The sequence below is a fragment of the Haemaphysalis longicornis genome, unplaced genomic scaffold, assembly GCF_048455015.1.
Source record: "Haemaphysalis longicornis isolate Haplotype H1 unplaced genomic scaffold, Haemaphysalis longicornis Haplotype H1 scaffold_1, whole genome shotgun sequence".
Lineage (NCBI taxonomy): Eukaryota > Metazoa > Arthropoda > Arachnida > Ixodida > Ixodidae > Haemaphysalis > Haemaphysalis longicornis.
In genome coordinates this window covers 230,868,707-231,010,263 of record NW_027526203.1, presented here as the reverse complement: position 1 = coordinate 231,010,263, position 141,557 = coordinate 230,868,707, and the positions used below count along the sequence as shown (strand labels likewise).

General features: G+C 49.0%; 1 protein-coding gene, 1 long non-coding RNA gene and 1 pseudogene across 2 annotated transcripts; 2 read left to right on the top strand and 1 right to left on the bottom strand.

Annotated features, from left to right (window-relative positions):
• Positions 1–28,015: 28,015 nt before the first annotated feature.
• LOC144168666 (uncharacterized) lies at positions 28,016–134,267 on the top strand. Its single transcript, XR_013322195.1, has 4 exons — positions 28,016–28,144; positions 40,038–40,174; positions 46,143–46,239; positions 132,605–134,267. It is a non-coding gene; the product is annotated as an uncharacterized LOC144168666 (long non-coding RNA).
• On the bottom strand, positions 84,115–96,521 carry LOC144168657 (uncharacterized; annotated as a pseudogene).
• LOC144168650 (uncharacterized) lies at positions 98,097–98,946 on the top strand. The gene has a single exon (XM_077697596.1). It carries the CDS (start codon positions 98,266–98,268, stop codon positions 98,815–98,817), a length of 552 nt encoding a protein of 183 aa, XP_077553722.1. The 5' UTR covers positions 98,097–98,265; the 3' UTR covers positions 98,818–98,946.
• Positions 134,268–141,557: the final 7,290 nt, after the last annotated feature.

Genomic DNA, 141,557 nt, shown 5'->3' with positions numbered 1-141,557 from the left:
TGCATGCCCCATTATTATACTTGATGCTGGCATAAACAAAAGCTTTACCGTTCAACAATAAAATAGGATGCACATAACGTTGGTATCAGCTGTTTATTACGTTCTAGGGCGGTTACGAATCATGTGCAGTAATTAATACTCATGAATGAGATATTTCACTTGCTGATGACATATAGAATGTAATTAAACACGCTCGGTCTAAATAATTTTACCTTCATATTTACACAGTAAAAATGCGACATGAAATTTAATTTCCATAAGCAAGAAAGGATAACTATGATTTCAGAACCTAGCTGCACAAAAACGCCTTACGCACCCTGTGTTGAGAAAATCCCAGATCCCCTGGAGGGATCTGGGATTTTCTCACGCTTGCTAGCTGGGTGTAGCAATGGCGTCCATTATTATATTCGATACAAAAAGCCCTTGCGAGGTATTCGCAGGCAACCCATCCAACTCGCTAAAGCAATCTTCCCTTGAGGTACAAAGCACCACACCTCCTCCTTCCTCACTTTTGCCACACGCTTATCCCCGTTTCTAGATGACCCGGGCTACTACTTCTCCAGACCTCAAAGACAAACTCGGACCCCTCACATTTCTTTGTGTACAAAGGTTTAAAGCCCACCTGCAACGTCCACACAGCGCTATTAACAAAGGAGACACCTACTCGATCACCAGAGCATAGAATCATAGTGTCTATCAGAAAGGAGCTGCTCCAATAAAGTTTACTTCCTCTCAGCTTCTTACACGAACTTGCTTTAGGCTGATAACAGGAGCTGTACAGTTGGTCTTACAGCAATTTTTTTATGCGAAGTGTTGTAAATGTACAGAGAAAGTGAAGTACTCTTGAGCAGCAGCGAAAGGGAATGGAAGAAAGCAAACTAGAACCCGCATTTGCTTTCTTACATTTGCCAATGTGTACGCATCGTGATTTATTAATAAACGTTGAATTTCGGGGCTAGAGTGAGCTTACTGGCTAGCTACGTAACAATATCACATCGCACATTTTGATGCGTCTCAATATTTGCAGTATACCGAATACTCACCCGAAGTTAAATATTTTTTACGCCGAATATCGTGTTTATGAATTGAACAACAACTATTCCATTCATACTCAGAAATATGCACATGACATGTATGAACGCATTGATATTTGGTGACCTTCTGTTTAAAATTTGGTGAAAATACCTGGCACTTAGTAACATTTATCTGCAGGCAACATAATACAGTTGCTCGTGCTGAGAACTTGATGTGGTCGCCTTTTGGTGTGTGCTTCTTTGTTCTTTGGTTGTATCTGCAAAAAAAAGCAAGGAATGAATGAAAAACGTAAATTAAATTGAAGAACGAATAGTTAAGAGAATCATGTGACACAAATTCAGAGAAACAACTATGAGTGGAAGTTAAATATACATAAACACACCAGTCGGGCGCGTGGCTGTCATATCAGGCAAGCACGAAGAGTTGAAATGGCCTGCCAGTCCTTGGTGCAGTTGTTGCGTGCGCCGACAATGTTGAAGGTTCAGCCAGAATGTCTAAATGAACACTGACCTCTGAAAAAAAATAACGCAGTATTTTTTAGTTCACTCGTGTTAACCATGACGCAAGCATCAGCTGTCACAAGGCATGCTAATTTAACCTAACTCGCATCACCACGTCTCTATGAAGGCAAACTTTAGTTGTAGCAAAGCGCTGTTGACTAAATGCTCACTAACGCATCAAAACAGAAAGGCAACAGTTAAGTAAAGCCTGGGCGAATTACTGTCTTTTGGTAGCATCAAAAGTTAAATAATGCCACACCTCTTGAAGCAAATGCGCCCACAACTTTTCGGGTTCTAGATAGAAATGTTCGAGAGCGGCCAGGAGCGTTGAGAGGCTGTTTCTAGGGTTTTTCTCTTTTTTTTCAAGTTTTTTTGCTAACTCCGCATGCACCCCGATCAAAAACTCCGAGGAATGCAGATTTTATGTTTGAATCATGTAATAAGAAAATATTCCAGCGGAAGTCATGCACAAATTACGTATTGACGGCGACAACGGTTTCGTTTGCATGGTCTTTCTAGCGGAGTGCATAACACTCACCTTCCGTTGGAAGAATCAAATATTCTGGCCTCGACAGCTGTCTTCCGATGCGGAATTTCCCACATTTGTCACTCCATAAGCACTCAATTCCCGTGTTTTGCCAGTCCTCTCAACAACTGGTGGAGGCAAAAGCACATAACAGCAATAACAGTCACAAAACCAGTGCTCCGCGCACATAGAAATGGTGGGCCGTGGCAGCGGTTTCAATTTGAATGGGCGGCGTTGTGGTTGCGAATTCAGAAACGAGGTAGTGCACCAGTCGGCTGTTCGTAAAAAAGTTGCGTATATTTTTGCTCAACGGATGTTTGATGCGGAACTTGTTAATAATATTTTTAAACAACACATTGCAAGCGATCTGTGTTGGCTCTCTGAGTCACGAAATGAGAGAGAGAGAGAGAGAGAGAGAGAGAGAGAGAGAGAGACAGAGAGAGAGAAATAAACGTTTAATAAAAACGAGCAAATTTGGTGCTAGATGGCAGGGGCACCATCCCTGTGGGGGGCAACCTTAGTCCGGGATGCCCTGGTCCTGGCTGGCTGCCCGGGCTCTAGCGACGATTTCTTGTTGCGCCGCAAGGTCCGAGCTGGTCAGCCGGTCCGCCCACTGCTCGTAAGTAGGGTTGGGGATTGGAGATAAAGACGGGGATTGCTGGCATTCCCATACCAGGTGGTATAGGGTGCCAGGGGATGGGCAGTAGGCACAGGTCGCGTAGTATTGGGTAGGGTACATTTTGTGGAGGAGTGTACGGTGGGGGTAAGAGTTAGTTTGTAGCCTTCGGGGGGTAGTGGCTTCGAGACGACTAAGGCGAGGGTGAGGGGGAGGATATCTGCGGCGGCTGAGGCGGTAGTGGGTGAGGAGATCAGGGGGGGTGAGAGGGGTGTCTGGGCAAGGAGACTGCCAGTCGGAGACGGCCTGGCGTGCATACTCGCAGGCAGCGCCGTGGGCCGCATCGTTTCCGGGGAGGTCAGCGTGGCCGGGTGCCCAGATGAGTTGGATGTCGGGTAGTTCGTGATTAGCCTGAAGGATGCGGAGAGCTGTGTGAGTAATTCGGCCGCGAAGATATCGGCGGCATGCCTCTTGCGAGTCATTAAGTACGGTGACGTAGTCTTTGGCTGTAGTCGCTGCTAGCGCAATGGCTGCTTCTTCGGCCGTTGTGGCAGTGGTGGTGCGGATAGTGGCTGCCGAAAGTTGTTGAAAGCGGTGGTCGACAACGGCAACGGCGAAAGCTCGCTGGGTGGAGTAGCGGGCAGCGTCCGTGTAAGGTCCCTGAACGTAATTTTAGGGACCTTACGTCCGTGTACCGAGTGATGGGGCTAGTGGAATGTAGCCGGTGCAACGCGGCCGACGAGTAGCTCGGCGGGCGACGTTGTATTCCGGATGCATATTTCTGGGAACAGGAGCCACCATGATTCGATTCCGGATATCAGGCGGTATGCCAACCGGCCAGTCGTCGGCTGGGGGAGTGGCATAACCCAAGCGTTGAAGAGTGCAGCGCCCCGTATATGTAAGGAGAAGGCGTCGTTGCTGTGACAGCTTGTGCGCTTCAAGAAGTTCTTCCCAGGTATTGTGGATTCCTAATTGGAGCAACTTGCGGGTGGATGTAGTGGGCGGAAGGGCGAGCGCGGTCTTATAAGCCTGGCGAATGATCACGTTGAGCTTGTCTCGCTCCGCAGGTTTGATGGCCAGGTAAGGGGTCCTGTACAGCTGGTCAGTCCCGTAAGGCGACTGGTCAGTAATGCCTGAATGATGCGAACCGCATCATTCAGGCATTCGGCCGCCCAGTGCTGCAATTGTAACCAATTAGGCAAAATTCCAGTTTGGGGACGCTGGGTACTTCGATTCGGCAAAATTTTCGAAAGACCGTCGCAATCTCACTCATCAGGGCCGCCGCTCACTATGCCATGCCGGTGAGAATTTCGACACGTCTGTGCCAACCATACATAAGCACATTCCACCTTGGGAGGATGAGCTCATTACTGAGCAACGGCCAGCACCCACTCCACGTCACCAAGGAACTTACCCATTGCACAGACATGTTCCTTCGGTCAGCACACCTCCCTTGAACACAGAAGACTCATCAACACTTTCTGTCTTCGTGGCTGCTTTGTGGCGGCGCCATTTAGAAACGGCGTCCCTCGCCGCCGTTGCACGTGTACCGGCCGTAGACACAACCCGCACCTTCAAGATGACTATACCACCTACCGCCACAGCGCTGGAGCTTCGCGCCATCGACGAGGGGGTCCAGCTGGCTATACGCCTACTGGCAGCTGATCCCCAAACGTACCGAAACGTCAGCATATTTACGGACAGCGCAGAGGCTTTACGTTATCTCATTGGACCACCCAGACGGCACTCAGTCGCTCATAACATTAAACGTTCCTGTGCAACGTTGCGACTGCGCACTGGCATTACCGTGACCGTTCGCCTGACACCCGGGCACGCAAGAGCCCTCGGTAGTGAGTGGGCCCATCAGCTGGCGAGCGAGGCTTGTCGAAATTTCCGCCCGCAGCTTGACGGCTCCCTCACTGAGGAGTTCTGCTTTGATCCCGATGGCGAACGCCGCTGCCGCAAACAACGCCGCCGACAGGAGATCCTTTCAACAGTGCCCATCAACCCGGACCCAGTGCCTCCTGGGCTTAGCCGCGCTGCACATGTCTTCCTGAACCGTGCGCGCTCCGGATACGCTTTAACAGATGACGTTGTGGCCAGGTGGAGGCACGCCTCAAATAGAACAATGAGGAGCGGCAATTCCACGGCAGCAGCTTCCGAAGACCTTTCATCTGCGGTGGCATCACCATCCGACCCTTCGTACGCCTGCTACGCATGTGGGCAGTCACTGAAGCCAACCATCCATCACCTTGTATGGGACTGCATAGGTCTCGGAGGGCCACGTGAGAACCATCGGCCTGCCTGGGTACTCTCTTACGAGGACTGGATCCGTCCGAAGGGCCGCATCAAACAGACTTTATCCGCACTTTGGCGGTTCGTTCTGGACTCCTACATGTTGGGACACTATTGAGGTCTTCATCTCCGCTCCCTCCTCTTCCCCGTGTGGCCTGGAGCCATCCCTTTTAATAAATGTTCGTTGTTGTTGTTGTTGTTGCGAACCGCATCGTGTTCTTGAAGGCCGAACCAACGGTGGGCAACACGGAGGACTAGTTGAGTGGGTTGAGTGAGCGTCCGCTGGAGTTGGGGGATGGTGCTAGACCCGCTACCGTTCTTAGAGATGTTTAGTCCTAGTATTCTTAGTGAGGCGACATTGGGTACTGGGTGGTTGTCGATGAAGAGGTCAGGATTTGGAATTGGGTCAGTGCGTTTCTTGTACGCGCGAGCGCACAGTGTGATGAGCGCAGACTTTTCTGGGGCGCATTTGAGGCCCCTCTCCTGCAGGTACTCCTGAATGACATCAATAGCAGCTTGGAGCGAATCCTGCTGCCGGCCGGTGGAGCCCTGTGCCACCCACAGTGTAAGGTCGTCAGCATACAGAGCATGATTGACCGTAGGGATTGCGCTAAGTAATGGTGGCAACTCTCGCATCGCTAGGTTGAATAGTAGCGGAGACACCACTGATCCTTGCGGTGTCCCTCTGGAGCGGAGAGTGAAAGTCGTGGATCGGAGATGCCCGAGGCGGACGGTGGCCGTGCGGTTTTGGAGAAATGCAGTGAAATATGCGTGCATTCGCGGACCGCAGTTTCTGGTTACTAGTCCCTTGAGTATGGCCTCGTGTGTGACGTTATCGAATGCACCTTTAATGTCAAGGGCAAGGATAGACTTCTTGCTCGAGGTGGTGAGGTGATCGATGATGTCCGCTTTGATTTGTAAGAATATGTCCTGAGAAGAAAGGTGCGGGCAGAATCCAAACATGGTAGTGTGGAGGTAACCATTGTCCTCGATGTAAGGAGTGAGGCGGTAAAGAACCATGTGTTCTAAAAGCTTGCCAACACAGGACGTGAGGGAGATGGGACGAAGGTTTGCGGTGGTAAAGGGTTTGTGTGGTTTAGGGACCAGCGTAATGTCCGCATGCCGCCACTGCTGGGGGAGAGTGCCAGCAGCCCAATGGTGGTTATAGTAATCTAAAAGATGGTCAATTTCTCCGTGATCAAGATTCCGGAGAAGCTTGTTGGGAATTTGGTCATTGCCTGGGGTGCTGTTTCGTGTGAGCTTCAGGAGTGCAGCTTCCAGCTCCTGCAGCGTCAATGGGGCGTCGAGAGAGGGATTAGGGGGTCCCTTGTAGGGCGGGTAGCGGGCTGGGGGTTGCGTGGGGTCTTCCTGGAGGGACTGCTTCAGACTACTCAGCAGCTGGTCTTCCGTACCTGGGTAGGAGTGGATGAGGCGCCTCATGTGATGGTGTGTGGTAGCCTTCGTTTCCGTCTTGCCCATAAGGGAGCGGAGCAGGTGCCAGGTACGGCGGGTGCCCAAGGTACCCTTAAGTCTCACACAGAATTCTGCCCAGTTCTGGCGGCTGAGCTGGCGAGCGTAGTTCTCTGCCTCTTCCGTCAGCTTTGCAATGCGGATCCTAAGCTTACGGTTAGTGCGATTGCGCCTCCACCGTTTGGTGAGGCTGCGGCGAGCTTCCCATATGTGGAGGAGGTGAGAGTCTGCCGCAGGGGATTCTTGCGTTAGGTTGACAGTGGTAGTGTGTTGCCGACAGAGGTCCAGTAATTTAGTTGTCCATGTGTCGATGCAATCAATTTTCTCAGCCGGTGTTTGTTTACGGAACTCTTTCCAATTGGTGATACGGGCCGTGCCAATTGAGGGGGATTTGGGGCGGTAGTGCGATATCGTGAGTTGAATGATGTGATGGTCACTGCCCAGGGTTTCGTCGTGGCGGGACCATACTGCATGCGGGACGTTGTGAGTCAGCGTGAGGTCTGGAGTAGTGTCCCTGGTAACGCTTGTGCCAATACAGGTGGGGAGACCTGGTATATTGCACAGGTGAAAATGCTGTTGTTGGAGGGCATGAAAAAGACGTTGGCCCTTAGGAGTGTCGTAGCGGTATCCCCACGCCGTGTGGGGGGCATTAAAATCACCAAGAAGAATAAGCCGGTGGCCACGGGTCCGTTGCCGTAGTGTTTGTAGTAGGGCTTGGATGCCATGAAGGGGTTGTCGGGGGGTGCTGTAGATATTTAGTATGTATAAGCTTGGTTGCGTTTTCTTCGGAGGTAAAAGTTCCACAAAGGGGCAGTCAAGGTCCGTCGGTAAGGAATGGGTCTGTACCGCGTGCGCAGCACGACTGAGGATGGCGGTGCGGGAGGCGGGTTCAGTCTGGTGAGATTTCTAACCCTGAAGGGTGATTGGCGCCGCGTCCACTTCTTGCAGGGCTATAATATCTGGGGAATGTTGTTGGGCGTATGCTAATAAGGAGGGGCGTTTGTTGCGGTAGGAACGACAGTTCCATTGCCAGATAGTGAGAGCCGGAGATTTAGGTGGGATCATAGTCGAGCTGTAGCTTGGGCGGAGGTGGTTGGTTGTTGTTCGGTATCAAGCGCACTTTCGTACTCCTCTTGATCGGATGGGATGGTCGAGCATGTGTCTTCTGATTCCGGGGGCAACTGACGGATCTTGGGCTTTTTGCGTGCTTTAATAATGCGCGTGCTGTCCTCGAGGGCTTGAAGGCGTTTGTCAAGGCTGTTGAGACGGCCATTAATGTGTTCGCCCATATCGTAAATAAGTCGCTCAATGCGGGAAAGGTCCGGGGGGGCTGGGGTGAGCGCGCGGGGACTGGTCCAACGAAATGAATATTTTGTATTCTCTACCAAAAGTAACCTATCGGTTGTGCCGTCTGGTAGACTTGATGGTCGAAAACTGCGCTGTAGGTTTTTCACGTGGGGCGTCGATTTTTACGCCGCCTATAGAGAAACCAGGGAACGTCCAAGCTTGAGAGGCCTGAGCCCAAGTCCTCGCTCTCCGCAGCCTCCTCCCCGTCGAAGCGACTCCGAGCCCTTCGCTCCTAAGCACGCAGGTGGCGCCATCTCGCGACGCGCAAGCGAACCCCACTATTCTTGCCGTCATGTTGCGCAATCACGCGCAAGCCGCGCGGCCCCTTCGAGCGCTGCCGCGTACAGGTCGGGATCGCGGGCAGCCACAATTCCCACAGAGTTTTACGTCGGGATCGGGCAGAATGCACCGCCTTTTTGAGAATACAACGGAGGTACTTTTAGAAGGATTAAGTTTAAATCCATTTTCATAGGCCCAGCGGGAAAGTTTGTTTACCCCAAGCTGGACCTGACGTTCACAAATGGATATGTTACATGATTTGAAAGATATTTGAACGTCATCTACATACATCAAGCAGGATATGGTTGGCGGCAGTGCCTTTCGGAGAGCGTTCATCTTAACTATAAACAAGGTGCAGCTTAATACGCCACCTTGAGGCACGCCATTCTCCTGCACGTGAACGTTTGAAAGTGCCGAACCGACTCTGACACGAAATGTTCGTTCAGACAGGTAACTGGAGAGAGTATTCAGCATGTTACCTGTTACACCATAGGATTTTAGGTCTGCAAGAATACCATAACGCCATGCCGTATCATAAGCTTTCTCGATATCAAAAAATACGGTCATGCAGTACTGTTTGTGTATAAAGGCATCCTTAACGCAAGATTCCAGTGCAACTAATTGATCGTTTGTGGATCGCCCTGCCCGGAAGCCTGCCTGGCAGCTCTCGAGAAGGCCATTGTACTCAAGAAAGTACACGAGCCTACGGTTTATCATCTTCTCGAGGAGCTTGCACAGGCAGCTTGTCAAAGCAATGGGTCGGTAACTGGCAGGAGAGGAAGGGTCCTTCCCTTCTTTCAGGAAAGCTACTACTATGGCCTCCCTCCAAGAGCGAGGAATATGCCCCGAAAGCCATATGTTATTGTATAGATGTAGAAGTGTTTCAATGGTGTCTGAGTGAAGGTGTTGTATCATGGTGTGTGTGATTTTGTCTCCACCTGGCGCTGAAGGCTTACATGTGTTCAGGGCTGCCTTCAGCTCATGAATTGAAAAAGGAGAATTGTACGAAGTGTGCGACTTGTTGTTATCACGCAGGGACTTTTTTCTACAGATGTTTTGTGTTTAATGAAAGTGTTTGTGTAGTGTGCTGAGCTGGACACGTGTTGGAAGTGTTGTGCGTGTGTGTTAGCCTGGTCTTCCAGTGTGTCCCCTGTTGTACAGACCAGGGGCAGGCTGTGTGTCTGTTGTCCTTCGAGTTTGCGTATACGTGTCCATACTTTTCGTGTGTCTGCGTAGGAGTTAATTGATGTTATGAATGTACGCCAACTCTCTCGTTTTGCCTCATGGCGCACGCGTTTTCCGAACGCCTTGACCCGTTTGAACAAAATGACGCTACTCGACGTGGGGTACCGACGGAGGATACCCCACGCCTTGTTCTGGGCCTCTCGCGCTCGCCTTCAGGTCTCATTCCACCACTGCCTCCTCTGGTTGCGCGGGGCACCAGAGGCGGTGGGAATGGACCTTTCAGCGGCGTCGAGGATGTGCGCTGTGAGGAGTAGGGTAGCTTCTTCAACGTGTAGGTGTCCAATGGATGTGTGGTGTAGTTTGGATGTCTCTGCAAATGTATTCCAGTTAGCTCTTGCTTCATTGAACCTGTTTTGGGAAGACGGACTGCATGGGCCGTTACCTATATATGTTAATGAGGTGGGGAAGTGGTCACTGCCATAAGGGTCAGTGCCCACACCCCACTCGAGAAGAGGAAAGAGAACTGCGGAGCCAATCGCCAAGTCAAGATATGAGTATGTGTTGTGTCCTATGTTATGGTATGTAGGCTGTTCATTCTTGAAAAGGCATGCTTCTGAAGATGTAAGGAATTTCTCTATCAGGCGACCTCGGGCATCCGTGCGAGAAGAGCCCCAAAGAGAGTTGTGAGCATTAAGGTCGCCTGTAACGATGTATGGTTCGGGCAGCTGGTCAACCAGCGCCTCGAAGTCAGAGCTTGAAAGTGCAACATCAGGAGGAATGTATATGGAGCATACCGTTATCAACCTATTAAATATTATTGTTCTAATTTCCACAGCCTGAAGGACAGTGTTCAGAGTGACAGGGTGCCATGCTAGGGATTTCCGGGCGATTATGGCCACACCCCTAGAAAAGTGCGTGCAGCCATCCCTGTCCTTTCTATATACTAGGTAACTGTTCAAGAAATTTGTGTGTTTCAAATTCAAATGTGTTTCCTGAACACACATTACACTTGGCTGAAAAGCATGCAGTATTTCGTATACATCGTCAAAATTATTAAGAAGGCCTCTGGTTTCATTGAACAATATTTTCTCTTCCCATTATTATGTGTTCGGAGCTACTGGAGTGTGACTATTTATGTAGGGTCTTTCGGGGCTTGGACTCTTGGAAGGGGTTTTCTGGCTTTCTCTACTGACCTGGACGTCGCAGCCCCTTCCTTCCGCTGCGATGAAAGCCGGAAGGGCTCGACGTCCATGTCGTTATCTGAAGGCAAGGGGGTGCCCAGCGGACTGGGCCCCTTGACTTGGTAACCTTTCAGGTGTTCTTTGCCTGCGCCGCAGCCGGAGCAGGCGGTGTAGCTTGGATGGGCGCTGCTGTGGGCCGTCCCGTCTCCATCTCCGTGTCCTCAGGTGTCCCTAGGGCCGGTGGAGAGGAAACAGTGAGAGCGACAGAGCTCCCAGCGGCGATCACAATCGCCACATTCGCTGGAGTCGTCACACTGGGCGATTCCTGACACCGCTGGACTACCGAAGGCAGTCCGGCAAGAGACGGGGCCCCCGCAGCCTCTACTGGTGTTGAGAGGCAGCAGGTGGCTGCTCTGCTGGGGGCTGGGACAGCAACACATCTGCAGCAAGGCTGCACTGTGTCGCTGTGCTGACCAAACGCCGCCCCAGCCCCCGGCGGGCAGCGTCTGCATAAGGTGTGGCCGAAAGCAGCTTGTGCTGTGGAATAACGTCCAGGGAGGCAAGGGAGGAGGCCGTCGTCGATAAAAAGCAGATGTTTTTAGACTATAAACAGAGAACCGTTCAATGCACAGTCGTCTTGTCGCCTCGCCTAGTCGTCTTCGTCGTCTTCATATATGCGTCGTGCTGAGCTCGGTGCGAGCTTCATCTTTGTCTTCATCGAAAGTTTCTACATGTGCTTTTGGCGTGCCTCAGAAAAGGTGATGTTTTCTGTTACTTTCATTTGTAGAATTTCTTTTTGTGCTTTGAATTTTGGGCAGGTTCGCGAATAAGCAGCGTGTGGGCCACTGCAATTCGGGCATTTCACTGTGCTGTTTCGACAGTCATCCGACGAATGGTCAGACTCTGAACATTTAGGACAAGTCAGCTTTCCTCGACATGATAGAGTTATATGGCCGTATCGTTGGCATTTAAAGCATCGCCTGGGATTAGGGACATATGGTCGTACATTGCAGCTTAGGAAGCCCACTTTGACTTTTTCGGGTGGGGTTGTGAAATCAAATGTTAGGACAAGATGCTTTGTTGGGATTTCTTCATTTGCTCTACGGATTAGAATTCGTTTGACAGAAGTTACTCCTTGAGGTTGAAGAGCCTGGAGAAGTTCCACCTCTGTCTCAGACTGTAATTCCTTTTCTGAGATTACACCTTGAGAGGAGTTGAGGGTTCTATGTGGAGTCACAGTAACAGACAGGTCAGCCAACGTGGTCTCTTTCAGGAGGTTTCGCTTTGATTTTTTCTTTTTACTTGAACAAGTAGGTCACCGGATGAAAGCTTCTTGGAATCATAGTCTGAGCCTACAACAGACTCAATGCATTTGTCCAAAAGAATGACTGACTTCTTGCCAACAGGGGTGTCCCCTGTGGAATGGACTACAAGGTGTTTATAGAAATGTTCTGCCTTCTATTTAGCAAGTACTTCGGTGCGGCCTCTTTTGGGAGGCAGATCATTGGAGGGCAGGGGGGGTGGGTTGAGAAAATACTATACAGCATGTATAAAAGCAGGGACACGGGGGTACTTTCTCCTTTGACGTTACCCTGGCAGTCAAAGAGGTCCCGGAGCTCCGTGCCTTGTAGACAGGCAGGGAGCCCATCGGCCGGAGCTTGACCCAAGCTCCGACGGCCACCGTTAGAGGTTTCTACCCTTCACCTTAAAACTCATTACTACGGTCAGTTACAGCGTGAGTATGGGGGCTCGGGGTCCATGGTGTCGCCAACACCGTCACCAAGATTGATCAAGGTGCCCCGTGCGGGGACGCTGCCAGAGCCCAGGTGTTTCTGGCAGACGCCTAGGAACTCCAACTGGCAAATAAATAAAGTTTTATTCTCTCTATCCCGAGAAAGAGTAGCGAAACGTGAAAATAAAATCCCAGAGAGAATTTTGTTTGTACAGACGTCATGCTGTTATGTCGGTGTTTTTTTGTCGCGTGCTGTTCCGACGCCGGCCCAGTTATACCAGATAACGCTAGCCTCCCTCCCCGTATCGTGCCCGAGAAAGAGTAGCGAAACGTGAAAATAAAATCCCAGAGAGAATTTTCGGAAGGGAGATTGTGACGTTTCCAGTTTCTCTGTACATCTCGCATTTCTCGACGCACTTTCCACAGCCCACCGCTTTGAGAAATCAGTAGCCTCGCCAAGGACAATAGCACTCACCACATATTTCTCACACAAGTTCACGACAACTCAGGTATGCCACGATGAAAGCTTCGTTGGCAGAACTCGTTGAGCTAGTTCGTTCATGTTTGTAGTGAAAAGTAATATGGCGAAAACATACGAGGACGAAGATGAAACAAACGACATCACGATAAAGCGTCGTGTTACGTTGATTCCCACCTATGCGTTGGATCCGCCACTCGGAGAGCGTAGGGTTCGGGACTGTAAATTGGTCCATGCTGAAATCTTGTCTTTCCATGAGTGCTGAACCAAAAAACACCCTGTTTGGAACCCATCATAGACGAAAGTTGCCTCCTATACTGAAAAAAAAAGCTACAGTTGCTGTATTGCTCCAAGATTGTAAGTACAGTACTGCCCAGGGGGACCGAAATTCGAGACTTGGAACTCAGATGTACTTCTCGATTGTTCCTTCTCTTTTTCTTCCCACGTTACGCATATTACTCGGTGCTCTCTTTGTTGCCTCGGGGCTGTTTGCAGATATTCTATACAGTTTCGAAGTCCACCTTGGTTCCTAAAGTTGTATTTAGCTCTATGTTTACCTCTTTCTTGAATGCGGATGGATTGTTTAGAATGGAATCTGCAAGTCTAACAGTGACCGGAACGGAAGGGTCGGCAGCTTGTCTTTCTTGCAAAATATTCCTCCTCTTAGTGCCGACGAATGCAAGCAGACGTCATCTTTCTTAACAAATTTCTTCAGGGTGATCTTTTGTCCAGCAACCTGGCTACATTTGTTAATATCAACGTTCCGAACAAAATTTTCAGAACATGCGATGTTTTTAGAACGGATGCGTGACGCAGTGGACTCTCACTTGGGCGGTGGCGGCGGTGGCGAATAGACGCCCCCCTAATTCTTCTTGCTTCAACTTACAGAATGCCAGCAGGGAACAGCCACCCTTCCTTCAAGGAATCGTCATTGTGACGTCATCCCGTCGCGCTTTCGCTGTGTTCCTCCTGGTGGCCGAAATGGAATCTCGGCACTTGGGCGGTGGCGGCGGTGGCGAATAGACGCCCCCCTAAATCTTCTTGCTTCAACTTACAGGTTGGTGACCCCCGTTCTACTTTGCAGTTTCCACCTGCCCCGCCAACCCTGTCCGCGGCTGTGACCGCCCTGCCTAAGCCGTGTGAACTGTTCAGCGTTTTCATCAGCGTGTTTTCGCATTGGCTTCGACGCAATTCCAGACTACCAGCAGGGAACACCCGCCCTTCCTTCAAGGAATCGTCATTGTGACGTCATCCCGTCGCGCTTTCGCTGTGTTCCTCCCGGTGGCCGAAATGGGAGCTCGGCACTTGGGCGGTGGCGGCGGTGGCGAATAGACGCCCCCCTAATTCTTCTTGCTTCAACTTACAGGTTGGTGCTTTTTCTTAATCTCCTAAGCAGTGTTATCTTTGCTGCCGCCGCAGCCGCCCAATAGCCCTGTTGCCGTGCGATTCCCTGTGCTGTGTTTGTGGCCGTGTTTTGCCTATCTTTGTATCTAAGTATGCCTACCCCGGAAAATATATGTCCGACCTGCGATGAGTGCCTGCCAACTGACGGCCGCTTCCTGAAATGCTCACACTGTGAGTACGCCTACCATCTGGGAACCTGTTCGGGTTGCTCAGAAGCGACTTTTAAAGGGAAAGGAGAATCTACATGAAGGTCGTGGCGGTGCCTGAATTGCCGTGCCTCCAAAACGAAAGGCGCTGGGAAGGCCGTCCCAGACGCAGATCTGAGTTCTAGTCTGGCTGAGATAGTGCGTAGGCTTGACGCCTTATCCTGCTTGCCCACTCAGGTTGACGAGGTGATGGTTTCCATAGAAATGATGTCAAAAAACTACGATGACATTCTAAACAAGCTGGCAGTTCACGACAAGGAAATAAATGATCTAAAAAACGCGTCTCTGTGCTCGAGAGAGAGGTCGGGCTAAAGACGGTGTTGACAGCATCAAGTCATCGCTGAATAACCTCTAATGGCGTAGTCGTAAACAAAACATTGAGGTGCGTGGAATTCCGAAATCCGACAATGAAGATTTAATTCCCAAACTTAATGAAGTAGCCACAACCGTAAATCTGCCTCCGCTCTATGGAAATGACGTAGACGCTGTACACAGGCTTCCATCGAGACCGGGATCTGAAGCCGGGATCATTGTTCGCTTCTACCGGCAATCGCTTCGAGGCGCATGGTTGGAAAAAAGGAAGGTACGGCGGGAGTCGAAATCTTGTGTGTCTATCACAGAGAACATGACAAAATAAAATCGTGAGCTACTTCGTTGCACGCGAGAATGGGCAGAGGAAAACGGCTATCGCTTTTCCTGGCACGCTAACAATAAGGTTCTTACCAGAAGGGCTGCAGGAGCGACCCCATAATTGTCGTGCGCAACAAAAGACACCTTGAAGAGCTCAATGCTGCCTAGTACGTTCGCGTCGCTGTAGTTTTTTTTAATTTTTTTTAAGTGCGAAGCACTTCTTAGTCGAACCTACTCCTTCCACCGCCGTCCGTCGCCCGCAGGTGTTATCGCGCCCTCCTCTCCTTAGCAACGGCGCGGTAGCGGAGGGAAGGCGTCCATAGCAACGGCGCAGTGACGTCACTACACCATGTGATGGCGCGCGCTCTCGCCGTGACGTCACGCGCTCGCGCCTCCCTCCCCTTCCGCGCGCCGTGACGTCACGCGCTCGCGCCTCCTCTCCCCTCGCTCGGCTGCCGCTGCGCCGTTGCGCGCGTTCGCTGCCCTCTCCCCTTCGCTCGTCGCGCTCGCCCGCGCCTCCTCTCTCTCAGCCACCTGGCTCGGCGCGGCACACTCCCCTATATATGCAGCAATAAACGGCCAGACCTCCGTGGGTCGGCGCGCGCGTGCTCTCTCGCTACAGTCTCCTCGATTGATTGATTGTGGGGTTTAACGCGCCGACGCAACGCAGGCGATGAGGCGCGCCGTAGTGGAGGGCTCCGGATTAATTTTGACCACCTGGGGATCTTTATCGTGCGCCGAAATCTCGTACACACGGGCGTTTTTGCTTTTCGCCTCCATCAGAAAAGCAGCCCCCGCGGCCGGGAATCGAACCCGCGACCTCGTGCTCAGCAGCGCAACGCCTTAGCCACTGAGCCACCGCGGCGGGTGCTACAGTCTCCTCGCTCGGCTCGGCTCTGCAGTTAGTCGCGCGCGCGTCTTCGTCGAGAGCGGTCTTCTAGTTCTGCAGTCTCGATGGCTGCCGATCCCGAAATGAAGGCTCGCGATGCCGAACGCAAGCGGGCGAAGCGAGCTGCGGCGTGCAAAATGCCACCAAACTTCAACAAACTCCGCCTCATAGCATCACCCCGTGCTTCGCACTTCCTCATACTCCCCTTCGGGGAAATGCGGGGGAATTTTTTCTCTCCATGGCTTCAGTTACCAATAACCAAGCAGGCTTATTAGAACTTGATGACAGTATCGTATTTAATAATCAGTAACATTGTAACTGTGTTCATTTTAATCTTAGTTCAGGCGAAAATAAATATAATGATCTTGAATATTTCTTTAGCCGTTCTAAATCGCACTTTGATGGTATAATGTTCTCTGAAACGTGGTTTACTTCTGAAGCTGATGTTTTTAAAATGTCTGGTTATAAGACTTACTATCTTAACCGAAATTCCAGAAGAGGAGGAGGCGTTTCAATGCTGCTTTCCAGTGTTATGGAATGTGAACTGCTCACCAATTTCTCTTGTATAATACCCCATTACGAAATGTTAGTTCTTCAGTGTGACGCGCAAGTGTTTTGTGTCTGTTACAGTCCGCCTTGCGGTGTAATTTCAGAGTTTATTTCCATTCTGGATTCTTTTTTTGGAATTTATCATTGAACGCGAATATAGCCTAATCATGGGGGGTGACTTTAATATTAATTTCCTTGTCGAAAGTAGAACGAAGACAGAATTTGAAACCCTACTTAATATTCACTCCTGTCGCAACACTATAAAATCCGCTACACGAATCACAGCTACTTCAGATACTCCCTTAGATCTTTTTATTACAAACATTGATGAAACTTGTCTGAGATCTGCGGTAAATAACTTTGCTATGAGTGACCACCTTCCTGTTTTTCTGTCTCTTTAACGTCATGCTACTTCTAAAAAACCGCACCACATAACCCGCTCTTTCCGGGATGTCAATCCCCGTACTCTAATTAGATTTCGAGAGTGCATAGCTCGAACGAATTGGAACGATGTCTTCAGGGAGAGCAGCTCTGATGCTGCATATGACAAGTTTCTGGTAAATTTCACCCAGGCCTATAATGCTAGTTTTCCGTACAGAACGTTTTCTCCACCAAAATGTGCCCGGAATCCCTGGATAACTCAGGACCTGATCAGGCTGATGAAAAAACGGGATAAACTGTATAAACAATTTTTGAAAACTAGAAATGCTGATATCTTTAAAGCTTTAAAAACTCTCCGTAATTATGTCACTAAAGAGCTCCGCGATGCGAAAAACCGCTATCATTTTAATCTTTTCAGTTCATGTAACGGACGCCCTCAAGACATTTGGAAAAAATCAAATACAATGCTTGGAAATCCCACGGAGCCCCTAAAAAAACTTATAAAGGACAGTGAGATACTAAAAAAAGAAGCCTTAGCCAATGCTTTCAATGGTTTTTTTTCTTTCCGTTCCAACTGTTTCAATGAATAATAAAAGTTTAAGATATCTAAATTGCTCTATGGACAACACCATTTTTGTTGAACCCGTAACTGAGAATGAAGTCATTGCTGCGTTTATGTCTCTAAGAAATAGCAATTCCTCCGACGTGGGCGGTTTCCAGATAAAGCCCATAAAGTTTGTCAATCATTTATTAGCGAAATGTCTAACACACCCTTTTAACGTATGTTTCTCAACTGGAGTTTTTCCACGGAAAATGCAGTCCGCTAAAGTTGTAGCACTATTAAATGCAGAGCATTTCAGTAACTCACGATGTCACCCGCGTTGACATCCGCAGTCCGCACCGTCGTTGTCCCTACTATATAAAAAAAATGCCATCCGGCGCCCGGTTTCGAACCCTCGACCATGCGGGCGGAACGCAACGTACGTGGTGCTAGCTCTAACCACTGCGCCACAAAGCCGACACAGAATGGGACGCTACGGACGCGCCTTATATACTTGATTCATTCAAATTACTGCTGACGAGCGCTCTCTCGTCAGCAGTTGCCACAAGTGCAACAACATTAACGTAACGCAAACTACTTAACGTCGTGCGCCCCCGGAAATGCTCTGCATTTGATCGTGCCCCTCGCGAGGGGGATGTCTCGCACTTGATCGCACTTCCACTGCTCTCTGCGCATGCGCCCCGTCGCTATAGCAACGGAGGCGCGTCGTCTGCTTCCAGGACGCCGCGGCGCCAAATTGAAACGGGTGGTGAGCGGTGGTGCCGCACGCCGCTCGTCGAAACCCGCCGTCGGAATTTAAAAAGGGTGATCGCAATAATTTCTCAAACTACCGGCCTATATCCATTTTGCCTGTTTTTTTCAAGGGTATAGAAAAAATTTTTCTGAAGCGCTTATCATCATTTTCTGATCGCTATATCATTTCCCCCGCTCAATACGGTTTCAGAAAGAACAAATCAACTGAGTTGGCATTGCTTGATCAAAAAGAGTTTATCCTGGACAATTTTGAAAACAACAATGTCGTTCTAGGTATTTTCTAGGTATTTTCCTTGACTTCACAAAAGCATTCGATTACGTAAATCATATTCTTCTTCATAAGCTACATCGATATGGATTTCGCGGGAAAGCTCATTCTCTAATATCATCTTATTTATGCCATCGATCGCAGCTCGTTGAAATTGGAAAATACATTTCAACAACTAAACCAGTTAAGTGTGGCGTGCCACAGGGTAGCATTTTAGGTCCGTTTCTTTTCATTCTGTACATTAATGAGATTGTTAACATCGTTGAAACAGTTAAATACATAATATATGCCGATGATACAAGTTTATTTTTTTCCGGTTGCTCAGGTATTGATTTCGCAAATCACGCCAATAAGACTCTTGCAAGTATTAGCAGCTGGGCATTAAACAATAATTTAAAACTGAATGCTAGCAAAACAAAAGCAGTACTTTTTCATCCACGTCGTAAAATAAGCACAGTTGATCCTATTGTAATCAATTATACTCTAGTTGAATTCGTTCAATGTTTCAAAACATTAGGTGTATATTTTGAAGAAACTATGTCATGGAATAAACACACTGACTATTAAGTCAAGAAATTATCCCAGGCCACTGGTCTTATGCGCCGTTATTGTTGCTCTTTTCCAGTCTCAGTTAACTTTCTACTTTACAACTCTATTTTCAGCTCTATGCTTAACTACGGCGTACTCATTTGGGCTACCACAAGTCGGGAAAATATAGGTAAAACAAGTCTTACAAAAACGAGCTATTCGCCTAGTCAGCAAGGTTCCGTATCTTTCTCCTACACGAGAACTATTTAAAAAGTACAATGTTATTTGCATGGATTCTATTTACGGCTATAAACTTTGCCGTTGTTACAAACACGCTGTAATAAATAACGGTTCACTAATTAATCTAGCCAGTCTAGAAAAGCTCTCTCCGATATATTCTACTCGCAATCCTGAAACCTGGAAAGTAAAAAAATGCCGAACAAATTACGGGGAACAAATGTTGCGACACAGATTGCCGTCTTTGCTTAATAATTATCCAGACATTTCTACCATTCCTTTTAACCATCTACGCAGCATCTTTACACTCAACTCATGATGTTGTTATTAGCATAAATATCTTTCTCTTTCTTGCTATTGTATTTCGCAAGCTTACTACTTCTCGAAACCTTGCTCAGTATGTATTTTGAATGCTGTAAATAGTCACTGCATAAATTGTATATACGTTGAGTTTTTTGTTTGTGTGATTTTTTGTTAATATTAGCCAATGCCGTTTACCGCCTGTCTGCACCGGGTGGCTGGGGCTCGTCAAGCTGTTATTACGGCTTTTTTCCCGGCTCCCTTTGCGCGAAAGTGATTTGTTTGTTGTTTTTTCGCGCAAGAATAAAAATCAAATCAAATCAAACAGGGTACAATATTCATGCAATGCCTACTCCGACAGCCTAGATATTATCCAAGTTCTTTAATTATTTGAAAACTGTTGAATCCTGACCTTCTTCATGTCATCAGTGTAAGTTTATCTGCATCATTTCGTTTTCTCTCGATTGTACGTGCACATGACGTTTTCGTATGCGTGTTCGTTTTCTCTTTTGTTTGTACCGACGGTCTCGGGTGACATAGAGCATTCGCATCTTCTGGGCAACGGGACACACGACTGGGGCGCATGGCAACCACATGGCTCACACCAAATGGCCACCCGAATGAGGCTTGACACCGCCAGTGGTTTCCAGTGACCCATTGCAACAACCCACCACGACCAGAAGTGCAACTTTACCTGAGGAAATTCAAGGCAGACAATCGCAAGAGGCTGCAACATGTCACCCCCAGTGGCCGTACTAGGCCCGCTCTCATCAACAAACTGTCCAGGCAAAAGGCAGGAAAATGCTTATACGAACCTTAAATACCTTTCTATATTTTCTTAAAAGATCAATAAAAACAGAAAGCATGGTAATACGTATACAAACCACATTTCAAGGTTAAATTTCTGCGAAACGCTCATCATCGCTCAACGGTCCGGAAGTAGAAACATTTTCCCCGCACGGGGCACCTTGAGTAATCTTGGTGACGGTATTGGCGATACCGCGGACCCCGAGCCCCCAAACATACGCTGGATCCAACCGTGGCAATGTGTTTATAGGTGAAGGGTTAGAAGCCGTAAACGGTGGCCGTCGGAACCTTGGTCAAGCTCCGGCCGATGGGCTCCCTGCCTGTCTACCAGGCAGGGAGCTCCGGGACCTCTTTGACTACCAGGGTAAGGTCAAAGGAGAAAGTACCCCCGTCTCCCTGCTTTCCAATGTATCATATGGAATTTTCAAAACCCCCCCCCAGACGTGATCGGCCCCCGAAAAGGGGCCGCACCGAAGTTTCCTTTCCGCCCCTACCAACTATCAACGTTCCGAAACATGACAACTATCCCCGTTTTTTGGTCCTTGAATCAATCGACAAATCCAAACCCGTCTCCTCCCAATCTGTATTCCTCGTCTCCAAGTTCCTTGAAGGAATTGTTGGCAAATCTTTCGAGGCAAAAAAACTACGAACAGGCGAAGTGTTGGTTGAAGTCAAGACGCAGCAGCAAGCCATAAATCTCCTGACTCAAACCCGCATGGCAGATCTGGACATCACTGTCACACCCCACCGCAGCCTCAACAGCTCGCAGGGGGTGATATCTCAACCAGATCTGCTAAGTGAAACAGAGGCAGATCTTCTAGAAGGTCTGAAGGATCAGGGCGTAACAGCTGTCAGGAGAATCACCATCCGTCGCGACAATGTAGAAATACCCACAAAGCACATAATCCTAACATTCAGCAGTTCAAAACTTCCTGATCACATCAATGCTGGTTTCATTAGGTGTGGTGTACGTCCGTACATACCTAACCCGCGCCGCTGCTACAAGTGCCAGCGGTTCGGGCACGCTACGACTTCTTGCCGCGGCAAACAGACCTGCGCAAAATGCGCCGCACACGACCACCCCACTGAAAAATGTGATTCCACCACCTTCACCTGCGCAAACTGTCAGGGGCCGCACGCGGCATACTCCCGTAGCTGTGAGAAGTTTCACCAAGAAAAAAAGATCATCCACGTGAAAGCAACTGAGAACATCTCCTTCCCCGAGGCGCGAAAGAGGTTCGCCTCTTTCCCCTTGGGGAGGTACGCCGACGCAGCTCGCCGGGGGGCGGAGCGGCGTCTTGTTTCGGCGGGGACCCAGTACCAAGAGTCGGACTTGGTCCCGCCTCCGCCCCCCCCTGGGTTGCCTCTGGCGACCCAACCTGCCATCGCACCGCCTGCTAAGTCAGCAGCGGCTGTGGTGGCATCCACGTCCGTTGGGGATGCTGCTGCACCCTCTGTTTCCTCCTCTCCACCGGCCCGAAGCACATGCGAGGGCCCGGAGGAGATGGAGCTGGAGGAAACCGCAGCAGTTCCCACCTCCGCCGCACCGCCTGTGCCACCTGGGGCGCTCCTGACGCCCTCGGCGGTCGCGGCCAAAACGAAGGGCACCGCAAAGGGTGCCAGGTCCGGGGGGTCCGGTACGCCGGGTACCCCTTCCAAATCAGATGATGACTTGGATGTGGGACCCTTCCTGTCTGCTTCGCAGCGGAAGGAACGGGTCCCTCCATCTAAACCTCCAGAGGAGGTAAAGAAACCCCGTCCAAGAGTCCAAGCCCCGAAAGACCCTACATAAATAGTCACACTCCAGTAGCTCTAATACATAATAATGGGAAGAGAAAATATCGTTCAATGGAACTGCAGAGGCCTTCTAAATAATCTTGACGACGTCTATGAGATTCTGCATGCTAATCAGCCAAGTGTAATGTGTGTTCAGGAAACGCACCTGAATTCCAAGAACACAAATTTCTTGAATAGTTACCTGGTATACAGAAAGGACAGGGTTGGCTGCACACACTCTTCTGGCGGTGTGGCCATAATCGCCCGCAAATCCTTAGCATGCCACCCTGTCACCTTGAACACTATCCTTGAGGCTGTGGCAATTCGAACGATAATATTTAATAGGTTGATAACGGTATGCTCCATATACATTCCTCCTGATGTTTCACTTTTAAACTCTGACTTCGAGGCGCTGGTTGACCAGCTGCCCGAACCATACATTCTGACAGGCGACCTTAATGCTCACAACACTCTTTGGGGCTCTTCTCGCATGGATGCCCGAGGTTGCCTTATAGAGAAATTCCTAACATCTTCAGGAGCATGCCTTTTCAACAGTAAACAGCCTACATACCATAACATAGGACACAACACATACTCATGTCTTGACTTGGCGATTGGCTCCGCAGTTCTCTTTCCTCTCCTCGAGTGGGGTGTGGGCACTGACCCATACGGTAGTGACCACTTCCCCACCTCACTCACATACATAGGTAAAGGCCCATGCAGTCCATCTTCCCATAATAGGTTCAATGAAGCACGAGCTAACTGGAATACATTTACGGAGACATCCAAACTACACCACACATCCATAGGACACCTACACGTTGAAGAAGCTACCCAACTCCTCACGGCGCACATCCTCGACGCCGCCGAAAAGTCCATTCCCCACGCCTCTGGTGCCCCGCGCAACCAGCGGAGGCCGTGGTGGAATGAGGACTGTAGGCGGGCGCGGGAGGCCCAGAACAAGGCGTGGGGTATCCTGCGTCGTTACCCCACGTCGAGTAACCTCCTCTTGTTCAAACGGGCCAAGGCGTTCGGAAAACGTGTGCGCCGTGAGGCAAAACGCGATAGTTGGCGTACATTCATAACATCAATTAACTCCTACACAGACACACGGAAAGTATGGACCCGAATACGCAAACTGAAGGGACATCAAACACACAGCCTGCCTCTGGTCAGTACAACAGGGGACACACTCGAAGACCAGGCTGACACACTCGCACAACACTTCCAACACGTTTCGAGTTCAGCACACTACACAAACACTTTCATGAAACACAAACTCGTGGCCGAAAAGAAGCCTTTACGTGACAATGACACGTCAGCCACTTCTTATAACTCGGAGTTCACAATTCATGAGCTGAGGGGTGCTCTGAGCACGTGTAAACCCTCAGCTCCAGGCCCAGACAACATTACATATACAATGATACAGAACTTACACACAGACACTCTTGTAACACTTCTTCACCTTTTCAACAAGATATGGCTTTCGGGGCACATTCCAAAGTCTTGGAGGGATGCCATAGTTGTAGCATTCTTGAAAGAAGGGAAGGACCCTTCTTCTCCTGCTAGCTATCGACCCATTGCCCTGACCAGCTGCCTGTGCAAGCTTCTCGAGAAGATGATAAACCGGAGGCTCGTGTACTTTTTGGAGTATAACGGCCTTCTCGAGAGCTGCCAGGCAGGCTTCAGGGCGGGGCGATCCACGAATGATCAACTTGTGGCACTAGAGTCGTATATTAAGGATGCCTTCGTGCATAAACAGTTCTGTTTAACTGTGTTTTTCGACCTAGAAAAGGCCTATGACACCGCTTGGCGTTATGGGATCCTTACTGACCTGAAGTCATTCGGTGTTTCTGGTAGTATGTTTAACACCCTTGCTAGCTATTTGTCGGAGAGAACCTTTCGCGTCAGAGTTGGTTCTGCACTGTCAAAGGTACACGTGCAAGAAAATGGCGTGCCGCAAGGCGGAGTTCTAAGCTGCACTCTCTTCATAGTAAAAATGAACTCCCTTGGGAAGGCACTGCCGCCTACAATTTCTTACTCCATGTATGTAGATGACGTGCAGATATCTTTTAAATCATGTAATATGTCCATCTGCGAACGTCAAGTCCAGCTCGGCGTCAAGAAGCTTGCCGGCTGGGCAGACAAAAATGGTTTTAAATTGAATCCTGTAAAAAGCTCCTGCGTTGTGTTCTCTAGGAAGCGCGGGGTCCATATAGACCCAGACATTACTCTTAACAGCGTGTCGATTCCTGTGCACAAGGAACACAAGTTTTTAGGCATTTTATTCGACGAAAAGCTTACATTCATCCCGCATATCAAACAGCTCAAATGCAAATGCTTAAAAACAATGAATATTCGTAAGGTCCTCTCACATCAATCTTATGGGGCCGACAAACAAATCCTGCTGCGCCTTTACACGGCCTTGGTGGGGTCTCGGCTCGACTATGGCAGTGTCGTGTATGGGTCTGCTACAAAAACAGCACTGAAAATGCTCGACCCAGTGCTGCATCTTGGCCTTCGCCTCTCATGTGGCGCATTCCGCACTAGCCCTGTTGAAAGTCTTTATGTCGAGTGCGACAAATGGTGCCTAGGGCATCAGCGGGAGTATGTTGACCTGTTGTATGCATCCAAGATCGTGTCTCTGACTAACCATCCTTTTAATCCCACCATGAACGATATCTCAAATTTACAACTCTTTTTAAACAGGCCATCGATTCCCTTACCGTTCTCTCTCAGAGTTAGGGAGGAGGCTTCTGCACTCAATGTCCCCCTTTCTGACACGCACAAGACACCCATTCATAATTTCATCGCACCATGGCATCTTCGTTCTGTATCATGCGACTTGTCATTCACTCTTGTAGAAAAAAATAGGGTACCCAGGAATGCAATTCTGCAGCACTTCCTGTTCCTGCAGGACAAGTACAGGTGTGCAGAATTCTATAGCGACGCGTCGAAAACTGGTTCTACAGTATCTTGTGCAGCGCACGGACCAAATTTTAAAGTCAGCAAAACAATGAATTTTCATAACAGTATTTACACGGCAGAAGCATATGGCATTTTACTCGTTTCAAACCACATCATCAGACACAAAATTCCCAAGTCCATTGTGTACACAGACTCTCAAAGCGTTGTACGGGCACTGTCATTAGGAAGGTCATCTAAAAACTATGTTATAAATGCTCTTTTCAAGGTACTAATGTCTGCATATGCCTCAAATCTTGAAATAACTATATGCTGGGTACCAGGGCATTGTGGAATCCCTGGTAATGAGGCCGCCGACCAAATGGCTGGTGATGCTGCTCTCATGACTACGGTTGACATTACAACAGTACCTTACACCGACCTAAAGACACACATCAGACGACAGCTTCGTAACACATGGCAATCACACTGGAGTCAACAAACAGACAACAAACTACACGTAATAAAACCACAACTGGGACGCTACATAACTGACTCACACAACAGATACACTGAAGTCGCCCTGGCTAGGCTGCGGATAGGCCACACACATGCGACGCACTCCCACCTGCTCACTGGAACTTCGGGACCCACGTGTAGCAGGTGTGGAAAGGGCCTATCCGTAGTCCACATACTAATCACATGCAAGGCACTTGACACAACACGACACAAACATTTCCCTGAATTATACAGACGACACATCCCTTTGCACCCATCACATTTTTTAGCCGACGAACCCATGTTTTCTAGTCAGCGTGTTTTTAAGTTTTTAGCTGAGGTGAACTTTCTGCAGCTCTTGTCATATCACGTATAATCACCCTGGCCCTATACACCAGCCATCTCCATTGTCTTTTGTTTAGCATCACTTTTACTTTTAGTCAAATGTTTTAGTATGTACGGTCTCATCACAATTCAGTAACTTCTTCTTTGGCGCTCTTTGCCCGTAGTCGGCCTTGCGCCAATAAAACCCAACCATCATCATCATCAAGTAGAAACATTTTGTGAAAAGGGAAATTTATTCCGCAATTTAATAATAGAAAAGGCGTGTGAAATGCGGGTCCTGCTCTCATAAAAGTAGCTATTGCCTGCAGAAATGTAAACGTGTTCACAGTTGTTTAAAAGTGAACGATCTGTGGATAAATGAAAATATCTGATTGTTCATTCGAGTGTTATTTAAAAACGTTTTTGTGGAAGTTCGGTATCGATCTCTTTTCCTGTAGGTGCCACCTTTTCTAAAGGATTTGGCTCCCCGCATGATGGAAACATTTAAACTATTTTTTTGGGCTTGGTCGGCACATACATTATACTAAATATATATATAGTACCACTGTTTGTATGGAAACGCTGCTTAGGGGAGCTCAAATTTCGGTTGCTTGATGAAATCACAAAATTGCTAGACGATTGGTAACTCCTTTACTCTAGGGAGTGCGAACAGTTTCTGAAAAAATCCCGCGTGTCTACTTCGGCAGTGCTCACACGCAGGCAACCACAGCGTGCGCGGCAGAATTAGTGAAGGAGATAGAGGAAGCCATTCCTCACGGATGCGTTCCCTGATTTTAGAGGGAAGATGTCTATTTAAGGAAGGGTAAACTGCGCTAAACGTTAAGATGAATGGAAGAAACACACACGACACTTAGACGGCACTATTAATGGTCTCATATAATTCTTCCTTTCTCGCGCAGTTTATATACGAACAAACTAGCCCTATAAACCTTAATGCTGTCTGCATCTCTCCGTCTCCTGGTATAGTTCAATTCCGATGACAATCTCTCCACGTGCACTGCGAGAAAGTAGATGCGTAGCGATGTTCATATACTCCGGAGATGCTTCGAATAAATACGGCATGTGTTCTTTGTAGCCAATTCTAAAAGGTGTCAAGTATCAAGAATGACCAGAGGGTAAGTAGGTGGGGAGGAGGGGAGGAATCCCCTTGTTTTTTTTAACAGGGCTTTCATCACTGATAATCCGACCCAGACACTAACCAGTGGTCTATGCAACTGGGCTGATGACCTGGACCGACTTCTATCACAACCAATCTTGTGCACCTGTTTCTTCACAGAACCCGCGAACTATTAAATGAACTCACAGAACCTAGAAACTACAAAATGATCACTACTTGTTCAGGCAATTTCTGACCTCACAAGCCTTTCTGGGAACGCATAACCGTGAACCGTAAGGTCTCCATTATTCCCTCCCACCACGAGCCTCTTGAGAGCATTCATGCCTCCTTAGACAATAAAGCCATTCTCTCCCTCTCTCCTCGTCCATTAAACTTTTCTCTGGTTGAGTGGCGGGGTTTGCAACGCCATCTTTGTGTTCCTTCTTAAAATGTATTTTAAGTGATTTTTTTACCGAAGTTGTCTTTGTGGTGTTCTGTCTTTTTTTGCACACGGTGTTTTGTTTGCTCGTTTGTTTTCTCTTTTACTCGATTCGTTCGCAATCGATTTGTTGTACAATACCAATACGATGCCGACGATGATGATGATTATAGTTTGCATACCCGCGCCGCTGGATATCGCCCGCAAGAAGGACTTACGAAGGAACACAGTGAATAGGGTGAATGCTGTAGAGAACTGACGCTAGGCGCTTTCTGAGAAGTGATTTAAACCTACACGCCGGCAGGTGTCTTAGCGTTGCTTGTGTTATTTCATTGACACAAAGAAAATTCAACCGCGCTTCACGCACTTCGGCCCTACGGTAGTGTGCCTGCTCAGTGGGCCATTTCAATGCGCGTTGGTCTGTATACAGAACAGAAAATTCTGTTGGTAGTCATTTACACGCACCACCACTACCAAGCAAAAATGTTTTCCCGAGTTACAACCTCGGATAAAAATTCAAACGGCTTGCAATCCATATGTTCGTCCCCGTTCGTACACAGATAACAGCAGTCCTTTCTCGTTAAGGCAGACGTAGAAATAACTCGACATGTGGCTTCTGCTGGCTATAGACCAGACTGCGTCACACGCAGAAACACTGTGAAGAGCGGGACCGAAAAAGCAGCTTGTCGCCGGCATCGTGAAACTGAGTGCGCGGTCACAACAGCTGCTGGAGAAACGAGCAACCGGCAACGTGTTGTGCGCATTCTTTTGAAACGATTTTGAACGGGCCAGCTGGGCTGCACACGCGAAGAGCGCAGGGCGCAGCTTACACTCCAGGGCCGGAGGCCAATTTTTCTTCTTTGCTCCCTGGTACAAGGCTGGTTTTATCGACAGGCCTCATTTCACGGCTGGAGGGCTTTCTCCCACGGTGAGCTATGGTATAATTGGCTCTTTGCACGCGCCGAAAATCAAGCACCGCAATCCAAATGTCATCCGCTTCCTGCTTGTTGTTAATTCCAAAGAAATGCACATATATGTCGACTTTACATCTTTTCATTGCATGCGAAACCATTTATTTCCCTTCGTGTAATCTGTATCGCACTCGGGTCCGATGGAGGCGAAAAACGATAACGCGCGTGTGCCGAGATTTCGGCGCAGGTTAAAGTTCCCCAGGTGGTCGAAATTAATCCGTGGCCCTCCACTAGGTTGCGCCTGATAGCCGAGGGGGAGATTCGGCGCGTAAAACTTCAAAAATTTCCATTTCAGGCATTGTATTCGGAACTCGCGCACATTTGTCACAGCGCAGGAGGTTGTTTTATGGGGACCCTGCAACACTTCAACTTTTTTTAGCAATCTTAAACAAGTCTAAAATTAAAACAGGAATACCGCAGAAGCGTAACAAGAATTCCTGTCGTACAACAAAAAAACTTTGTTGTGGCAACGGAAGCACTGTTGTTACGACGAAGTCATCTGTGGTTACGACACACATTTATGTCGTAACGACAAAGTCAGTTTTCTCAACGACAAACATTCCTTTTGTCAAAACAGATCTGCCTGTCGCTACGACAGCCATCATGCTGCTGTGACAGCCAGCGGCGAGAATCCCGACTCGAGAATACCACAAGACGACAAAAATACGACAAACTACAGGAATTTTTCTTGTCATTTTCGACGAGTGCAGAACGTAGCCTGCCAACACATCAATACTTAGATTAGGGGGCCTTAAAGTACCTCAGCCAAAAATTACTGCTCTATGCCCATCAGATAACTTATAAACTTGCGCAAGGTATTTTTCTCTCTTTCCTCGTCTTGGAATTCTTCGACCGCTGGAATTACGTCATTGCAGCGGCGCAGGTGCTATTTGCCGGCTTTGCTTCAGTTGCAGCAATGAACGCATTCGATAGCCACTTTAAAAATAAATCCACAAAAGCAAAGGAGAAACGGACGGCATATCTGTTCGGACGAGCAAATGACGCAGTGCCGCTCCGTGCTGGCGGTAACTATAGCTTTCGCAGTGCTTCCAGACGCGAAAGAAAGAATGAAAGCGCTATATCCGAAGTGTTGCATATTCCCTTTAAAAGATTAATTAATCCGTGAGGGGTCAGTAGCAGGCGGCAATTGAAATGTATTATCACAGTACGTTCCTTATACGTGTAGCCCCTATAACGCTATAGCGTGTGACTATCGCATGGCGACCGCGAGGCCGTGAGGGCATCATGCGCTCGAATGAAGCTGGGGTGCTACAATGGTCCCAGGGCATCATTTCGAACTCGTAGCGGCTGGCAAGGCTGTCGTGTATACCGATAAGAAGGAGATGCGCGTCCTTTGTGGCTGTACTTTGGTGTTGATAGTCGACACGAAACTGGCACACGCTATCTTTTTTCGCCACTATCATGGCTGCAGAGGACCATGGACTGTAAGAGCGTTCGGTTATGCTCTTTGCCAGCGTTTTACCACCTGCTTATAAAGAGTGAGTGAAATACTTTATTAAGGACGAGAGGCCATGAGGCCCTGTGGGGAAGTGAGGATGGCGGAGGGGGAGCAGAAAGGGAGAGGTCACAATTCATCACAATTCACACAGTGTACACACTTCTAGTTGTAAGGTCCTATTCACAAGATGCACATTTCACTCTGTCAGTGGCACCAAAATGCACAGTTTGATGATGGTCTTTCTTGGGATATCTAACCGCGAAAATTTTGGTCTGTCTGCTTTTCTGTCTGTCTATAACTCGAATAGACTTGCTGGCCAAGAGGTCCCAGCAGCTCTTCCACAAGAACTACTATATATATAGTAGACTCTCGTTAATACGAAGTGCACGGGGAATGCAGAAAACTTCGAATTGAATGAACTTCCAATTAGCCACAAAGAACACAAGTGGACGTTTTATTAGATCGAAAGCTCAGTGTTTATAAACAAATGAATACTTCCCATCTGCTTCTGCCTGCCGAATATTGCTGCAGAAAGCACATTCTGCTGGCTACAGATATATCCGAGTGCTTCTTCTGTATTGTTATCTGCAGCAGAAAGGCTCGTGATTTCAGCAGGCGCCGCGCCTGTGCAGTAAAGCTTGTTGTAAGGCCCGTCGGTTGTAGCAAGCATGGTACAAACGGGTCTCAGCCGTTCCCGCAATTTACGCCATCACCCCAAAGCGCCCTTGCCAATGAAGGCAAGTTGCGCGCTCTCGTGAGAGCTCGGGAAAAATTAATCGAGACAATACCAATTGCATTAACCATTGGAGGAGCGAAAGAGGAGGAAGCGCGTTAGGGCCAAATATGCGGACAATACGCGAAGATTTTCTTTTGTGGCGGGCTGAAAGTGGGGATGCGGATTATATCCGGTGGTGGGTTATACGCGCGAAAATACGGTATTTTTAATTTTTACGAAAGATTTATACATAACTCTTTGTGCACAGGTATTAATGCATCTGAAGTAAATTTTCCTTTTTAAAAAGAAATCCTAAAGCCTGCAGTAAAGATGGTTGTGGTTCGTTTCCCCGAAGCCCGGTGTCGATCAGGAACCCAATCGCCCGGGCTCCGGTTGATTTGGCAGGAGGGTGGCAGGGCGATGGTGTTGTAGTTATTGGAGACGGCGGTCGAATTGACGAACTCGAGGCGTTGAGGTTGATTAAGTGAAACGAAAGTTTATATACAGCTATTTACAGTAGGATAACTGGGTACATGAGTAGTAAAAAGAAAAAGTTCAAACTTCAGCTAGACGCTAGCTCCGAGTGCGCACAAATCACTCGAGCTCCTCAACTTCGTCTCTTCTATTCTCGGAGCGTACACAAACCGCTCGAGAAACGACGGCCGAGACCCTGTCTCGCCGCAGAATCCGTCTAGTTGCCCGGTACGGCGCTGCACCCTAAACTTCCGACGCGATCCTAACCTTTATCCTAGGGGGCTCACAAATCCCCACCTAGCTTCAACGGTCGAGACTCCTTGTCTCGCCGGGAACTGCCCAGCTCGGCGCTCAGACAAGAACGATTTCCAACGGCCAAGTTCGGCCTTATAAAACCTCGAGGTCACCCTCTCTCGGGAACGTCCCTGTAGCGTTCGTACACGCGTAAGGGAGTGCCCAAATTCACGTAGACAGCTGTCAATCAGCACCCCACGGAATATTCAATGAGGCGCCGCCATCTTCGGGTCAACGGCACGCTCGCAGACGAGCAGGTGCGTGCGACCCCGCGGGGTGAGAGCGAGAGGCGGCGACAGTGGACTGTGCCTGCCGGGGCGGCGTTAACAATGGTGTCTTGCGCGGCGCGCGCTTCGACGCCTGTGATCCCGCCACCTCCGCGCGTCACGCGGACGGTTTCCGGAATCCGGCGGTGCCATCTGCTTTCTCAATGGGGGATTATCCCTGTGGTATGCGGTGGGCCAGACAATCCGTCTCCCGTGCGCGCCGTGGCGAATTGGAGACGGCTGCAGCGTAGAGTCTACAGTGCTCGGCCACCAAACAGAGTAGCGGGTTCTCACGCGCAGCCCGGGCGCCTGGCCGCTAATCTCATAAGTGGACCTTACACCTGCTGTGGTTACAAACGCTCTGGGCGCGTCGCGCGAAATTCGGAACATTTAAATCTCCAAGCAGAAGCTAGTACATCTATCGCCAGATCTTTTTTCTGTCGAGAACGTTGCTACTTTCCGAAGGTGAAGTTGGTGCAGCTAGAACGTTTTGAATGCAGCCAGCCAGCCACACACAGACAAACTCGGAATAGCTTTATTAGGCTTTAACCGTTTTTGTGGGAAAAATTTGTTATAAAAGGCGTAAAACTTGTGTTTCCCTCGGCGAATGTATACGTACACGTGATAAAAGCGAGGCACCCGTTCATGCGCGCAAATTATGCTAACAGAAAGATTCTTCGGGTCATAGCCTCCTGTACAGGAGGATATGGTCGGGTGAACGCGGTGACGACAAAGCAACTCCCAACCGTTGCTATAGGCAACGAAACTGCAGATGGACACGGCCGAAATTTGGACCAGTGAAAGGAAATGACGCGTGGAGTCAGAACTACAGCGTGAATAAGATCGCGGAAACTATTTTCGAGGCAGAAACTATGGATCGCTGTTAGATGCGCAGAGTAAATGGGCACGGAAATGATTTGCAAACATTGTGGGATTACTAGCGCAAATTGAAGTCTGAAGTCCGTAGGCCATGTTTCCACCACTTTTGGTGCGTTCGCGCGGCTTTATATAGTAGAAACAATCAATTAGAGAATGCTGTCCTCCCCTCTGAATCCTACTTGCCGATTTACTATTTACTCTAGCAGGCTTGGCTTGATTGCGTGGCTCGCCTACTCTCCGACAGAGTCAGTCGGCCACAGTCGCCCGGCCGCCGGCGGGTCGTCGCAATTCGTTCGCAAAGTTATAGCTAAGCCATGGCAAGGTTTGTGCCCGGAAGAATGTTGCTTTAGTTTGTTAGTTTGTAGACCATATCAAGCTTAGTAAAGTCTATGAAGTCAAAGTAGCTCCACCGAGGCGGACACGCGACGCGTCGCTGGCTTCGCTTCCCTGGAGCTGTAAGCTCTTATGCCTTGGCGTCTGGTACGCTAGTAGGAAATCTAGGGCGGGGGAAGAATCAGCAGAGTTAATATGAGGTATAAGGAATTAAAATAAACTGAGTCTTTTATTTTAAATCGTAAAACCAAGTAAAGGGAAACACATTTTGCGCAGGCTGAACTGGCACAGCAGTCAATAGCACGCCCACACATTCGCGATCAGTTTTCCTGCCTAAGGGACGCGACGGCTAGTCATAAGATATTCGTGGAGGTTTTGGTGACGTTTACTGCGCAAGCGTTATTCAAGAGATACTCGTCTAAGCTGCTGGGAATACTGAAACTAAAACAATGAACAGCCTTACCATACATACTTCATATTTCCTTTCCAGACATCCCAGGGCTACTATGACCAAAATGATTTTAGACCTTATTGGTACCCTTATGTTTTACACCGGCGTGTATCATTGCCATCTTACTAGCCGGAATCGTTCTCAATATTTTGTTCGCCGAATTTTGAGAACCCGTATCGCCTTGTACATTAAGCGCCATGATTAGAAACTAGTTCTTGTATATATATTTCTCTATATCTAAAGGGACACTGAAGGGATTTGTAAACATTGTGGGATTACTTGCGCAAATTGTGGTCTGGAGTCCCTAGGCCATGTTTTGACCACTCTTAGCGCGTTTACGCTACTCCATTCACCAGAAAAATCAATTCGAAAAGGCTGCGTCCTCTCTGCGTCCTTCTAGCCGATTTCCTATGACGTTTCGTATGACGCTTACTCGAGTCAGGCCTGGCTTGACTGCGCTACTGCGCGGCTCGCCGACCCTCCGACACAGTCAGTTCGCCGGCCCCCTTGGGTCATCACAATTTTAAAGGCTGAGAGTTTTAAAGGCTAATTTTCATGCGGCACGTGGCAGTCACAGCACGCCCTACGCGCCATGAGCCGGAAAGCTGGACCTGACCATGTAAACAACCTATTTACACCCTGCGGCAAAATAAGCCGGGGCACGTGAGCGAGTGGCGAAATGCATCGCCGCGCCATCTGACGTTGCACTTCTGGTGTCGAGACACCGATGTGCGCGTGCGCGTCCAACCCCTGTATCCTATCCTGCCTTTTCTTTTGCTTCAAGCGGCTTAGCTGATAGCAGTGAGCGCTTGGCGCTAGTGGTCACTTTTAAATGCAGAACATTTCAGTAACTCACGATGTCACCCGTGTAGCGTCCGTAGTCCGCATCGCTCGTAGTCCGCATCGCTCCCCCTACACTATATAAAGAAATAATACTTACCGGCGCCAGGTTTCGATCCCACGACTCTGCGGGCGGAGCGCAAGGTGCACGTCGCTCTAACCACTGCGCCACAAAGCCGACACAGAGTAGAAGGTTACGAACGCGCCTTATATCCTTGACTCATTCAACCGTCGGCCGCAGGTGCGCCCTCTCCCCTGCGTCCTCCTCGCCTTCTCTGCGCTCGCAACACCCTCTCTCGCCGTGTTCGGTTCGCGCGCAAGAACAGGTGGGGGCGCTCGCATCGCGCTCTCTCGCAGCGGTCGGTTCGCGCTTAAACCACATATGTCGTTCGTGCGCTCTCCGGTCGCTAACATCTGTGGCGTGATCGTGACGTCAACATCACGCGTTCGTGTGGTGGCGCGATTTCGGCGCTATAACACTCTCTCGCGAGGGGCATTGGATTGGATTCGATTGGATTGGCTTCGATTGGCTTGGCTTGGATTGGTTTGGATTTGGATTGGATTAAAGTGGATTGTGTTGGATTGTGTTGCGTCATAGCCGCTCCACGTTGCGTCATAGCCGCGGCAGGGGGTTCACGGCACGTTTCACGTTTCACCATCGACTTCATCGACAATGTCTACGCTGGAAGACAACAATTACAACAACAACAACCAATACGTAATCCATACGACTTGCAGGCGCGCACCCCGCGGAAATGCTCTGCATTTGATCGTGCCCCTCGCGAGGGGGATGTTTGCATAATGCGTCGACGCGGGCGACGACTGGATGGGAAACTTTTTTTCACCGCACTAACATCAACTTTCTCGCATGAGGAAGTTGTTTTCCGCGATCAGATTTATTTCGAAGAGCAGCGATGGTCTGGGCCGGTTCGAGCCACTTGCAGTTCCGTACGGGCAGGCGCACCGGCGTGTTCGCAGGCACGGCCGACGTGTGCGCCGATCGTTTCCGAGCGCTGAAAACGCTTCATGATTGCCTGGTTTATCCATTTATTTGGCGGAAGACACACGGAATTCAGAAATTTCGCACTGCTTTTGTCGTAATTGATCGGGTGGATCGGGAAACGAGCCGCTGCTGACGGGCAGTCGCGCTGCTTGCGAGAGCAACGCAAAGAACGCCAGCGCCTCTTGGGGGCAGCGTTGGGGCGCCCGCTATTAAGGAACTAGTTCATGGTGACTTACTCAGCTCCATATCCCAGCCGCGAAATACGTTTTTTGCAACTGAGAAAATCAAGAAATATTGAAAAACTGAAATTCCGCGCTGCAGTGACGTGTTATGTGCAGGAGTGATGTAACATGGGGCACAACTGAAACTCAGAAGAGTTGAGGCTTGAGCCGGTTGGTACGTAACTGTGAGGGTAAGGGGCAACGCAGAAAACGGAACGAAGCGGAGACGAGACAAACACAAGCGCTTGTGTTTGTCTCGTATCCGCTTAGTCCAGTTTGTTGCGCTTCCCCTTACCCTCAAACCACTGGAACTTAGTTATCAGCTTAGTTATCAGCGTGTACGTCAGCATTGTAGTTATCAACGTAGTTATCAGAGTGTTATAACAACACGTTAGCATTCGTGTGATACGATCAAAGGGGACTAGAGGCCCGACTACAATCCCCCGGTCTTCATTTTTATGCTTAACCCATCTCGCTGGCACACGATTCGGCGGCGGGCGGCGAGTGTGAACCGTGCTTTTCTCTATCTGCCTGCCTCTGACAAAGGACGCATTGTAAAGAAATTTTAATATACTAATTTTAATTGCGATAGCATTTGTTTGACTGTCTGAAAGCGAAAATTTCGGTCTGTGTCTGTGCCAATCAATTCAACGTGCATTGCATACTATTCGTTATTTTTGTTCATTTTTGTCAAACCCACAACTTGGACGACCTCTGCTTGCGGTTTTCCCCGTCTATTGGCGGTGAGCGCGAACACAGGCGGCGCTGCGAAGCGCGCCTCCGTGACGTCAGCTTAGGGATTCTCGCATTTGTCGTCTGCTTCACTAAGGATCGCTCTCCCTGCTGTTTCTTTGCGCTCGGTCAACGTCTGATGCTTGTCCGCACCAGAATTGGCGTGTGGGTAACTTTTTATCATGATAATAGGCTTAAAATCACATACACTAGCTCATGGTGTCAATTAAAGTATAGTTTTGGATACCGCTACGGGAGAAACATTGCCGGTGCCACCCCATTCCTTGCGAAGCCGGTCCTGTGCGGAGCGCGAAGAGTCGGAGCTAGGCGTCAGCTTCTCATGTAAGCATTCGAACAAAAGGAACAGTCAGCTGCTAATAACCGACCTCATCGAAAATGCAAGACGAAAACAAATTCTAGGCCTTCAGGGCTGTCGGCTTTGGCAGAAGGCATCACGATTCCCGGTAATCATATGTAAGGTAAAACAGTTTTTGCTACCTTGCCGAACGCTCGAACGCGTTTTGTCACATCACTTTACGTTGTCAAGGCATGAAAGTTTGCCGACATGCAAGACTGCAAAAACTGTAGGTTGAGTTCCAAATAACCCAGTGTGTATATACGCGCGTGCTGATTCTATACCAGGCATCTAACCAGTATGGAGGTTTATTGAGCAAAACGAGCCACGTCTTCGTTAAATTTATAGTAACACATATATGTTTGTTAAGACCTGGAGGGATATTTCGGAACATTTTGCACAGCCATATCTTCCCGATATTCGGATATGCGTCATAGGAAAACTACACTCAAGAGGAGGAGGAGGAGTAAGGGGAGGAGGGGAAAACTTTGTTTAACAATTAAATCGATCTGGTTAGTGGGCCGGGTCGTCAGCCCAGGACAAGAGAGTAAAAGTAATTTTCTTCAAATCATAGAACGCCATCCCGAGTAGAATAGGATTTGTTCTTCGCGCCTGGAAGGGTTGAAAAGCAATAAAGAGCTACTTGGAATTCTGCGGTTTCGAGTCTTGTAATATATGCAGGTATACTATTTATTACGTTAGTTAGCGAGTATATCATGCCTTCAACATCGTAATCATGTCATCATTGTTCGAGTTGAGAGTCAGTTCGTTATGATAACGATATAAGTACGATAGAAATTCGGAGCACAAAAGCCGCCTTCGAGTACTGTGGACCACGTTGTTTAGGGCGCGATCGCGGTGGCGTAGCACAAACCTTGTCCTTGTATTTGCATGTGAATAAACAAAGCACGCTGCGGATATGCACCTTCTTGCACGCAGCCGTAATGAAAGTCAATTTGTGAAGAAGGGAATGTATGCCATACAAAATGAAGGAAATATCCACACGACCTTTGTGAGGCTCCCAAACATCCCGAAACCTCCTAATACGAAGTTGGTGACGGCGCAGAAAAATTAATGCGTTGGGCAGAAAAAAAAAGCAAGAAACATTAATCCGATACAAGACAACAACGAAAGAAACAGAAGAAAGCCGCTTTATTTCCTGCTGTGCGATGAGCGTGTAGAGGCCGCTGTTTGGTACGTAGTATTAGACTGTTGAGTCTTCATAGGAGCATCTCAAAAATACTGCAGGGAAGCCTACGCATTTTGAATACTTATCGAGAAGCTCTGATCGCTGATCCTCGCGAATAAGCAAGGAAGGACGAGTTACACACGATCTTCTGACCGATAGTCTGAAGAAAGTTGTTCTCTATCTCTTCGTGTGTTGCAAACTTGTGGGGGATACAGCTTCAAATTATTCAGATGCGTCAGAAGCTGGCAAAATAACTGAGTCGCTAGAAATACGCTTTTTAACGCACTACAGCAACGAAGCGGGCGATTTCTAGCCCAGGCACTGTTGCCCCTCACAAGCGGAGTGTAGCAGATTGCAGACGACAGCGGCGCGAATCCCTAAGCCGACGTCAGAGCCAGGGGGCGCCACTCAAAGATCTCACCGCCAATACCTTGTGGTACCGGGGGCTCTTGCACCCGGCCGCGGTTCCCCAGGAAGGCACTGCGCCCCCTGAAACCACACCTTTACTGGGAGTCCTGTTCCGCCAAAGTCCGCTCCTCAGCCGATCCGGCTGCGCACACCTAGTCTAGCCCAGTCCGCCATGTTCTAGCCTCGCTCATATCGCGCCACATCTTCATCCTCACCTGGCACATGTCCATCTCGTGGGATTGTCCCCCGCCACTATTGCCGAGTTACCACAACCTGTTTTCGTACGTGTGCAAGGTGACCTATCATCCCACTTTATTCGAATAAACTATTCCTCGCCTCAATTCTTTCCCGTTTTTGTGTGCTAATTTTTTAGTTACAAACCAAGTGCATGTTTTAGGCATAAAAAAGAACTACGCGACTGTATCTATGAGGGACAAGTTTGTTACCGAGACGACAAGATATGCTATCTGTTGGATCAGGGCAGAGCGACCAAGCCCTCACCGTTTGTCGCCGAAGTGTGTGCTATCGAGTCATGTTAGAAAAAAATTCCCCCGCATTTCCCCGAGGGGGAGAATGTGAAAGTGCGAATGCACGGTTGTCGGCCCGCTTGCGGCGCTTGCGCTCGGCCCCCGCAGCCCACCGCCTCGCCGCCTTCTCTTCCATCTCTTCCATCGGGTTTGTAGTATCAAGTGTACACCACGCAGTTATTAAGCCGCTATAACGCCGCTGAGTCGCCAACGCACGCCGCTGACGACGTAGTTTGAATGCGTTAAAGATATAAGGCGCGTCACTGACACTGATATCAGCGTCGCCTCCGTGGATTGGTCGGTAGAGCGTCGCGCTGCGGCCGCGAAGTCCTCGGATCGAAACCTGGCGCCGGATGCTGTTTCTTTTTTAAATATAGAGGAGCACTGCGGACGCCGCCGCCGCCGCTGCCGCCGCCGCCGCCGCCGGCGGTGGATGGTTTGGGGTCGCTTATAAAGTGCATTCGCACTTAAAAGAAAGTGAACCCTATCGCCAAACGCTGAATGTGACCAGCTTTGCCGCCTGAGGTGAAGGAAAAGACAGGATAACGAGCGTGGTTGGAGGCGCACGCGCATGGATATCTACACGCCTGAAGTGTAACGTCAGATGGCGCGGCGATGCATTTTGCCACGCGCTCCCGTGCCACAGCTTATTTTGCCGCCGGGTGCAGCGTTTGGCTAGGACTATGTGTACGCTATCCTCAGCTATTTTCACAGCGACGATGAACTCGTTGGGTTGTCATTTCCGTTGTCATTTTCTTCGGAAAAGAGTCGGACGTATCTCACCAGAAACATAAAGAAAATCTACGGGACAACGAACATTGCCTTGCTTCCAAAATGTGACTTATTTCGTCTGTATGAGAAAAGAAAGAACACTTCATGAATCGTTTCGTTTTATTCAGTGATGTTAAAAAGCAGCTGTGTTACTAAATTATCGAGGTGCAGGACCATTTTTTAGATCGGCCAGCGGAAATCCGGGGAAGGGGTCTCTGATCACAGGGTTAAATGAAAGATAGGGGGAACGCCAGATACTTGCTGTAGGACATGAACATGAAGCTAGGATGTATTACACCATGATTAACCCGCCGCGGTGGCTCAGTCGCTAAGGCGTTGCGCTGCTGAGCACGAGGTCGTGGGTTCGATTCCCGGCCGCGGCGGTCGATTTTCTGATGGAGGCGAAAAGCAAAAACGCCCGTGTGTACGAGATTTCGGCGCACGTTTAAGATCCCCAGGTGGTCAAAATTAATCCGGAGCCCTCCACTACGGCGCGCCTCATCGCCTGCGTTGCGTCGGCGCGTTAAACCCTACAATCAATCAATCAATACACCATGATTAGGGCACTATATCCTTATCCTAAAGGGTTACCCTTACAATTCTTCTTCCCATAGCTTTGTTGGGCCGATCGGCTTAAGTTTTATCTCAAGGTGCTAAGGAAAACCACAAGTTCCTGCAGAATGCGTCATCATTAGAAGTGGACTCTGGTTGTACACCCCTTCTTTTAAGGCGGAATCCTTAGGTGCCCCGTTCGGCGAGAAGCCGGCGCTATGAATTTGTAAATAGCGGGAGTTCTATTTCGTGACGGCGCTTAATATCATGCTAGAATGTTCTCATCGAATGTTACACCCGTTAGACATAAACATCGCGTGCTTTTTGATTATTTAGATCATACTGACGTCAACGATTTACCATCAAACCTCTATCTTCCAGGTACCATGATAAGAAAATTTATGCTGCTTCCCATGACAGCTGCCGTACTGTGTGCCGTCACCGCGCAGCAAAACATCAACGATGCAGTCTGCGTGTTCCAAGCCGGCAGCGTGAGCGGCTATGTCAGATTTCACCAGGTCTGTACGCACTAATGGGCAGCCACGTAATAACATTAGTGGTAATGAACCGCAATGAGTCAGGTCTGTAACTGGGACGGGACGGAGGCGAATTTTAGTGAAGTTGTCGCTGCCATTCTCCGCCAGACGCGGGATTTCGGTATTGTGAAAGTTTATACATTTGATTATGTTGTGTTTTGCTTGTTTCAAACCTTTTTAGGCGAGAGGCTCACTCGTGAATAATATGTAATGACATCCGTAAAGGTGTTCTGCCGTCTGAGTACGAGCTCTTTGCCGTACAGGATAGACAAATGGGGGGTGGGGAAAGGGGTGGGGTTGTGCCACCTTTCACCCTTGAAGCGCAATAAATGGACAATTCCACAAATATTATTGAACGAGAATGTTTATAGAACAAGTAGTCATCGTACTAAGAATGAAAATTAGTATAAACGTGCGTGTTGCGCTGTGCTTTATAGGATCACAAAAAGCAGGCCGAACAGAGATATTTACAGCGTTGATAACAGCACGTTATCCCGGGTAGTGCCTCAATATTCACTGGGTGATGTTCACGGTTTGTTGCGTCACGCTTCAGAGCTGTCGGTTTGAACCAACCTCCTTGGTTTGAACACACTTAGGAAAATAACCTATGCTTAGGCTATGAGGCATTGATAAAAAGTGCACTGACTATTAATGTATTCCCTAATGCGAAATTTGTGCGCAGCGCGGACTGCAGTCTTCTGGGCCACCGCGCATATCTGCTAAGTCTCAGGAAGTCACCGCGTGATCAGCGAACGCACGGCGGCGTGCGCTACTGTGCTGTTATCTCGCAGCGCGTCGCCGCCGACGGCGAGAGTGTTGTTGCAATTCGTATTTCAACCTCCCGCGCAAATGTCACGTGGTTCGAATGAGTCACGCACGGAGGAGTAGCGTCTGGCGGGGGAGGCAGGGATAGAGATGGCGCAATAGCAGCAAGGCTTGTTGTTGGGCTAGTTGGTATCGGTACATGGTTGGAAGAGCGCTTATTTTGTAACACAACGGACAAACGTAGAGCGGAAAAAACAGGACAAACGTCCTGTGGTGATCCAGTACATTCATGGATTGTCTCATCGGTTAAAAAAAGTTGCCGCGAGACACGAGGTTCCGGTGTTTTTTTCCGCTCCGCAGAAATTTTCGAAGTTGTGCAATGTGGTCGATAAAAAGATAGGTACCCAGAGCAGAGGAATTAATGGTGAGCGCAGCTGTGGTGTAGCGCACATGCGGAAGTTTGTTGACTGTTGCATGGGTGTTGTCTACAAAATCCCGCTTTCGTGAACGAGGGCATATATAGGGCAAACACGGCGTTGCCTTAATGAGCGGCTCAAAGAGCACCGCGCGCTATGTGAGCAGAAGACCATTTCGGGTAATATCGCGTTGCACTGCTTCGACTGTAAAAGCGTTTCGACAGTCAAATGCGCTCCGGCATTCAATGATACCGAGGTATTGTTCAAATCAAATGATAAAATAACCAGAGAAATGTGGGAGGCATTTTGCATGACATCGGGAATAGAAGGAGAGTGCGTGAGCTCCCTTTCCATTACCTTGCTAGAGAAAGAAAAGGAGTATCTCTGGTATAAATAAACAAAGAAATTTGACGCATGCGCACAGTGTTGGCATAAGTGGTGGATCATCTATGTATTTCCGTCTTCTTTGTTGAATAAACTTCAGTTGTTAGTAGCGCCTCATTCGTTCTGTCTGGTTTTCTTCGCTCTACGTTTGTCCGTTGTGTTACAAAATAAGCGCTTTTCCAACCATATCAACCATATCAACCACATATCAACCATATATCAACCACATATCAACCAGCATATCAACAGCATATCAACCACATACGGCAAAACCACCAGAGTGCACCAGATATCATAGCGTTACAGGAGGTCCCAGCTAAACTCTCGGGATACACGGGTTACCACTACGTTCCTACAGATGCCGGTGCACCCTCGCCAAGAGGGGTCACTACCCTCGTGCATCGAAATATTCCAGCAAAGCAAATATAGCTTGAATGTCAGGGGCCGCAATATGTTTTTCTTGAAATCCTGCCCGCTACCGCCAAGGAGAAGCAAAAGTTGTACGTCCTCAATGTATACAGCGCCCCAAGACTAAACCGTAATGTCGGGTACTTACTCCAGATGGCTCACCAGGTGTCCCATGGTCATTCTTTGGTTATCGTTGGGGATTTTAATGCGCCCCACCCAGCTTGGGGATACCCCCGACCCACAAAAAAGGGTCAGCAGGTATTTGATACCCTGAAACAGCTTAATCTCAGCGTCTTAACGGATCCGGCGCACCCAACCAGACAGGGCAACAGCGTCCAGCGCAATACCACGCCGGATCTGAGTATTGTAAAGAACGTGAACAGCGCACAATGGAGAAACACGCTTATCGACCTAGGCAGCGATCATTATATCGTGGAAACACTCCTCGTAGCCGGGCCGACGAAATCAGTGGGGCGCAAGCACACAGTAATTGACTGGGACCTCTTCCGGAAAATCCGACAAACGCAAGACTGCCCTAATATCGAAGATGTCGAGGAGTGGGTGAAAATCGTACATGAGCACATCGACTTGGCCTCTAAAATCGTTCCTGAAGAAGCAAATCTCGAGCAAGTAGACTCGCGACTGGTTCATATGTGGGAGGCGAAGGAAAGCATACAGAACCGCCTTCACAGAAACAGACACAACCGCCCCCTGCGGCGAAGGTTGGCTCGTCTAAACAAGGATATAGAAAAGCATGCCGCCTATTTAAGCAATCAGCACTGGAATGCCGTGTGTGATCTCATGGAGAGACAAATAAGCACACCACGCACGTGGCACACGATCCGAAGACTTCTAAATCCCGAAGGAAAGCGCATCGTTCAACGCAACAATATGCTAACCTTGCTGCATTCCGAAAAATCTGAATCGCAAACACTGCTGGAAAAACTACAGCACCTGTACATACCCCAAAGTTCAGAAGAACCGCCACGACCCTACACGGGAGAACCAAACACAGCGCTGGACAGTCCCATAAGTAGAGCTGAGGTGTATGCGGCCATCACCAAACTAAACACACAATCCGCGCCCGGGCCCGATGGCATCACTAATAAGGTCATCGCAAACCTCGATGACTCATCCATAGCCGCGCTCACCGACTACATGAATAGGGTGTGGGATAGAGGTAAGCTCCCTTGTGTATGGAAACATGCCTTGGTCACCCTCATCCCGAAGACGGGCAATGAGCTGAAATTGGAAAATCTCAGGCCCATCTCACTAACATCATGCCTTGGTAAGCTACTGGAGCATGTAGTTCTCAGTCGACTGCACCAGCACATGGAAGAACGACAGGTATTTCCTCACACCATGGTAGGATTTAGGCCCGGCTTATCTACTCAGGATGTGATGCTGCAGCTGCAACATGAGATAATTGACAACCCTGAAGCATCCACCCTCGACGCGCGGGTAATCATGGGGTTGGATCTTACGAAGGCTTTTGATTGCGTGAGCCATGCGGCCATACTTAATAATCTCAACGACCTCAACGTTGGTGTCAAGACATACCTACATTGCGGACTTCCTTTCGCAACGAACCACTCAACTCAACATCCACGGTCTCAAATCGGAATCCATAAGCCTGGGCAGCAGGGGGACACCCCAAGGCTCCATGCTTTCCCCCTTGCTTTTCAATGTGGCCATGCTTGGGCTGCCTCCTTTGCTCGACCAGATCCCCAACATTCGCCATAGCTTGTACGCCGATGACATTACGGTTTGGACAGTAGGTGGTAGTGATGCGTAGATACAGGAACGCCTGCAAGCAGCCGCTGATGTTGTACATACATACGTACACGATAGAGGTTTGGCCTGTTCCCCGCAGAAATCAGAGATCCTTCTGTACAACCCCACAAGGCCAGGCAGGCGACCATCATCTGCTCCAGACATTCAAGTATTCCTCCAAGGGAACGCCATCCCCAAAACTGACTGCATTCGCATTCTGGGCCTGCGGATCCACGAGAAAGGCACCAACACAGCAACCATTCAAGCATTGCACAATGCAGCTGCCCAGATTAGCAGATTAATAACAAGGATCGCAAACAAACAGCATGACCTCAAGGAGCCCAACCTCCTCCGCCTTGTACAGACCGTTATAATCAGTAGAATTACGCACGTCGCCCCATATCTCAAGCTCAGGAAAGCAGAAATAGAAAAAATTAATCGAATTATTCGAAAAGCCACCAAGGCAGCAGTCCGTATCCCTATCAGCGCCGCCACAGACCGGCTGCTAGAGATGGGCATTCATAACACCTTGGACGAGCTCATTGAAGCCCAACGTACGGCCCAATACAATCGTTTAGCAGCTACCATCACCGGGAGAACCATCCTAGAATCCTTGCGCATTCCTTACGCCCATCAACACGGACACAAGACCACCTTACATCGGGAAATCCGGGAGCACATCAGTGTGGCACCGATCCACCGCAACATGCATCCATCACACCACCAGGAGCGCCGACAAGCAAGGGCCATGACACTGCACAAGCAGTACCACTCTAACCCAGAGGTCTGCTACGTCGACACGGCAAGCTACCCTGGCCGAAGCGCGGTAACGGCAGTGGTGGTTGACCACCAAGGTAATGCGGTATCCTCGTACTCAGTCAACACGTCCCGCACAGATACGGGAGAAGAAGTGGCCATCGCCCTCGCCATCACGGGTACACGGGCCAGCGTAATCATATCTGATTCCAAAACCGCCCTGCGCAATTACGCAAGAGGGAGAGTTTCTACGGAAGCGGCGCATATACTACGGACCCGCTCTGAGAACACATCAAGACAAGCCCGTCTGGTTTGGACACCAGCGCACTCGTACCTCCCGGGGAACGAGATGGCACACGAGGCAGCCCGAGGATTCTGCAACCAGGCTGACTCCGAGTCCGAAGAGGTGCCGTCTGACACGTGGGGGAGGGATCGGCTCTGGACATATCAGGAAATTACCCAGCACTATAGGCTGAGTCGCCTGAAACTTCCGGCAGCTCACAGATCCCTCACAAGAGGACAATCAGTAGCGTGGCGTAGGCTGCAGACATTCACTTTCCCCCACCCCGCCCTATGCCATCGACAGTACCCAGAAAGGTACCAGGGCACATGCAAATGGTGTGGACTGCCAGCTGCTTCACTGACCCACATGGTTTGGGCCTGCCATCTCAAACCCCAGTCCGCCAACCCCGGATTCCTCATCAGTAATTCCGAGCAGTGGGAGGCCGCGCTGCTCAGCTGCATTCCCGAAGTACAAGCTGCGTTCATCCAGCTGGCGGAAGACGCCGCCAGGGTCCATGGGCTCCTGGCCGCCGTCTGACGAAGCGCCCACCCGGAACCTCCCTCTCGGGTGGTTACGCTCAGCAAAGATTACAAATAAAGTTTTCTCTCTCTCTCTCTCTCTCTCTCTCTCTCTCTCTCTCTCTCCAACCATGTGCCATAGCAGCGTGTGCCACCCTCCCCCTCACACCTTCGCCAGCCGCTCGTCTCGTGCGGGCTCAGCTTACTGTCCTCCCCCTTCATCCTTTTGCCACACTTTCCTCCACCGTTTTTTTTCTGTCTTCGCTCGTTCGGTTACAACGCCGGCGCCATCACCATCGCTGCCGCGAAACCACAGAAGCGGCTGCCAAAGTGTTTGCGCACTAAAAGCTCAGCCTGTAGGCCACTGTTCAACTTTTAAAAGGCACAGAACGTAACTAGAGACGCACTTTCTCGTTCTGTAGATTGACTATATGCAGGAACATTATCGTAACGGTCGCATAACGGCAGAAAACCGTCTGGACGGCGCTCACAAATCGCTTCATTTGAACACTTCGGCTGATTCTTTGAAAAATTTCCGCGCTGCGTCAATAGCACCCCAGCCCTGGCCGCGCTTACATTTCGATGTTTGCCTGCAAAGTGAAGAAGCTTGAGTAGAAAGAAAGCCGCAGTGCGTATTGTTTTTGCAGGAACTCGGGGCTGACGTGGCGGTAGAAGGGAACATAACCGGCCTATCCCAAGGGAAGCACGGTTTCCATGTGCACCAGAACGGCGATTTGACCGACGGTTTGTGGATCTCTCTCTGTCACAAAGCGCTATGCCACCAGGCGCATTCGCGAAACATGGACGGAAAGGAGGCAAGGAAACAGAAAATCATTCAGTTATGAACGTTATTTGTGTAAACATGCAGTTCATATGAGGAAAAAAAAACTTGCGCTCCTTTGCGCAATGACCAATAGTAATGGCAACAGCAGTGTGTCGAACGGAAAAAAATACCGGTTCGGTTACGATTCTGGTTCAGGCGAAATCATTTCGTCCCGGTTCAGTTCCGGTTCGACAAAATCACGTACCGAACCCGTTCGCGAACCGGTTCGATGAGTTGAATTATCACTGAAATAAGAAAAAAAAAACATTTAGTAGTTTAAAACGACAGTCAAACCAAAACACAAACAAAAATTCAAAATGCTGCTGTTCCCCAAGGGCAGTAGCGCAATTGCAAATCAAACTTTAAACAATTACGAGATATTAGAAAAACAGATGAAGTTGCGACGATTTACCACCTACGTTCTCGCCCAGACGTTATGTTGTCCTAGCGACTATTCATAAAGCCACCGCCAAGAGACATGACGGTGGTATATATTTTCTGCCCTTTCCTTTTTTGTTGAAATCGCAATCGTCGCTATGGAATCGCCCATCACGCTAATCTTGCAGCCCTAAATGTAGGCCTGCGTACTGGCGCGTTCAAATACCAGCGCTCAATACCAATGGCGCACATTTTTTTATATTTGTAACAAAACAGAAAAATCCTTCATTACTAAACAGCGCAACAAAAACACGGACTATAGCTGAGGTACACAGGACGAGCGCTGTCCTGTGTACCTCGTCCTGAGGTACACAGGACGAGGCCTCGTCCTGTGTACCTCAGCTATAGTCCGTGTTTTTGTTGCGCTGTTTAGTAATGATGGATAACCAACTCGCCCAATACTGCACTTTGCAGAAAAATCCTGCAACAGGCACATACATACTACCAATGAATTAGATTATTTGGTCACCTTGAATAATTTGTTAGCTGTTACCTTATCGAATGTGTTAGCCACACTTTTGTTAAAAGTAATCTTTAGTTAACGCTCAGTCACTGCATTATTGCTCTGACCACTGCAATTACTTTTGCGATAGCTATACCGGACGTGTGCATTACAATCAGTATGCTATCGTGCCGCCTTACCCCCGGCCATCGTTCCGTGTGCTACATTGCGGAATCTTATCGCAGATTATGCTGTTACAAAATGAAAGGGAAATTTGACGCGCGGAGCATGAGATGGGACTTTTTTGGGTAGACGCTCATTAATTTGCCCACAGCAGTACGAACGAGTAGCAGTAGAAGTAATGTGGAGAGTTGGGCAGTCAGTACAAGTGCACGTTCGAAAAAAAGCAGATCTGAAAGAGACAAAACTGCAGAACAGACAGAAAAGATGATCGCTGGGCGAATGGGACAGTGTGAAGTACCGGCCTGCCTTTCTGCACGTGTCATCTGCTTTATTACTGTTTCTACTTCCAAGATGAGGTCGAGGGCTGCAGTTTCTTGCCAAGGGATTAAGTGCGCATCGTAACAGTTTTCCCTGACATATCTGTTGTTATTTGTATCGGTAAAAAATGGAACTTGTCCACTGTACTGTCCTCAGAAACTGACCACGGAACTCACTTCCTTCGCATTGATGACACGTTTGGTTGTGAAAGGCAGGGCAAAGAAAAGTATAGAGAAATATCCCCATTTTGGAGCTTTTTTTTACTTATTCGGGTTTACTCACTTTTTGTGCAATATTTTAAAACAACGTGATTCGCCTTTTCCTTTTTTGTTGTTTTCCCTTAAACACATTAAAAAAACTGCCGCATTTGATGCCCCGTGCTATATCTCTGCTCCGAGGCGCAGCTTATGTTGCAGGCCGGCAGACTTATTTTAACCAGCTGGTGATATTAAACGTGGATCATGCTGAGCACGAGGTCGCGGTTTCGATTCCCGGCCGCGGCGGCCGCTTTTCTGATGGAGGCGAAAAGAAAAACGCCCGTGTGTACGAGATTTCGACGCACGTTAAAGGAGCCATGAAGAGAAAACAAACGTTTGCTTTATTCAAAAGATTAGGTGTTTCATAGTACCCGAAGCACTTTCCCGGAAGCAAATGATGCTTTATTCACTGAGAAATAAGGCAATTTTAGCCAACATTTTAAATCTCCCGAAAAATTCCACATTTCATGACGTGAACAATGGCGTCATACGAGCCGGTCCACGAAACAGATACATAGTATGTCGACTCCATGTAGCACCCGCACGCGGGAGTCAGACAGGAACCGGAACTCGTGCCGAAACCGAGACGGCGGCAATTTTAAAAATACTAGTAAAACCTAGTGCACCCGCAGCGCTAGTCATGGAATCGCCTGATCCGGAGAACAAAACTCTCGCCGAGGAGCTCGGGCTTGCATTTAACAACCCCACACCACTTGAACACTCAATGCTTCTAAGTGCACGAGCGGCAGGAGTTGTGGGATGCGCGGATGGACCGGAAAGCGACCATCCCGCGATAGCCCCAACAGACGAACGCCTAGCCGTCGGCACCGCTGCCTCGTCAGCCCCGTCGCGACGGACGAATACGGACTGGTACGTATGTGCTGCATTTTTATTACGGTTAATAATATTTCAATTTCAGTAGCAGTATCGCTTATACCAGTTGGCCGGTGTCGTGTATGGAAATCCGTTCGCGCGAGCTCTCTGCTCCGACCATAAAGATACGAGCGTCAATGCACGGTGCACGTACGGTATTTTTTTTTCCAAGCTCATAGCGCTTTGACGGCGATTTGACGAAGTCGGCGACGAGCGACGGCATGTCCCAGGAGTGAGCTAACGTAAGGGTCCCTGCCGTATTCACTTCGTCGGAAATGAAGCGAGCACACTCGTACTTCCTTTAGCTGCCTTTCTCCTCTGTTTGCAAAGTTCATAAAACGTAGCGTAGCCACTTGCTTCGCCGAAGTTCGTCGTTGGGCAGCACATGAAACGAGATCTCTTCACCGGCGGGGATGTCGCACTCCCTGGACGATTTGCCCGTACTACTACATGGGCATTTCAAAACGCAGCAACGAAATTTCATTGTAAAGAACTGGAACAAACTGAATTTTTAGTGATTGTAAACTGGAAACGAGCTCGTAACGACAGCTGCAAGCCCACACCATTCCGAAACTTCTGCGACGACTGGCAATATCTCGTCGCTGCTTGCTGTTCCTTACTCCCCTCGTTTCTATTTTTACTTTTGCTGGTTGGCGATATCACGGCCAACTTCCTATCAAGGGATTGATATACCAAGTAACGTCGCGGCTGTACATGCTGAAACGGTTCGTAGGCCCCGAAGAGCCTAAAACCCGAAAATTCGTCTGTGCGACGGCGAGATGTCGAGCTCGGCCGGCGGTAGTTTCGTATGCATTGGCGTACACGTTTGCGTGTTTGTTCGGAACTTCAACCGTTTACTCCACCGTTCTTAGTGTCATAAAAGGAATGTGCAGTATGTTTAACGGGCATATAGCTCACTATGCAAACTGGTAAGCCCTGCCTAACTTGCGTTTGCTTTTGCCGGCCTCCGCCAATCGCAGAGCGTTCTAGTGTGACATCATTGGTTCTGTTGTGGGAAATGAGCTGGTGGGTCGCATGGTCATTCCCTTTTTTCCTAATTATGTAGCTTATTTGAGCGAAGTTTGTGTTAACAGTGGTGTCAGTATGGTTCTAACGAGGTAATCTTTCGAACGAACCAAACTTGTGTTTTCTGTTCATGGCTCCTTAAGGATCCCCAGGTGGTCAAAATTAATCCGGAGCCCTCCACTACGGCGCGCCTCATTGCCTGCGTTGCGTTGGCGCGTTAAACCCTACAATCAATCAATAAACGTGGATCAAAACCTTGATCCACGGACGTTCTCGATTTCCATCTACTTCAGAAAAACGGTCGTGGGGAAGGGAGATCGAGGCCACTTGTGGTCAGCAGCAAACGGCTCAGCCACTGAGCAGCGCCTGTGGTCACACTTATCAAGTATTAACAATTTGCAGGTGTCGGACTTTTTAAACAAATTATGAAATGCAAAAAGTTTGCACACATCGGGTGTGGGCTTTCGCGTTTGCGCAGTGGAGCACTCATGCAGCCTGATTTCTCCAATAAAGTCGCAGCTAGGGAAGGGCAAAGTCGCTGTATATCTCTTGCAAGCTGCCGAGAATGACATTTCGTTTGGTCAGCTTGCACTGCGCTCGCGCTTCCAGCAGCAACAGACCATTGCTACATTGGTGCTCATTCATTTCCCTGTTGTTCCATAGAGCGTGATAGTGCTCAATTTTCTGGAGGGAAAAGTGCGTGAGTGGGTGCGAAGTTGATGGTACGTGAAAGAAAAAAAAAGCCTGAATTGCATTGACTGTGCAATATCAACAACGGATGGTCGAACCATTGCGGCACGAACCGGTAACCGCTATTTATTTTTTTCGGTTCAGTTCCGGTTCGGGTTCAGCGTACTCAAAAAATAACGGTTCGAATTCGGGTTCAGTTCCGGCAAAAATACCAGTTCAGTTCCGGTTTTCGGTTCGGTTCAGTTCCGGTTCGACACCCTGGGCAACAGTACGTGCCGCGTGTAGTTCTGCAACTATTTAAGTGGTGAATATGACAGACTGAATTAATATACACAATTTAAAATAAACTCTTTCGGGCGAAAATACGCGGGAAGGCACAGTGTTCAAATTGAAAACAAGCTCGCTCCCAGGCTGCAATAAAACCTTGTCCTCGCAAAAAGTGACACGAACACCATTCACCGGTTTGTACGCAAAGCCATCAAACTGAATATTCATATGAACACCTCCACGGCCCGTCTTTTACAACTGGGCCTCCACAACACGGTGTCAGAACCTATTGAAGGCCATTTATCTAGTGAACGTCTCTGTCTCACCCAAACACCTGCGGGCCTAGCCCTCCTAAAAAGGTTTAACCTCCCATGTCAGTCCACTGCCTCGCAGAACCTCCATGATCACTGGAGAAGTGTTATCTGGGTTCGCCCCTTGCCAAAAAAATATGCACCCTGACCAACATCCGGGCTGCCGAAAAGCGCGAAGCCAAGCGAACGAGACCATCTATGGAAAGCGTGCAGACGTCTATTATACGGACGCTAGCACCTACCCCAACGGACAGCATCAAGTAGAAGTAGTCGCCCCCAAGACCACCCTCGTAACTTCTGCAACAATCGAGACGTCGTCAACATGGACTGCCGAAGAGTTCACCATCGCATTAGCCATCATTCATACGAATAACCCCGCCACAATCTCAGACTCGCAAGCAGCATGCAGCAGCAGCTTCCTAGCCGGGAGGGTGGCCCGTTCAACTTTGAAACTACTGTCTCTGCATCAACCCTGCCGGAAAGTCACCGTCATCTGGACTCCTGGCCATTCCTCACTGACGGACAATAACTTTGCTCACCAGCAAGTCTGCGCCCTGTCCCTTCAGGCTACTGAGGATACCGCACTGTCCGTCCCTCTAGTTACTTTTCAAGATGTCACTCAATATGGTCAGTCAAAAGACACGTATATTTGCAGCTACTTATAAGTGAGAATAAGCTGGCAAGAGCTAGATTAAGCAGCAACGTGAGTCCGGGTCCAAACGTCGTCATTATCGTCGTCTTCCATCAGCGGCGCAGCGCCCACCGCATGTTTGTCTCGAACAGGGATTGCACCGTCACAATATTGACGGTCCCAATGGCCTTCTTCCCTCCTCCACATCATAAACTCTCAAAAGAAGAAGAATCACTACTTCGCCAACTGCAGTGCAATACCTTCCCTCACCCAGTCCGCCTCCATGGCATGTTCCCAACGCAATATCCTACCGAATGCAAGTTATGCTTACAACCCGGTACTCTTCCTTATATCATATTAGAAATGCAAGTACAACCGCAACCTCCCCCTTTTCCATCCCCCCTTCACACTTCTTAGCTGTGGGAGAACGTGCTGACCAGCAGCGATCTGGATTCCACACACTTTTGGCTTCCAGGGCAAAGGCGACGCGCTCATCACATGGCTTCCCGGAATAGGGAACCACTCCCACTTAACCAGCCCAATAAAAGGATTTTCCCTCACTGACTCACTCACTCACTCACTTAAACTATCATAGGTGCAACTTGCTGCAATTCCAGCTCGATTGTCTTGCCCGCTCCACTCAGGGCTGTATACCATGCAAGACACTCTGATGCCGGCTGTCCGATGCTCGCAGCTAACATTCCTGTCGAATGTTGCCCGCTTACAGCGCTGCCAGCACATTAACTGAGCATTGCTGCATTAACAGTTGTGCAGTACCACGACAAGGAACTCGTGTAATTAGTTGATCAACAACAACTGTATTATCTGGGGCAAGTAAATGAAGTGAAATAACTCTGTGCACTTGCAGTGCAAATTCACGTATCCCATGCTTCTAGTTAAGCTTGTCTGCCTTGCAGAGCATCACATCTGGGAACGCCATCGGCTGTTTAAGTTCGGACACCCCATGAGATTTAAAAGAAAACCAAACAAGTGTGGGTCGCTTGTCGCAAAGCACTCATGGTAAAAGCGAGGGCAGCAAAAAAAGGGGGGCCTGGATGTTTTTTAAGGACACAAAAGCACAAAATTTAATATGTATGGGAAAAAGTCAACTATAGATTATCGCGCAAGTGTCCACCTAACGTTTTAACTACCTCTGCACGAAAAGTCTGGACACGCAGTGGTGAAAAAAGGGCAAGGTTACTGACTATGAAAGAAGTGAACCGTGATGAAGCAGTGGCAATGGAGTTGTTCAAGAAATGAAGTCAACAGTACAAAAACGAATAAGCGAGGGAAAAAAATTCTAATAAAAAACGTTGGGATCAAATAGAGGAGGCGCGTTGAGTTGAGAAGTGCTGTAAGAAAAAAAAAGAAAAGGCAAACGATAGCTTTAGGGTAGTGCCTTCCTTTTTCAAGCTACATCAGGCTGTCTAACAGCTAAGAACTTTACGAGGGAGAGTGTGCCCTGTAGAAGGGAAAAGAAACGATTCGGCACATTTGTTTAGAATATCATATTATCCATAGAATTTTATGGGAGAGAAATCTGTGCCGTCAGTGCGTTGAGTTTAAACGTGATACACAGAAAGTAATCAAGCTGTGGATGTGACTAGACCTACTTAGATTGAAATAGTAGTCAAGGAAGAGCAAAGAGAATGTTATAACGTAGAACAATTATCACATGTTAAGAAAATGTTTAATGCGAAGGAAAATTTGACATCCACCCAGTTTTTTTTTTTTGCGAGAGTTTGCCTTACGGCATAACAGTCATATATACAACATTACATTGGTTTCACGCAGAAACGTCAACAGAGACCGGTACTGAGGCCCCCATATCCACCGCTGTAGATCAGGGGGTCTCCCAGGATGGAGCCCTGTGCCCCGGAGGTGTTGCAGGCGAGAGGTTTGAAGGGCAGGGCAGGTCCATAGAAGGTGGCTCGTGTCGGCTTCAGACGCAGGGACCGTACAAAAGGGACAGGTGTCCGCAAACGGTGCGTGATAGCGGGCAGGCCAAGCGTGGGTCACTGCTGGGAATAATGCCACCCCAACTCGAAGCCTCCGCAGCAGGACCTCCTCCCAGCGAGCGAGCCCACTGGGGAGGTCAGTTCCACGCGGTGGAAGTAAAGCACGCGTGGCGCGGCGGAGGTTCTCCTTTTCCACCAGCAGTTCTTCTCGGGTGGACACCGGAAGAAGTGGCAGTGGCCTTTGTAGGTCTATACGGAGACAGGCGCGATCCGCCGCTATGTGGGCAGGAAGCATGTCCCGGCGAACCCACAATACACGCACAGGGCATGGGTATGTGTCCAGGATCGCGTGAATACGTTCCGACATGCTGGTGCTACGCGCAACGCGACGTAGATCACGTATCGCCGTCGTTGAGTCCGTGTAAATTTCCAGTTTCACACCGGTAGTTACAGTCGATGAGAGCGCTTGGAGACCATCCCGAATTGCAGTAAGTTCTGCCAACAGGCTTGGGAGAGGTCGGAGGGTCTCGTAGGCGCAGCACTGGTTTAAAGTTGGGTGAGAGGGACAAGCCAAGGCTGTGGTTACGAGGCAGTCATGTGCCCCGGCGTCCACGAAAGCCTGTATGATTCGTGTCCGCGTCGCAGGCGCCCAGTGACGGACATGAAGGAGGGCTGCATCCGGAGGTTGATGAACGCCAGAGGTTCGGACATGTAGCCTTGCCAGAGGCTTGTTGTCCGTCACCTGATGGTAGAGCCAGGGCGGTCTAGCCGCAGAAAAGGCTGGCATCGTATCAGGAACGTGGCCCATATACGCAGCGAGAGCCGCTGCCTCCGGTACATATCCACGCGTGCTTTGTCGTAGGCGCGACTAAACGAGAAAAAAATCGAGGGACTTAGGCGCGGCAGCATCGCGCGAATCTTGTGAAACGGTCCGAGGCGGCGAAATTTTCGTCAAGATTTCGCGATATCCGCAGTTTGGCCCAAAAATACTTCGAAATAAAGGGCAGCAAACACATGGAACGTATAGGAAACTGTTCGAGATATGCGAGTTCGAGTTAACGAGGTATTACTGCAATGAAAAAGAGTATTTCACTCTTGCGCATCCACAGAAACGTCTTTTAAATGCTACATAAAATTAGCAACACAGTATAAGCAACGACTGTCCAAAAATAGTATTTATTTTCGAAAAGGCACGGGAAGAATTCGATCACACAGGCGCTTGCGTATGTAAAATACGTCCCCGTTAATGTATGTGCGATGGCGCACGGGTCGTGTGCAGTGTAATTGTTTTTGTTTGTTTCTTCTTTCTAAAAGGCCACATCGCAATTTTGCAAGGGTATGGCAAATGTACGGATTGTTGTGCCAGAGCGCCTGGCCCAAATGCGTTGCACAGGGAGACGCGCCGACAGCGAGGCTGAGTCACGCCTCTCCCTTTCGTCGCTGCGGCGCGGCCGAATCCCGCATCTCAGAACGACCAAATAAGGGCATGTCGCTACGCCCGGAGGCGAGGTCACGGAGACGGCGGGGGCATCGCCCTCCCTTTCCCCATTGGCGGCGCAGCTGACTCACCGCTTTGCTACCATTCGTCGGAATTCAAACTTCAGGCAGCGAGAGCTCTGATTGGAGCTATTCGAACTTCTCGGGGCCCCAACGAACTTCCCGGGGTATTAAAGAAGCCCGGAGGCTCTCATCGTCGGCATTCCTCGGCGGCTTCTCTCCGGCACCAGTCTCTTCGGAAGCACCGAGTGAAAGGGTGCTGTCGCCTTAGTGCGAGTCATGTAACGTTTGCTTACCGTGTATATACTGTATATAAATGTTACTTCAAGTTTTCGTCGGTTAGAGAACTTCTTCGCTCTGCTCTGCGCCGCGTCGATAGCGGACGGAGCAAGGCAACGTCGCTACACCGGTGACTGTGCTCGGATGGCCAGTCGCAACAGTGGAGGCTGCGGTGAGAGGGCCCAGTCCCAACAGCGGTGACAGCGTCGGGATGGCTGATTCCCAACATCGGTGACGAGCTGAAGGCGAGTCACAACCTTGGCGACCGCCCTGGGATACACTCTTAGTCGCGTCCCGGATGGCGTCCTATTTATATGCGGTGGGCAGCCTCAATACCATGATATAACAGGTCCTGACAGACTTCTTTTCCGTGACAACACCTCAGGTGGTTACAGCACGCTTATATGCTGCGCCAACGACCCGTGTCACGGCTATAAACAAGCGGACAGCCTGACGCCAGGAAATAAATAAAAAGAGGGGGGCAATCGTAAAGCTCCGAGCGATATGTGTGGCTTGCGGCGCATGCGCGTATTCCCGCTCACACAATGGCCCGCAACCTTCCTATGCGTAAATCGGTGGACCAGCCTATTTGTTCTAAATATTTATAGCAGTCCGAGGGAAAAGGACTCTGGCCCTCTTCTTTCCCTAATCCATGGAGCTCTGTGTACAGCGGGTAAGCAACCCATAGTCATCCTAGGCGATTTTAATGCGCAGCATTGCGCTTGGGGCTACCCAAGGGCCACACCTAAAGGGCGCCGGCTGTGGGAAGCTGCACAAAATGAACACCTAACATTACATACCGACCCCCTGTTTCCCACACGTCAGGGAAACAGCGTCTGTGCAGATACGACACCTGACCTAACATTCACCAAAAACATAACAGGAGAGGTTAAATGGGCGAACACTGGGCAGGACTTTGGCAGTGATCATAAGCTCATCCAAATCGAGGTACCCGCATACCTAAAATCTCCCCAAAAAAGAAACAACACGTTCATCGACTGGGACCTCTTTCGTAAAACAACACAAGACACTACACCTACACTCGACACTCTCTCAGAATGGGAGGAGGAGTTACGCAGCAGGGTCGGAAAAGCAACCAAAATCATACAATCAGACCCCAGCCTACCGCCGCTAGACTCGCGCCTGTCCAACCTCATCCAGGCTAGAGACAGCCTCAAAAACAGACTGATCCGCCACAAACACAGCCGTGGCCTACGCAGAAAAATAGCTTACATTAATCGGGAGATTGAGAATCACGCATCCAAATTGGTATTGGAAAACTGGTATTCATTATGTGATTCCCTAAATTACACTTTCAGTACCAAAAGGACTTGGAATATCTTACGCCACCTTCTTGATCCGACGTCGACCAAGTCGTCCCACAACCAAACGGTGTCCCTTTTGATACACAACTATCCGGAGACGCGACATGCACTCATCACATATTTACACAACAAGTACATACCACAAGGCCCTCCAACAGAACACCCGCCATACACCGGAGAGGCCAACGCCGCCTTAGATGCACCTTTTACAGAAGCCGAGGTCAAGGCTGCCATTTATAAGCTAAACATTAGGTCGGCCCCTGGCCCTGACCAGATTACTAATAAGATTCTTCGGCAGTTGGATGACTCATCCATTACTGGAATCACGGCACTTTTTAATGAATGTTGGACACAGGGTAAAATTTCGGAAAAATGGCGAACGGCCAAGACCATACTCATTCCAAAGCCTGGGAAACCGCCACACATCGATCATCTCAGACCCATATCCCTAACATTGTGCCTAGGGAAACTACTAGAGCATGTTGTTTTGACCCGACTCACTGAACACGCCGAAGAGACTCAGCTGTTCCCTCACACCATGCTAGGATTTCGCCCTCATCTATGCACTCAGGATCTTATGTTGCAACTACAACATCACATTTTGGATTCGGCATACGCGCCAAAGCACACAACTAAGGTTATCCTCGGCTTAGATATCTCCAAAGCCTTCGACACTGTGCGACATTCGGTCATACTACAGATGGTGAACAAGAATGGCTTTGGAGAGCGCACGTACAACTACATTAAATCGTTCCTCTCATCTCGTATACTCACCCTTCATTTCGGAAACATCCAATCGGACCCCATTAAACTGGGTAGCCTAGGAACGCCCCAAGGATCTGTACTGTCACCTTTCTTGTTTAACCTCGCCATGAGGGACCTTCCGGCCCTTCTCTCGGACATACCCTACCTACATCATTCCATATATGCAGACGACATCACACTGTGGGTTGCTCGAGGCTCCGACGGCCAAATCCAGGAAGCCCTTCAACGGGCAACCCAAACCGTTGAGGAGTACGCAGCCGTGCGCGGCTTGTCGTGTTCCCCCCAAAAATCGGAGCTTTTCATCTACAAACCAAATCATAAAATCCCACCAATAATAACCGTAACCACATCATCAGGAACCAACGTTCCCATAGTTCACTCCATAAAGGTTTTGGGACTCCGCCTAAATGCTAATGGCCGGCATACAGATGCACTCAGAGAGATCGAGAAGGGGGTATATCAAACCACCCGACTCATCTCCAGGGTTTCGACGAGGCACAAGGGCATCAAGGAGTCCAACCTCATGAAGATGGTGCAGGCCTTCGTCATCTCGCGCGTTACATACGCATTGCCGTTTCTCACCCTGCGGAAGACGGAGCAGGAGAAAGTTGATAGCCTCATCCGTACGGCACACAAGCGAGCGCTCGGCCTCTCCCAACACACATCAACTGCAAACCTACTGCGCCTCGGGATACACAATACCCTCTCCAAACTTATAGAGGCACAGCGAACCGCACAGCTAGAGAGGCTTTCTCGCAGCTCTGCCGGTCGGTGCATCCTGAGGTCTTTGGGACTGGTACCCCAAACACCACACTACACGCGACTTGTTGCCATTCCGTCTCCTCTGAGGAATGTCATCAGAGTGTCCCCAACGCCTAGGCGAATGCACCCCATCCACAATAAGGAACGCCGTGAGGCAAGAGCGAAGGCCCTTGCCAAACAACACCCACCGGGGTCTCCTGTGGTATACACCGATGCCGCCCCATATCAAGACAGGAACGCATCGGTACTAGCGGTGGTCGACTCCAAGGGGAGCCCCATCGCTACAGCATCTGTAAGCTGCACTTCCTGCACAGAGGCAGAGGAAATGGCAATTGGTCTAGCCATAGCCCACAGCCGGTCTCCGCATCTTAACATCATAACCGATTCTAAATCGGCCGTACTAAATTTTTTAAACGGCAGGGTATCATCTAGAACCTTGGCAACCATCTCGCAAGGGCCCACACCTCATAGCCGGACCTTCCGCATCATCTGGTCACCGGCACATTCTGGCCTGATGGGAAATGAGAGAGCCAATGAGACTGCTCGAGATATGGTTCGCCGAGAGCCTCATAGGACTCCTGAAGATATCCCGCAACCTTTCGGCTATAAGGACCGTCTCCATACTTTCGGCGATATCCTTGACCATTTCCGCCAGGATCGGACAATTTTTCCACCACCGCATCCATCGCTCAGTCGAAGGCATGCAGTCCTTCTCAGGCAGCTCCAAACATTATCATTCCCCACTCCGCATCTCATGTCCATCATATATCCTGGCGAATATAAGGACGCTTGCCCCTTTTGTTCTGTGGAACGAGCATCACTTCACCACATCATTTGGTCATGCCTATTAATACACGCATCACGTAGAAGAAATCATCCCATCCTTCATAACATATCATCCTTAACCGAGTGGGAGGCTGCCATCTCTAGCCCAGCTCCCCACGTGCAAGAAGCCCTCGCCCAGTTGGCTGAAGACACCGAGCTCCCAAAACACCGGGAGCCCCGCTGTCTAGATGACTGAGCGAACAGCTCAGTGGTGCAATCACCACAACTTTTGGGCAAAATAAAGTTATTACTACTACTACTTGCCCCAAATAAAGGTTTCTCTCTCTCACTCTTGAGGAGACATCTTTCTTTTATTATTTACTTTTATCTGGCCTGTTTTTGACACCGCCTTTTACCGAATTTTTATTAAAACCAATCGCACGTCTATTTTTGAATAAAAGAACGCTGCTGCGGCCAGTTATGCACTAATGTTTTGCCTCAATTATGCCTAATGCTTTTTTAAAGACGATAGTCTTTCTTGGGCTACATATCTTTATTTGGCGAGCATGAAGCGCAGATGTTAGGGCGCCCGCCCGGTGGGCGGCACCGATTCAGCCACCGGTCCAAAAGTTATAATTATTATTAAACAAGACGCTTATATACGCAATTATATACGCAAACCCGTTCCAAACTTCTAAAACTGCCAAGATTTGTCATACATGTCCCAATAATATGGCGCGAAGGAAACCCCAGGTACATTTGAGGCAAAATGTAAGCACATAACCGGGATTACGCGCGTTCTTTTAAATAAGAATAGACGTGGCCTTGGTTTTCACGATAGCAAATTTAAAAACGAGGCGTTAAAACAATGTTTTGACCAAAAAATACAAAAAGAAGCTGGCGCCCGAGCCTCGAGCTCGAGCGCAACCCCAAGCCGAACAGCAGCAAAGGTTCCAACAGATGGCGTGCGAGCGTTGCGGCGCGGGAAAAGTGGATTTAATTTAGCTAACCCCCATCGCGTCAGACGCCCGAGGAGTGAGAGGGGGGGGGGGGGGGGGGAGGAGAATGTATGAGGCGGCAGGGGCTGCAGAAGACTATCGCCTTTCGACGACATTTGCAGCGAAGCGAGCAGATACGCGGCCAAGTTTTTCTTCTGAACACTATTGACACGTAGAAATATATGCACGCCGCCAGGTTCAGTAGCTTGGGACGGTTTTGCCTATATATACTCCTTGTTCCAGCATTGTTTCATGTTTGGCCCGGCGGCTGAAACGAGTGACAGACTTACAGATAGACAGACAGAAAAGAAAAAAGGACGATTGAGAGTGCACGTTCGGCAACTGGACACTAATGCTTTCTCCTTCACTGTAGCATAAAAAAAGTGCTTAGGTGTCCTCCTAATTTACACCTAGGACAGAGAGCTGCAATTATATTGTGTGTGGCACCGAAGGGTGCACAGAAAAGGCACAGTTAAGAAGCTTGGTGCGCAAGCTTAGCAATAGACGTCTTTTTTTGGAAGTGCCTACGTTTGAGCAAGTTTTATTTGTTACAAGTCTTAAAGGGGCACTGACACAAAATTTTGAAGCCGAGATAACGTCGGAGATAGATTGGTGGGAACACATATACATCATCTGCAAAATATCAGCGGCGAATACAGCCTAGAACATATTTAAAATCAATTTTTAAGTGTGCTTAACGCAACCGAGCAGCCAGCAGAGGACCACGCGCAATTGTAAATAAACAACATCCAAACACGTCACGAGTTTGTGTTTGCCGCTTCCGCACTACCGGCGTTTTACGCGGGCTCGCCCGGCTCGCCGCTCCAATCGGAGGGCCGGAGGGCGGAGCTTCTGCTCTCGAGAACGAACGACCCGATCGTTGGCGGCGGAGGCGCCGTGATTTCGTCAGCTAATCGGGCAGCTGGCCGCGACCAAAGTTCTACAGCGATTCCAGGCACTCTGTTTCTATTACTGTTTATTACCATTGGATGCGAAAACGCGCCGGAGGCACGAAAAGCCCACTGAGCTAGCCGCACGGTCGCTGTGCAGGCGGCGGCCACGGCCGCGAAGTGGCCCAGGCCGGCGCAGGTAGCTCGAGTGATAGCTTGTTACCGCTGCACGAAATTGTCCCCAAGTCCCGACCATATTGGCTTAAATGAGAAATGAGTTAATGATGCGATGGCGGGTTGCATTAAAAATTGTCATCTGCACCGCTTACGAGAGCGGCACTCGAATATCCGCCGCAGTGCTGAGCCGAACACATCTGTAGGCGGACCTGTAGGCAGACCGGCCGGCTGCTCCCAGCGCGCGTCTTGCCACCCACCGTCTCGAGCGTCGCGCGTCGTTCTTTAGCCGCGGTAGCATTTGCACTCGCAGCGCCTGCGTCACATCCACGGTCGCTTTTTAATTAAGCGCCTCACGAGATCAGTACGTGGGGGCATTCGCAGAAAATGCCGTCGATGCGGATTCGACAGTGCTACGGCGGCTCTGCTCTGTGATATCCCTCCGACGGTCACGTGGTCAGCTTTGTTCACACAAAATCCACAAAATCCGTCGTTTCGCGGCACTCGCTGAAACCGAAACTGCGACTGGCCGCATTTAAAATCCCTCTAATTAAACAACCGTCGCACGCTGAAGCAAATGAGGTTTCTACAGGTTATAAGTAGGTCACTAGCTACTTATCGCAACGAAAAAAACAAGATGCTAAATTTTTGTGTCAGTGCCCCTTTAACAAAAACCACTTGATGCACCGAAACCGTTTCTTCAGCTCATTTACACAAAGTTTCATGGACGACAGCATAAAGCTTTAAGAGCTACATAATTTGTCCCTTTCGACGTCAGTGTAACATTATATGTGCCGTAACATCGTTAAATATCTCTTTTTGCGCAGATGCAAGGCGCCACACAAGGCGCAAGAAGCTGCTCTTTTTGTGACTTTCTGAACCCTCGCCCGCGCCCCTAGAAAAAAATAAGATTCATAATAATTGGTATTGCCTAAAGGAGTTAATAAATAAAGCTCTAAAAAATCTCAAATTCTGACCGAAAACTTTCAAAGCATAAACACAAACGATGCAATCAGTGCGTAGACAGTCATCCATAACCTAATACCTACGCAAATAATAAGTTGCCGAAAGTTTCACACAAATAAGCACACAAATCCGTTCGCAGAAAAGTTGGCGTACGAAAATGTCGGTGCACCGGAATGCTTGCACCGTAACATCCCGCATTGAAATGTCCCAGTACATCGAAATGTCCTAGACCCGTCTAAAAATGGGCCGTTCATGGGCGTCTAAATAGTAGTAACTTGGAATCCCAAACATCAATTCTCAACATTGGGGTTAATTTCAGGTGCAGCACTACCATTGCGTTCGTATAATTCACGACAATTTAACTGTAACAGTGTGCTGTAAATGTATAATTGCTTCCATTTCGGTTAAGCGCCATTGACATTTTCACGTATATGCATGCTTCTTACGGCGTCGTTTATACATTTTATAACCGTTTTTAACGCATATCAGTTTATAACTGGTGCTGTTCCGATGGAAGCGCCTTGGAAGCAGGGGAGCGCGGCCACAGTTTTATTATTTACAATTAACAAAATATCAAACAAATTCTCTAGAGCGCACACAAGAATGAGAAAATTCGCAAAGCTTAAAGGCAACAAATATTGAACAAAAAGCTGCGGGAAAAAAAATGCGAAACTACGACAATATACTGGGAATTTTTCAAAAGGATGAAAAACAATGAATTAAACTGGAACACACCTCTAATTATTATATTCCCTCTCGTAAAAAGCCACCTCAGAAAAAAGAAAGAAAACGAAGAAGCAAAAACTGTACACAGTAGCGCGTGTGGACACGTCGTAGGTCCTTCAGGCAGAGTTCTTGTGCTGGAAAGTCTTCCCCCCCCCCCCCGCAACAAACCAGGGGAGCACGCTTTGTTTGCTCTGCGCAGGCTAAAACTGAAAAGAGGGGGGGGGGGGGCAGTCAGCCAAGCCTTTTCAGTGGCAGCAATTATCTACCCCACTTCCTTGGGATAAACCAGGGGAGCAGGCCTTGTTCGTCCTCGCGCACACTACCGACTGCCTCTTTGTTACCCTCCATGGTTCTGCTAAGGAGAGGCGAGGGTTCCGGTGGAGACGGTCCTCCTCTCCACTCCTTCCAGGAAAAAGGAGGGGGACGGGGGCGCCACGTAGCGTCAGTTTTTAAAGCATTTTTAAAGTCAGTTTTTAAAGCAGAGCATTTCAGTACCTCACGATGTCACCCGCGTTGGCATACGTAGTCCGCATCGCTCGTAGGCCGCATCGCTCGTAGTCCGCATCGCTCCCCCTACACTATATAAAGAAATAATACTTACCGGCGCCAGGTTTCGATCCCACGACTCTGCGGGCGGAACGCAAGGTGTACGTCGCTCTAACCACTGCGCCACAAAGCCGACACAGAGTAGAAGGTTACGAACGCGTCTTATATCCTTGACTCATTCAACCGTCGGCCACAGGTGCGCCCTCTCCCCCGCGTCCTCCTCGCCTTCTTTGCGCTCTCAACACCCTCTCTCGCCGTGTTCGGTTCGCGCGCAAGAACAGGTGGGGGCGCTCGCATCGCGCTCTCTCGCAGCGGTCGGTTCGCGCTTAAACCACATATGTCGTTCGTGCGCTCTCCGGTCGCTAACATCTGTGGCGTGATCGTGACGTCAACATCACGCGTTCGTGTGGTGGCGCGATTTCGGCGCTATAACACTCTCTCGCGAGGGGCATTGGATTGGATTCGATTGGATTGGCTTCGATTGGCTTGGCTTGGATTGGTTTGGATTTGGATTGGATTAAAGTGGATTGTGTTGGATTGTGTTGCGTCATAGCCGCTCCACGTTGCGTCATAGCCGCGGCAGGGGGTTCACGGCACGTTTCACGTTTCACCATCGACTTCATCGACAATGTCTACGCTGGAAGACAACAATTACAACAACAACAACCAATACGTAATCCATACGACTTGCAGGCGCGCACCCCGCGGAAATGCTCTGCATTTGATCGTGCCCCTCGCGAGGGGGATGTTTGCATAATGCGTCGACGCGGGAGACGACTGGATGGGAAACTTTTTTTCACCGCACTAACATCAACTTTCTCTCATGAGGAAGTTGTTTTCCGCGATCAGATTGATTTCGAAGAGCAGCGATGGTCTGGGCCGGTTCGAGCCACTTGCAGTTCCGTACGGGCAGGCGCACCGGCGTGTTCGCAGGCACGGCCGACGTGTGCGCCGATCGTTTCCGAGCGCTGAAAACGCTTCATGATTGCCTGGTTTATCCATTTATTTGGCGGAAGACACACGGAATTCAGAAATTTCGCACTGCTTTTGTCGTAATTGATCGGGTGGATCGGGAAACGAGCCGCTGCTGACGGGCAGTCGCGCTGCTTGCGAGAGCAACGCAAAGAACGCCAGCGCCTCTTGGGGGCAGCGTTGGGGCGCCCGCTATTAAGGAACTAGTTCATGGTGACTTACTCAGCTCCATATCCCAGCCGCGAAATACGTTTTTTGCAACTGAGAAAATCAAGAAATATTGAAAAACTGAAATTCCGCGCTGCAGTGACGTGTTATGTGCAGGAGTGATGTAACATGGGGCACAACTGAAACTCAGAAGAGTTGAGGCTTGAGCCGGTTGGCAGCGCAGAAAACGGAACGAAGCGGAGACGAGACAAACACAAGCGCTTGTGTTTGTCTCGTCTCCGCTTCGTCCAGTTTGGTGCGCTTCCCCTTACCCTCAAACCACTGGAACTTAGTTATCAGCTTAGTTATCAGCGTGTACGTCAGCATTGGAGTTATCAACGTAGTTATCAGAGTGTTATAACAACACGTTAGCATTCGTGTGATACGATCAAAGGGGACTAGAGGCCCGACTACAATCCCCCGGTCTTCATTTTGGCGGTGACTCAGGCCGGTGGCCGCCAATCGCACAAACAAGATTATGTGACGTGATAGAGAAATTGCCGAAGAGTGGTGGTGGAGTAGCCAGTTCTGCATCTGTTTTCCTTGATATCTCCATTATTTCTTCGAAGTTGGCGATAAAACTGGTATCGTTGTTATCGGAACAGAGCAGTATTTGTAAGGAACCCCACTTGTGTTTTGTCTTCATGGCCCCTTTAACGGTCGAGAGGTCGATGGCCAAATTTTGCCATGGAACCATTTCTTTTTCAGAGTTCCAGGTCATGCGCGAACTGAAAAGTCCGCTGAGAAGACTCATCCGATGACGTATACGTGATCGGATGAGTCAACGTATACATCGTAAATTATTTAGCTAATTATTACACCATTAATTAGGACGTCACCTAGACGAGGGGCTCCACCCGCTCATTTATAGGTGGCGCAACGAACCGCATTTCGGTTGGCGAGGGCTGACGATCCACGGCCGCCTAAGAATTCCTTGGTAAGTAGCCTAATAACTTTTCATGTTAAAAGTTCGGATAAGGTGAATTCGAAGTTTGTGGCAATACGCCTCACCCCGGCCATGAAAAGTGTTGCAGGGAACCTACACAAACAACGTTGCAACAAATCTACAATAAAGGGTTTGTAGCCCACAACCTGAAGTTCTCAAATCCGGGAGTCGCATTTCCTATCTGTTTTCTGAGCGCCACAATTTTGTGTTAACTAGTGCGGAACGATCTGAAATCCAGTCTGTTCTCATAAGCCGCAGCAGAAAAAGTTTAGACGGCCCGGGAACCTCGTGAGTTAGTCGTACAAGCCCAATATTTTGCCACGGCGTGCCGCTAGAGCCGTGCTACGTATATCCCGGAAGCGATTTTTCTAGCTGTCTTCGTTATTAAACGGCGGCAGTTTCTTTTTTTCTGCCCCATTCAGTTACGCCCCGGACGGGCGAAGCGCCGGGAGAGGGGCGCAGGCAGGTTTCCGCGGCGCGTGTCCCGAAATCCTGGGGATGGCACGACGGAAGGGTGAAGGGGAACGACGTCGTGTCGGGCGGGAATCGCGAGGGAAGCTTCTGGCGTCATGAACGGGCGAAGGTTGGAGCGGAGGTGGCGAGTACAGGCGCTGACGAGGGGCGTATCCATAGTAGGCGTCGTGCTCATACGGTGCGTAGCCCCGGCGTTCGTCCAGCTGGCGTCGCCGAAAAAACCGTGAAATATGCCCTCTGATGCCACAGTAATAACGCACTGGCCGCTCGCTTGCTGGACGCGGTGGTCGCCACGCTGGGAATGGAGGCGGTGAAGGCGAAGGCGCAGAAATAGCCGTCAAGTGGCCATGAGTAGTCGGAGGGGCAATTCGCTCCATGGGCTGGGATGGTCTCGTAACAGCTTCGGAGTACGAATGGACGTGCGTAGGAGCAGGACCACAAGGTTGTGGAACGTCGGTCATGCACGCTAGCTCCTCTTTGATTAAGTCACGCAGACCACGGGCGTGTGCGTGGGTGTTCTGGGAGCAGGTAGTGTCACGCTGCTGTAGTTCCTCTCGTATGATTGTTCGGATCAGAGTACGGAGCTCTGAATCCGGAAGGGAGCAGGAACGCGAACAATCATGTTGGAGGCGAATAGACTGCAGGTGGTCCAAACGCTGGCAGATCGTGCGTACATCCGCAATGGTGGTAGGGTTCTGAACCGCCAGAGCATTAAAGGCGAAAGAGGCGATCCCTTTCATGATGTGCTGCACTTGGTCAGTTTCCGACATGTTATTGTCAGCTCGACGGCACAGTGCAATGACATCTTCGATGTACGACGCGTACGCCTCGTTCGGGAGCTGCACACGGACCGCCAACCAGGTCTTCGCCGCTTCGATCAGAGAAAATGAGACATTCTGAAGTTTGAATTTGTCGTTTCATCCGTTGAATGCGCTTACCCGGTTGAACTGATCAAGCCAGTCTTCAACATCGTCACCGCGGAGGCCAGAGAAAAACGGAGGTTCGCGCTCGCGGCCGGTGAGGGCAAAAACTGGCTGGACCGGGGCCGCAGTGGTGCTGCCCGACTGGCTGCTCTCGTGCTGCATGGGGGTGGTGGGCAGAAGCAACCTCCGACCTTAACGGAGCTCCAGTGGTGCGACTGCGAGAGGTCGACAGCGGGACGAAAAGCACCCTCCACCACTTGAGAGAGACGGGTTGTTCCTGGAGACCGCGTTTATTAGCTTGCTCACTCCGAACGTTCCGAGGAGGCCGAACGCACGATGATGATGATGATTATCCCCCGATGATCATGACGATGGGCGGCTGGCTATGAGTGATCGAGGAGCATACCCCTTTGTGACCAGAATGGATGATGATGATGCCAGGTTCACGGGAATATTCTCAATGCACATCCCTTAAGCTCACAGTATATATATATATATATATATATATATATATATATATATATATATATATATATATATATATATATATATGTATATATATATATATTGTGGGATATATGAGGGGTTCCTCGGGGGCCTTGCCAGCACTCTGGGGTAGGCCACCCCACGCTCGCTCCCGGCGTGTCAACCACGCGGGATCCCATGCCTACGGCAGCCCAGCGAGGTTCGCCGATACGAGAACACAGTAGGCACTAGTGCCGAAGCACAGCCGTTTATTTGGGGAATCCCAAAGCATGCGAGCACAAGGCTCGACGGCGTTCACGAATCACGCCGTCCGGGTCGTGACCGCGAACATGAGGCAGGCACTCACGGCGCGCGACAAACAAAGCTCCCACCTGAGATGCATGTATCCACCACCGCCGCGTTCCGCCGATGTCGCCCCGACCGGGTCTCCGACGAGACTCTCCCGAAGCGCGCGCCGGCTCGGGGATCGCAGGTCGCGGTTCTCCACGATTCCCACAATATATATACGGTTAGGAATCAGGTGCTTGTAGAAACAGATATAAATAGCCGGCAGTCTACTAAACCAACGGAGGCATAAGCGAATGGTGAGGCTTTTTCCAGTTCGCTTGAGCAGATAGGGGTGAGAAGGGGAAAAAGGTTTCCAGGATGGCATGCCCAGGGCCTCCGCGTACACAGTGGTGGCTGCGGTGGGCAGACAGAAGTGCTGGTTGCGCTGAACGACTCTGTGCGCTTGAGCAGGTAGGGGTCAAAGGGGAAGAAGACATCCAGGGTGGCATCTCAGGGCCTCCGCTTTCCCAGAGGTGGCGGCGGTGGGCAGGCAGAAGCGCTGGTTGCGCTGGACGACTCTGTGCGCTTGAGCAGGTAGGGCTCAAAGGAGAACACGGCATCCAGGATGGCATTCTCAGGGCCTCCGCTTCTCCAGAGGTGTCTGTTAACGGAAGAACGACGCAAGGCAGACCTGGGCCATGGCTGCCCTTAGCGGGGTTGACAACTTTAATGACAGGGGAAATCTACGTGATGATGCGTATGACTGGCGCATAGCCAGCGGGAGATTTAACATCCTCCCGCGCGCGCAACGTTCGTGTCCGCACAAACGCTGTACCACACATGGAACTTGCTGGCTAGTCGCTGGCTTCTCCAGGTGGAACTTTCACTGCGTCTCTACCAAAAATCGTCGTGGTTCTCTAACGTTCCTTTTCGAACGATGCGCGAAGTGAGTCCCGCCGTCAATTAAAAGGCTTGAGTGGATTTTCGGGCTCCTTGCAGAGACACGCGCTGTTGCTCCGTTCCTGACATATTTTCGACTTTACCACGCTGAACCGCCCATCTAGACTTGCCAGTTTTCGTTGAGTCTCCTTTTATGCCTCAACTTCCAGCGGACTCCTAGAAAGTCTTGATAGTCGGGGTGTCTCGGACCTGCAGCGAACGCATGCTTGTTTTGGATGTGCAGGCTGACACGATCATAACGCTGCCCAACTGTCGCCGAATTCTTCGTCGGCTCGAAAAGGGGGGATCATACCTCTCCCTCCGTAAGCGAAAAAATTGCTGCGAGGATAAGCAAGATGTCCACAATCCTAAATATTTGGGTTTCGTTTCGCAACTTGAATCCGTGTGAAGCTGTCATGTCGTGCTGTCCCCTGTTTTGTTTCCAACCGTGCATCCGCCTTAGTACAACTTTCAGCAGAGCCTAGCGTCGCCAAGCCGAAGCGGACGGCGCCAAAACTATGCGTCCAGCCCTCTGAAACGTTTCGGGTCCAGTAGGTCGTCTGTAGAAAGTGTAGTGGGAGGGGTGTAGGGAAATTATCAAATTTTCGCTGTTGCGGCACCTCTGAGCGGCGAGTATACCGGTGTTCCCCAATAGCTCTTGCACCTGCCTCGGATTCGCTTTCCGGTAGTTTTTGATTCCGCCGAATTTGTTTTCGTGCTTGGTGTCAGGTCGCAATACAGCTTTTCTATTTCTTCACACGGAGCCGAAGCTATGAGCGAGGGTGATTCCGCTTCTAGACCTCCAGGCGGATGGAACGGCTCGGACTCCTGGATGGGTGTGACCTTGCCCGCCGCTGCAACGTTTGTTGGTAGTCGAGTTGCTAGAAGATCCGGTGAGGATCTGCCCTTCATGAAGTCGGGAACGAAGATGTACTCAAACACAAATGGAGGAGGCTCCATCTTTTTACCTCTTGTTCTTTGTCTTCCGTTTGCAAAGAAGCAGCCGAGACATCCTTGTATGTGGCTGGCGTAGCCTCGTGTTCTTCACAAATGCCTCTCGTTGGGACGCTGGACGCTATCTCGGTTCTGGGTCGCACCTGGATGCGTTCAGCCCAATCTTCTGCCTTTTGGTCAGAAGAATCCTGCGCTCCTACGATGGTTTGTTCGTGTACAAAGACTTCGGGAACGTGACCAGACGAATTGTTCTTTATCGTCTTATCTTGTTCTGTATGAGGTAGGTAGCCCTTATCTGAGTCACACGTTACGATGTGTGGAACGGGTTCTTCTTCCGCCGTCATTGAGCAGTAGTTCTCGAGAGGATCTTCTGGCTTCACACGCTAGCCTGAGTAGAGGTTGCGGACGTCATGGTGAGCGAAAAGCGATCGCATCTGCCTTTGTTTCGTAGGCTCCCCATCAGGGACGTGAACGTGAACACATCTGTCTGCTGCGCCGGCAAGTAGAGCTCCAAACGATTCGCAGTGCTCAGGTTGACGACATTGGGACGGTTCGTGTGACTGTCGGCCGTCGTCTCTACATGTTCCTCAATCCACGTGGACCCACATGGCTCACCGTGAAAAGCAGAAACTTGCAGCTTCGGCAAGACAACTGCCGAGGTCGGTGTGCGTGACCCACGTTGAGGAGGGTCATCTGGATGGGCGAAAGTGACGTCGGTTTTATGTATCAGGCCGACAGCCTTCGGAAACTTCAAGGCAGAGCGCAGGCAGTTTATGGCATGACATATCTGTTCTTGGTACGTCAAGGTTTCGCAGTAGCCACAATCAACTTCATCACTCTCAAGAAGATCGATGATTTTCTGATCTACCTCATGAAGAGCGGTGTACTTCTCTCCAGCTGGTCAAAGAACTCCTGCAGGTCGTGCGGAGACGCTGAGGTGGCCTCCAGAAGATTCCTCGCTACCTCCAGAAGTCTCGCAGTAGCGCCGTGAAGGATGCGTTGCTGCCGGCGCAGCTTATCCATTGCACGCATTCGGTCGGTCTTCGGAAGGTGGTCAGGTCCAGCCATGCTGACCTCCGGCTGAGGGCGGGGCTGAGCAGCATATAATACAGTCAAACGAGCGGGGTTCTGCGAACCTCAAGCCGGAGGGGATGTCGGTGGTCTCCTTCGTCGCGTGCGGTCATCCTCCCGGGTTTCGGCACCAAAATGTTAACGGAAGAACGACGCAAGGCAAATCTGGACCATGGCTGCCCTTAGCGGTGATGACAACTTTAATGACAAGGAAAATCTACACGATGATGCTGATGACTAGCGCATAGCCAGCGGGATATTTAACAGTAGCGGTGGTGGGCAGGCAGAAGCGCTGGTTGCGCTGGACGACTCTGTGCGCTTGAGCAGGTAGGGCTCAAAGGGGAAGAAGGTGTCCACTATGGCATTCCCAGGGCCTCCGCTTCCCCGGAGGTGGCTGCGGTGCGCAGGCAGAAGCGCTGGTTGCGCTGGACGACTCTGTGCGCTTGAGCAGGTAGGGGTCAAAAGGGAAGAAGGCATCCAGGATGGCACGCTCAGGGCCTCCACTTCCCCAGAGGTGGCTGCGTTGGGCAGGCAGAAGCGCTGGGATGACTCTGTAACAGTAGACCAGCTGGCAGTGGCGCGCTATCGAGGCAAACTGCTGCACCACCGCGGGCAGGCACACCTTCGGGAGTTTCAGTGGGCCCATCACCAGGGCATCCCGGTTCACGCCCCACGGGTAATCCAGCCCTTTGTCCCTCTCGGTGATGTTGCGGTGGTGGTGGAAGACGAACACGTAGAAGATGGTCAGACAGACGGCGTAGAACGCGCTATGCCGCCTCACGTCGTACTGGAGCTGGCAGCCAACGCCACTGTCATCCATGCAGGAAGCTCACGTAGGCGTGCGCCCAATGGCACAGCAGCGACAGGGAGGAACACAGTGCGCTGAATGGCACAAACTTTGCCCTGGTCAGGAAGCTGCCAAAGTAGAAGGCAGACGCCTGCCGGACGATGCTGGACGTGGCCCGGTTCGGCACCTTCTTCCGCACGTTGTCGAAGAAAGCCACTCCACGGCCGGTGGGTCCGTAGTTGCACGGGGGTAGAACAGGAAGGACTGCGGGTGGCAGCACTTGGGCGTAGGCAGAATGATCTTGTCGAAGGATGTCGGAAAGTCCTTGAACAGCGCCTTCGTCTTCTCCTACTCCAGCTTGCTCAGGTCGTCACCTTCGACGTTGCACTGATGCTGAAAGAACAAGTAGAACTCATTGAGGACTTAACTGTTCCAGAATGTCGGCCAACTGATGCTGCATTCTCTCGGGGATGATGATGATGATGATGATGATGATGATGATCCTTGGTTAATGAAGCATAGTCAAACAGGGGATCGTTAAAACATCAGAGGTAGGAAAAAAGATGTTATCTATTAAGAGGCTCCCGAAAACAGTAAATCTAGAGAGGTTGACAATACTTTTGAAAGTAAGTTCCAAGATTAAAAAAATAATGGGTAAGCGTCGTCCTCTTCTTCTTCTTCTTCTTTAGAGTAATGGTACATACTCACTGCCACGGATTGGCCTTGGCTTGAGATTTGTCGATTTTTTTTTCATTGGAAACAAGTCGCCCTTCATGGCGTCTTCGTCGTCATTGTCTTCAAGCTCGGCATCGGTGAAAAAAAGCCTAACCGTTCCCCTATGCTTGCCTTGGTCTCGTAGTCGTCCGCCCTTTCCTTCTGTATTTTCTCAAGGAGCCCTCATTTCTAACCATATTATTCTACAAAGCATAGCAGGGACCTCGGTTCTGGCAGCCTTGATGCAGAAAAGTATACGGGTTTCCCGTCAGTCGACTGCTCATGACAGACTGCAGACGCGCGAGTCACGGCCCGGGGGTTAAAGGGACACTGAAGTGAATTTGTCAAGCTCCCGTTTTTGCTTGCACTGCGTAGACTGGCTCAAATTAGCACACTTTTCATCGTTTATCCGGTTGACAAATCGGTAATTATTTTACAAAGCGAGAAAGAAGAAAAACTACCATGCGCGGTTTGCGGCGGCCGTACCAACTAAGCTGTTGGGAGGAGGGGGTACCGTGATTGGACGATGCCCAAGGTTAGCAATCAAACAAGTTTCGGTTTCGGTTTCGGTTCTTTAAAACAACATGTTTGACATCTGATGGCGTCGTTGGATGCTCATTCTCAATATCCCAGTAATCGTAGTAACGCGCTTCTGCCATGTTGTCGGCTGTAAAATGTACAAGATAACCCTCCCAGGACGGCTTGGAATCGTAGCATTCACTAGCCGAGGCCTACGCAGTGCATGAACGCCCTCCGCCTCCCCGCAGACGCACAAATGCATGCGCTTTTCCCCCATATTTGGAGCTTGCCTCACTCATGGCTGTATCGTAAAAAGCGTGTTCGCACCAGTCCAAGGGTCTGTTGATTCTAGCCTGTGCCCACTGCCCGCAAGCAGTCGGTGCTTATGGCAACAGCAAGCCAACGAGAACTCGCTAGCGCGCCAGTGCCATGGGCTGCGCGAGTTCTGCGGACTAGTTCGTGGAGCAGTGAACGTTGCGGCCTAAAAAAAGTTGAACTCAGTAACTCAGTATAGAAAACATCGGTGAAAACAAAAAAGTTACCTTATAAAAAAAAAAAAGCTTGCACCCGTGGGGATTCGAAGCTGTGACGGGCAAAACACTTGCGATAATATACCTAGCGCTCCAGACCGCACGGCCCCGGGCGAGAGCGCTGCGGAGACTGTAAATATAAGGTATATTCTGTATAACAAGTTTACACTTTTATTTAGTTGTAGTATTTCAAGCAGCTTGAGGGACTATTTGTTGTGTTGCGCTCGTGCAGTAAGCGTCCCCCGAGTTTCCACAATAGCTCACGTCTAAATTGCATTTCTTAGACGGAAAAGCGTTCGCAGATGCGTAGTCGTGCTGCTGACCGCTGTGCATGTTCGCCCAGCGCAAAAAAGTGCTTCCCGCACCCTAGTTTACGCTGTACGGTAAAAATATCAGTTGATTTTTTTTCCTTAGTACCTATATTGACTTCGCTGACTCTTCTACCCCTTCAAGAGACCTTATATTTTCCTACTGGCGTACCAGTCAGCGAAGCGTCGCATGTGCGCTTGTGCAGCGCTTGTGTGAAGCGACCTTGACTTGGAGCTAGATACAGAGTACAAACTAACGAAGTAAAGAAAGGCACATTCTTCTATTCACAAACGTGTTGTGGCTTAGTTTCAACTGATCGAGCGAATTGCCATGGCCCGTCGGCGGCCGGCGGACTAAACGTTGGGCCGCCTGACTCGGTCGCGGAAGGTCGGCGAGCCGTGCAGTAGCGCAGCCAATTGCCAGCTCCTCTCCTGCTGATGTCACACGAAAATGCCAAAGAAAATGGGCGAGCGTGCAGAGAGGAGGATAGCATTTTCGAATTGATTTTTCTACTAAATAATATCGCGTAAACGCTCTCAGAGTGGTCGAAACAGGGCCTAGGGACTTCGGACTACAATTTGCGCTCGTAATCCCGCATTGTTTACAAATCACTTCAGTGCCCCTTTAAAAAGAATGTCCTCTTCACCCGGTGTGGTCGGAGTGGAGCTGGCTACCACCCCCTAGCGTCAGAGATAATTGTGCTAAATATAAATACCCCACAAGGTGATGGAGAGCGCAGTCGCCCAGATAGCCTTAATGTAAGGCATGCGATATATACTCGGAAGGCGTGGGTTCGGTCCCCATTCTGGACAAATGTTTTTCTGCACTTCACTTCCTATATAAATTTAAAATGTTATCTTCCCTAATCGTAGTTAAAAAAAGCCTAAGCATTCCCATATGCTTCCCTTGGAGTTGCAGCCTGGTGGCCTTTCCGTCTGTATATTAGAGAAACTTACCTTGTCTGTCGTATTGTTTTGGTAAAATGCTGCATTATGAGAACAAAAAAATTATTTAGGCTATGCCTGTGCCCACTGTAAGAAAATGTGTGTTTTGGAAGGTTCCTCTGTACATAAAAATCTACCCTGTTGCAATTTTTTGAAACTGCGCACCCTTATTTGCTAAGAATTTATTTCTCTGTTCCGCACCTACTGCTTTTTTGTTTTTGTTTGTTTTTTATTATGGACCTGTGGCTTTGTCCAACTGCATATATATATATATATATATATATATATATATATATATATATATATATATATATATATATATATATATATATATATATTGAAAGGCAAAGTCACGGGGAAGCGCAGACCGTTTATTCCGGCTTCGCGAAAGGAACAACCCGCAGAGACTCCGACGAAGATGACCGTCGCACGAGGCACGGGATATCAGGGTGGCAGCCGGTGGCGCGTGAATGAAGATGATGCTGATGATGGGAGTGTTTCTAGATGCTATGAATGGGGAGAATGACCACTGTAGCGATCGGTATGAAAACATCGCTCACAATATATATATATATATATATATATATATATATATATATAAAGAAAACTTTGAAGAAGGTAAAAGCACGATTGTTGCCAACGTTTCAGCAAAGAGACTTGCTTACGTCAGGGCAATCTCTCGCCTGACCTGACGAAAGCAAGTCTCTTTGCTGAAACGTTTGCAACAATCGTGCTTTGACCTTGTTCAAAGATTTCTTTTGTTGTGTTCTCTCTCTACCATCTTCAAAAGTTCAACTGCTCCCTATATATATATATATATATATATATCTTCAAAAGTTCAACTGCTCCCTATATATATATATATATATATATATATATATATATATATATATATATATATATATATATATATATATATAGGGAGCAGTTGAACTTTTGAAGATGGTAGATATATATATATATATATATAGCGAATCAGAATAGGAAATGAGGGGCTTGTTGAAAATAAGACAGAAATAAGAATTGGCAGTCAAGAAGACCTCGGAAAGCAAAGGGGAGGATGTAGTAGCTCAAGATAAAGAATTTGGAAAACAAGAAAGTGGAGAAAAAATGCCCGCCAGGTGGGATCCGAACCCACGACCTCCAGAATACCGGTCTGGTGCGATAACCACTACGCTACCAGCGGGATACTTTAGCCTCCACTTTCTGGGGTATTTATGTTCAGGTGTTTTTGTTTCCTGCGCTTGGGGGTGGTAGCCAGCGCCACTCGGACTACTCGGGGTGAAGGGGACCTTCTTTTTAACCCCCGGGCCATGACTCGAGCGTCTACGACATGTCGAGAGTGGTCGACCAGCGTTGAACCCTCTTAAGCTCCCTATGGCACCAAGACTGCCAGAACAGAGGCCCTCGCTATGCATGTAGCGAATCAGAATAGGAAATGAGGGGCTCGTTGAAAATAAGACAGAAATAAGAATTGGCAGTCAAGAAGGCCTCGGAAAGCAAAGGGGAGGATATAGTAGCTCAAGATAAAGAATTTGGAAAATAAGAAAGTGGAAAAAAAATGCCCGCCAGGTGGGATCCGAACCCACGACCTCCAGAATACCGGTCTGGTGCGATAACCAGTACGCTACCAGCGGGGCTACTTCAGCCTCCACTTTCTGGGATATTTATGTTCAGGTGTTTTTGTTTCCTGCGCTTGGGGGTGGTAGCTAGCGGGGTGGCAGCCAGCTTACTTTCAACGAGCCCCTCATTTCACCCTTGAGGTCTCTGCCATCTGTTAACCCGATTTTACTAAACCACAACTATTTCTTCCCGAACCAAAATCATCCCTTTCTCTCTCTCTCTCTCTCTTCGCAATAAGCAAAATTGTTCAGCCCGGCGAAACATTTTGAAACACTCACACTGCTGCCTCCTCGCTCAAACTGACCAACAAACACCTCGCATCCGCAACCTTTCACGCTCACATTTTAAGCCACAGAAGTGCAGAGAGCCCTTTTTCTTCCTGGGCCACGGTGATTAAGAACCCTTGTTGCTACTCTTTCTCTCTTTAATGAATTTTAGCGCTGCATCGGAAATGCAGTGACGGGGTACCAGAACTCTCCGTGCATGTCGAATTATCGCTATCGCGCCTTTCATCTTAGGATTCAAACGTAGATGTCTCTGCAACTTTTTTTAATTCTTGAGACCAGACGGCTGTTAAAAAAAAAAGCAAGGCAAGCTTGACTTCAGTTGACGTAATCCATTAAAAAAAAGCAAACCCGGTACACGGTCGATGCGCCCCTGTGCATGCGCAGAACCGGTCTCGCCCCCTCTGCGTGCACTCGCAGTGGCGCCGGTTGGCTGGCGCGTGTGGTACCGGGACGGATTCTCCGCTCTGCTATACATCATTTTCTATTCTAACCTCGTCGCCAGAGCGTTAGCAGCGCCGCAATGTTTGTTTGTTTTTTTGTTTTCCTCCTTTGGTATGTGCGGTTAGCTCTTCACGGCGTATGTTCGTTGTGCAAACGCAGCATCTCGGAGTTGATATTGCCTTTTGTGCGCATTAATGACCAGTTTATTGTGATGGCAACTAGCTCCCGGTCAACAGGGAACCACTGCGCGGTGTTTGGCTGCAACAACAACTTTCGGAAACAAAAAATACTTGCGGCAGAGCTGTGCGAGGATCATGGTCAGCCGCGGCAGCAGTGCGGTTGCGGGCTATTTCAGCTGCACAGATTTCCGCACGACGAAGATAAACGACTTCTTTGGGTGGCCAGTGTAAACCGAAAAGGTTTTGTGCCGACGGCTGCATCGCGGGTGTGTTCCGTGCACTTTGTTGACGGGAAGCGATCGGAAACAAAACCAGCCCCGATGCTGCACCTCGGATACCAGCGAAAGGTGGGTTGTTTTATCAACTGCCTTTTAGTTTATCGTGACCTATTGGGCAGCCGGTCATGCTTTGCTACTTCCGTACACAGGTTAAAGTTGGCCGGCAGTGTCTCGTGAGAGAAGGTTACGTCGCGACAAAGAAAAGCAAGGCAAGTGTCAATACGAGTCTCACCTCTGATGATAATAATCATTGTACCCGGTTGCCTATTAATACGACGTGATTTGCGGCGCAGTGTTATTTCAGGTCGCCTCTGTACAACGTAGTGTATCAAAAGGCGTCGAATAGTTCGCATATCGCATTCAGAAGGTGCGTACGGCCCATCCCAAGCTATTACGTGACGGCTTTATTTAGCTTTTGCTCATGTTTCTCACCTCAGACCTACAGTACCTCTTCGTACCATTCCTCTTCATTAACCAGTGTGTAGACTTCGTGATTCGGAACGTCATCGTCGCACTAGACCCCCGTCCTTACACACCCACACGCCCTCTCCTAGTAATACGCCTTCCAGTATTTGTGCGCCTGTTGTTACGTTTTCTCTCCCGATGCTCATACAGCTTCAGAATGGTATGCCTGCCTGGCCACTAGCATCAACCTCCTGAAATTTATGAACCCTAATGTATCAATCATAGCAGGAAAACAGGGCTTGCATCCTTGCAGTCTGCAACAGGTTGCCCTGTAAAGTACAGATGACAATAGTGGCCCAGTGCATTGTTTTTTGCAGCATGTGCACATCTGCAGTCTGTTAGGTTTTCAGCTTAAATTTGTATGCTCATAAATAAACAGCTTCAGACGGGCAATGGGGCCTCATGCCGGGGGTCTTCAAGGGCTCTCTTTACCATGTGTGCGAGCATTGCTACATGACGCAGCCAAATTAAAAAAAAACTTGTTTTGCTTCACATCTCCACTTGTTCTTTCACCTGACGACGGTGAGAGTGCGTCTACAAGAGCAGGGTTGTCACCTGGAGCAGATGACCCAGGCACAGGCGGCAGCGACGGACGTAGTACGGATTTTTTTGAGTAACCATCGAGTGTAGCATGTGATTGGGATATTTATGAGGTCCTGCAGCTTAGCCATGTGTTACACCTAGGGCATCAACAGTTACAGATGATCAAGTGGGGTTTGCATGCTTGGAGTCTACAAGGGCTCTTTGCGGAGTGTGGAAGCATTGGGGCTCTCCGATTTGCAGTCTCAAGCTCGCCACAGATAGTTCGAAAATTTTCCACACCATATGAGTGTATGTAAAAACTGAATGCCAGATTGCTTCTTGTGGAGTCCAGGGAGAGTCTGAGACTGCTAATTGAAAAGCCCCATTGCTACGTGATGCAGCCACGTTTTTTTTTCAAAAGCCTAGGGTGTCTCACGGAAGGTGAAAAGTGACTGTAGTTCTCGGCAACAACACGGATGGTGACAAAATGCACAGGCCACAGCGCTAATGTGGCACACAGGCAGATTGGAACCATAATTAGTGTAATGTGTGCGCTGTGACAGGTGCACATGGCAACGTGTGTGGAATGGTGCATGTGGAGGGAAGCTCCGACTGTGGAAAAACTGCAGCATGAAGTGTGGCCAGTCTCCGTGTGAGGGTAATTTGCCACACAGAAAGAAAAAAAGATACGTAAACTTGATGTAGCAGTAAAGAATTGTCTTGAATAATCATTTTGTTTTCTCCTTCAATCCAAGTAAGCAGACTAAGTGCTTGATGATTTTTATTTTTTTCTGCAACTTGTTTGGTATTTCTCTGTAAACTTGCAGTGTGACGCCAGGGAGAGCACCATTTCAAGTAGAGGGCTACCACCTGAAAAAAATGAGCCATGGCATTGCTTTGCACACATGTATATCCCTAAGCTGGACTTCTGTCTTGAAATAACTTTCTACGTGCTGGCGGGCCACTGCTTCGTGGCTGATGCCATGCTGCGTAGTTGCGTTGCCATGAAACGTTGGAACCGTCAGGGCCTGAACAGCCTTTTTTGTTGGTGTTGTTCGTTTCGGGATTTTTTGAACATTTGAGGCTGTAATACGCAGCCTTCTAGATGCGTACCAGAGGTGGTTTTGTTTTCTTGTGGCTGCTTCAAAGGCAGCCGCTGCAGCATCACTAAGGTTGACGTATCGTCCGTAGAAGTTGTTGCGCAGGCTGCAAGCACCAGGAAAACTGTTTGTGTCTTCATGAAGTCCATGCGATGTAGTAGGCATATCGTGTGCTCGCTGTTGAAGCTGCCGTGGTGGTGCGGTCCTGGTTGCATGAAACAGGCTGCCTGCAGTGAAATAAAAATGAACATGTCTCACTACAATCAAGCAGAAGGATTCTGTATGAATCAATGGGACACACAAGGTGTAAACAGCATGGAACCCGTACTGGCTGAAATTGGTGCTAAGCAGCCAAAACAATGCACTTTGTGAAAGTAGTGCGGGAAAGGTAACAACATACTTTTTTAGTGAGAAATGACAGGCATGTAGAGTCATTAATAATGTTATAGTGCAGGCGATAATCACAAAGCTGTTTTTAGCATGGCAGCTGGAAGTCTGTTTGCAATGTTGTTTTTGAATTTGTGGTAGTTCATATTTCATGTTTCTCTTCTAGGCTGCCTCCCCATTTACCTGCCAACGTGTTTGTCTACTCTTCCCCTGTCTATTTCCTTCTGCCCTATAGAGTTCGAAAGTTATGAACCAATAGGCCTGAATTTATACGCCACTAGTCTATGCAATTCCTGTCTTTTCAGGCTTCTTTGCTTCTTTTCATTGTCATCACCTCTCTTCCGGTTATTTAAAATTGTGCTTCCAATTTCAGGATCTGCAAATTTGTTGTTTCCCTTTTTCTTAGCGCGTAATTTCTTTCGGTCATCATCATTCACGTCTTCATCGTCATCGTATCGTGCAGATTCATACGCCTATCCTGTTAACCATGCAACAAATGGTTCCTTACCCATTCTTTTAACGGATAACATCAATATATTACTCTTAACTATGTTTATCGTGTTTTTGCGTGGCCATTTTTCCACTTCAAATCACAGACTCATTTTACAGTATTATGAGGTGGGCGTGTTATTCCTAAACGACAGCCCCGTTTATTGGCGAATCCTCCCCGTGAGTATGTGCTATCAAGTGAAGAAACAATAACAACAACGATGGCGCGGGGGTTAGCAGGGCACAATTTATCTTTGTAGCTGAGCCAGCTGTGTTTCTGGCGGCCCAGTGGCCCAGGTCCTATCGACCGCAAGTTACTCTAGAACAAAGCTTGGTGTCTCCATTAGGGGTTGCGCTCAATAACATACTTCCATCTCTTGATAGGGGTCATACGATAACGGTCAACTTCCGGAACATCTTTCCCCAAAATGCTAAAATGTTACCTGCCAAACTGCTCAATGGTATCCTAGAAGATCATTTGGCCTCAATTCAGCAAGATACTATCATTTATACAGATGCTTCTCAACGAGATGAAAAATCCGGAATAGGTATAGTTTCCCTTCCCTAAATTGGTACTTTTCGGTTCGTCTGGTGGATTTTACCCCAATATTCTATGCAGAATTCTTGGCAATAGTGTTGGCACTACGAAAGCTTCACCTATCGGTATCGTCTCCACTCATAATTACAGATTCCCTATCCGTAGGCTTAGCCCTTTCTTCTCCGAAAGACTCACCTCTTCTACGGACGTTTCGGTCACTTCTGCCACCTCATATTACTGAAGTCGACCTTCTTTGGGTCCCTGGGCATGCGGGAATCACCTTTAATGAAACCGCAGATTCTCTGGCAAGGCTAGCACTCTCCGGGCCTGTTGTCGATGTCATTGAGACTACGCCTCTATTAGCCGCCGCAAGGTTCCGTAGATTGTTGAAACTGCAGAGGCAGCACGAATCAGTTCTATTGTCGTTGCGAGATTTCTGTCATCTGAAATTCTCCTGGAAACCGAATTGGTGCCCCTCACGCGACCTGGAGGTGATAGTAACGAGCCTTCGATGTCGTGTGCCCCAGTTGAACAGATACCTCCACAGGTCTCGTCTGGCGCAGTCTGCCATGTGCAGTTACTGTAATGAAGAAGAGTCTGTGGACCACTTCCTTTTGTCCTGTCGACGATTTTCAAGCCTCAGACGTCAGCTCCTTGAGGTGCCGCTTCATCGCCTGGGGTTGGCATTATCAGTGCCGGTTCTTTTATCATTTGGGGCTTCAGAAACTGGATATGGCCGCCGGGATGTTTGCTCTGCTCTTCTGCGCTTCATAGAAAATTCCAAAAGATTCACAACCTAATTCGTATCTTATTCTGGAACCTCACCAGAGCCCTCCAAACGTTTCCATTGCCGTTTTTTTTAATAATTATTATTCTCCTCCTCCTCCTCCTCCTCCTCCTCCTCCTCCTCCTTCTTCTTCTTCTTCTTCTTCTTCTTCTTCTTCGTCTTCTTCTTCGTCTTTCTTTCTTTCTTTCTCTTTATTTTGTTTCAATTTTGACTAATTTCCAATCTCGATTCCTCAAAAACAAGAAGAAAAAAGCTTCCAAAATTTTCTAACTTTCCTTGAATCATCCACCTAGGCAGCAATCTCATTCGAATTAGCAACTGATGTTTGGCCGATCCCCTGATTGGGTATGCGCCATTTTGTGAAGGAACAACAACAACAACAACAAACGGCGGTGAGATGGAGACGTTCCCCACCGGACCACCCTCTTCCGGAACCGACGAGACTTGCGTCTTGGAAAGGAAAGTCATCCGTGTGCTCCGCCGAAGAACGATATACCAACGCTGTGGCGACAGCAACGAGCAGAAGGCAAGTGATGCGCAACGTCCTTCAACAAGTCAGGCCAACAATAGCTCCAATAGCCCCAACAATAGCTCCAAAAAGCACTATAAGAAGAGTGCAAAAGGCCGCGCATCGACTTCCAAGAACTCAGCGACGAAAGGTATTGCGACTGACGGCGGCGCCGCGGCAGCGACGAAATCTGACGGCGGCGCAGCGTCAAGGCTGCCCACCAAGAAAAGGGTCACCTGGGCAGAACGAGAAAGTATCAGGTACATCACGCCGAGACAAGGACGCACCCTGCAAGCGGAACATGGGGAGGGTCGGAGGGGCCGAACGTCGGCCCATCGCCAAAAGAAGGCTCCAGACAGCGGCGGTTCGAAGAGCAAAAGAACGGATGACAAACAGAGCATCGCTCAATCTTCGAACGGGGACGCCCCGAACAAGCGCCAGGCAACTAGTGAGGTCGGTTGTCAAAAAGGTGCGGTAAAGAACAAGATTAAAGCGAACAAGGCGCTGTCGGGCACCGGAAGCGATGCCCAGCCAGCTTAGTGGGCCCTAACGCGTGTCGGTCGGACACCTTCCTTCTTCAACGGCAGACCGTGTTGTGCAGCGGGCGCCGAGCGATGCCCCGTGGTTGTTACTGAAAACCGTGAGAAACCACGGAACTTGATTGACACAGAGAGAGAATAAACGAATTTATTATTTCCTAGTAAAGAGTCATTAAGGTGGACTCATTCCAGGAGTCCATTGGCATGGGCCGCATCTTCTGCTATCTCCACCAACTTGCGTTGGAGGTCGAGGGACGAGCTGGCCCAGGCGCTCTCCCAAAGCTCATCAGTGTTGAAGGGATTGGGTGGGTCAAGTGAGCTTTGTGTGCAGCCGCTGACCATATGAAAAAGTGTCGCGAATTTCCCACAGAAGCGGCACAAACGGGGATACTAGGTGGGGGCTATGTAGTGGTATCTGCTCGGGTGGGGGTAAGTATTAGTTTGCAGGGTGCGAAGTATTTTGTCATGGCCCTTGGATAGTTGTTTGTGTGGTGGGGCGTACGTTTGTCGCTGTAGCCGATAGTGCATGGTAATCTCATGATACGAGACTAGAGGAAGCGGACGCAGATCTTCGTCTTCAGGTGCTCGGCCGGTCAATTCTCGAGCTGTGAGATGAGAAAGCTCATTCCCTGAGACTGCAATATGCGCAGGCGCCAAGATTATCTTGACGGGTCTCGCTAGTGGCCTCTGTTGCAGTATTTTAAGAGCAGTCTTGCGTATTCGACCGCAAGAAAAGTTGCGACAAGCCTGCTGGGAGTCTGTAATTATGGTCTCAACTTGAGCGCTAAGGCAGTGGTCACTTCCTCGGCGAGTAGGGGGTTGGCTTGGTCCAGTGATACGCTGGTGCGGTGCTCTTGGCCAATAATTGTCGCTACTGAGGCCCGCCTTCCGGGATAGAGGGCCGCGTCCGTGTAGGCCACGGCAGGATGGCTTCGATACTGCTTTAATATAGCACGGGCTCTTGCTTCTCTCCGGTCGGTGTTGTGCACTGGGTGCATGTTCCGCGGTAGTACAGGTACTTTAATGTGGCGACTGATATCATGCGGGATGTCTGTGACTTTGGGTGTTGAAGCGGAATCCATAGTCCAAGTCTCGAAAGGATTGATCTGCCGGTTTCTGTAGTGCCTAATCTTGCCCTCTAGTGGGATAGATGTGCCTCGATAAGCTCATCAGCTGTGTTGTTGACTCCGAGACGAAGCAATTTGTCGGTTGAAGTAATGACTGTTAGGCTCAGAGCCTGCTTGTAGGCTTTTCATATAATAGTGTCCAGTTTCTTCAGTTCCGTTGTTTAGAGCGATCATAGGGTATTGCGTAAATGATCCGCGATATGTCGAAGGCCTGTACGAGGCGGGGTGTAACAGATTCGCCCATGCCACTTGTTTTTAGTTGTTATGCGCTTGAGCATGTGCGTCACTTGCTCTATCATGGTCTTGATCTTATTTATTGTCGTGAGAGAGAGAGAGAGAGAGCAACTTTAATGGGTCTCCTGCAGTAACCCCTATCATCCCACCCTCTTAGGCGGGTTCTTGGGGCGACGTGGCCGGACGCCTTCTTAGCGGGGAGAGCCGCTCGCGGCGGGCTTCAGCGTACTCGGGTTAACCCTATCTGCTTCCATCCCGTCCGGTCGCTGCTTCTCGAGCGCCGCTAGGATCTGCTGGATGGCCGTGTGTTGGACGCCGTAGTCTTCGGATCTCTTCGCCTCCTCCACGAGGGGCGGGAGAACGTCTGCACTGTTGTCTGCGTTCGCGCACTCGCAGTCTTTCAGGATGTGGGCCAACGTGGCCCTCTCCCTCCCGCACAGTCTGCACAAGTCTGTTACGTATACCTCTGGCCACAGGTGCTTTGTTAACACTGGGGTTATCACGGAATTAGTCTGCAATTGGCGTAATACCACCGCCTCCTCCCGCGTCAGACGAGGGTGGGGCAGGGGCATCGTTCTTCTGGCTAACCGGTACCGCAGGGTTACCTCGCTGTAAGTGTCCATGATGTCCATCTGGGGGTGATCTACCACTTCAGCGGCGGCCGTTACGGGGCGCGGCCGGCGAGTCCACGCGCCACTGCGTTGGCCGTCTCGTTGTGGTTGGCGAGCCCCAGCGAGTTCGCCACTCCTTCGCCCGCGTGTGCGGGAAACCACTTTATCACTGCACTGGTGATGACTCCGTTGGCTTCGGCCTTCCGCAGGATGCGCGCGGCCGCACTGCACACTCGGTGTTTCGAAAAGTTGCGCACTGCCGTTCGCGAGTCGCACAACACCGTCTTCGTTCTGGGGTCCGCGATGGCGAGGGCCACCGCCACTTCTTCCGCCTGGCTGGGCACTGTGGTTCGTACGCTTGCCGCCTGCCTGGTCTCACCCCTTTTGGCTCCGATCACGCTGACGCTGAAGGCGTCGCCGATGTTCTTGTAACTGGCCGCATCCACGAACACGGCTCCCTCATCGCTGGCGTGTAGCGCGATCAGCGCCTTGGCTCTCGCCTCTCTTCTTTCTTGGTGGAACGTCGGAGTCATGTTCCGCGGGATCGGCCTCACGACGATGCGCTTGCCCAGCTCCCGCGGTATCTGCTCCTGCATGCGGTGGTCGTCAACCTTGGCTCCGATGCCTAGTTGTTTGAGGATAGATCTGCCGGTCCTGGTTTCCGACAGTCTGGTGAGCTGCGCCCTCTGCTGTGCCTCGGTGATCTCTTCGAGGCTGTTGTGGAGTCCCAAGGCTTCGAGCTTCTGCGTGCTCGTGCACCCTAGGAGCCCTAATGCTGATTTGTAAGCTTTGCGGATCATCGCATCGATCTTCTTCCGCTCGCACTGTCGCCAATTATGGAAGGCAGCGACGTAGGTGATATGGCTGATCACGTAGGCTTGAACCAGTCTGACGAGTCGGGCTGCCTTCATCCCGCCTCTTCTATTGGCGACACGGCGTATGAGACGCAGTGCCGTGCCAGTCTTAGCTTCGAGCTTGGAGACCGTTGCCCCGTTGACTTTGCTGCGCTCGATGATCATGCCCAGAACTCTAATCTTGGTTACCTCGGGGATGATGTGCCCCCCCTTGCGTTCGTATGCGGATTTTGTCGCAGTCTCGGATGGTTTGCTTCTTGCGACTCGCTCCCCTGGGTGGGATCACCATCAGGTCCGACTTTGCGGGGGAGCACACCAGCCCTGAGCCCTTCAGTTGGTCCTCTATCGTTTTTACTGCTTCTTGTAGTGTATTCTCTATGTGGCCGTCACTGCCGCCGGTGACCCACAGCGTCACATCGTCGGCATAAACCGTGTGGCACACACCTTCGACGCTTCGCAGCCGGTTGGCGACCCCGATCATGACCAGGTTAAAGAGCAGCGGCGAGATTACCGCGCCCTGCGGTGTCCCCTCGCTGCCTAGCGTTTTCTCTGGTAGTTGGAGATTTCCGGCGGAGATGCGAGTTGTTCGGTCGGTCAGGAAATTCCGAATGTAATTGTAAGATCTCTGTCCCATGTTCAGGTGCGACACCTGGGCGAGGATCGCAGAGTGCCGGACTTTGTCGAAGGCGCTCTGCAGGTCCAGGCCCAGTATTGACCTGTTGTCGCTGGTGTGCGTTTCGTAGTCCACTATCTCCTTCTTGAGTTGGAGCATGGCGTCTTGCGTTCCAAGCTTGCTCCGAAAGTCGATGAGAGAATCCGGGTAGAGCTCCGCCTCTTCGAGGTACTGCTGCCATCTGGTCATTAAAGGGGGCCTGAGATGGATTTCAAAGTGTTTTTGTTTGTGTCAGAAATCTACTCTATAGTTCTTGTAGAAACAAGTCCAAAAATAGTAAGCATATTCGCTCACGCTAACAAAAGTTATTACCCCGACGAGACAACTATTTGTTGGCTCGGCGGCTTGCGATGACGACATAGTCCGACCTCGTCCGAGGCGAAGCACTCATTTCATGGTTGGCCGGCGGAATGTCCGCGATTTTTGACGGCGGCGGTTTGGTTTAGAGCGTCGTCGTTACCATGGTTACTTCAGCGAGTGGGTCGCACATGAGACGACGACGTCCTTTTATTTTTTTTTTAAGCTACGTTTTCAGTCTTTACGGACTTTGAGCAGGATTTTAGCATATCGTTACCGTGCTTACGTTACCGTTTACCGTGTTTGTGGGAGTAGACTGCGCAGCGCGAGAGTTACCGCGAACGGTAACTTACCGACACAGGCTTCACCGTCGCCAGCGCTTCCGGTAACACGGTAAACGGTAACGCAAACACGGTAACCATATGCTAAACTGGTGATTGCGGAAGTCGACCTTGCATGCGCGAGAGTTTCCGTGAACGGTAACTTATTTTTACCGTCGCTACATAGCGATATACAGAGGCCAGAATTTCTACCGACTGTAGTAGCGAGCCCCCTGCGGCGGCGAAATGTACGCTCGCGTTTTCATGAGATTACCGGAAAGTTCCGAGTGAACGCCTTCCCCCGAAACATCGCCCACCCCCTTTTACGGGTGAAATATTCAATTTACTGAAAGACGCGCGCCCACCCCGTAAAATCCATGGCTTTAGCGCCGATGAATGAACAAAACAAACCCGAATCATCTCTTTATGTGTAGATGCGGTCACTTATTCGTCCTTTCCGCGCTTGACCCGAAATTTCGCCCATCTCGTATTTTTCACTTGATATCACTGTACTTAAATTTGGGTGGGCGTTCTTCCGGAACTTTACGGCACAGCAAATGCGCTGTGCTCTGCGCTTCATGCAAGCAATCTTAGTTGATGTTGTTTACTACATTCTTGCTAAATGATGATCAGGAGCACGATAAATGACAATTTTTTTTAGAATGAGCGAGCAAAATTTCCGCCCCTACTCCAGCTTCCCACGCTTCCAATGGTTCAGATGCCTTTATGAACTAGCATGCATAGCTCTTTTATGCTTTCAAAATCGTCTTGGGCAAGGTAATATAGGTAACTACGGAATCATTACAATATATCCTACTCATTTTATACCGAAATATTTAAATAGACCCTATGCGAAATTGCTTGGTGATCTAGCAACACTGATGCAAATGAGACCGTCGGCCATATTGGTACGGGCGCCGATCGGGCAGTCTCGTATTGTTTACTGTGGAAAAGTAGGTGACGGTAACGCGGTATGGCCCAAACTGGGCGGCGTTTTCCGGCTCCCGACCGCGGATTGTGGACGAAGGACTTGTATGCGCTGCCGACTGTGTCTGAAGACTCATACCACTCGGGGTGCCGCGCCAAAGACCCATCCGAGTGGCAGCGGAGCAGGTCATGCCGCCTAGCCACCGAAGCGCATTGCTCGCCTTCATCGGTGCGGACAAACACGTGCGACTCGCAGTAAGTAAATACTTCTCTGTTTTTTAATTGACGCGAGTTAACCGGTATGAGCATTTGTATAGCACTTTGTTCGCCGTTGTTTACCATGCAAATGCGTAGCGGCGACTCTGTTGCAGTAACCCTGAAAGAGGAAAGCGACAATCGCCAGACCGCACCGCTAGTGGGTGGATTAGGTGATTTCAAATGCTGTACATCGAATTTACGGGATAAGTTTTGGCGAATATGTTTACGGAAAGGTTGCGGCCGTTTTCCGTGACGGTCGTCCGCCCGCGCGTTTGCCGCAAAGCAATCGCGCTTTGCGACGAAGTCAACTACAAAAGCGCACACACGCCTTGAATTTTCTTTTTTGTATGTGTTTTCATTATTTATTGCGCATGTTCTGCCGCAAAAATCTGTTTGTGTGTCTTTCTTCTCCTTTTTTGGCGGTGGGTGGTTGTGTTTGTTTCTAAAGCGCATGTTTTTGGTGTGCACGAATAGATAATACAGTAAAACCTCGTTAGCTCGAACTCACTGAACTACCACATTTTTTTTTCGATGGTCATCGGTATAGCCCGAATGTTTACCTCTTTATATCGAAAGGTTCTGGAAGTGAGTTCCAGATAATCATATTATTGCTTGCTTAAGTTATGACGAACACGATTATGCGGGTACTGGTATCATCACCCACGGTGAGGTTTTTAAATGTTAAACTTCCTTCTCTTGAAAATGCATTAACAAAGTTAAAAACATGGCGCAAACTAGACGGGACAAGAGAGACAGGAAACACAGATACAGGCGCCAACTCGGACTTCAGGACCCGGCAAATCCTTCGTGCATGGCCCCATGATGGTTCTTGTACCCCGAAGAGCAGTTGAACTTCCAGGGGCACCACCTTCCGTTTGATGCAGAAAGTGAGTAGCCTCGACCGGCAATTGGAAACAGCTATAAGGGGGCACAGGGTAAGGCGAAATTTTGAAAAAATGACGTTTTGTTTTTCTTCGCAATTAGGGAAGTTCAATTCCTTGTGCACATTTTCCATATTCACACTTGCCTTAAAAAGTCTTATTTCTCGCTAAAACGCAGTTTTCCCGTAAGCAAGTAGTAAGTGCCCACATCCTCTTGAGAATGTTCTCAGGGTTTATTGTCTTTTTTTTCATAAAAAAACTTCCAGTTTCAGATCAAAATGCTTTTCTGAAAACAGCTGTATTAAGAAATTGCATAGCAACCATTGCAGAGCTGATTTTTCAGTGAGGGCAATCCCAAGACCCTGTTGCACGTTTTTTCCACATTTGCCCTTCGAAGCTGCGAACAAAAACATCTTTTTTGGGCTTCACACTCTAATGATTGTAACATTGGATGCTGTTCTTTTATTAAATGATGAAGCAACGCATGAGCCAGCATTTTCAAATAATTCAGACCAAAACCTGGAAGCAACACCACCATTAAGTGGCTTAAAGAGGTTGACCACAAGCAGAATACTTTGTGAGCAGATCTGTACGATGGTGCACAAAATAGTCAAGGAAGGACAGACCACCGGGTGAAAAGCAAAAAAATGACTTTGGCAGTGATTATGAAGCTGGTGCTTTTTAAATAAATGGCTCCAGTGGTATTTTTGGCAAAAAAGTATTGTTTTTAACCTCTTTTTTTACTTTAAACTCAATTATCTCAAAACAATGTTTTTTCTTACATAGGTACCATTATTTCCTATATCGTTCACGATAACGAGCTGATTTTTTCCCCCTGTCATCTACATAACGTTTCACACCTGCTGTACTAGAATTGAAAGTATGAACGCAAGAGTTTTTTTGTTACACAATTTTTAATGCTAAAATATTGCCAAATTTTAGGTACTAACAGACAAAAAATTATAAAAAACTGAAATTATTAAGGATGTTCATAATTCTAGTACAGTTAAAAGAGCACAAAATTTGAAAGAAAATGATATATACGTTATGTAGATATCTTTATTAGATTCCGAGAAAAATGTACCTCAAAATGGCCAAAAATGCATGGGAAGTATAGGGCTTACCCTGTGCGCTTAACACAAGTAGTAATTTGACTTTGCGTGGTCTGTCGACATAGAAAAGAGCTCAGTGTAGAAGAAATACGACCTAACATAACTTGTTGCTGAGCTAGTTGGTACATAGTTCAAACAAAGTTAAAAACGTGGCGCAAACTAGACGGGACAAGAGAGACAGGAAACACAGATACAGGCGCCAACTCAGACTTCAGGACCCGGCAAATCCTTCGTGCATGGCCCCATGATGGTTCTTGTACCCCGAAGAGCAGTTGAACTTCCAGGGGCACCACCTTCCGTTTGATGCAGAAAGTGAGTAGACTCGACCGGCAATAACTTTTTTAACTTTGTTTGAACTATGTACCAACTAGCTCAGCAACAAGTTTTGTTAAGTCGTATTTCTTCTACACTGAGCTCTTTTCTATGTCGACAGACCACGCAAAGTCAAATTACTTCTTGTGTTAACCTTATAGCTGTTTCCAATTGCCGGTCGAGGCTACTCACTTTCTGCATCAAACGGAAGGTGGTGCCCCTGGAAGTTCAACTGCTCTTCGGGGTACAAGAACCATCATGGGGCCATGCACGAAGGATTTGCCGGGTCCTGAAGTCTGAGTTGGCGCCTGTATCTGTGTTTCCTGTCTCTCTTGTCCCGTCTAGTTTGCGCCACGTTTTTAACTTTGTTTGAACTATGTACCAACTAGCTCAGCAACAAGTTTTGTTAGGTCGCATTAACAAAACATGCAGAGATACTTGCATGCTCGAAATTGACAAACAATTTTGACATCATTGCTGTTTGAGGTGTAGATTATTGCCCTTGCAACAGTGTTAAGCAAGACACAAAATCTGGTCATTTTGAGTCTGTTCCTTGCGGCCACTTATTTCTGCTCTGTCCCTTTACCATAAACTATAGCGGACCAGTCATGTTCTTCCCTGCGTGCTATTTACTGTTACTCTCTCTGTTCTTGCAGGTTGGGCCTCATCCATGTGCTCAGCAGCTGCTTTCGCTCCCAGAAGAAAAGTGGCCGGCCCTACGTTGTGTGCCTCACCTCTGAGACGGACTGTGGGGCGATTGTGGAGGCAGCGTGCGAGTTCCCGGCGGGTTGCAGTGGAGCATAGAGTCACATCCTGGCTGCTGTGCACCTATTCGCTTTCTTGCAAGCGGAAGGTTTTAAGAGGCGCCACCGGAGATTGCGTGCACTGAGCTGCCACAACAGTGGGGACATCCGAGACAGCAGGGCATCAAGCCAGCGAGTGTCCAAGACGTTGACCGGAGAAGCCCGCGAGAAAATGGCCCCTTTCTTCCCTTGCCCATGCCTCTGTTCGATGCACGTCGAGTACAGGAGCAATGCGAGCAGCAACAAAGTGCCCTGCAGGTGCTTGGGAGAAAACTTGGTAGCCTTGGGAATGGGTTTTTTGTCCCAGTTGTGCTGGCCTCACACCCCCCCCCCCCTTTTCCCAGAGACAGAAACAAGGACTGGCATGGCACCTGAAGGGTCACCTATGAGCTACCAGCAAGCATTCATGCCACATTTCGCCGTGGTCATCTCGCGAGCACGCAGAGGCTGGGCAACGTCGTGTTTACTAGACCGCGGCATGCAGGGGTGCACGAATGCTTCCCTTTGTTCCATTTATATCCACAGTTTGCTGTACTGCACGCGCTATAAATCAGCGAAGTAGTTTAATTTACTGGGATTTTAACTGTGGATACAAAAAATGCAAAAGCACTCAAGCTGATGCACGGCGGCCTGATGCAACTCTGGCCGTTTTCTGTTTTTTTTTAATAAAGCTTGAAAATTGTCTCAGCTACTTACATCAATGGCCACTATCATCACGTCGGAGGCATGCATGCAGCATGTGAGAGACTAGAGGAGTGAGTGTGTATTTTAGTCGCAAAATATCCGACAGTAAATACATCGTGGCTGAAATGACAATGGGCACCAAGTTAACTTGACGTAACAACAAACCTTTCAGCCCAGCAAATCGGGAACCAAGTGCAAAAGCTCGAATTTTCCACCGTTAGATCATCATAAAACAATGTACGCCACTTCTGCAACGACACGCAGCTAAATGCAACGTAAAAGAAACCAACAACACACTCCCATACTGTGCGCGCCCGCCACAGAGGAAATTTTCAACCGCGCCGTGACTGCGTAGTGCGGCAAGAAAAGTTTGTTTACAGCCCTAGGTAAGATAAAGGATCGTGTAGGGGCTAAGCGGTACCATTTACAATGAAATGAAGCGGGCGCAGAGTCACAGGGACGAGTAAAGAAACAGCCTAATTTTGGCAACGTGTAGTACTGTTTTCCCGGTCGAGTGCCGCTGTCAGTCGCATGAATAGGTGGCGCACTCTCAGGCTTGTTGGACCACAGAACTGCAACGCAGCTGTATTTTTCATCCGGACAGCGACTACGGAATCCCGCGCTTAGCGAACCAACGACAAATATTCGCTCCCAGCGCACCGCGCCCAGCGTGTCACTAAGGTTGCTCGCGCCGGCATAGTTCGCGTCAGAAAGTTCGTTCAAAAGCGTGGAACTTCACGTACCTTTTCTCCATTTGGACCGGTATTTCCACATTGGGTGCACTGCGGCACGAAGCAATGCTCCGGCATTGTAGTCCATCACCAAAAGCGGTCAATGCCCGCCTTGTATGTTTTGCTAATTGGTTTCGGTTTCAAACGACCGTACCAAAATGGCGGACCTAGTTACCGGAGTCGACGTGAGATGGCGGGGCGCATTTTGCATAGGTAAGGTCCCTAAAATTACTAAGGTAGCGCCAACTGCTCCCTCCTTCTCCACTGCCCTCCTCTTTTTTCTCTCTCCTGACGCGCGGCGCCGCGGTCCCTTTAACTCCGCGGCGGGGCCGCTATTTTTGTTGGCTTCCTCAGAGCAGACGCCCTCGCAACGCTTCGGGCCGCTCGCTGCAGTTTTTCGTGCAGTTTGCTCTTGTTTTCTCGCCGCAATCGCTCTTTGGTAGCATTAATAGTATTTCTAGAGCCCCGTTTTACCAACACGCATTAAGTGAGGCTGTTTTATTGTATATTTTTGTCTAGAAGGGGATATTTGCGGGGTGGATGCCGCGGGCGCATACGGACAGCCCGGTGTTTGTTTACGTGTGCGGCATGCTCAGGATACTTCGTGAACGCGAAAGGATCGAACGTGGACGTTTCAAACTGCTCCGTTACATAGTACTTCTAGAGCCCCGTATTACCAACACGCCCTAAGTGAGGCTGTTTTGTTGTATATTTTTGTGTAGAAGGGGATATTTGCGGGATGGATATGCCGCGGGTGCATACCGACAGCGCGGTGTTTGTTTACGTGTGCGGCATGCTCAGAATAGTTCGTGAACACGAAAGGATCGAACGTGGACGTTTGAAATTGCTCTGTTACAGTAATTCCGTTCTTGCATTTGCGTGATTAAGTTGTGGTCGTGCAAGCGCTGCACAGAGGGCTTGCGCATGGTTCGCGGTGACCTTGCTTCGCAGCATGTCGAGCGCTGCGCTGGCTTTTTTGCGTTCGCGTTTTAAATGCATAGCACTTTAGTAACTCACAATGCCACGCGGCGTTGGCGTGCCTTGTCGTAGTCCGCATGCGCGCCTTGTCGTAGTCCGCATGCGCGTCTTGTCGTAGTCCGCAGGCGCGCCTTGTCGTAGTCCGCAGGCGCGCCTTGTCGTAGTCCGCAGCCAGGAAGAAATAACAGTTTCCGGCGCCCGGTTTCGAACCCATGACGCCGCGGGCGGAACGCAAGGTGCCCGGCGCACCACCGACCGAGCCACGAAACCGACACAGATTTCGATGCACCGAAAGCGCCTTATATCCTTCACTCATTTCTCGTTTGTTTCGAAAGCGCCACAAGTTGTCCCGCGCCTCCAAAAGATGGCGACACGGGTCCCGCGATCGAGAGATACGACTTGCCGGCGCACCCACTCGGAAATGCTGTGCATTTGATTTTTGCGTTAGTTGTAGATCATAAGGCAGCGCTCAGTATGCGTTCCGCATTAGCTACTCACATTCATGCCACCTTTATTCCGTGCACTTTTCCGGTGCTTTGACGCTGTTGCAAAATATGTCACCTTCACGTCGTTATAGGCTGCTGTCAGGGTCAAAGTTCTCGCGTCTCCTCGTTGACCTCGCCCATGACGGCTGTACTTTTGTAAGTGCGTCCGTGGCATAGCAATGTTCGTGCGATTGGCGTTCACTATTACTTCGAGTAAGGCCCTGTCGGGTATATCTGGAAAAGGCTGGCACAAAGAACGCGCAGTTAAAGAATGCGCTAAGCTTACAATTAGCTGTAGTGCCCAGTTCTATAATATCTACCGTATTCCAAGGTCAGCAGCGCGCTAACAAGCGCAATTGTGAATCCTTTTTATGCTGTACAGCTAACATTGATTCATGTGTGGGCTTTGATAAATTACAGCTTGCTACAGCCGAGCTGGCCGTCATTGCACTGACCTTATTCGAGCAGCCGAAGGCACAACAACTCGGCATCGCGAAGCTACATAAAGTGACGCCGACGCAACACTTGTTTCAAACGAGCAGCTGACTCTTCGGTTGTTATCGGTTGTTATACGCTGGCGGCTTCGATAAGGCCGGCTCCGAGGCAGCTGAGCCTAAAATGGCGAATTTAAATGGACAGTGGCGGCGAAGAGAAGAAAAAAACAAACGACGCGGGGACGAGGTACTACGTCACTGGCCGTTGGCCAATGGCGCGCGGCGTTCGCCGGCGAAAAAGAAAATGGCAAAAAACGAAGGAGGAAAGGAGCGCGGGCGAGGGCGAAAGGCGGCGAGATCTAAAGATGGCGCTACCTTAGTAATTTCAGGGACCTTATGCATAGGGTCTATTCTGGTTAATGCAATACTTGGTCCTAATTCTTCCCACTAGATGGCGGCGTCAACGTCATGTTTTCGATTTTTTAAGCTCTACAGTAGAAGTATACGGGTCTTTTTTTTAAAAAAAATTATTGTATTGTGAGAGTTCAATCTAAGACGTCTAAGATTCAAGCCATTTCAAGCGTAAGAGAACAGTTCTGGGCAACAAACGTTTGTGCATTTGCTTTGCGATAAATTCGCCAGATGTCGCTACTCGGCAGAGCCGGTAAGCCGGAATGCAGAAACCGCAGAGTGCAATCCTTTCGTTTTCAGCGGCAAACGGCTACTCTTGCTTCATTTAACACGGTAAACAGTAAAGCGCGCTAAGGACACTAGGCAACAGGTTCATTAAGAAGGCCGGTGCAACAAACCACACTTTCCTGCGATCATGACTTGATGGGAAGCAATGAAATGAAACTCTTTGGCAGTTGTCGTTACGGGATGAGCATGCTCTTGCCCTTGTCGCGACCGCCGCAGAGAATAAGCTGCGACAGCGTTTGGGCTTGAACTGATTTATTCAGCCCACGTGAGTGCACTTGAGCGTGCGCCTCGTGATCACGAGCAGTGCCCGGCGTCGTCCAAGCGCTGCGTGCGGAGCTCCTCCTTCGTCGTCGGCGCGGCGCTCCCTTGGCGCGCCGTTCGATCGTTACCACCTCTGAAACAACGTCGAGGCTACGCTCGAAACACAGATGGTGCAAAGAATCCTTTCGGGTACAGCGTCCAAGAAAGCAAATGCAAAGAAAACTGATGATACTCTAACACCAGACACGGAGCGCTGAGCGATCACGCTGGCTGCAAGCGTCGTTGCTCCAGCGCTCACTGTATCCTTCCGCCGAGAACGGAGGAGCGTCAAGCCCGGTTTGGCCCGGTGTGTAAGTGCTTTACACTCCGGTATAAAACAAATATGTGTGACTGTGTAAAAGCACCCACACACAAAAGATGTTTTTTGTAGCTTTCTGATGTTTTTACGCTCGTAAAAAATTGATTAAATCAAGAGCGCACAAACACGTCACGATTAGTTCAAGAAATAGCCGTTGCGCTCCGATACCATCGACCCCCCAAAAAACCCCATCTCAGGGGCCCTTTAAGACATGCTCTAGCAGTTTGCCCACGCACGATGTTAAAGATATTGGGCGTAGGTTCTCGATGTCGGGTGGCTTGCCCGGTTTCGGAATGAGGATGGTTTTGGCTTCCTTCCACTGGCGTGGTAGCTTGCCGGCCCTCCAGCATTTATTGAAGTACGCCGTCAGCGCCGTCACCGCCGCGTCGTTCAAGTTTCTGAGCGCCTTGTTGCTGACGCGGTCCGGGCCCGACGCCGAACGCCTGTTCAGGTCTTGCATCGCGTTTCGGACCTCCCATTCCTCGATGTCTCGGTCAACCTCGATGTTCTCTGCCCCTTGGTATTCTGGGTGCTTTTCCTTCGGGGAAACTGGGAGGTATTTGGCGTCGAGTCTCCTCTTCACCTCCACTTCCCCGTTCTCCGCAACCGCCTTGTGTATAATTCTGCCGAGCTTGTACTGTTGTTCTCCCTTGGTCTGGGTGTCGTCGAGGAGGTGCCGGAGCAGTCGCCACGTCTTGCCCAGGTGGAGCTGGCCGATCGCCTCTCTGCACGTTTGCTCCCACTGCTGCCGGCCGAGCTCCTTGCTGTGTTTCTCTATTTCCCTGTTGATTTCCGCGATCTTTTTGCGGAGCCTTCTGTTTGTTCGTTGTTGGTTCCACCTTTTCTTGAGGGTAATCTTCGCCTCGATGAGGTGAGCCAATCTGCTGTCCATTTCGTGTATGTCGTCATCCGTTTCTATCTCTGTCGTCACCTCCTCGGTCGTTTCTACTATCGCCTTCGACCACGCTTCTATATCTTCTATGTTACCATGCTGGCTTGGAAGCTTACGCCGAAACTCCTCCCAGTTCGTGTATCTGTGTGTTCGCTTCTCTTGGCTTGCAGCGTTCCCCAGCGGGACCCAGATCTCTATGACCATGTGGTCGCTGCCGAAGTTGTGTTTGGTGTTTTTCCACGTTGCGGTGTCGTTCCCATAGATCTTTACGAAGGTCAGGTCCGGGGTGGTGTCCCTGGCGACCGAATTGCCCGTTCTTGTGGGGGTCTCCGGGTTCGTGATAAGCGTTAGCCCCGCGTCCGTGGCGTCTTGCAGTAGGTCTCTCCCCTTTTCGGTTGTCTTATCGTATCCCCAGTCGTAGTGTTGTGCGTTAAAGTCGCCCCCTATTACGATCGTGCCTTTCTTCGTCGCACGCAGCGCCCTTTGCATGAGCGTGCGAAACTTTTGCTTTCTATGTCTGGGGCTGCTGTACACGTTGACCGCGAGCACGCTTGTTTTCCTCTTCTTCTTCCCAACGATCACCTCTACCGCGTTGCTGTCGGTCCAGCCACTGGTGGTCAGCTCGTGCTCGAGGAAGACGATGCCCTTGCGGACGAATGTGCACACCCCGCCTGCTGGTTTGCGTATTCCAAACTTTTTCCTGTTTTCGTTTAGGGGCTTGGCCGCCTTGGCGTGTGCTCTGTAGCCTTGAAGTTGGGATGTGTCGGTGCATAGTGTTTCCTGAATCATAATTACGTCCGGTTTCCTTTTCATTCCCTGTAAGTGTCGTGTTAGCGTTGCCCCCTTATTGTGATAGCCGTTACAATTCCACTGCCAAATCAGGAGGTCCCTAACCGGCTGCTGGTCTGTTACTGCCTCTGTGTCTGGCTTGGCGTTCGCTTTTGCTGTTGGGTTCATAGTTGCTGTATTTGGGTGGTGATCTGGGTTTGAGCGTTCTGCACGAATGTCTGCATCTTGGCTTCCATACTCTGCATGAACGTTTGCATCTGCGTCTGCAGTTGTAGCATTCCGCTTTGTATTTCTTCGAGCGTCTTTTCTACTTTGTTGAACATTTCCTTCATCGTGTGAGCAATTTGTTCCCGCTCTCTGTCCATGCGGTCGAGCCTGGCCATGAGCTTTCTCTCTTTGGTATTCTCGATAATCCTGATTGATTGATTTGTAGGGTTTAACGCGCCGACGCAACGCAGGCGATGAGGCGCGCCGTAGTGGAGGGCTCCGGATTAATTTTGACCACCTGGGGATCTTTATCGTGCGCCGAAATCTCGTACACACGGGCGTTTTTGCTTTTCGCCTCCATCAGAAAAGCGGCCGCCGCGGCCGGGAATCGAACCCGCGACCTCGTGCTCAGCAGCGCAACGCCTTAGCCACTGAGCCACCGCGGCGGGTATTCTCGATAATCCTCTTTTTGTTGCTGGGTTCCTTTGGCTGCTCCTCGTCGCTTTCGATGCTGCTTTTGGTAGCCTCTTCCTCGGGGATGGCTGGTTCCTCCTTCTTCTTGGGTGACTTTGTTGGTGTTTTCTTCTTCGGGGGTGGGAGGGGTATTTGCTCCACCTCTTGCTCCTGTTGCGGGGTCGGCAGCGGCAGTGGCGCTTGACTCGCCCTTATTGCTTCTAGTAGTTTGTCGATCCTTGCGTCCATCTTCTCTTCCATCTGCTGTAGTAGCCTTTCGTTGTTTTCGCTGATCATGTCGTATATTTCTCGCCTTGTCACGGGCGGTTCTCCGGTGTTATGGTGTTGGCATGGTGGCTGCTGCTTGCTGCGAGGCGTTTCTTCCGACTTGGTTCCCTTAACGGCAGCCGACCACTTGAGCTTCCCGTCTTCCCGCTGCGACGGCAGCGGCGGCGACGGCGGCAGGCGTTTCTGCTGGCTCTCGTGTCTTCCGCGGTTGTCGCTGCGCCGTTGGCTTTCGCTGCGCTCGCTTTTCTCCCTGCTCGGGAGCTGTGGAAAGTCCAATGACGTCATAGGTGGTCTCGTCGTCTGCAGCTGTTGCTGTTCGCGTTCCTCTCGGCGCTCCCATTGTCTTTTCGTGACGACGAAGGGGACCTTGAACTTGTTTTTGCAAATTCTATCAGCTGTCGGATGCGCTCCTCCACATAGCTTGCAGCGTGGCTTGCATGCCTTTTCGTGGTCCGTGTCGGGGTTGGCCGCCCCGCACGCGAAGCATACTCTGGTCTCCGGGGTTGGACAAACGTCGATGCGGTGCCCGACTTTTCCGCAACATCTACACACTTCATGATGTTTTCTGTAAAGCCCGCACTTGAGCAGTGCCGCTCGGTATTTTACGTACCGGGGCACTCTCTGTCCTTCAAAGAGGACGATGACCGCTGTACAATTTCCAATCCTGTGTGCCTCTAGCGCCGTTGGGTTATACTTTGTCACGATCGCCTCATTTATGTCTTCGGGCGTTTCGTCAATTGCGATACCTCTAATGACTCCCTTCGCCGTCCCTTCGGGCGCGGTTCTGAAGGCGGAAACCTCGAATTCCATGTTGCCGAATTCGACGGTCCTGATGTTAGTGTAAATTTCGGCTCTCTGCTCGCTCGGCGTGCTGACGACTAAGATGTTCTGCGCCGCATTAATGCACACCATGTCTTCTCCCTGGTATTCTTTCGCCGTCCCCGCGGCCGCCATAATGGCGTCCGTGACGACCGACGTCTCGATTCTAGCGACGTTCAGACCGCCCCTGGGCCTAATCACGATCTTATGGTCGTCTTTGGGGATAGTCGCCGGCATACGGGCTGCTTTCTTGATATTCTCGGTAACTCGCTTGACAAAGTTAACTCTCTCCTTCGGTCTCGATTGCCGTTCCGCGGTGAAAGATGGACTCTCACCTTGCGGCTCCTTGGCCTTGCGCATTCTTCTACTCGCCGCGGTCGATCCGCTCGACTCGCCGGGTGTCGCGTCGCGGCCTCCTACTTGAACGTACGTCTTCCCTCCATCATTGCCGACTATCGTTGCTTGCGGGGCTTCGGTTACCGGGCCCTCGCACACCTCCATCGTCGATGTCAATGGCATCTTGTCCGTAGTCGTCGCCTAACTCCGGGGGGCGACCACCCCGGTGGCCGTACTCGTGCGCTAAGCCTAAGGCCTAGCAACGCTTGCTCGCCTCGAATTTTCGAAGCCGGCAAAGAGGCGAAAATTCACATACCACTTGCGCGATGTTGGTATCGGCTGGTTCCTCGTACCGTACCGCACACTTTGGTAACAAATAAACTGTGGTATCTGTTGATTACGCCGCGTTAATTGGCATAATTGCAGGAGCTCCGACGAGGCACGTCAGCTTCCTCCGGCGACTGCAGCGCCACCCGTTTATTGTCGTGATATTTTTCTTGTCAGCCTGAAAGGATACGCCCAGTATCTTGATGCTTTGAGCAGGGGTGATAATGTGCCCATCTATGTGTGTGGCGATGGTGGGTGCCACTGAGGGTTTCTGTTTGGTTGGAGACACGAGTAATAGTTCGAATTTTTGAGGGGCGCAGCTAAGTCCGCATGACCTGGCGTAGCCATTTACTACATCCGCTCCTTCCTGTAAGCCTTGCTCCATTGCTCCCACTGAACCCGTGGTGGACCAAATTGTAATGTTGTCCGCGTAGAGGCCATGATTTATACCCTGAATAGAATTAAGTAGTGCAGGGAGTACTATGAGGGCAATGTTATAGAGGAGGGGAAATAGTACAGCCCCCCAGGGAGTTCCACGTCCTCCTATTGGAAAGGGGTCCGTGGTGTGGTCCCCTACTTTGAGGATGGCTTTCCGATCTTTGAGGAAAGACTAGACATACTGGTAGGTCTTGACTCCGCAGTCCAGGGTGTTCAGCTTCGCAAGGATGGCCGTGTGTTTCACATTGTCAAAAGCACCCTTTAAATCCAGCGCCAGTATAGCCGTCGGGGAGTTACGGGTTGCTTGTCTCATTGCTTTTTCTTTGAGCTGGAGCAGTTTATCCTGCGTTTATAAATGGGGTCGGAAACCCACCATTTCTGGGGGCAGTTTTTCCGTGTCTTCCAGAAAGGATTGTAGTCTTTTGAGGATGATGTGCTCCAGGAGTTTTCCTACGCACGAAGTAAGAGATATGGGCCGAAGGTTCTCTATACTGGGTGGTTTTCCTGGTTTCGGGATCAGCCGAACTTCGCGGTCTTCCATTCCTCAGGTATTGTTCCTGCCTTCCAGATATTGTTAAAGTAATTGGTGAGCTCTAAGAGCGACGGGTCTTCAAGGTTGACAAGCGTCCTATTACAGATTTGATCCATTCCTAGAGCTGTGTGTCTTCTCAGAGTCTGTATGGCTGCGGTGACCTCGTACATCTGGATGTCTTCGTCAAGCGCCGGGTTTGGTGCTCCAGAATACGATGGTAGGGGTTATGTTGGGTGTGTCTCAAGATACCTGTTCTTGAGGGCGATGAGCAGGTCTCCCATGTCTCCAGGAATTTGTGTATGATTTCGGCCATGTTGTGTTGGGACTCTGTTTTGCTAGCTGAGGAGTTGATCGAGTATCGGAGGAGCTTCCATGTTTTTGCAGTGGTGCGGGTGCCGCGTAGGCCATCGCACAGAGACAGCCAGTTTTCCCTACATAGAGAGTTGGCGTACTTCACAGCTTCTTGCGTTAGCTGTGCGATCCGTTTTCTTAGTCTTCGATTATGTCTCTGCCGCTTCCATCTCCGCTGCAAACTTGTCCTCGCTTCTCAGATCTGCAGTAAATGAGAGTCGATGCACGGTGTGGCTGTTGTTGTCTTTATTATTTTGATGTGTTCTACGAAATCCTGATGAAATTGTTTGATCCAGTCCTGTAAAGACATTTGGACTCGGGTTTCTTGGGAAGGTGAGCGGTTGCTCCGTTTCTCTCTGAGCTTCATCCAGTCCGTGAGGCGAGCCCGAGCTATTACTGCTTTGTAGTCCGATCCTATTACACTGGTAGATATAATGGCGTGATCGCTGCCTTGATATTCGCCCGTGTGGATCCATTGAACTTGAGGAACGTTTTTCGTAAAAGTCAAATCGGGCGCTGTGTCACGAGTGACGCTTGTGCCAATGCGTGTAGGTCTACTGTGGTCTGTAACAATCGCGAGGTCTTGAGATTCTATCAGCGAGTGTAATTTAGTGCCTCTTGGGTTGGTGTATGTAGCCCCAAAGAGGGTGAGCAGCGTTGAAATCCCCTGTAATGACAAGCGGGTTGTTGGCTGCTTTGAGTGTCGCTTGTTCGATTAACTGCTGAAGAATTAGTGGGGAGCTTTTAGGCCTGCAATACACATTCAAAACGCACAGCGAGTGGGCATTCTTGTGAAAAGCTTGAAGATTGCTATGCAGATCGAGCGACAACAACCGACTATCCGTTCAGCACGCTTGATGTGTCGCACTTTCACCTCGTAGCAATATGTTCGCGTCTTCAGGGTCACATATTACAACACATTTTAATGCGTAGTATTCTTGTAGAGGTTTCAAAGAATAAAAAACAGCTTTCCGCTGGCAGAAAAAAAACCGCGTTCGGGAAATATGCGAGCCAGGAGTCAGCATGTTTCTCCAAGCAAGTGCAAACCAGTCGAGTGCAATTCCGGCAAAACTGCAGAGTGCTAGCGAAATTTTGCTGAGAACCATGAAAACTTGGGCGATTTGGTGATGCATGTTGAACGACAGTGCCAGCGACAAGGCACAGTGCGATAAAAACAGGACACACGTCCTCTTCCTGTGTCTTACGTACATTGTGTGTACTCTCGCTATCGTCCTGTGTCTTGCCGCTTGCTCTGTTGTTCAAAAAAGTTAGAAAGATTTCCAAATGGGCGCTGGTGGGTTCTGTGTACAGTTCGAAGGGAACGGGCTAGGAGCAAAGGGAGCGGGGATAGAGATTTTGGAGCAAAGTCGTTGATGGGCAGACCAGGCCTATTGTGCTTCCCCGCTTCCAACACTCAGATCAAGTCTCATCTCCTCTGCTGCTCTACCTTAAACCCCATGAGAGCTCGCGAGCCCCGTGCCAGGGAGTCACAAAGCTCCGGGTCTGAATAAGGCCCGTCAAGGGCGCCCCCTTCCCATTGTGCCTTCTGCATGCACAGAGTGCCCCTACGCCGGCCGAGAGCGTTCAGCACAATATTAATAATAATATTATTTAATATTAATATTAGACAAAGGAATAATAGAAATATTATCCCATGGAACATCACGGAAAACATTGCGCCCATGAAAGCGACTCTTTGGTTATCGCCGGTGGCCGATAAAAGTACGAGCCTAGCCAAAAGAAACTATTTCATGGAAAAACTATGCTGAAAGATCCCCTGCAATTTTTTGGCATCGTACTTTCAGCTACCATATTGTACACGATGGTATTTATTGCGCATGAGCACGACCGACCGACAGCCACACGTAAAGGCAATTTCTTTTCACCGGGTTCCCACCGCTTCGGCACGGGGACATTCATTTTTCATACAACTCAACACTAGCACAAATGCGATCCGTATTTCGGCTCACTTATGAAGTAATATAGAATCAATATCAACCAAAGGTTTTAGCGTAAAGCGCAAAAGAATTAAAACTCCAGCGTGCGCTATTCCCGCAGGGCGAAATCGTCGTCGCAGCCTAAATAGGGCTGCTGCCTGAAACCAGCTATAGGACATCATGGGACATTACCGCGCAACTGTTATTCCAGAAATGTTCGGCTAGCCAGCGAGTAATCCTTAAAATCAGGTAGAAAACCGATGTGGCACAATGGGTGGGTGTCAATGAAGGGTCGGAGACAAGCCTAGCCGAAAGAAACCCTTAAAATGAAAAAAATATGCTGAAAGATCGCCTGCAACTCTTTCGTGTCGTACTTTCAGTGAAAATATCGTACACGAGGGTATTTGTTGCGTACTGCTCAGCACGACCGACAGCACACGGTAAACGCAATTTCTTTTCACCAGGTTCCCACCGCTTCGGTACGGGGACATTCATTTTGCAACATTGAATGGAGAGTTATATGTTCCTGCACACCGAACAGACAGGGTGAGAGGGAAACTTTCTTTCAAAGTATTAGTACCCACTTTGAGTGCGAAAGGGTTGTTATCTTGCTTGGGGATCTCAACTCTACGCGTGCATGATAGAGGACAGAGCTGCCCACCCATGAGCGTGTTAAAGATAAAAGCGCCGACAGCTTAATGGATATAACTTCAAAATATATAGTTTGGATGATGTAGGTTTTCGCGCGTCTAGAGCTGCAATCTGGTTTACATATTTCCAAGGCAGCAATCACGCGAGGCTGGATACAGTGTACATATTAAAGGAGCCATGAAGAGAAAATGCAAGTTGGTTTTATTCGAAAGATTTCGTGTTTTATAGTGCCCCCAGCGCTTGTCCGGATACAAACGGTGCTTTATTCACTGAGAAATTAAACAATTTAGGTTAAAATTGTGATTTTCCCGCTCAATCGTGCGTTTTCGAGGTCCCAAATGACATCACAGGAACCGACCGCTCTGCAGCCTAGAGTGCCTTCATCCACGCTTCGGCCGTACTGGGTAGAGACACGTATACGCTGGCGCCGCCATTTTCGGTTGCTGGCTCGCCGCCGAAGCAAGTCATTGTGTCTAAACCGCGCTAAAATTATCGCCGCAACGCGGTTTACTGAAGAAGATTGAATCATATTGTCTGTTTCGCGTTGCTAGGTCTCGAGGGAAACGAAAAGAATAACGCGTTGAGCCCGTTGGCCCAATGGCGGCGGCACGGGACCGTTCAAAGGTTGTCTCCACCCTGTACAGCGGTGTTGGTTTGTTCCCGCGTTTTTTTACGTTCCGTAACCTAGATGGCGCCACCATACCGTGGCAAGCGTTTGGTTTGTTTTTGCCCGCATTTAAACCTGGCTTGTTTTTGTTCTGGGAGAAAATATTCGTTCCCTGAAACAGTGCTCGCTCGACAAATAGGGTCACGTAAGACACCGTTGCTTGCGTCAATCGGCCAGTGTCGTCTGAGACAACCCCAAGCCCCGTAGTGCTGTGCAGCTAAACCAAGCATGCTGTGCGCAGTACGAACAGCAGAACGCATCAGTACTTCTATGTTTACATGTGCTTTCGTAACTTCCACTGTTTGTCCCATCATTCTTACTGCTTTGTAAAGAATGTGCCCTAAATTTAAGCGCAAATCGCTCGTTCGTCTAGTTTGTAAGTTCTACCTAATTTGCGTCTGCTTCTGCCAGCCTCCGCCAATCGCAGAGCTTAGCTCATGTGACATCATAGGTTCTGTTGCGAGAAATGAGCTTGTGGGTCGCATGACCATTCCCGTTTTTCCTAATTATGTAGCTTATTTGAGCGAAGTTTACGTTAAAAGTGGTGTCAGTATGATTCTAACGAGACAATCTTTTGAATGAACCAAACTTGTGTTTTCTCTTCATGGCTCCTTTAAGCGAACTGGTGCCACTGTGTGACAATTATAAACTCGAGGCCTTATCTTACAGCGATCATTGCCTTGTGGCATTCTGCTTGGGAAACAAACACACAACCCGGAAATGGAATTGGAAGTTGTGGAAATTAAATAGTCGGGTACTAAATGGAGTGTTTACAGCTAGACTTGGTGAACTGTTAACTAATATGCAGTGATGCACAGACAAGCTTTGGAGGCAAGTTGGTCGTTTTCAAAGAACGAGTTAAAATAGGCGCAGTCGAAAGAAGCACAATTATCAATAAAGGAAACATAACTTGCCAACAGTTATGGACTCTTTTGTGAGAAGAAAGCGCAAACGCGAGTGAGTTTAAATATTTTTAAATAATATTTAAAAGTCATGGATACTGAGCTCTACAGGGGAGCTATAGTGCGAGCACGGGCAGATAAGATATGGTTCGGAGAAATTCCTACAAAGCGTGCATTGTCTGATCAATCAATCAATCAATTTTATTCGACAACTGCAAATTCATACAGGTGCCAGGGGGCAGACAAAAAGCCTGCGGTACGCGGCTTGACAAAGGTCTGCGCCCCCTTAATAGTAATACATTGCTGCATCATGTAGCAAGATAGAAAGAGAGAGATGGAAAAAAAGAGTGGTGGAAAAGAGAGAGAGGAAACAGAGAAAAACAGAACATAGAGAAAAAAAACAAAAAAAACAAATAAAAGTAAAGCAAATGGCAACAAGAATTGTGTCAATCTGGTTATTATACAACGTTTCGAATAAGAGAATGGGGCAATGCACAACTGGAGCATTGCAAAATTGTTTGAACACATTTTGTACATAGTGCTAGTCAGGCGAAATATGAAATTATAGTACACTATTATACATCGAAAAATTGCATGATCAGAAATACAGGTGAAGTTCATACAGGTAACGCTGAAAGTTTAACGTTTAAAGTTATAGCGAATTCAGTAACAATAACAATGGAGTGTTTACAGCTACTGAACAACGTTACCTGCAGAAAAGAGAAATCAAGCAAATACACCACAAAAACGCTGTTACGATCAAAAAAGAAACGACTGAGCGTGCGTTCGTTGAATATTATACTAAACTGTAAGACAGGAATATTCGAATGAACGATGGCTCTGCCGATGAATTTTTACCGCTTATGCCTAAGATAGAACCAGAGCTTTGTGAAATAATGGAACCACCAATTAGTGTGTGTGTGAGTTAGAAAATGCAGTAGACAATCTGAACGCCAGCAAGCCATTGGGGCAGGACGGGTTAAGCGCGGGATTTTACAAGGCTTTCAAAAGGGAGGTGGGCTGATTGTAGGGCTTAACGCGCCTCCGCAATGCAGGCGATGAGGCGCGCCGTAGTGGAGGGCTCCGGCTTAATTTTTACCATCTGGGGATCTTTAACGTGCGCCGAAATGGAAGCTCATGGAAGCTCCTCCGATACTCGATCAACTCCTCAGCTAGCAAAACAGAGTCCCAACACAACATGGCCGTAATCATACACAAATTCCTGGAGACATGGGAGACCTGCTCATCGCCCTCAAGAACAGGTATCTTGAGACACACCCAACATAACCCCTACCATCGTATTCTGGAGCACCAAACCCGGCGCTTGACGAAGACATCCAGATGTACGAGGTCACCGCAGCCATACAGACTCTGAGAAGACACACAGCTCTAGGAATGGATCAAATCTCAAATAGGACGCTTGTCAACCTTGAAGACCCGTCGCTCTTAGAGCTCACCAATTAACTTTAACAATATCTGGAAGGCAGGAACAATACCTGAGGAATGGAAGACCGCGAAGTTCGGCTGATCCCGAAACCAGGACCCCGCAGGGGGCATCTGCTAAAGCAGATGTTTGCGTGTACTGTGCGACACCACGGACCCCGAGCACCCACGTTTAGCCGTGCGTGGCAGCGCCGTGACCGGGGAAAAGAGGGTCCTGGTGGTTGAGCCGACGCCGAGTGCTTGGACCTTTAAGGCCCCTTGGCGGAGGCAACACACCACTTTGGCCTCCGCTTCCCGTAGACGGCACCTCCGGTCTGACCCGCCCGGGGGGAATCGGCAGTCGCCTTTTCCTGTCCTTCCCTTCACCTTTCGCTTTCCTGTCTCCTTTCTAACAACTTTCCTGTCGTCTCATTCTTTCTCAGTTTCCCTTTTTCCTGGCGGCTAGGGTTAACCTTGTGTGGCGGACGACCCTGAGTTCAGCCATATTAGGTTATAGTCGTGGTGTACAGCTGGCGTGGGCAGGACTTGCTCGCGAGTTCCTGTCCTGTCCCCTTGTTGGGCTCCATGGTGGGCGGCTGGCACCATGGCCGAACAGATTTTTCATTTTATGGCTTCTTTTTTTCGCACAACTGATCCCTCTCGTAAAAGAGGGGGCACCGACGTAACTGCTAAGTTTTTCACGAAGAATGTTACGAACTTCCCACGCTTCCACGTGGTTCACAGCAACGATGAAGAGAAAACTGCCCGACTTGTCTCACCATTTCTTGTCGCAAAAACCCTAACTTCCACCATTGGCGAAGGCTACAAAGTAAAAAAACTAGCTAATGGAGACCTCCTACTCGAACTGCTCTACAAACACCAGTGTGACAAACTGCCAGGACTAACATCTTTTGGTGAGATCCCTATAACTATAAGCGAACACAGGTCACTCAACACGGTCCGCGGAGTCATATCCGATGACGACCTGAAGTACGTGTCTGAGGAGGAGCTTCTCGAAGGCCTGAAAGAACAGAACGTCACAAATGTGTATAGAATCAAAATCAGAAGAGAAAACAAAGAAATCCAGACTAAACACATGGTCCTTACCTTCGCATCCAGCATACTTCCAGAATCCGTAGAGGTAGGATACACAAAAATGAAACTGAGACCGTATATTCCAAATCCTCGCCGATGCTACAAGTGCCAACGATACGGTCACGGCTCGCTAAGCTGCCGGGGCCAAGACACCTGCGCCAAATGTGCCTCCAATGAACACCTTACTGAGAACTGTGAATCCGAACAACAACTCTGTGTAAACTGCAAGGGCAACCACGCAGCATACTCTCGTGTTTGCCCAGCGTGGAAAAAAGAAAAAGAGATCATCACGCTGAAAGTGACTGAAAACCTTACATTTCGTGAAGCACGGAGGCGACTGACACCAGCGCATACCCGATCCTACTCCGTTGTGGTGCAACAGGGCGCCGCATCACAGCTGTCTTCGGCGCCTGCTGAAGCCACACAGAGTGAGGCTGAAGCAAGGCCCCCCGCGCCCCCGGTGGAAGCAGCTAGTGCTGCTCCACCACCCCCAAAGCGGGCTGCACGGACCCCTGGTTTGGCAGTCCCGAAGACCTCTGCCCACACGGCTAGGTCCAACACTTCAACACCCGTGCATTCTGCACGAACCTCCAGCGTCTCGGAGGAGACAATGGACACAACTGAGGGAGGTTCTCGGCCGTCTACTTCGGTGGTGCGGCGGAACTCCATTGAAAATGGAAAGAAAGGCAAAAACCGTATCACGGAACCGAAAACGTAGTTTTCACCTGATACAAAAATAACATGGCATTCCTAGTCCACTGGAATTGTAGAGGACTTTTAAATAATTTAAATGACGTGAAAGAAATATTCGCGACTCATTCACCTGCAGTCTTGTGCGTTCAGGAAACAAACTTGGGTCCTAAACATAAGAACATACTGAAAGGATACCAGGTCTTTCGTTGTGACCGAGAGCAGGCGAATAGGCTCTCTGGTGGTGTCGCCATAATTGTGCAAAATGGTATTGCAGCTAAAGAACACAAACTGAAAACTAGGCTAGAAGCAGTAGCTGCCACCATGCTTGTATTCAAAACAATCACAGTCTGCTGTGTGTACTTGGAACCACAACTCACGGTAACACTGCTTGATTTAGAAGACTTAGTAAATCAGTTACCAGAACCGTTCCTAATAGTAGGTGATTTTAATGCCCACTCATCCTTTTGGGGAAGTGAAAAAACTGATGTAAGAGGCCAGATTTTAGAAGATTTGATTTTGACCAATAATGTCTGCTTACTGAATACTGGTAAGCCTACAAACTGCTCCCGAAGCTCAGGAAAGATGAGCTGCTTAGATTTATCCTTTAGTTCACCATCTGTTTTTAGCGATTTTAAATGGGATATCATAAACAACCCATATGGGAGCGATCATCTACCTGTACTCATTAGCGTAACATCTTCACCAACTATTATCCCGACGAAACCACGCAGGTGGAAACTTCAGTTTGCCGACTGGGGACTTTTTGCTTCGGAAGCAAATTTAGACCAAGTTTTTTCAGACACTCTTAGTATTGACGAATTGAATGAAGTGTTTACATCCCGCATTGTTAATGCTGCACGCATAGCTATCCCACAGTCCACGGGAGTGGTGAGGCAGAACCACAAAGTATGGTGGACTCAAGAATGTAAGGAGACAAAAAAGCAGCAAAATAAAGCATGGGGAGTCTTTAGAAGGTACCCAACCCAGGAAAATTTAATAAATTTTAAAAAGGTAAGAGCTAAAGCAAGGTACATTCGCCGAAAAGCTGAGAGAGCCTCATGGCAAAATTATGTCTCGTCCATAAACAGCTCCGTAACATCAAAGAAGGTATGGGAGCAAATCCATAAGCTAAACGGGACGTACTCCCCCTACACACTTCCCCTTTTAACAGCACCAGATGTGCAAACAAGCATAGAAGAACAGGCAGATATACTGGGTGAACACTTTGCCAAAGTATCAAGTTCCGCACACTACACACAAGCTTTCTTAAAGTATAAAAACACAGCTGAGAAACAACGACTGCCAACATTTGGTGGCACAAACGAAACGTACAACAGTTTAATTACACTCCAAGAATTAAAGAGAGCTCTTTTGGCTGGTAAGCAGACCGCCCCCGGGCCAGATGATATACATTACGAAATGCTCGCTCATCTGTCTGGTCCTGCTGTAGAAGCACTCCTGAAGTTTTTTAACAAAATTTGGGTATCCGGAAAAATGCCGGGAGCTTGGAAAAAAGCTTTTATTGTAGCATTCTTAAAACCCGGAAAGCCGCCAACCTCCCCTAGTAGTTATAGACCAATAGCCCTTACGAGCTGTCTGGCCAAAACTTTTGAACTAGTTGTGAATACCAGGTTAAATTTTGTCCTACAATCAAATGAACTTATAGACATTCACCAGTGCGGCTTCAAAAAAGCATGCTCAACAACTGACCATCTTGTCCGCCTTGAAAATGCCGTACGAGAAGCATTTATACATAAACAACACTGTCTTGCTGTCTTTTTTGATCTCGAGAAGGCCTATGACACTACATGGAGGTTTGGAATAATGCGGGATTTAGTAGAATTAGGCATACGTGGAAGAATGCTGAACTGCCTGAATGATTTCTTGACAAATCGTTCATTTCAAGTCCGCCTGGGCTCAACCCTGTCAAGGAATTTCGTACAGGAGAACGGGGCACCTCAGGGCTGTATTCGTAGCACAACATTGTTTGTCGTCAAAATGAACTCCATATCAAAAATAATTCCAAGGTCGATTATGTATTCTGTTTATGTTGATGACCTTCAAATAGCTTGCACATCGTCTAATGTAACGACATGCGAGAGACAAGTACAGTTGACCATAAATAAACTGACAACATGGGCAGACAGAAATGGTTTCCAGTTTTCACCACACAAAACAGTCGCTATTCTTTTTTCACTCAAACGAGGCCTGCAGACAGACCCCACCCTACACCTAAAAGAAATTAATTTGCCCATACAAAATGAACACAAATTTCTCGGCGTAACATTTGACAAAAAACTCACTTTCCTGCCTCACATCAATATCTTGAAAAAGAAAGCATCCGGGGTTCTAAATATACTTAAGGTTCTGTCTCGTAAACACTGGGGTTCCGACAGGTCATGCCTCCTACAAGTTTATCGCTCCGTTGTACGCTCTTGCTTAGACTATGGTTGCATTGTGTATGGCTCAGCAAGGCAGTCCTACTTAAAACGACTGGATCCCGTACATAATTTAGGTTTACGACTCTCGTCTGGTGCATATAGGACATCACCCATTAGCAGTCTTTATGTTGAAACCAATGAACCGCCACTTACATACAGAAGACTCATGCTCACGTGCTCATACATCCTAAAGATCCGTTCACTACCGAAACATCTGTGCTATCCCATAGTCACGAAATGCCCATGTAGGACACTGTTTAATAACAAACCCCAAGCTATTAGACCGTTGCTCCTTCGGTTTGAAGAGAAATGCCAAGAACTTGGTATGCTGGACACATTACCTGGGACTGCCCATAGAACAAAACAACTACCACCTTGGTATACATTCCCTGCTGTGTGCGATTTTACACTGACACACTTTCAAAAAAAAGAAAACACCGCGTGAACACATATTACAGGAGTTTTTGGCACTAAACGAAAAATACAAAGGCTACACCTCATTTTACACAGACGGTTCCAAAATAGCATGCTATGCTGGGAGTGCCATAATACAAGGTAAATGGGAGAAGGTGATCAGACTACCTCAGTGCGCCTCGGTTTTCACAGCGGAGTCTTATGCAATTGCTGTTGCTGTGGAAAGAATAAGGAAGGAAAGCATTCCGAAAAGTGTTATCTACACAGACTCGCTCAGCGCAATCACAGCCCTACATTACAAAAATGCAGCTCAACCCATAATAGGAGACATAATACACAATTTAGTGACAGCAAAAACACAGGGACAGGAAATTAAGTTGTGCTGGGTTCCTAGCCATGTTGGGATCAATGGTAATGAGAGAGCCGATGCATGTGCTGCGCAGGCTGGTAGTAAAACAGTAACACAAGTACATATTCCTCATAGCGACTGTATGAAATTTATACGGAGTAAACTCAGAGAAACATGGCAGTCCTCATGGGATAACGAAACAGACAACAAACTTCACATAGTTAAACCCACTATAGCAGAGTGGGAATCAAGCAAACATGAGGAGCGCTACACAGAAGTCATTTATGTCGTCTCCGCATCGGACATACACACCTGACACATAACTTCCTTCTAATGAAAGAAGATAAACCGAGATGTGAGGAATGCGACCAAGAGCTAACAGTAAACCACATGTTACTCTCATGTACGAAATTTGAGGTCCTGAGAAAAAAGCATTTTAGGCTGTTCTACGACGAACACATTCCATTTCACCCCAGTCTACTTTTAGGAGAAAACGCACTTGTTAAAATTTCCTCCGTTTTTCGTTTTATCAAGGAAGCAGGGATTCTAAGCAAGCTGTAAAGCTGTAACGTGATGTAACCGTTATTATCCACAAAATACACAAAACCTTCTGTTTGGCGCATGATAGCCTAAGTTGCTTATGTGCCATAAAACACAACACAACACAACACAACACCGAAACCAGGAAAACCACCCAGTATAGAGAACCTTCGGCCCATATCTCTTACTTCGTGCGTAGGAAAACTCCTGGAGCACATCATCCTCAAAAGACTACAATCCTTTCTGGAAGACACGGAAAAACTGCCCCCAGAATGGTGGGTTTCCGACCCCATTTATCAACGCAGGATAAACTGCTCCAGCTCAAAGAAAAAGCAATGAGACAAGCAACCCGTAACTCCCCGACGGCTATACTGGCGCTGGATTTAAAGGGTGCTTTTGACAATGTGAAACACACGGCCATCCTTGCGAAGCTGAACACCCTGGACTGCGGAGTCAAGACCTACCAGTATGTCTAGTCTTTCCTCAAAGATCGGAAAGCCATCCTCAAAGTAGGGGACCACACCACGGACCCCTTTCTAATAGGAGGACGTGGAACTCCCTAGGGGGCTGTACTATTTCCCCTCCTCTATAACATTGCCCTCATAGTACTCCCTGCACTACTTAATTCTATTCAGGGTATAAATCATGGCCTCTACGCGGACAACATTACAATTTGGTCCACCACGGGTTCAGTGGGAGCAATGGAGCAAGGCTTACAGGAAGGAGCGGATGTAGTAAATGGCTACGCCAGGTCATGCGGACTTAGTTGCGCCCCTCAAAAATTCGAACGATTACTCGTGTCTCCAACCAAACAGAAACCTTCAGTGGCACCCACCATCACCACACACATAGATGGGCACATTATCACCCCTGCTCAAAGCATCAAGATACAGGGCGTATCCTTTCAGGCTGACAAGAAAAATATCACGACAATAAACAAGATCAAGACCATGGTGGAGCAAGTCACACACATGCTCAAGCGCATAATAACTAAAAACAAGTGGCATGGGCGAATCTGTTACACCCCGCCTCGTACAGGCCTTCGTCATATCGATGATCACTTACGCAATACCCTATGATCGCTCTAAACAACGGAACTGAAGAAACAGGACACTATTATAAGAAAAGCCTACAAGCAGGCTCTGAGCCTACCAGTCAGTACTTCAACCGACAAATTGCTTCGTCTCGGAGTCAACAACACAGCTGATGAGCTCATCGAGGCACATCTATCCCACTAGAGGGCAAGATTACCGTATAAACCGGAATATAGGCCGAGTTTTTTTTCAAAAAAATCCGCACAAAAGTCACCCCCCGTCTTATATAGCGGTCATTGGCAGAACGTAAATCATCGTTGTCTGGCAACAATGTGCAAGCGTAGTCCATCGCCAATCGCCATCGCCATTCGTGTCGGACTGCTCTCTCGCTCTATCAGGCCTTTATTTGATTTCGCTTTTCTCTAGTTTTTCGTCTTTTACTCGTCTATTACGCATGCGTGCGTACATTTCTGTACGTCTCTGTTCCAAGATAAGTGGCGGCAGTCGACGCCAGTTTACCGCGGCGTTTAAGCTGACGGCGATTGAGTCACCGAGCAGAATGGGAATATGGCGGCGTAACGCCAGTTGTGCGTTTCAGAGAAAAGTGTGCGGTACTGGCGGAGCCAGAAAGCTAAGCTGTGGGCGTGCAACCCCCGAAACCGATCGTTCCGTGGACGTCAAGCGGTGCAACCCGAGTGGGAGAACAAAGTGGCGGACTTCGTCCGGGAACTTTGTCCGGGAACTTCGCTCACGATCGCTCCGGAGGCCATGCGCGGACCGGCTCCGCGAACTGTACAATGAGTGGATAGCCAGGACAACAAAAATACCTATACGGGCCGGTTGCGACCGTGTCAAGCTGGGTGTCCTTGTCTGGGCAGTCGCTGCCCAACGACATGGTTACACGAGCGTTCAGGAAGTGCTCCATCAGCAACGCGCCTGATAGCATGGAAGATGACAGTGCGAAGCAGTCATCCTCGGACGACTCTGAGAGCTCGGACGAGTGACTTCGGCAGGCATAGTGAGTGGCAGTGACGGACGGGCGTCGAAAATAAATATAGACATTGTGAGTGCGCTTCTGTGCCGAATTATTTTTTGTCAAATTTTCCCACCTCAACGTAGGGGGTCGACCTATATACCGGGTCGACCTATAATCCGGTTTATACGGTAGGCACTACAGAAACCGGCAGATCAATCCTTTCGAGACTTGGACTATGGATTCCGCTTCAACACCCAAAGTCACAGACATCCCGCGTGATATCAGTCGCCACATTAAAGTACCTGTGCTACCGCGGAACATGCACCCAGTGCACAACACCGACCGGAGAGAAGCAAGAGCCCGTGCTATATTAAAGCAGTATCGAAGCCATCCTGCCGTGGCCTACACGGACGCGGCCCTCCATCCCGGCAGGCGGGCCTCAGTAGCGACAATTATTGGCCAAGAGCACCGCACCAGCGTATCACTGGACCAAGCCAATCCCCTACTCGCCGAGGAAGTGGCCACTGCCTTAGCGCTTACCCAAACGCAAGTTGAGACCATAATTATCGACTCCCAGCAGGCTTGTCGCAACTTTTCCTGCGGTCGAATACACAAGACTGCTCTTAAAATACTGCAACAGAAGCCACTAGCGAGACCCGTCAAGATAATCTTGGCGCCTGCGCGTATTGCAGTCTCAGGGAATGAGATTTCTCATCTCACAGTTCGAGAATTGACCGGCCGAACACCTGAAGACGAAGATCTGCATCCGCTTCCTCTAGTCTCGTATCATGAGATTACCATGCACTATCGGCTACAGCGTTAAACGTACGCCCCACCGCACAAACAACTATTCAAGGGCCATGACAAAATACTTCGCACCCTGCAAACTAATACTTACCCCCACCCGAGCAGATACCACTAAGCCCCCACCTAGTATCCCCGTTTGTGCCGCTTCTGTGGGGAATTCGCGACACTTTTTCATATGGTCAGCGGCTGCACACAAAGCTCACTTGACCCACCCAATCCCTTTAACACTGATGAGCTTTGGGAGAGCGCCTGGGCCAGCTCGTCCCTCGACCTCCAACGCAAGTTGGTGGAGATAGCAGAAGATGCGGCCCGTGCCAATGGACTCCTGGAATTAGCCCACCTTAAAGACTCTTTACTAGGAAATAATAAATACGTTTGTTCTCTCTCTCTCTCTCTCTCAATCAAGTTCCGTGGTTTCGCACGGTTTGTCATTTAGTAACAACCACGGGGCATCGCTCGGCGCCCGCTGCACAACACGGTCTGCCGTTGAAGAAGGAAGGCGTCCGACCGTCACGCGTTAGGGCCCACTAGGATGGTTGGTCATCGCTTCCGGTGCCCGACAGCGCCTTGTTCGCTTTAATTTTGTTCTTTACCGCACGTTTCTGACAACCGACCTCACTAGTTGCCTGGCGCTTGTTCGGGGCGTCCCCGTTCGAAGATTGAGCGATGGTCTGTTTGTCATCCGTTCTTTTGCTCTTCAAACCGCCGCTGTCTGGAGCCTTGTCATCGCAATTGGCAGACGTTCGCCCCCTCCGACTTGCTTTTCCTTTATCATGCAGTGCCTCCCCATGTTCCGCTTGCAGGGTGCGTCCTGGTCTCGGCGTAATGTACCTTATTTTGTCTCGTTCTGTCCAGGTGACCCTTTTCTTGGTGGGCGGCCTTGACGCCGCGCCGCCGGCAGTTACATTACCTTTCGTGGCTGCGTTCTTGGAAGTTGCTCCTGAACTGCGTCCGGCTCTAGGGGTATGTTTCATGAAATGTTCAGGACTGCCATCCTTTGGTTTCTTCGGGGTCGATGCGTGGCCTTTTGCAGTCTTCTTATAGTTCTTTTTGGAGCTATTGTTGGTGCTATTGGAGCTATTGTTGGCCTGACTTGTTGAAGGACGTTGCGCATCACTTGCCTTCTGCTCGTTGCTGTCGACACAGCGTTGGTATATTGTTCGTCGGCGGAGCATGCGGATTACTTTCCTTTCCAAGACGCAAGTCTCGTCGGTTCCGGAAGAGGGTGGTCCGGTGGGGAACGTCTCCATCTCACCGCCGTTTAAAGGGACACTGAAGTGAATTTGTCAAGCTCCCGTTTTTGCCTGCACTGTGTAGACTGGCTCAAATTAGCACACTTTTCATCGTTTTTACGATTGACAAATCGGTAATTATTTTACAAAGCGCGAAAGAAGAAAAACTGCCATGCGCGGTTTGCGGCGGCCGCACCAACTAAAGCTGTGACGTTAGGAGGAGCGGGCACCGTGATTGGACGATGCCCAAGGTGAGCAACCAAACAAGTTTCGGTTTCGGTTTCGGTTCTGTAAAACACAACCGGTGGCGTTGTTGGATGGGCATTCTCAATGACTCAGTAATCATCGTACCGCGCTTCTGCCATGTTGTCAGCTGTAAAAATGCATAAAGATAAGCCTCCTAGGACGGCTTGGAATCGTAGCATTCACTAGCCGAAACCTACGCAGTGCATGAACGCCCTCCGCGTACCCGTAGACGCCAAAATGTAATGCGCTTTTCCCCCGTAATTGGAGCTTGCCTCCCTCATGCCTGTATCGTAAAAAGCGTGTTCGCACCAGGCCAAGGGTCTGTTCATTCTGGCCTGCGCCCACTGCCTGCAAGCAGTCGGTGCTTATGGCAACAGTACGCCAACGAGAACTCGCTAGCGCGCCATGCATGTGCCAGCCTGCGCGCGTTTTGTGAACTAGTTCGTGTAGCCATGAACGTTACGGCCCAAAAAAAGGTGAACTCAATATAGAAAACATCGGCGGAAAACAAAAAACTTACAAAAAAAAAAGCACGTACCCGCGGGGATTCGAACTCGTGATTTCCAAAACATTTGCGGTGACATGCCCAGCGCCCCAGACTACTGGGCCACGGAGCGGGACGCGAAGACCTTGCTAATATAGGGTATATATTGTACAACCGGTTTACACTTTTATTTAGTTTTGGCATTTCAAGCAGCTTAGGTGAGTATTTGTTGTACTGCGATCGTGCAGTAAGCGTCGCCCGAGTTTCCACAGTAGCTCACGTCTAGAAATTGCATTTCGTAGACGGAAAAGCGTTCGCAGATGCGTAGTCGTGCTGCTGACCGCTGTGCTTGTTCGCCCAGCGCAAAAAAGTGCTTCCCACGCCCTAGTTTTACGCTGTACAGTAAAAATATCAGTTGATTTTATTTCCTTAGTACCTATATTGACTTCGCTGACTCTTCTCCCGCCTTCAAGAGGCCTTATATTTTCCTACAGGCGTACCAGTCAGCGAAGCGTCGCATGTGCGCTTGTGCAGCACTTGTGTGAAGCGAACTTGACTTGGAGCTAGATACAGTGTACAAACAAACCAAGTAAAGAAAGGCACATTCTTCCATTCACAAACGTGTCCTGGCTTCGTTTCAACTAAGCGAACGAATCACGACCAAGCAATTTTTTTTAACCTCCTTGATTGCGACGACCTGCCGGCGGCCGGCGGACGAAACGCTGGGCCGACTGACTCTGTCGGCCGGGGAGCCGTGCAGTAGCGCAGCCGTGGCGCTGCCAATTGCCAGCTCATCCCCTCCTGACGTCACACGAAAACGCCACACAAAATGGGCGAGCGTAAAGAGAGGAGGACAGCATTTTCGAATTAGTTTTTCTACTAAATAAAATCGCGTAAACGCGCCTAGAGTGGTCGAAACATGGCCTGGGGACTCCGGACTACAATTTGCGCTAGTAATCCCGCAATGTTTACATATCACTTCAGTGTCCCTTTAATGCGACTATGTCGTCGTTGTTGTTATTGTTTCTTCACTTAGAGCACATACTCACGGGGAGGATTCGCCAATAAACGGGGCTGTCGTTTTGGGATAACACGCCCACCTCATAATACTGTAAAATGAGGCTATGATTTGTAGTGGAAAAATGGCCACGCAAAAACACGATAAATATGATTAAGAGTAATATATTGATGTTATCCGTTAAAAGAATGGGTAAGGATCCGTTTGTTGCATGGTTAACAGGATAGGCGTGTGAATCTGCACGATACGATGACGATGAAGACGTGAATGATGATGACCGAAAGAAATTACGCGCTAAGAGAAACGGAAACAACAAATTTGCAGATCCTGAAATTGTAAGCAGGATTTTAAATAACCGGAAGAGATGTGATGACAATGAAAAGAAGCAAAGAAGCCAGAAAAGACAGCAGCCACTAGGAATTGCATAGACTAGTGGCGTAGAAATTCAGGCCTATTGGTTCATAACTTTCAAACTCTATAGGGCAGAAGGAAATAGACAGGGAAAGAGTAGACAAACACGTTGGCAGGTAGCGCTGTGTGTGGCTACTAGTTCTTTGTCCCCTGTCTTCTGCCCTACAGTTTGAAAGAATGGCGTAGTCATACGCCGTTCTGAGACTCGTTGCAGGTAGACTCAATGCTCATAAAAATAAGGGCTAAGAGGCTAATTTTATGAGTTATAAAATTAGGTAGGTCATGCAGCGGAGGATTTTCAAAGGAATTATCTATAATAGTACTGAGCAAACGTGAAAACGGCCAATCTGCTGAATGGGCCACTTTATGACGCTGCTCTGGTTATCGTCGCAGGTGGAGACAAACGTGCTCCTGTTTTTTCACGCCTACTGGCATGGGCGACCTCCTGCAAGAACATAGCAGTGCGCACCATCCGCGGGTTTACTTCTGTTTTCTTCCATTTTATTCAGTGATCCAGCAACTCGACTCGTTGACTAGTGCGAAGTACCACATAGGCCATGACAACTGCCTGTAGAGATAAGGTCAGGGCACCAATAAAAGCCAAGAGATACGCGCGGCTGCTTATTTCTAAAGCAGCCACGCGGATCTCCGGCCTGCGTACCACTGTCCGTGTTGCTATCGGGCAACTCAGTGCCTAGAGTGCCGTCCGACGGCACTCCAGCTCAGCGCTACACCCATCGGTACAGTACCGACCGACGATTTTCTCATTTTTAAGACTGGACTGACACAAGCCTGAGCGTCTGTCGTTGTGCTGTAGAGGTTCTGCCTTAGCCTCCTGTTACTAAGGGCGATGGTTCCAGAGCGGCTCTTGCCTGGTTTATTATTTTTTTCCACCTTTAGTTGCACTTTTAGTTTTCATGGATTATGTTAGTTTTCGTGTTTTAAATTATTTTTTATGCTCGTTAGCTTATGTTGGGTTAGTTTACATTACGTTACGTTACGAGTAGTCATCATCATCATCAACACCAGCCAATCTACGCCCCCTGCAGGGCAAAAGCCTCTCTCATTAATATGTAAGGCGAAACAGTGCTAGACCCGACGTGATTTTCGGAACGCCGGTGGACGCCCTATAGTGGAGTGCTTCGGAGTGGAATGCTTCGGTGGACGTCCTATAGTGGAGTACCATCAGACGGCAGTCTAGACAAAGCCATCTTGCAATCTGGCGGCTACAATTTCAAACTTGTAAGCGCCGTGGCAACTTCACAAAAACATAAACTTAAGAGAGTGCAAATATTTCTGATCAATGCGGCCGCACGATGGTTCAATGGGTGGGTATACGCACCAAATGTGTGCGTGTGTGCGTGTCAGAGACCAGGGTCCCGAAGCCGGCATATGCATGGAGCTGTTAGGATTCCTCAGCCCAAAAATCTTCCTCTTAAGTAAGCATTGTTTACTCATATGGTCGCGGTTTTTAATTTGCATTAATGACTTGCCACATAACATTTCACTGAGAATACAGAATAAATCTTTCTTTTTTTGTATTGTAGCGGTTTTTGTTTGCTGAGGTGACGGTGCGTCTTAGCTCCAGTTCAGCGACTTGGACCCACTCTTTCAATGCCGGTCCTGCTTTCGTTTGGGGCCACATCCTTGGTATTCTGTCACAAATGTGTGGCTGCAGCCATTCACGCATTCCTTTCCGCGACCAAGTGCCTACCCTGTCAGTTGCTCTCCTTGAGTCTAGTTTTACCTGCATAAAAATTTGGTTTTTCTGTTTCAACCTCTGCCTTCAATCCTTTACATCACCAATTATCTCTCGTGATTATGCTCCCTTTACTGACTTTAAATTTTACTTTACTAATGTACAGTTTCCCGAGCATTGGCCTTCAGAAGAGTCATTCTCAAGAGGCATTAAGAGGGCGCCTTAGCATTTAAAATCTCCCGACATCTGGCTATCCCCAACATGGGTATGCACCATGAAATACAAAAAAAAAATCAGTGCCCTTCCACTCTGTGAAGAGGGATGACCAAGGAGTGCACGAAACGAAACACGTCTGTTTGTAGTTGGTGATTGAGCAAACTTCCTAGCTAATTAAGTGAGTGAAACTCGGAAGGACTTCAGTTTTATTCTAGCGGACAAACCCGGGGTTGTCCGTTACCCATTTACGTCGTAGGCATCTTACTGTCTGTGTAACACAACAACCTAAACCTCTCGACCACGGAGGACAGCAGTCAGGTCGGATGGGGCCGTGAGACATCCACGTCTAAACCTCCCACCAGCACAAAGGTCGCGTCATCGGTGAGTGCATGAAGCGTAACTGCGCGGAGAATCCCATCACCTCTCCGCGGTGCACGCAAAACCGGATATCATGCTTAGAAGTGAAAGATATCGTCCAAGATGCCTCTACGGTAGCCCTTGAAGCTGGACTAGAAAAACACAGGCCAAAACGTCACATCAGGAACCCTTCAAGAAGAAAACATAAAACAATGTTTCTTGGGTAAGAACAAGTTCCGGTCTACGTCGATTTAACCACGCACGCTATATGTGAAAACCGGGTCTAGGCCCACTGTCACGGGGGCAATAGTCATAAGCCAATTCGTCACAGGTAAACTGATCAGGAATGCCAACTTGTCAAAGGGCATTTCGTACGAGGAATTCTCGTGTTACCGGAATATTCGCCACACGGAAAATTCGCATTAAGAGCTTGTTTTGGAAGTTTAGGGAAATGTTTCCGCCGGCCACAGTCAAATCTCGTGACTACAAACCCCACATTAACGAATTTCTCAAATTTGCGAACATTTTAGAATCATCGCCAGATTGCCTATATTTACGATAACTACGAATTTCAATATAGCGCATATTTCATAATAACTCATCTGATTTATTTTCCACACCATAATCGAGGAACATCACTATTACGACTTCGGCTAAAAGTAACAGCGTCGCAACTCTGGCAGGAGACAGCAACCGCCGCTTCTCTGTTTATTCTTTTACTGCAGTAGCTGTCATCATCACCATCTCGAGTACCAACAGCTAGCGCCACCACAAAGCAGGCCTAGCCAGGCCTAGCCGCGTTTGCCTCTTTTCTCTCTCGTTGTGTTGGGTGGCGGTGGCCGGTCGGTCGTTCTTCACGCTAATCACGTGTATAGGCAGGGATTTCTTTGTTGTAAGTGACTTTTCTGCGAAGTCCGTGAAAAATCTAAAACTGAATGGGGCTAGCGACAAAAAAAAAGAAGAAGCGAGAGGAGTCATCATTTTTTGTGACGATGACGATGCGAATGAGGACGACTGTGGTTCACTAAGCACAGAAGAAGATGACATTGTGTCGAACATTGATGTTTTAGTGCGCATGATCAACGTCCGCACTTTCATTGCTCGGTGCAGGGACGTACCCGATGGTGTATTTCCAAACGCTTCGCTGCACAGAGCACCCACATGACATGTCTGTTCGCGCGATGGAGAACGGTAATTCAACGTGGTCATTAGCTGCGCCCCAAACCTAAAGCGACCTAACACATACCAAACCACAATTAATAACAAAAACGACGCGTAGATTTGAGTTTAGAAAAAAAATTAATTTAGAAAAGAGAATAGGCAATAAAAAAAACTGAGAGAGACCTGCTGGGGCTCGAACCCAAGGTGTCAGCGCTAGTATTCAGTGCTATACGTCGAGGCTACAGAGCCAGAATGGTGGCTGCTTTTCAGCAGGCGCTCAAAAGAATAGCGCGCTCAGTGACATCACACAGGTCACGTGGGTGCTCTGTTCAGCGAAGCGTAAGGAAACACGCTATCCGATGAGGTATTGTGCAAGGAGGAATATGTAAAAACATTTCTAATCGGTCGTACGTGCTGCACGCGCCAGAAAAAAAGTACCTTTGAAGTTAACGCAACAGTTTTATTTGATAGTTTGCCTGTCTGCATACGCGCCTACTGCTAACGTACGTCATTTTAATCCCTAGGTTTGAGCACTGGTTTATAACCACCAGTTTTTTATTACAACGGTATTTCAAAATAACGAAAGATTTTCGGTGGTTCCCGCGTGATTCGATATATCGAGATTTGACTGTATATGTCGCTTATATAAAACAAGTGTAGGTGAGCGAGCGTGCATCAAATTGTTTGACGTAGGACATCAGGTGAATGTGCCGTCACAGCCCGTTAATTGTATTTGAAATGATAATTGCATTCAAATATGAATTACATGGCACGCAGAAAAAGCAAAAAACTGAAATTGATTCCTCTGTCATAGGAATCGGTCAAACAGAAAAGTGAAATGCCAGTGAAATCTGCAGCTGAGCATGATTGTGACGTCGTGCGGGAGGGTGGCTTCAGCAAAGGTGTACTGGCGTCATTTTCGTGAAGGATATGACGTCTTGTGGTATTCTGGCATAAAACGCTTTCGTGTTAAAATATAAAACTCGAAAACGAATAACCCGAACTCTAACGTCCTCTTTAGTACTAAAGGTGGCTTTCCCGCAAAAAGACCCTGTGTGCAGGGGTGCACCCTTTACGGGCCGCTTGCTTCGTTGTACTTGCGTTACTTCCGTGACGGATATGACGTAAGTGAAATCTTCGTGAATCCCGGAATAAAACACTTTCGTGTTAAAAAAAATCTTACAAACGATGGAGTATTTGGATCTAAAAATACATTTTCCAAGTCAGGATATTTATGTTGTACAAATATAGGTCCTAAACAAATGTGAATTCAATGTACTCACTGTTTGCTTATTTCATGTTAAAAAGACCAATTTTTTGAGGGCTCATGTTTGGAGTCTGGTGGACTCGGGCTGACCTTAAAAACAGTGCACAGGCTCGGGCTTATTTTGTTAAATGCTGCAGGGGTCGGGCCAGCCTCGGGCTCATATTTTGAAACGTTGTCGGGCTTGGGCTGGGCCCGTGCTTTTATTTAAATGCTTCGTCGGGCTCAGGCTGAGCCCTGGCAGTGTCCCTACCTGGCCGGGTAGGGCCTGGCCTAGAAATTCCAATCACTGCAGCCCTCTCCCACTCGACGCGCGAATCACGCTGGTGTTTCCGGCCTGCGTTCGCCTAATTTGTATTTTTTCAAACTCTTCAATTCACGGGTATGTCAGAGGCACGCGCGCCAGCTCAAACAGCGGCCGTGTGCATTTTCTCGCTACACAGATTCGCCGGTACTACACCGCGGGCAGACGCCGCTTGGGAGTTTCCGTGGACTGGAATGTCCGGGTACCGAATTGTCCGCACCGAAACGTCCTGCACCGAAATGTCTAGATCCCAGTCTGCGACATTTCGGTGCTGGACATTTTGGTTCGGGACGTTTTGGTGTGGGCATATCGGTGCACAGACAGTTCGGTGCACGAGCATTTCGGTGTGCAAGTTTCAGCGACCGAGTTATCGGGTGCTTGTTGTTTGGACCAGTCGTTATATTTTTATTTCGGCATAACGTTAGTTATAAACAGCATCCTAGCGAAGTGATTTCATTTTTAGATTGATGCCATGTTTGATTTTTGCCAGGTATTTTTAGAAATTGAGCATTTGTACATTTTTGTTTTATACTTCGTTCAGGAAACACCTGTTAAGCCGCCAACTCATTGATTTCCTTTACACACATCTTTTCTTAAAATTTATGAGAACTTGTTAACTAATATTATACGCTCTTTTTCTACAGCAAGCCGTGCTGATACGTCGGCGCTCTTGTGTCTCGTGCCCTTTCACCGTGTGCTGTTTTGATGCCGCCCCGAATAACGGTAATGACGTGTGCCATCGTCCAGAAGAAGCAGGAACCTCGCATGGTGCATGGGATGATCGAATGCTACGGAAACCGGCTGGCACGCAGCGCGCTACGTGGCGGTGCAATGGCTGCTCGTAGGATTTAAAAACTAACACAAAGAGCGCGGGAAAGAGGAAAACAGCGTTGTGCACATTGAAATCTGTGCCACTCGGAAAACGAGTTAGATTAGTCGTCCTAAATGTGATAACTATGCTTACACCCAATAACTCCTAAAACGTCGCGGTGGCTATAGCGTGACATTGCGATGATTCCCTCCCTCGCTTTCTGCTTCATAGGTGCGTGAGGCATACTTATAACATTTGTGCTCTCGTAACGCTAACGACTACTCATATAGTCTTGTTTAGGAAGGTCCCATGTACCTTTTCCGGAGAAAGTCAACGTTTGCATGAAATGCGAAATTAAACCATCTCGCGGGAGGCTCCACCGGTGTCTCTATCTTCCAAAATACTTCCGCCTGCCGCTACTACGTAAATATATAGGCCAGCACTCCACGACTGGAGCAAGCAGTTGGGGAAGGGTAGGAGACGTTCCTGGGGCTTACCACACCCTGTTTCTTGTTTTTAGTTCAAATAAACTTGTTCATCACCATAAATATCAGCGAGCAAACCATTCCCATTCCTGACGCTCTCAAGCCCTGATCGATGCTTGGCCTATTCCCGGCTCATGCAAGTGCACGTGTGGGCAAAGGGGCGGGCAGTTTTCTTTTTCTAGACAGGTGACGTACTCGCCAGGTCTTACTAGCGCCCCTCCCCTTCTTCACACCAAGAGAGAGAGAGAAAGTGATTTAATGAAGTCTGGCGATGTTAGCTGGGCTGAAATGCCTAACTTGCTACGCCAGTTGATGACGTGATGAAGACGACAACGCATAAAACGCGAGAAGACTCAACGAGGTAAATTGTTGCTGCCATCTATGCCGCAGAACGACAAACCCCTGCCTAAGAGTCTTCTTACTAGTGGTGCTGATATCCTCATTCACAAAACGAGTAGTGGCGCAGCGCTGTCTGGGAGCGTATTAGAGATATGGAGGGCCTGCGTCCAGGTGGCTGATCGTCTAACGAGAAGAAGTAGACATTTTCGAAAATGAGTATTTGGTGCAAGATGGCAGGGTCACCAGGCCCGGGGGAATCTTCGCTAGTGCGGGAAAGTCTAAACTGCACCCTATAGCCTCGTAGAGTTTTCTTCCTTGACCTAGTGACAGGCCACTCCTCTTATTGGGTATGTGTCATTTACCAAGGAAAATCATCATGGTCGTCATCGTCGCCATCATTGTGCCCGTCGTCCAGTTCGTTGCACGCGCACCAGCGATCATACTCCAGCGTCACTAGGCCAGATCGGTCGCAAAACTGTTGCGCTGCGGCATCACTGCCGAGTCGCCTACAGCCGACCCCTTCCTGCCTGAAGCCTGCTTGAGTTCAGCATGGACCCTGCCACCGGCGGTGATGTTCAGGGAACAGGCACCAGAAAGGAGACCGGTGCTGCACTCATACCTACAAGGCGGCTTTCTTGGGATGCGCGTCGCATGCACAAGCTCAAACACGAGGTCGTGGCCCACCCCGAACTTGTGCTGAACACCACGAGGAGAGCCTGGGAACACTACGACGTCGTGTTCCAGATGACCGACGGTATCGAGTCGCAGGCGCACCGCCTCGTGTTCAACTCCAGGTTGCCAGGTTGCGGCATGTTCTTCACCCGCAACAAGAAACCGAACACCGTCGGGTTGAAGTTCCAGTCACCCCCTTCTAAGCAGGAGGGAGGGCGCCAGCATCGCACTGAGGGACCTGCAGCCACCGAGATCATTGTAAGCGACTTCAGTTGGAAATGCTCGAGATCGTCATCGACCTCGCCTACCGTGTCCCGCTGCGTGTGCACGTCGGCCCTCACAACGTCCACGAGGTTATCGAGGTCGCCGAAACGCTGAGCATCGCGGAGATCCGAGAAACTTTCCTCCAGATGCTGGAAGAGAACGTCGTAGTGGACTACTTCTTGGGCAGCTACCAGTAGGCCGCGAAGGGGAAGAATTTGGCTCTCGAAAGAACAGCATTCCGGTACATCCTGCGGAACTTCGACAATATCGGGACAATGTGCCTGCCTGAAGTTCCAGTCCCCGACCGCCGAGCACTTGCAGTTCCTCGACGTGGAGTTCCTCCACGACGAACTCCACGTTCCTGACGTGTTCGAAAGTACCTTACGGGGCATGCAAAATAGATCGCTGGGAACGCACTGGTATGGTGAGCATATCTCGCCATACGTTTGCGGCTCATGAAGTTTTCAATCTACGGGAGCGAAAAGATCGACAGAGTCTGGAATGATCCCCAGGCACAAGCTGATAGAAGCGCCGTCGAATTCTTGGACCTCGTCAAGACGGTGCTGACCCTTAGGGAAATGCACAGCCATAACTTCTCCAAGTCTTGCTTGGTCCGGCCGAGAGTTCCAAAAGACATCCTTTTCAGGTTCGGCAGTTGAACGGACAGTGCCACCAACGACCACATGACGTATAAGTGCAGTTCCAGTCTGTGGAACGCCTTTGACAATCAGCGCAAACCGCGTAGGGATCGCCATGGTGTGGAAGTTCTTGTAAAGCTCGTCTACAGCGTGGGCGGATTCAACAGGTCGAGACTACCCTTCGGTCGCGACTCGCCTGCCTCGACGAGGCTCGGAAGAAGTAGACAATCCAAGCCAGCATAAACATGGTGCGGTGCAACGTCAGTGTAGCGGTCCTTGAAGGGACATATAGGCGGTTTCGATTACCAACTCTGCACGGCCTCCTGCAAGCTCTGTGAGTGGGGATGCGCTGCCTCCATGCACGAAATCCAGAGCAACGCCCCCGCCAGGGCACCTTTCGAAGCATCTACGTCATGAGTGGCTTCACGAGTCTTCAGGTCCTCAACACCGTCTAGAGCTATGACGCAGTAGCCGATGCTTGGATGCAGGTGTGCGTGATTCCGTCTCGCTGTGGGCAAACGTCAGGAAGTTCTGGTGACGCCGCCAACAATCAAAACACCAAAATAAAACAAGAGCTACGCAATCAGAAAAGTTTGCAAGTCAGGTGTATTTGCAAACCTAAAATGGAAATCAATAAAAACTTTTCAGTGAATAAAAAAACCTTTCATTTTGCAAGTGCCTGTGGACGTCGTTTACGCAAATTGCGCCATCTGTTGAACACTACCTAAGACGATGAAAACAGGAAAAATGAAAACCGAAAGAGAGCTCCGCCCACCATAGCTCCGTTACAGTGTACTGTAGCCGCTGTTGCTCCGCTGGCTTTGCCTAAGACTCAGCCGCTCTTCTTCCCTGCCGCAGCAAGATTTCCCTTCGAACGCGCCATTTTTCTTCGGGTAAGGCTCTTGCCCTGCGCGGGGCACGAGACAGAGCCCCCTCGCGGTGGCTCCTGCCCCGCAGAAGTGACGTCAAGCTAAACTAGTCACGTGACTTCTTGTGACATCACTAAACATGTTTTTTTTTGCACAAACGAGGACGTTGATTGATGGCGTGTGTGTGCCCTGTGGGAATCCGGCCGTGGCTCCAACCGCAAGCCTGACACGTCATTACCTCCTTATCGCTTTGCACAGCGGCTGCCTCGCGGCGCTTTGTCTTTATTGGGAGGATTGTTTGTAATTATTTTGATTGAGTATTTTTCGTGAACTTGCTGCTGCAGGCCTTGGAAATCCTAACGCATCCTTTTTTGATAATCTGATTCGCCCCGCTTTTCCGCGCTCTTTTTGTTGCCGTTAAATATGTTGCTAGCTCCATATTGTCTAACAGTTCGCGTGCCATCGGCTGTACGCTCCTGCATTCGTTGTCTACTTGTTCCGATCGCTACTTGCATTCCAAGCTTTTTGTTTTGATTCTGGCATAAAACGTCCGGATCAGTATTTTCTAGCGCTTCGCGCCGTGACTAACGGGCTAGCTGACTGATGACGTGATAACGGTAGCGACGCATTGTCAGCGGCGTCAGTGTGGGCACGAATCAAGTATCGTCACGTAGCGCCGGGCATCATCGAACGCAATTCGTCCTCGCATGGTGCACGTAGCTTGCTCTGAAATTTTTCTCGCGGGGCAGTGCAAGGAACCTTACTACTACTACCCGTCGTGGTGGCTCAGTGGCTAAGGCGTTGCGCTGCTGAGCACGAGGTCGCGGGTTGGATTCCCGGCCGCGGCGGCCGCTTTTCTGAGGGAGGCGAGAAGCAAAAACGCCCGTGTGTACGAGATTTCGGCGCACGATAAAGATCCCCAGGTGGTCAAAATTAATCTTGAGCCCTCCACTACGGCGCGCCTCATCGCCTGCGTTGCGTCGCCGCGCAACGCAGGCGATAAATCACTTTCCCCAGAATCAATCAATCAAGAAACCTTACTAACCCGCGGAAACGATCCGTGCACGCTGCGTGCAGGGAGCGTAGCTCCACTTTCGTGGGTGGCCTGGTGAATGGGAAAGCCCATCAGGTGCCCGTCCATGGTCAGCAAGCTACTCTAGCTATCGCTGAAACCAGCCGCGCACTGGCTGGCTTTCTGTGAAAGGAGGCACAGGCTCCAAATGTGCAAGTTTGGGAGAAGTCAAGCCGATCATATCGCCGTTTGTACCAAGCTTGACACTTGTGTTAAATAGCGCTTTCAAGTTTAATGTGCAAAAGGTCAACAATGTTTTTCAAATTTGTTGCTTTCAATAATGCTGTTGTGCTTTCGTGATAGGCAGACTTTAAATAAGCTGCGAATTCTAAGCAATCTGTAGGCAGCCATTATTGAATGCACTGGAAACAACGTTTTGTCTACCTTTATATTTGTTACATAGGGTTCGTGAAACTGCCAGCTAGCAAGATTAATGAAAGGTTGTTATCTGCTCAAATATAGGAAACAGGTAGCAAAGGATGGATAATATAGCCCTCGCCCATCACCAGTTGATCGTCTGGAAGTGTCTCATAACTTCGTTCACAATTACCGCATGAATTTTATTAGATGCAAAGCATCGCTTGCTCGGTGCTATGTCCCTTATCCTTCCGGCCTCCGTCCGCACCTCTTTTCCTCTCCACGCCAGCTGTGATAACGTAACTCTCTCCCATCTTCCTCTCCACACCACCTGTGTGCGCTGCTCCTCCTCTCCCCTCTACACGCCAGCTGTGATAACGTCACTCTCCCTTCTTCACAACAGCTGTGCGCGCTGCTCCTCCTCTCCCCTCCTCCTCGCCACTTCAGATAAACCAGGTCCGCGCCGCTGCTCCCTTCCGTTGCTGCTTCGGTCTGCGCCGTCCGATGAGCTGACAATGGAAGCCAACGATTCTGGCAGTGACCCGCAACGGTATCTCAGTGGCTAAGGCGTTGCGCTGCTGAGCACGAGGTCGCGGGTTGGATTCCCGGCCGCGGCCGCTGCTTTTCTGATGGAGGCGAAAAGCAAAATAATGGTTCAAGCGGTCGTAGTGAAACGGCTACGCTGGTTGCTGCCGTTTCATCCTTCGGTCTCACTCGCGAAATTCAGCGGCCGCAAAGAGGCTCCGTAGCCCCATTCGCGAAACATCGTGAGTTACTGAAATGCTCTGCATTTAAAACATCCCCCTCGCGAGGGGCACGATCAAATGCAGAGCATTTCCGCGGGGGGCGCGCCTGCAAGTCGTATGGATTACGTATTGGTTGTTGTGGTAATTGTTGTCTTCCAGCGTAGACATTGTCGATGAAGTCGCTGGTGAAACGTGAAACGTGCCGTGAACCCCCTGCCGCGGCTATGACTCAACGTAGAGCGGCTATGACGCAACGTGGCGCGGCTATGACGCAACACAATCCAACACAATCCACTTTAATCCAATCCAAACCAATCCAATCCAAGCCAAGCCAATCCAATCGAATCCAATCCAATGCCTCTCGCGAGGGAGTGTTATAGCGCCAAAATCGCGCCACCACACGAACGCGTGATGTTGACGTCACGATAACGCCACAGATGTTAGCGACCGGAGCACGCGCGAACGACATATGTGGTTTAAGCGCGAACCGACCGCGGCGAGAGAGCGCGATGCGAGCGCCCCCACCTGTTTTTGCGCGCGAACCGACTGTTGATCAGCGCGAACCCAACGCGGCGAGAGAGGGTGTTGCGCACGTCCCCACCTGTTGTGCGCCCGAACCGAACGCGGCGAGAGAGGGCGTTGCGAGCGGAGAGAAGGCGAGGAGTACGCGGGGGAGAGGGCGCACCTGTGGCCGACGGTTGAATGAGTCAAGGATATAAGGCGTGTTTGTAACCTGCTATTCTGTGTCGGCTTTGTGGTGCAGTGGGTAGAGTACCATGTACCTTGCGTTCCGCCCGCAGAGTCGTTGGTTCGAAATCTGGCGCCGGTACGTATTTTTTTTATATATTGTAGGGGGAGCGATGCGGACTACGGACGCGAACGCGGGTGACATCGTGAGTTACTGAAATGCTCTGCATTTAAAAAATAACCATCTTCCTACGTGGGAACCCTGAGGAGATGCAAAGCAGCTCGAGTTTGCACGAGTTTGCACGGCTTTGCATCTCCTCAGGGTTCCCACGTGGGAAGATGGTGTAATTTTTTTCCCTGACCTTTGCCCCAGTGCCTTCAGCATTTTTAAACCCAGTTAGTGAACAAAACATCATCCTGCATCTGTTCTGATTTTATTTTAGTATGCTAGTTCCTTGTTTATTCTTGTGTTTGGCTTGGAAGTCAACATAACCAACCACAATACTTTCGTGCCCACTCAGTCGGATGGCCAGTAATGGTGAGAGCTTTTCTGAAAGGCTTACAGTTGATTCACAAATTTTGATTGGCTGTGACATCAATATACCCATCCGGAGCACCTTGTGGAATTCAGCTCGACATTAATACTTGTGTTCACAGCTGGTAAGAAGGGCTTAGTTGTGTTTGGGGGGGTGGGGGTGGTGAGCAGTAAAAGTTTCCAATTGCGAGGAGATATTTTATGTTCCATTGCTTTTTAACTCGTAAGGGCCATAATACAGTGCCCCATATTTTGTTCAAAACGATGCATATCCCGGCATAGCCCAACTGCTAGAAAGCACATTCTTGATTGATTGTGGGGTTTAACGCGCCGACGCAACGCAGGCGATGAGGCGCGCCGTAGTGGAGGGCTCCGGATTAATTTTGACCACCTGGGGTTCTTTATCGTGCGCCGAAATCTCGTACACACGGGCGTTTTTGCTTTTCGCCTCCATCAGAAAAGCGGCCGCCGCGGCCGGGAATCGAACCCGCGACCTCGTGCTCAGCAGCGCAACGCCTTAGCCACTGAGCCACCGCGGCGGGTGAAAGCACATTCTTGCGTGGTGTATAGAATTACCTTGTGTTATGTGATAATTAGCTAAAAAAAGAAAAAAGGCCATTCAAATATATTTTTAAGCTAACAAGCCTAAAAAACAGTTTATGGAGCACATCTATGAGGAAATGGTTCTTGTACACCTTGACATTACCCTCTCCGGAGAGTACTTAGTACCCTGTGCAGGAGCTGGAGCCAAGGACACCTATGTGGACGTGAATGTCTTTGTTGGTGTTTGTGAATATTGCAGTACAGCTGAAAGCTGTATGTATCATGGATGGCTTCAACTATAAAATGACTCTAATGAACGTACTTATACTTTGGTGTCAGTGGGCAGCATGTGAGCATTGATATGTGCTTCGCTGTTGACATTTTTGTTACACAAAAACAGGTTAAGGTCAGGCACTGGAGCAAGTATTCATGCCAAAACACGGGAAAGAAACTGGACAAAAAAGCTGCGAACACATGGACATTGTGTTCATCACAGAACCTTTCCTTGTACTTCAGTACTGTTATTGTTGCTGTATTTCTCCCCAAATTTTAACCAACTCTACCAGCTTCACACCTTCAGCCAGAAAGCAAACATGATGTTTGTCTATGAAAAGTGATTCTACGAAACTTCCGTGGCTGTGCAAAAAGTCAGTGAGTAGTAGCTCTAATTTCTCTGCACAGTCTGTGGTGTGAAGTTCCTTTTCCATACAAAACACAAGGGTTTTTTGGCACAATACAAAGAAAGAATGCCAAATAAGCAAGTGATACCTTCTAGCACTACACTGCAGTCCGACAGGAAAGCCAAACCACCAAGGGATCTTTTTGCTTGAGTGCAAAGCTCTGCAGAGAAGCCAAGAAAAAGATTCCTTTTTTGCTGACACCAAAGTTCTGCTGCAAAGCCAAAACGTGTGGCTTCTGTTACTGATGTTTTGCTGTAAGACAGGCATTTGAATGTATTGCAGTAAGGCATTTGTTGTGTAGATGTCCTTACACCAAGGTAAATGAACCAGGCTGGCTGGGTAATAAAAACCTTGAGTGAGGTTTCAACAAAATGTTTTATTTAAAATGTTAGAATACTGTTTGTTATAAATAGCAATTAACGTTTTAATATGGTTTTGACAGAAGTTAAGTGGCCTGTTGGAAATCATTGGCTGTGGTGACGGCGGTGCGCGCAGTACTTAAGCCCTTTCTTCTGCGTATTGCAGTTCGACTCATTCCGGCAACCGACGACGAAGGACGAAGTTCCGGGAATTATCTTCTGGCCAAGTGTTACCGGAGGACGCATCGTGCTGCGCACCCTTCTGGCTCAACCAGACACGTCACCATTCTGCGCCAAGCTACCGGCAGGGGAACGAGTTCCCGGCGCTGCCTATATAGCCTGCACGGGTCCTCCAGCAGCATTGGCAGTGGTCAGGGGCCGGACACTACGGCTTGTTTCGGTGTCGCAAAATAAAGTGGCGCCATGACGCTGGTAGCCAAGCGAAAATTCAGCAACTTCTGCATATGTGGCTTTATCTTTTTAACATACGCAGCAATAAAGTAAAGTGATTCAATTATGTGTAGAAATAAAATTTATTCTTGGCTGTTTCCTTTTTTGGCACACTATTTATTTATTTAGTCGCTTCATTCGTTGCGCCGACGGGCGGCGCTTTCGCTCTTATCTCTTCTGCTGCCATCCTGTCCGTCTGCTCCTGCCGCTTTCACCATTTACCTTGCTTTCACTGTGTGCAAGCGTGTGTAGAAGTTTTGTAGTATGCCTTTAAGGTGAAAATTTCTGTGTCTGTGAGTGCGAACGGGCTCAGAATGTCAGAGAAACTGAGAAAAGGACACAACGTGTGCTTCCATGCTGTGCGCTGCGACAACTCGGGAAAGAATTGCTCAGCGAAATTTTTCCGCTTCCCAGCGGACGGCAGGTCAGCACACTGTTTATTCAGTCAAAGGTATCAAGAATCAAGCGCTATCTTTATCAAAAAAGCCGCAGGGCGAACCGAAAAATCTTCTGCTGTGGCTTTACAGTGAATTTTTTTTGTTTGGTAGAACACATTTTCCAGTAATGTTGTAAGCATGCGAAGCTACTTGTCGACAGTTTTTCATGAGTCGATTGATGCCAGCGGACACGCAGACGGAAATTTAGCTTCGGTATCGGTTTGGTAAGTGGTTGCTCTTCATTTTCTTTCCACCAGAGAAAAGCTTGGAAATTATGTTCGCCAATGTGCTTAAATGGTTCATCGACGAACTGGTTTGGCTTTAAAGCGCTCCTACGATCAGTTTCTCATAGCGACATCACTACCTTTGAACGCTTATTAGCACTAAAGAAGCCCCCAAAACTATTTACGGGGCAGCTGACCGCTTGCATTCCGTGTTACGAGAAGTTCGAGTTACCTGCGCGACGGCCCAGCTGCGCTTTGCTTTTGAAACAGTGCTACGACACATTTTTGTGCTTTCGTTGCACTCTCATTGTTTGTTTCGCTTTTACGTGTTGTTTATTGATATCCATGGTGGTATTTTTTCCAATTAATAGGTCTGGCGTATGGCAAAATTACGCAGAAAATGCGATAGCTATAAAAGGTTTTTTGGGATAGCAAGTATACGAGAATAAGAATATGGAGCGGTTGCTAATGGTGGCGAAATGAGCTGGTCATCTCACTTGATAATCGTTTTATTATTCACAGACGTGTTTTAATGAAACCGCTTCTGTAGAATTGCATTGTGTGCAGCAAACGAACGTGGTGACCTCTGTAGCAATTTTCTGTATACGAAGAATTGTACGAAGATGTCTCTTATGTTTGTGTAACCGACACAGAATACGGACATTTGGTCTTATTATACGAGATACACAGCTCTGTGTATATGTGACATGTATTGAACTTCGCTTGCGATACCTTGCTAATAAAATCAATGAATAAACCCCATTTTCCGCCTACTGCTTTTTCTGCCCCAAACAAAATTGTCACGCTTCAGGGCGTGCTGACTCACGCGTATTCAACTAAGAAAGATATCCAAACAAATGTTTTGTGCACGTGCTGAGAGTCCAAGCAAATTAGCAACTAGTATTAGCTGTCGGAAACAATATGTGCAGCAGCAACATAATCTGAAAAGCAAAATGAAAGCGCTGTTCACGCTTGCGACACGCAGATAGTCGCGCTCGTTGAGCCCATACCAGACGATAAGCGGCACGGCGTTTCCTCCTCGCACATCAGCGAAAGCATTGTCATAGCAGCATCAGTGATTTTTTTGTTGTTTTTGGGTTTGACAGTTTGGCCTACCAAGCACCAGGGGACAAATTGGCGCTGTTGCCGCAATTATCGGTTACCTGGGGGGTATACCAGCTGACCTAGCCGTGCAGTGGTGACGGCGGTGCGCGCAGTACCTGAGCCCTTTCTTCTGCGCATTGCAGGTAAAACAATTCCATACACTTTTTAGATGCGGAGCATCTTATAGCGGTGGCCTGTCCCGCGTCGGCGTCGGCGTCGTCGGTGTCGCAGTCACACTGCGCATGCGCAACTCTCCTCCTTACCTCTCTCCAACAGTTACGGGTTACTCTCTCCGCTCTCTCTCTCTCTCTCTCTCTCTGTGAAGCACGTGAAGCAGCGTTGGTTCGTGAACGTCGAGCGGCGGATGCTGAACTACGACAACGTGAAGCAGCGGCGGTTCGTGAACGTCGAACAACAGAACCTGAACTACGACAACGAGAAGCCGCTTCGAAACCACAACGTCGAGCAGCAGTACCTGAGCGAGCAGCAGTACTCGCCCCGCATCACCCCATGGTTCCCCTCGGCAAGATGGTGTAATTTTTTTATCTGTTTTGTGGCTATATCTGCCGTCACTGCTGCCATCAGTGCCTTCTGGTTGTTCTTGCACTTTGTCCGTGAGCTATGGCTAAGGAGCTTGCAAAGCTTTTTCAAGAGTTGAAGGAAGAGCTAAAATCGGAAATGAAGGCATTTAGAGAAGCAACGGAACGTAATCTTCGTTCGGATGATCGCGGTATGCGCACTGATATCGAAGAAATGAAACGAAGCATGAACTTCACAAGCAAAAGCCTCGACGACGCAAACGCGCGTCTTGCAACAACTATAGGCGAAAATAGCACACTCAAAAAAAAACCGCGCCAATCCACCCCGTGAATGTGGTTGGAAAGCAAAGCTGTAAACGGCACCCACAATGATTACCCATGCGACGTCACTTAAATTCACTCACATCGCCCTACAAATACTAAAACCAGAGAGAAGTGAAATGCACTTAACCACACCAGTTATTACTTCAAAGAAATATTCTTGGTAAGGTAAAATCAATGCATAATGCATGAACGGTGATTGGTTGAGTTCTATTGGTGTAGCACAAGAGTGGAAACTGTTTTTATAAAATGAAAGTAAGCTCCAACATGGTGTTAGACGATCTGACTTCTCCGTCTCTGCGCCCCGGACGGAGGCAACGAGATTTGTGGCAGAGAGAGAGGAGGAGAACGCGGAGGAGGAAGAAATACTTTTGTTCAGATTTCTGAACGGCCCAGAGTGCAGCCCAGGGGAGTGATTCCTTCTTCTGTGGGGCCCATATGCAGTCCGCGCGGCCTCTGTTCTGTCCACCCGCTGAAGCTGGGTAGGTAGAGAGGGCATGGACAGCAGCATCTCCCATTGCTCTTGTTGGGTAGTTGACGGAAAGAGAGGAGGGTGCTCAGGCCTAAAGTCGCACACCCCGATTACGGGGCGGAGGGTTCCTACTTCTGAGCAAAATTTACATTCAGCGTCGTAGCGATTCGGATGCATTAAGTGAAGACGCGTAGGCTGTGAGAAGGAGCCCGGATTGTATGAGCCGTAGGGTAGTTGTTCTCTGGAAAGGTCATGGTAAGACGAAGGTACGGTCTGTCTCAGAAGGCGATAATGCTGGGTTATCTCCCTGAACGTGACAAGCGGGTGACTGTCCTCGTGCAGCTCCATAGCACGGGAGGTAATAGCGCAGGCTTGTTGGAAGGGCGTATTCTTTGCCCTCCATTGAAGCGTGAGGGGGTGTCCAGATGAGCTGAATGGAACCGTTTGGGAAGTGGTTTTTTAGCACGCGCAGTGCAGGTCAGAACACCCAGCCCGACTGGTAATTCCAGTAGGCTTGCTGGGAATCGGTGACTACCCTCCGAACCCATGGTTGAGTGAGTGCCAGGGTGATGGCTGCATCTTCTGCTGCCGTCATTTCTTGGGTCCTAAGCGAGGTACACGCAAGGAGGTTGGTTCTGGAGGTAGCCACGATGATGGCGTATTGCTGCCCTCGATGTTTGGAGGCGTCTGTGTGGATAACTGCATGATGCCCACCGAGTGTGGTGTTTAACGCTTGATCCCGTGCTTTTCGGTGACCCTCGTCATGTGAGGGGTTCATATTTCTAAGCGAAGCGAGCATCCTTAGTTTCAGTCGCCAAGAGACTGGGAGTACGTCAATGCGGAGTGACATTCTGGGCTGCCCAGCCAATCTGGTTAAGCATGCGGTTACCCACCCCAGTTCTGATTCGGGCCTTCTGGTAAGAAAGATGACCTTATATCAGGTCTTCCACCGTGTTGTATGGCCCCATGCTAAGCAGCCTCTGTGTGGACGCACTCATGAGAAGACCAATGGCCTGCTCGACCACCTTTCTAATCATTATATAAAGCATCTCCATGTCCTCCTTGTCGAGAAGAAGACAGGGGGTTGACGTAAGTGACTCTCCAGAAGACAAAAGCTTCAATTAATCAAAAAGTAGCGGATTCCTTTAGGCCTCGTTTCTTGGTGGCAACTCGCCTGATCATGTGTATGATTTGATTAATGCTGTTTTTGAAGCGCTCCAAGGAGACGTCACTCTTGGCATTAGCCTGGAGATGTAGGCCCAGGATCTGGATGCTGGGGCTTGGAGTGATGGCGTGGCCATTAAGGAGTATTTGAATGTATTCCTTGATTTGGCGTGAGGGCGGACGACAAGGAGCGGTGATTTTTTACGTGAACACTGGAGACACATTGGCGTACTAGAAGTGAGATTCCATGCATTGGTGTGAGCTTCCTTTAATTTTTGTAACTCTTAGCACATGAGCAAGGTGCGCACAGGGCCGCTAGATGGGCGTAAGTGGTCGCGTGACGCTTTCACGTGGCATTCAGCAAGAACGCATGGAGAAAACCCGTAGATGTGCTTGGTGAGTACTCCGCCTGTCTTCCCCGTCTTCGCGTGTGCTCGTAGCTAAATCGGTAAGACAACGGGCTCTCGCTTTGTTAGTGCATTAGTTGCAGGTTCGATTCCCGGCGGTGTCAGCAAATTCTTTTATTTGTTCGCTGGAGTTTTCTGGTGACGCCAACGGTCGCGAAAGAACCCTTGGTAAAAAGCTTTGCTTTAAAAAGAAAACAGCGTGCTTCGCCTCAAAGTTGAGACGCTTCAGAAGGAACTGGTTGACTGCCAAGCCAGCCTAGTAAAGTCAGAACAATACACGCGAAACAGGAATATAGAAATTAAAGGCATTGCGCATGAGCCAAATGAAAGCCTTCCTGAGATTCTTGAGAAGATAGGCGTGGCTGTTGGTAAGCCAATATCGCAAAGTGACATCGGTGCGTGTCACAGGGTGCCTGCAAAAGACAAAAGTGCCTCGGATATCATCGTGCCATTTCAGCGACGCGATAAACGCGATGCCGTACTTGAGAAAGCGAAAAAGACAAAGCTCATAAACGAGAGTGTAGGCTTGCTGGCAGTACGGAGTGAGGGATCATCCACTAAACCATGTGAAACGGCGATCTAGATAAATGAACATCTTTGCCCATTCATGAAGTGACTACTGGGAATGGCTATGCGCGCAAGCGCGTGAATAGCTATAAGTTTGTCTGGACCCAAAATGGATCCATCTTTGCACGCCGCACTGAGTCCTCCCCTATCATATCGATCCAAAGTGAAAACGACTTGCTGATGATCTGTGCAGCTGAACAGACTGCCTAATCTGCGATGGACTTAGTCGTGCGCACCGGCATTGTGGGTCGTTATGGCCACAGTTCTTCCGAGCGATGTGCCTGCGTTTATTCAAACTAATGGTGCCAACAAGTGGTTAAAGCTATCCCACTTAAATGCAAGATCACTTGTACCAAAGTGCGACGAGGTATGGCAGTTATTGGAGTCATATGGAGCAGCCTTTAACATCGTTATGTTCACTGAAACCTGGTACAGTCAGGATTCAGACCATCTCGTGTTATTGTACCAAAGTGCGACGAGGTATGGCAGTTATTGGAGTCATATGGAGCAGCCTTTAACATCGTTATGTTCACTGAAACCTGGTACACTCAGGATTCAGACCATCTCGTGTTACCGCGTTACAATCATTTTTATATAAATAGGAGAGACATCAGTGGGGGCGGGGGGGGGTGGCGTGTCGATACAAACAAAAATGTCTGGTTTTCGAATGGTTGAGGATTATTCTTCCATAACGTCTGACTACGACATTTTGTGTATACAGAAAGATAGTAGTGTTTTTGTAGTCTTGTATAGACCACCCAGCGGTAATATTCCTCTATTTCTTAAGTTTTTTTAGAAGTTATTGTCATATGCAAATACAAACAAATATGCGCTTACAATTGGCGGTGATTTAACCTTGGTCTGTTAAAGGAAACCTCTTCTGCTGTAGATTTTACAGTTCTGTTGCACTGCCATGGCTTCCAGAATCTCATTAAGTCTCCTACTCGTGTCACTACCGCGACGTCGTCGTTACTTTACTTGTTTATTACTAACTGGACAAGTAGAACTACAGCGTGTGGTGTTTTAAGTTCCGATATTAGCGACCATTTGCCAATTTTTTTATTTGTAGATTCGCGAATATCACTACCAATAGGGAAGAACGAAAGGGTAACATTCCGAGAAATAACCGCGTACGCTTGAGATCTTTCGACTTTCACAAAACTGGGATAGTATATTTGCAATGAAGGATGCAAATGAGTCATATGATTAATTTTTCGAAAAGTTTAAACGATGTTATGTTGAGTCCTCCCCCTGAAAACCCTTGGTCCCCATAAAAGGTCACATAAACCATGGATTAAAAAACAATTGCTAGGACAAATTGCAATGAAAAACAAATTATACCAAACTTTTTCTCCACTCTCGTGACCAAAATAAACTGAATTAAAAATGTTCCGAAATAAATTGAATAAGGCTATAAAACAATCAAAACACAACTTCTATAAACCCACTTTTTGTGCTTCCAGTTTTCGCAGGAGTGATGTCTTGTGGAAAAAGTTGAATGACCTTTTGAATAGAGGTGCAAAACAAAAAAATCGCGCCAATCCACCGCGTGAATGTGGTTGGAAAGCAAAGCTGTAAACGGAACCCATAACGATTACCCATACGACGTCACTTAAATTAACTCACATGGCTCCACAAATAGCAAAACCAGAGAGAAGTGAAATGCACGTAACCACACCATTTATGACTTCAAAGAGATATTCTTGTTAAGGTTAAATCAATGCATGAAGCATGAACGGTGTTTGGTTGAGTTGTATTGGTGTAGCACAAGAGTGGAAACTGTTTTTATAAAATAAAAGTAAGCTCCAACCCGGTGTTAGACGATCTGTCTTCTCCGTCTCTGCGCAGCGGACGGAGGCGACGAGATTTGCCGCAGAGATGGAGGAGGAGGAAGAAATACTTCTGTTCAGATTTCTGAACGGCCCAGAGTTCAGCCCTGGGGAGTGATTCCTTCTTCTGTGAGGCCCATATGCAGTCTGCGCGGCCTGTGTTCTGTCCCCCCGCTGAAGCTGGGTAGGTAGAGAGGGCCTGGACAGCAGCATCTCCCATTGCTCTTGTTGGGTAGTTGACGGAAAGAGAGGAGGGTGCTCAGGGCTAAAGTCGCACACCCCGATTACGGGAGGGAGTGTTCCTACTTCTGAGCAAAATTTACATTCAGCGTCGTAGTGATTCGGATACATTAAGTGAAGACGCGTAGGCTGTGGGAAAGAGCCCGGATTGTATGAGCCGTAGGGTAGTTTGTTGTTCTCTGGAAAGGTCAGGGGAAGGCGAAGGTACGGTCTGTCTCAGAAGGCGATAATGCTGGGTTATCTCCCTGAACGTGACAAGCGGGTGACGGTCCTCGTGCAGCTCCATAGCACGGGAGGTAAAAGCGCAGGCTTGCTGGGTGGGCGTATTGGATCCATTGAAGCGTGAGGGGGTGTCCAGAGGAGCTGAATGGAACCGTTTGGGAAGTGGTTTTTTAGCACGCGCAGTGTAGGTCAGGACACCCAACCCTACTGGTAATTCCAGTAGGCTTGCTGGAAATCGATGACTACCCTCCGAACCCCTGGTTGAGCGAGAGCCAAGGTGATGGCTGCCTCTTCTGCTGCCGTCATTTATTGGGTACTAAGCGAGGTACACGCATGGAGGTTGGTTCTGGAGGTAGCCACGATGATGGCGTATTGCTGCCCTCGATGTTTGGAGGCGTCTGTGCAGATAACTGCATTATCCCCACCGAGAATGGTGTTTAGCGCTTGAGCCCGTGCTTTTCGGTGACCCTCGTCAAGTGAGGGGTTCATATTTCTAAGCAAAGATAGCATCTTTAGTTTTAGTCGCCAAGAGTCTGGGAGTAAGTCAAACGTAGTGACATTCTGGGCTGCCCATCCAATCTGGTGAAGCATGCTGTTACCCATCGCAGTTCTGAGTCGGACCTTCTGGTTAGAAAGATGGCCTTCTATCAGCTCTTCCACCGTGTTGTGGGTCCCCGTGCTAAGCAGCCTCTGGGTGGACGCACTCATGAGAAGACCAATGGCCGGCTCGACCGCCTTTCTAATCATTATATAAAGCATCTCTATGTCTTCCTTGTCGAGAAGAAGACAGGGGGTTGACGTAAGTAACTCTCGAGAGGACAAAAGCTTCAATAATTCGAAAGGTACCGGATTCCTTTAGGCCTCGCTTCTTGCTGGCAACTCGCCCGATCATGTGTATGATTTGATTAATGCTGTTTTTGATGCACTGCAAGGAGACGAGCCTCGAGATGTAGGCCCAGCATCTTGATGCTGGGGCTTGAAGTGATGGCCTGGCCATCAAGGTGTATTTGAATGTATTCCTTGGTTTGGCGTGAGCGCGGCCGACAAGGAGCTGTGATTGTTTACGTGAACACTGGAGGCCACAGGCTTTAGCAAATTGGCGTACTAGAAGTGGTATGCAATGCATTAGTGTGAGCTTCCTTT

Bases quoted from the DNA above. Each gene is read 5' to 3' on its own strand.
- LOC144168650 (XM_077697596.1), top strand. From the start codon at position 98,266: ATGTCGTATATTTCTCGCCTTGTCACGGGCGGTTCTCCGGTGTTATGG.